This window comes from Mytilus galloprovincialis, chromosome 13 (genome assembly GCF_965363235.1).
Source record: "Mytilus galloprovincialis chromosome 13, xbMytGall1.hap1.1, whole genome shotgun sequence".
NCBI lineage: Eukaryota > Metazoa > Mollusca > Bivalvia > Mytilida > Mytilidae > Mytilus > Mytilus galloprovincialis.
In genome coordinates, this window is record NC_134850.1 from 26,648,782 (window position 1) to 26,771,810 (window position 123,029).

The following is a 123,029-nucleotide window of genomic DNA, read 5'->3' on the forward strand; positions in this document are numbered from 1 at the left end:
CGCTTTGAATAACACCATTCAAAATAGATATGAGAAAATGTGATATGAGTGCCAATAATACACCTCTCGATTCAACTCACAATTTGCAAAAGTTAACCAGCATAATTATGGCAAAGTCTATAGTTCGGTTCGGTTCGGTGTGTATTCCTTTTGGGTGTAATGCCTGTTCAGATTCTTTCCCTAAAAAGTTCTTGTTATTGCAGTTTAACTTCGATTTTATGTAACAACAAGTACAAAATAGTATTTTTACGGGGATTCTTAAAATCTATTCTTGAAAAACTTACCTTGTTCACATGATTTTCCACTATAATATGGCAAACATTTGCATGTGCATGTTTTAACATCAAGAACACCAAAATTTTCACATATGGTATTTCCACAATCTGTAAATAAATGAAATAAGGACATTTCACCTATTTATTTCTGTAGTAAATGATTATTCAGATACAGACAATAAAGATCAGACCCGACAACGGCAATCTATGAAAAATAATACAGAATTGTTAATGGAAGTGAATGTATAAAACGAGGTCATGATCAAGATGTGTAGAATACAGTGGGATTTTCTCAATCCTCGCTGTGGTGAAGACCTATTGGAAGCCATGATCTGTTTTTGCACTTTGGTCGGGTTATCGTATCTTTGGCACATTTCCTGTTTCCCCTTCTCAAATTTATTGTAAAAGTAGGAACTAACAAAATAACATTGATAAAACATTATATGTCGAACTAACATGGTATTTTTTAGTTGATGTTCAATCCCTTTACACAGCGGGGCAACTCGGGAAAGGTCAGCTGTTTCAGGATAATCTTATTTAACATACAAATTTATTAAAAAATTGAACTCAACACGTTATAATTGTATGCGTCCGAAGCGCTTTTCGGGCTTTTCCTTCATCCAGAACGCTCAAAGCCGAATATTTGGAAGCCACGGTGGTAAAAAGTTGCAAATTGTTTACTAAAAGCCCCAAAAAATAGCAAAATCAATCGAGGGTCAACTTGGTCAAAATTCTGTTCTTTGCCTGAAGGAGATGAAACTTTAGTTTCTAATACTTATGAGCAAACTAAGTTTTTTTTATAAATTCGTAGACCAGTCCAGAGAATATCAGTAGAATTAAAATACCCATATTGTCTAATTTTACAATTTCGTAGTTTTTTTTTATTTACCCTTTGAATGTTTTTTATTGAATTATTTTTGCATTTTTCATAACAACTTTTAACAAATGGGTACATGAAATGATTCCACAATGTTCAATAATCTACGAGCATTGAAAGACGAATAGTTGATGGACATATAATAGAGAAAACTTCGGGGTTCCTGTTTCTTAGCTATAACACGAAAATCTTCAACGAAAACATATATATCTTACCACAAAGTCCATTGTCACAGTGATCAGGGCATTCCCCACACTTAGCACCAGCCGTATAAGGTCTTTGGATATCTTCCTGGTATTGACTAAACGGGAACATATAACATTTGTTTTACTTTTCTGAATATGAGGTGTTTAACAAATTTTCTGTATGGTGATTTAATGTGTTTGCTTTATTGTTTAGTTTTCTCTTTCAATCAGTTTTAAATTGTAGGAGTAGCAGTTATAGTGTAAGAAGGCATTATTTTTGTTTCACCACCAAATGTGTGAAATCGGTACTTTCTGTTACAAAGGCCAACAATTTGCCTCAGTATCAAACATTTTGAGTTATTGCGCATCATTTAATTTAATTATATTTGATCGTCTTCTTATTCAGTATCAGTCTTTCTCTATGTGGTATCTGACTGTCAATTCCACTTTAAATCAAGTCTGCTTATGGTGTTGAGTCTCAATACTTAATTTCCCCGGCGCGATATAGCCTTTTTTTTGCTGATGCGATGTTAACAAATCATCAATTCATCAATCTTTTTTCAGAATGAAGGGAATGAGAATGAAAAAAAAATGTTTTTTCAAATGAGAGATTTCCCTCGGCATTTGTTGCGTTAATTGACATCACAAAAATGATAAAAACAAATTGGTACAACTACAGGACCTACATGGACGAAAAATACCAGAGGGAGAGTCAAACTCATAAATCGAAAAAAAAATGACAACGCCATGGCTAAAAATGAAAAAAGACAAACAAACAAACAATAGTACACACGACACAACATAGAAAACTAAAGAATAAGCAACACGAACCCCACCAAAAACAAGGAGTGATTTCAGTATTAAATATTAAATATTCAGTTTGTTACATATATACCAATAATATATCTAGTGACAGCGTATGACTATCAGCTGATACCTGGAAGGTTGTACCGAGAACCAGGATATATACCAAACAGCCCTTTCCTTAAACAACTTACCCATAAGCATAATTGCACACCATTGATGTTTTATCTGCACGTCCTACACACTCAGCATACCCACATCCCACTTTTGTAATGTGCCAACTGGCCAACTAAATAAAAATCAAAGTGCTGGTAAACACTCATCTGTAAATATTGTTTCAATTTAACAGTGGGAAGTAAAATTAATCATTGCATTGGTTGTAGTTGATTTATGATCAATGCACTATATTGTGTGTATCAAAAAAGGTAGTGATAGGCCTTAGAACAAGTCAGTCCCATAAGGTTATGATTGCATTTCATGCAATCTTTACCTAAAACGGTTAAATAAATGAGAATTTTGAGACAAATAATATATAATATTTAGAGAGGTGTACATAATAAAATGCCTTTAAGAATTAGCCAAAATCACAAAATTTAGGTACTCAACATAGACATTTTACTCAAGAATAAATATGCCGCTATTGAATAAGATCACACACATCAGGCACCAGAAAACTTGTATAGCCTCTACATGTCATCTTTTTTCGAATAACTTCTCCTACGTTTGACACGCTTATAATTTGTTACACGACCAATTTTGTTAAAAAAATATTTTAATATCATAACTTTTTAATTGTAAAACGTATACAAACCTGTGTAAAATGTCCAATGTCAGTCCACCGAAGAGTCTTTGTTCCAAAGCCATATGCAAAGTTAACTTTTTCGTCATAAAATTGTTTCACACATTCTTCCCATGATTTACTTCCAATGCACATGTTCTGTCCGACATATATACCAGGCATAGCTGGAAAGGATGATAATATTGTGTTTGGTTAGATAACTAGTTATACCAGGCATTATGGCTAAAAAGAAAGAAGAGAATATTGAATTCTATAGATATAAGAAGATGTGGTATGAGTGACAATGAGACAACTCTCCGTCCAAGTTAGAATATGTAAAAAGTAAATCATTATATTTCAAAGTAGGGCATTAAATACGGAGCCTGGATCACACCGAACAGCCAGCTATGAAGAGTCATAAAATGATAAGTGTAAAACAATTTAAACAGGAATATATACCAACGGTCTAATCTACATAAAAACACAGAAACGAAAAACACTAATGAACCGCAGCAACAAACGACAACCACTGAACTTCAGGTTCCTCGCTAGCACAGGTGCAACAAATGCAGCCGGTTTAAACGTTTAGATGGTGCCAAATATTCACCCTTATCTGAAACATTAGTGTAACATCACAACATAGAAAGACGCACTATAAATATCAATTGGAATGGCTTAACTCAATCAAAAGACGTAGTAACACAAATAAACATACATCGAACGAATAAGTTTGATATTTTTTATGTTATGTTACAGCAGAGTAGTTTCAGGTTATCTGTTGACATTCAATGATATATTGGTGTGAATAAATTAGGATTATTTTTTCCATTTGAAACGTCCCGTTTTTAAAATCAAACCACATGGACTAGAAGCTTGAATTGAGTAACCAATTAAAAAATCCTAGAGGGAATTAAGCGCTTTCGTATGAATATCTCGTTCTTTTGCGCGTGTCTTTTTAAAATTGACACAACCTGCAATCATTTAAGAATTCAATGAGAGAACTATCAACATTAAATATAATACCTTATCAAAATTGGGAAGGCAAATCCGTACTGTTCTAATGATATAACCTTTATTTTGATTCTTTGGTATTCGATAACAGAAACAAAATAAAAAACGATGCAATACTAATATTTAATTTATACTATTGTAGCTTCAACTGTTATCTGCTCTTTGGTCGGGTTGGTGTCTCTTTGACACATTCCCCATTTTCATTCTCAATTTTATGCAGAAAAAGAAACGTTAAACTGGTTTTTAAACCAGATTTATCTATCATTTTTACTCATTTGTAAACATATCGGAAATGACGTAACGTCGATCGACTATGTCGAAAATGATCAATATTATTTATTTGTCATATTACGGGCATACTTACATGATGGTCGTCTAATAACAAGCTCGTCATGTGCAAACTGGCACTGTTCAGCATGATGTTGTGCAGTATTTGCTAGTTCATCGTCCCAGTACTGTAAAAACATTCATTGAAATAGTGCACGTAGGATGTTTATTACATAAATAATCAAATACAATTTTTGAAATACCGCAATGAGCAGTTTTCTGTTCTGACGGAACCTGAAGTAAGATGTAAAAATTAAAACAACGTGAATTTATAAAACGCTGTTGTCATAAACGTTGTATTCGTATTATCAATACATAGTGTAATACGTGAAGCTGATATTCGTGCAATATCAGTAAAGGTAAAAGTGGTGATAAACTACAGTTACTTATATGTTTATTCATGAACATAAAAACAACAACCAATCTAAAACCGAACGACAAAATTTGAAACAGATTAATTACAATGCGGCAATTCTTCTATAGTTGCTATCTAGTTATTGTTTCTTTCGTAACTTTTCAAATCCGGAATTTGATCATATGGAAATAATCAAACGCAAATAGAAGCTGTTCAGAGCTTTAGAGATCAGCAAGAATTTAACTATCACGCTATAAATTGCTCCTTATACAAAATGAGTTCGGAATGATTTTAACAGAATCAATTGAAGAACTGTTCTTCCAAATTCCTCAAGCTTAAAACAAATCTAACGATATATTTTTGACTTTGTACGTGACCATTCGTAATTACATACTGAGTAATTCTTCTGACAAGCATTTTTTTTAATTTCACAACGCTTATAAGCGATTCAAGATAGATATGATTTGTTCACATTAGGTATAACAATTCTGGACCCTCCATCAAATAAATATATAATCCAATTTGGTGACATAGGTCAAATCGTTTTTCTTCGGATTCAAAATATCGTAGTTAAAAAATCGTGTATACATAGTTTAATTTAGTCCAATAAAAAGTATCTCTTTTTTTTTCTTAAATTTATTTATTACATACCACTTTCAACATATTGGTAGCATTGTGTCCAATCATACGCCTGTATTTGTTGTGAATGTCAACGATTGGTTGTTTCTCAGCTTGTGAGATACCTGCATTGGCTACTTGGTATTGCTAAACAGTAAGAACAATTGATACTATGTGTCAAACTATTAATAGAACGAGAAGAAACACATTTGAAAAACCCTCCAATTCAACAGAATGTGTATTTTGTTCCAACCTCAAAAGCGAATTAAATTTGAAAATCAAAATTCAACAAATATTTCGGAACTTTTATTTTTCAAAATGTATTCTAGTCATTTGATTACGAGTTAAGTTAGAAAAATGTCACAAATAAAATTCGAATTATTGTATGAATAGGTATGTTTTTAAGTTAACAATTAAAATATCAAAAACGTACTTAATTTTTAAATTTCTTAGATGTTCACCCATTTTATGCATTTCAACAATTTTCTTATTTAGTCTCTTTTGTATTTTCGTGTAATTCGTCTGTCATATCTGAAGATCACATCTGTTTTGATTGGTCGTCGTTATATATTTTGAGATGTTAAAATCCATGCACGATTTATGTACATGTATGCTTGCCGATTTGCAATTTTTGAAATTTTGGGTCCTCAATGCGGTCCAACTTTGTACTTGTTTGGCTTTATAACTATTTTCATCGGATCGTCACTGCTGTGTCTTATGTAGACGAACCGCGCGTCTGGCGTATTAAATTATAAGACTGGTAACTTTGATAACTATTAAGATATTATACATCCTTATTACAACTACTCTACAATGTTGTCAAAAAAATTTGGTTAGTTTGCAACAGCGACATACTATAATACTTCTGTGGAATCCTTAAAATCCTATAGGAATATAGAGAATCCTGATCGTGGTTTTGTGTCGATTTTATAAATTTGATGCAAATTGTTTTGTGTTGCAAATGTAACATATATATCATGAATATTCAATAAAACCGAATATTCTTAGTATGCTTGTATGATACTAAAAGTTTGAATTAATTTTTTTTTTAAATTACATTAGATTAGATATGTGGCAATATTATTACCTGTACACCTTGAGCATGTCCACCTGAAAATGAAAATATTAAAAGTTAACGTATTTAAAAAAAAATATTTCATGAAATTACTTTTTACAGTATAATGTATTTCAATTATTTCTGTTTTGTGGAATAAACTAAATGGATAAATAAAGAGTAATACCCTTGATGAAGTAATTAATAAAAAAAAAAACGAGTCAATTTTAAAGATTGTTGATTTTCCTGTCAAATGCTTATGGTGATGACCAAACCCTTGTCATCAATTATTTTCTGAGACACGTAGTCGTTATTCTGAATTCAAAACGTCAATCTTCACTTTGAAAACAAAATGGAAGAGAAAAACACAGATTCAGATACCTGCTTTTGTTGCAACTGGTAATTCCGTAACCCAGTCCTTGTGTAGTAAAGGATCACTGACACTGGCGGACGAAACAAGGGAGATAACTGCGAAGGCAACAGCAATCTTGAACATCATAGTCGATCTTCTGCTGAGAATAAATATAATAAATCCTAGTGATCTCTCTATATATAATATCAGTATGGCACAGCCCAAAAGACATGTTTACATTGGTTGCATAGTGGGTGTACGCAAACATCGTACCATTTTAAGTAAACTTTATCAAGCTTTATTTATTTTTTCTATAGAATTGATACAATAAATTGATTTTGTGTTTGTTTGAAGGTTGCCATTGACCGTCAAAGTCATTTCTTTATCACTATTTAACTTTGCTTTTTTCGTTTTGTTAATCTTTTGGTAATTTTTAATTTTTCAATGTCATCTTATCTGAAAGTTTAACTTAATTCTAAATTGTATGCCAATATGTGCCCTACTCCTGTCATTCGGTTACATTTATCAAACTTTCAGTGGTTTTAAAAAGTCTTTTCACCTGCAATTTGTGTTTTATTAAAACTAAATATTAGAATTAATGCATGTGTCATACTGATTTGTTTTATTTATTTGTATGTTAAAAGTAAAATGTGAAGAGATATTTTCGTCTTGTCTATTCATAAATGTGTACATACATATACAGTATAATCCAAACTAAACTAATATTAAACAATATGCTAAAATATGATGGATCACCAGCTAAGGTTGATATTTCTTCAAAGAAAGATGGTGTCCTCTTTTGTAGCGAAGGACACTACTTTGTGAAAACGTAATAAGAAAGAACAAACATATATGTTTACCCTTTTCCAAAGTCCATAATTCGTTTGTGTATTCTATACGGGTACAAACATCTTTTGTTATCGATATTTGTCTTTTTGTCATTTAAAAATAAATTTGCCGTGGCATTGTCAGCTTGTTTTCGACTTATATTCTTCTCCTCTTTTATTTACTCTACAGTTATATATTTTGCGATTAAATTATTTCCTTTCCTCAGTCTGATTAAAACACAGCTCCTATGTCCATGATTTGTTAACAATGATCGAAAACAGGATCTGGATTTCAATCATAGTGTACTTTCCCATTTTCATTGAAATAGTTTAATATAACGGGTAAATATACCATGGTAACATTATAGCATGCGCTTCATGCATGTACTTTTGTGATTTAACCCCGCTGCATTTGCTCCTGTCTCAAGTCAGGAGCCTCTTGTTAGTTCTTTTATTTTTCGTTTTATTTATTTGAGCCTTTTATATGTTTGGAGTTGACTATAATATAGGAAGATGTGTCCATTTTCACTAGCTAGTACATGTTTTTATTTAGGGGCCAGCTGAGGCCAGCTTCCGGTACAGGATTTTCTAGCTATATTGGTGGACTTCGGTTGTTTTCTGACCTTGGTCGGACTGTGTCACTCTGGCATACACATTCCACATTTCCATTCTTAATTTTATTTATTTATCTTCATTGAGTGACATAGATGGTGGAAAACATCCATGGGAAAAAGACCTTTTTACTTGCATGCTTATCGTTAAATATTAGGTGAAATCCATCGATGTCGACGATTACAATGTTATTATTGAGAACACTCTTAATTTGTTTTAATTAAATTTTAATTTCGTTTTATTTATTTTTGTTTTCTTATGTCAATAGCGTTGATTTTTCTGTCGACTCTACAATTGTAGTTCATAAAAATTAAACAAAAGAGTTTAACAAACAATATAAAAGAGAAAAAAAAACGTTAAAAGAAATTGAACTGTACAAAATTACTTAGGTAACAATTTGACGCATTTTAATGCCGACTTTTTATTAATGTGAATACATTTTTCGCACATTGAATAATTTATTAGGTTTTCCCTCTTTATCCATCTTTGTAAAACTGAAATATGTTTTATGAAATATTGCAATGGATCGACAAATAGAAGGGATGTATGGGTTATAATTTTCATGAAACGAAATTCATAAACGCACCTTATTGATGGTATTGCCTCAAAAGGACAATGAGGTCATCAAACGAGGAAAAAACTCAATCCTGATCTAAAGTTCTCTACGACTCTTAGCATCGCCTTGTTAGCAAGCGAGAATACACAAATTATGTACAGTATAATACGTAATTTACTATCTAAAGGATGACCCCTCCAAGTTCGATAAAAAGATGCCACGCATCGAAACAATTGAAATACACGATGCAACTGAAACGACCGAATTTACTGAAGGGGCTAAAATTTGAACATATCTAATAAAACGATCAAATGTGATTTATGAAACATAACAAAATTTGGTACTATCTATAATCTATATATTTATGCTCCAATTTATGACGTTTAAAATAAAGTTTCAATTTTAACACTATTTTTTTAATGCAAAAAAAATCTGTAATAATGTATCTTTCGGACCTACCTTTTAGTCCCTGATACAGTGGTCTGATTATTTCGACAAAAACAAGATGTTTATAAAGGTCAAACTCAATCTTATCATAACTTTAAATGGGAAAACTTTGAAGTTGCAATTCATAAACATTTTACGTATCAACCAAATGTCGAACAGAAATTAATGCATTCATTTAAATGAATTGGGGACTTATATTTAAATGGAAACTAGATGCTCATAAATTAAGTTTCTTTGTGCTCAGTTCAAATTCATTTTGTACAAATATAGAACTCTCTTTTACAATCTGTCCTTAATTCAAGGCGTTAACAAAAATAAAGGAAATATTGACCTGCAACTTGTCCCCGATATTGGCGAGTATAATGTTTTGACAACGGAGAGATTAAAAAGGAAACTCATAATTTTGAATTGTTCGAACTATTACCAAAGTCGGAAAATAAATTCTAACTAGAACCACAGCACATGATGTTCGTCACAATGTAGATGGCTTATTGACGGAAACAAACATTTTATTCATTAAAAACGAAAAATAATCATTACACATTTTGAAACTCGTAAGACTGGCGGAACTGAGAAATTCAGTATGGCTTTTTGTAAAAATTGATAAATCTTTGCTAAGAAAGAACTAAAACAGTAGCATTTAACAAATAGGCAAAACATGTTTCAAATATTCAGTATATACTGTGTGTAACGTGACAGTGCTGTTTATGTTGCTACAAATATAAAATGGAACAGCAGCTGCAAGGATAACTGGGAAATAGAAATGTGGTCACTTTGGATTTCTCCCGAAAGGCAGTAAAACGCCTTGCCAAAAGCGAAGTGATACGTCAATTTGGCTGTGCGGGATTTATAAGTACGCTGCCACGTTCGGTCAGAATTGGGACATTAAAACCGATGCCTCGTGAAGGGAGAATCAAATGCTCTCTGCACACTAAAAGCCCTTGTAATAACTCTATGTAGGAACTGTAGAGTGTCTGTTGCACTGCAAAATGTCTGTCCCTATTCAATATACCCTCAATTCCAGGGGACAGTCAAAATTTCTCCTACCTTTATTCCGATTTATTACAGGACATACCTACTGTACTTATTTTTAATTTGATCTCGTCCTTAACATACATGAAATATTTGCCACTGGATGTTTAGCAAGCATCAAACAGTTTTATAAAATAGCGTTTAGCTAGGAATTTCAGAAAAATCCTAATTGAAAATATCAAGAAACCAAAAATAATCTGGCATAGGTCGTTTACAGGATAGAAATCTTAATCCATCATTTGGTTTCATCTATATTGCAACATATTCAAAGAAACTAAAAGAGTTGATAAATTTTATTTACTCTATATACAATAACAGATCCTTACAATCATTTTTACACTCAATTTACAAATGTATATGAATACTATTAACAACCTATGTTACTGTTTTTATTTTGTCTTTAATGTAAACATTCTATCTGAATTAAACTATTATCTAATTGATAAAAGAAGATCCATCTACTAAATAGTGCGCAATTCTAAACGGTAGTCTAAACTATAACGATCTTTTACAGCAAAATGCATTGAGTGTGTATGTAAAGGTAATATAAAATTGAGAAAGGAAATGGTGAATATGTCAAAGCGACAACCACCCGACCATAGAGCAAACAACAGCCGAAGGCAACCAATGGGTCTTCAATGTAGCGAGAATTCCCGCACCCGTAGGTGTTCTTCAGCTGGCCCCTAAAATATGCATAATAGTACAGTGATAATGGACGTCATACTAAACTCCGAATTATACACAAGAAACTAAAAATTAAAATCATACAAGACTAACAAAGGCCAGAGGCTCCTGACTTGGGACAGGCGCAAAATTGCGGCGGGGTTAAACATGTTTATGAGATCTCAACCCTCCCCCTATACCTCTAGCCAATGTAGAAAAGTAAAAGAATAACAATACGCACATTAAAATTCAGTTCAAGAGAAGTCCGAGTCTGATGTCAAAAGATGTAACAAAAGAAAATAAATAAAATGACAATAATACATAAATAACAACAGACTACTAGCAGTTAACTGACATGCCAGCTCCAGACCTCAATTAAACTGATTGAAAGATTATGTCTTCATCATATGAATATCAGGTACAATCCCTCCCGTTAGGGGTTTAGTATCATACTATCATAAAATATATGAGAAGAACATAACCCGTGTCATGCCAACAACTGTTTTTTTTAGAAATAAATGTGTTTAGTTCCGATGCAAAGACCCTATCAGTGAATCAATGTTAAAGCCAAAATATGCAATCTTTAATGACCTGACAACAGTATCGTAACTATATCCCCTTTTAATAAGTCTATTTAAAGGTTTTGTTAGTTTCTGAGGAGAATACTGACATTTTTGTGCTTTATAAAGAATATTTCCATAAAATTTTGGATGTGAAATACCTGAACGTATAAGATGTCTGCATGTTGAGTTATATTTACGAATTATTTCCTTATACCGGTGATAAAATTTAGTAAATGTTTTGACCAGTTTGTGATATCGAAAACCCTGGTGTAATAATTTTTCAGTAATACATAAATTTCTCTCGCTAAAATCTAATACATTGTTACATACACGAGCGAATCGTACAAGTTGAGATATATAAACACCATAAGATGGTGACAAGGGAACGTCACCATCTAAAAATGGATAATTAACAATAGGAAATGAAAAATCATCTCTTTTATCATAAATTTTTGTATTAAGCTTCCCGTTTATGATATAGATATCAAGATCGAGGAAAGGGCAGTGGTCATTGTTATCATTAGCTTTATTTAAAGTAAGTTCTACAGGATAAATTTCTTTAGTATACATACTGAAGTCGTCATTATTTAGAGCCAATGTAATATGTTTGGTTAGCTTGGTTGCTAGCTGAACCGTGAAGTCATTATAAAGTAAGTTATACAAAAAAAATGTACTACACTCCTTTAAAAGTAGACTAGTCAAACAAATAACAAATATATCTGTCTGTAAGTCTAGACTACTTCGAAAGGAGGGTAGTATACCTAACCTAATAATTAGTTCACTGTTCAACTAGCAAGCATGCTAACCAAACATATTACCTTTACCTACACACTCAGGACATTTTGCTGTAAATAAACGACTTTGATTGCCACAGGCTGCCGATTGTGCTTCTAAAACATTTTTCGCCCATCTATATAATGAGGATATTTATGAAATCAAAGTAAGAAACCTAACGACTACAAAATGTTTCCTTTTGGTATGTGACTTGTTTTAATTTTCTGTTCCAATCAATTACTATGATTACGGAAAAAACTTTAAGGCACTTTTTTCTTCAGGTGAAAAATACCATGATGTTATATCGGAATAAAAATTGCTTGATAATGTTGTAAATAAATAGCTTAAATAAATCTAATTGTATAAATAAACCATTTTTTTAAGACGTTTCGTCCATTTGCCTTCTTCAGTTCTTTATTTTTCCTCACAACTACATGGCTGACATATAATATACCATGATATTATATCGGAATAAAAATTGCTTGATAATGTTGTTTATATTTTTTAATTTTTTTTCAAGGATTGCAAAAGGAAATAACAATGTAATGTCAGCCATGTAGTTGTGACGGAAAATAAAGAACTGACGAAGGCCAATGGCCGAAACGTCTCAAAAAATTGGTTTATTGATACAATTATATTGAGTATGTTCCCTATTGGAATTTTGAAAACAAGGATTAAATAAAGCTGACAAAATATTAAAACTGATAGTTACTTAATTTAAACGACTGTATATCTAAATTTGTAACACGGCAAATATGGACTTCACCATCCACGCTCTATTGAAATGAATATACCAATTTGCCTCGTGTCCATATAGAGAAATTTTGGGTACAATTTAGAAATTCGAACATGGCAGAAGTCTACGTATAGTTAACAATATTCGACTTTGAACACTTGATTACTTCTTTGAAATAGCATACTTCCATCATAAATACTCTTGGGATTGTGGATATTCTTCGTAGAGACCATTGCACTGAAAGGCACTAACCATGCATAGAAACCCTTAAACTAATAGACACTATTCATAGAGAGAGAGAGAGACAAAATCCTCATTTTCTATCGACAGAGACATTTTACATCCCAATACTATCAAGTTCTTTAGTCATCTGACACACCGCACATGGTTCACAACAACACGTGGTCCAAAAATCACTCACAAGAGAACCCTGCAAGCATAGAATAAACATTGTTATGGAAAGCTCTGTATCTTTAAAAATGCTAGGGAAAAAAGAGGGGGAAATTCAAGTTTTATTTCAATAATCATTGTCAAAGTTAAAAAAGAATAAATATTTATTAACAATTTAGAAAACAAAACAACAATTTGTCAAAGGCATTTTTAAAAATATGTTTTGGAAAAGCCAATTTCCTTTGTAAATGTGTCATTGACAGGGTCAATTATGATACATTTAAATGGTTTTGTCAAATTTCAGTAAAGATTGAGAGCATTTTTGTAAATGGTCGTAGTGTGGATTATATACCCGGGAATTGAAGCGTTTTGTCCGTTTTAACTGTTCGTTATATCTATTGTGCTCTGTCATTCATATACGTTTTATGAATTAAATCCATAACTTTTTCTTAAAATGTCCGGCACCAAGTCAGGAAAATGGCATTTTGTTTTATCTTATAGACCGTTTCTGTGTGTTACATTGTCGTTTGTTTTTGTTGCACGTCCGTGTTTTAGTTGTTTCGTTGTTTTCCTCTTATGGTTCATGTGTTTCCCTCTGTTTTTTCAGTTTTTTGGGAGGCCGGGTTGTTTTTGCTCAGTTTTTAATTTGTTTTCTAAAGTGTGTTTTGTTCCGTTTTTCGTTTTGTGCCATTTTTTGTTTTTTGTCACGGCATTGTCAGAACTTTTTTTTAGACTTGTGACTATTTATCTGGTATTTTTCACCCCTCTTTTATTGTTCCTTTGGCAATGGATTATCTCTATCCTAGAAATTGTGATGCTTAGTTTAACAACAGTATTTAGTTCCATTACCTTTATTCCAAATAAAGTTCTAACTTTGATCCTCAAAGCAAATGCTGCACATGGAATTAAAGCCATAAATGGCGTCTCTCCTAATCTCGTTGCAATCATGTATTTAAAATAAGGCCAGCAACAGAAATAACAACAACCTAAAACGGAAAATAGAAAATTCCCTTCAAAGAAATAATTTATGTTTATAGCCTAACCTCAATTGGCTGCATGCAAATTTATGAAATTAAACAACAACATATTGACGCAACTAACCAAAATATAATAATGATAAACGTGTATTGAACTAATCAACAAATGGAATGTCCAGGTTTTTTTCGTAACGTCATTCTCTTGTGTTTTAGATGCGAAACAACCAAGACGCGGGCTTTGATGTGATTGGCTAACAACGTCCTCAGCAATAGAATTTCAACAAATCTTATTTTCACTTTGGGGTACATTTCGAACAATGAAACAAAAAGCAAGTCCGTTAGATTCTGAAACGGAGAATTGTAAACGTTAATATATTTTTAGACTATTTTCAATATAAAAGAGGTTTTGCTAAAATATAATGCATCGGAACAAATCTATAAGGTATTTTGATATCATTAACTTTTCATGATTGAAAATCATGCACTTTTAAGGTAAACAATGGTAAAAGGCAACTCAATTTAAAGACATTTTTTATTATAAAGTAGCGCCTATGTATATAATAGAATAGAGAATGAAAACGGGGAATATGTCAAGGAGTCATCCGGAGTAGAAAATAGCCCAATACCATCAACGGGTCTTCAGCGCAGCAAAAAAATCCAGCATCTGGATTCGGGTTTCAGCTGACCCCGAAACAATAAGGTGTAGTTGATCAACGAAATGAACGCTACACTAAACTCTTAAACATACAAAATAAACCGAAATTACAAAAAAAAATCCACAAGACCTACAAAGGACAATAGAGATTCCTAACCCGAGACAGGAGCAAAATGCGGCATTGTTACATAATTTTTTTATATCTCAACCTTCCCGTTTTACCTCTGGACAGCAATTCATTGTTGAATTTATAAACAAACACACAACAAAAAGGAAAATGACTTGTTTGGAAATTTTTGGAAGAATTTGCCTAGATCTGTTCGTTAGCTGATTATGAACTTACATAAAATTTCCTGTTTTTAATTAAGAAATAACTTGTGTACGTATAGAAGGGTGATTATATAATATTTTGTTTTGAATCTGAAAGTGAAACTTTACAAAGAAAGATTTTGTATGTATCGATATCCATATATGTATATCATGTGAGAATTATACTAGTGTTGCTTTCATGTGTCCGGTATGGTTTGTTTTCGTACGGCGAAATGAAGGCATATGAAATAATCAAACGATTTGACTTTCAGCCAATAAAAAACCATCGTGTGTATGAATTAAAACCCAACTATAGTTTGCTAAATTCAAACTTACCGCTTCTGTTTTCATCTTTACCGCATGCACATATTCCAGACGACCAATTTCTTTCACAATGAGCGTCATCAAACGGTCCATTGAACGCTGATTTATTTCGGGCTTCACTCTCCCTTCTAGAGATTGTTTTTGGTTGTGTTGACACTACTAAAGATGTGTCTTCATTTGCAAAAGAACCTCCAGTCATTCTAACTTTCTCGTCTGAATCTACAAATTACAGATAAAAGGAAAGATTTTTGTTAATCATAATAAAAATGCATTATTGAAATTTACCGACCGTGCAAGGGCTGTATAGCCAGTCAAGGTCGTTAAAAACTTCCATTTGTTTGATTGAAATTTAACGACCACACTTGTAAGTCGTTAAATACTGTAACAAACATGACAAAGTTTGGTATATTGCAGCTCACATTCGAGTCCGTTAAAAGGAATTCATAAAACGTCACAAGCAATGAGAATCAATAAAAGGCATGTAACACACGAGTTAAAAGGAAAAAAGAAACAAGAGGCTCTCAAGAGTCTGTGCCGCTCACCTGTATCTTCAACAATTGCCACTTATTGGTAGAAATTAAAATTAAAGAGGTATACTATAACAATATAAAGAGTTGATTGACAATTTAAGTCATGTTGATGTTTTTTGTAAATTTTATCCTCTTGATCTAATAACTTATTTTTTTTTTCAATTCTTTTAATCTATTATGGGATAAGATAACCGCAAAAAAATGGTAAAAGTTATAATAAAAGGGCAATAACTGCAATAAGAAATCGAATGCCGATTTTTGTCATGATGGTTTATTTGAAGATCTTGTCTTGCTGATCAATTTTGCTACACAAACACAAAAACACGGCATTTTCATATTGTAATTTTTGTTTGAATATGCTGTTTATTACCAATTTGATAACATGGATATTAATGAACTAATTACTTATTACATACTGATTAAAATTGCTACTGTACTATGCACCGACTTCATCAAACAAGCAGCCTCTGGCCTTTGTTAGTCTTGTATGATTTTTAATTTTAGTTTCTTGTGTATAATTCAGAGTTAAGTATGACGTCCATTATCACTGTACTAGTATACATATTTTTAGGGCCAGCTGAAGGACACCTACGGGTGCGGGAATTCTCGCTACATTGAAGACCCATTGGTGGCCTTCGGCTGTTGTCTGCTCTATGGTCGGGTTGTTGTCGCTTTGACACATTCCCCATTTCCTTTCTCAACTGTATGCTAAGCGCAAAATGTAATATAACATTGCTCAAATAAAGCAAATACTATAATATTAATCTTTTCAGAGCTTCGAAACTTTTTCTAGAAATAAAATATGTGACTTCAGTGTGTTTGCCGCTACAATCGTCTTCAAATCCATTAAAGAGCATAGATTTTGGAAGGATTCATATATTCAACGTGGTCTTTGTTTCTAGATGATGGGATATTAAGTTTTGGCAAGACTTTTGGAAGATTAAATTTAAAAAATATCTTTAAAATTGAATAAATATCAAAACGGCTTGCCATACTTTCTTATACTACGTCAGAAACATTGACTTGTTCTTACTGAGGTCACTTATTACTTGCATGTATGCGTAATACATTTATTATGCAATGCGTGGTAGGGATGAACCGCTGGATTTTGTATCTTTTTTTAATCTTCAGAAAACATGAAAAGGTTGAGAAATTTAGATAAAATACGTAATAAGATTTCTAATTATATCATTCGTTATTATCTGAAATTCAGTATTATCTATAAAAGATACAATCAAAACCACAGTCAGAAATGCATCAGAAAATTTGACAAATTTATGTTTGCTTTCAATGAAATAGCAGAATATGGCTAGTGGTGTTTTTAATAATAACAAGTATTGGGTATGATTTTTAAAATATTTGAAATATATGAAAAGTATTGAGTACTGGATTTATCACCTGATCACTTGGTCTCATATCGATCGACGTCCACCCTCCCTTTTAAGCTCTAATGCCAGTGGCAAATAGTTCATGCGCATTCGGAAAGCTTTATAAATACGTTTAATTATGTTATATTCGAAATAATAATCTTTTAATTTGTATATCAAACATGTGAATATTTAAAATTCTTGACTATTCTACGTACGTAGCCTAATACTGGTAATTATTTGGTTACCCAGTCCATCATGTGTTTATTGGAGCTGATAATTAATTACCCATACAATTTTGAGCGAATACTACAGAAATGTTGATGAGTTTTAAAGCTATGAAACACGTGTGTTTCGGCTTTACGACCATTCTATATATTCTGTAGTACAAGGTTGTTGATTTCAATAAAACAGTCGTTACTCATCAGGCTGGTATGTGTAAACAGAAGCATCACTTTTCATGATTATCAGAGGATTGTGTATTAGCTGTTTCAATTTCGTTTATCAAAATGTCAAGTCTATATAAACTTCCAGCTTTATGGATATGAGGCGTTAATGTATGTTCATTATATGTAATACCAATAAATGAGGATAATATGACCATTTGATAATATTCGCTCTAAAAACTTGTAAACTAAGACAGATTAAACAAGTTTTTTTTTTATATCTGCACTCGCTGACCTACAGTAAAAGGGAAAAGGGAAAATGAAACTGAGATTGAAAGAGAGTTTACTGATATTGTTTTGCATACAATTGAATATTAATGTGTGTTTATAGAAAAGTATTCACAAATAACTATAGTCTTTTAGTTCATATGTTACTAGCTGTATCATAGCCCACTTCTTTCTGTAAACAAATGAAAATGAAAGGCCATTTGGATTTGTTCAGACATTTGAAAGACTATAGCTGTAGTGTCACCGAAAAAACTGATAAAACATTTTCCTCGTTGTGCATGACTCGTCTCCTCGTACTATCAGAATTAATATTATAGATTTTTACAATGTCCCACGGTCAATTTATGGTCATTATAAATGAATATATAAATAATTTTTGTTTTATCATCAGCAAAACAAAAACTTACAAAAATAATAATTTTAGAATATGAAATATATATCAATATAACTTAGTTTTGGTGGATTAAATTAACTTCAAAGTGGATTAAGGCAATCTATCAATAACTTACAGAAACTGAACAATAACTATGACATTAAAATCAGTTTATTCAATGAGAATATGATATGAATCAATATCAACCTTATTACGAGGTCCCAGTGGGAATATTTACATTCAGGTTATTATTTATTGATCGTTATATTATTGTTGTCTAAAGCGATTATGAATGTTGACAAAACAGTGGCGGATCCAGAACTTTTACTAAAAAGGGGGGGGCGCTGACTGACCTAGGGGGGGGGGGCCGCTCCAGTCGTGCTTCAATGATTCCCTATGATATAATCAACCAAATTTTTCCCACGAAAAGGGGGGCCCGGGCCCCCAGGCCCCCCCTGGATCCGCCAATGCAAAATCCAGGTTAATTGATATTTTCCCAAAAATAATTCCTACGCTCTTACTTGTTCGCTCTGTTGAAAAAATATTTTGTAAAATGTACATTACAAAAACTACTATTAAAAATCGAGTAAAAATCACACCATTGTAAGTTTCATAGATCGACATTTATTGTATTTTAAGGCCACTTTGTTACGCACCATGAAAGCAGGATGAGAAGCAACAGTGTGCACAGCATTACTGTCTACATGCATCATGCATGTGTATATAATCTTCCGGTATTTGATATAGATAAATCGACATATATTCGCAAAGTTATCTCATAATCTCTTAACAAAAATGACACATATACATCAAAAAAGGATTTACAAGTGAAACAAAAATAGCTTACCGTTCGTATCCATGGTAAATTCTCAAAAATTTCATGAATGCGCGTGTATCGACATTGATGATTTAAGACAGGGGATGTTCGGCAGCTGATATCCCGATGTGCGTGTGCACTTATGACAAACAATCATCAAGATAATATTACAACGATTTTCAACCTCATCAGTCACTAGTTGTTGGTTAAAATGTAAAGCATGGTGTTGAAACGGCTAATCGAAAATTTTCTTTCATTCGGGCTGATATCATGGATCAGGCAGAGTATATTTATTGGCGTTGAATGGTATGATCGAAATATGGTTTTCATTCGGGGGGATCATGCAACGTCGGCTTCAAATAAAAAAAAAGATTTGTAAATGAATTGAATCATAATATAAAAGTAAAACTGTTTTAAATCGGGTTGAGTATATATATATATGCACTATTTTCTAAAGAGAAAAAAATATGTTTTGAAAGCTTTGAATCGTGTAATCGAAAAGATACTTTCATTCGGGTTGATTTTACAGTATCTTTCGAAAATCATGTGTTTTTGTCGTTAATACTAGGAATTGAATTCTGAGACGGTTTTTTTCGGGTTCATCGTGTAGCATATATAAAAAAATCCGTGTACCATTTTTTAATCTGTAAAGCTTTAAAACAGTACAAATGTTCATGGTAAAAAGAGAAACATAAGTCAGTATTCATTATAGCAATGTTCCCGTTAAATAAAAGAAAGCATGAGTAACGGTTAGGGGCAATCAAAAAATCATATTTCAAATAAGAACAGACAACACAAGGAGGATTGCAACAAGAACGTCAAAAAGTATGAACTTGAATTCATTTTCATTTGATTAATTCACTAAAACAAATACTGTTATGTATATTGATTATATAATCCCTGGCATCCTGTATAACATAGTTATTTTCAATTTCAAATTAAAGCTCTCATAATTCTGTGAGAAAAATATATGAATTTTGAGGTACTTCCTACCTGAGACTACTATAACACATTTATAGTAGTCTCAGTTCCTACTCAGTGGCGGATCCAGAGGGGGGGTCCGGGGGTTGGAACCCCCCTTTTTTTGGCCGATCAATGCATTTGAATGGGGACATATAGTTGGAACCCCCCCTTTTATCCTGGGTTTGGACACCCCCCCCTTTTTAAAATGGCTGGATCCGCCCCTGCTACTATCAATGCAATCGAAATCACCGATGGAAAGATTGTAAAACATTGAGTAGTGAAAGACAATATTTGCTTTTCCTGTTGATAAAATGACCGTTTAATGTTTCATGGTAAATGTTGTGGATAGTATACTGACAAATAATCTAAAATAGTTTGTGTCTGAAATGATGATATCACAGGGTAACTTAATTTGCATAGAAATTTGGTTCATTTGTTTTACATTCGCAGTAAGGTGTGTTTGACCTTTTGATTTTAAGGTTTTTCCGTTTTACATTTTCCTTTGAGTTCGATATTTTTATTTTTTTTAATTTATTTTCAATTGCATTTAATATTTTGAGAAATTAATGTTCAGTTTATGAATATTGAAACAGAAGAAACTATCAAACAAAGATGTTCAAAGTTCTATTTAAAAGAAAATTGTTTTGAAACTCATTCTCCGGAAAGTATTATCCTTTCCCTTGCGTTGTTGACTAATCCGTTAGTTTTTAGCTACGTCACACAGCAACAACAAAGCTTCAAAATGGCGCCGACAGGTGCCCGAAACTAATTAACGTTGTATAAACAATAGCTTTGATTGAGTGAATAACGCGGAGACGATAATTAGACAAAACTAAGATAAACATGCCAAAGAAAAAGGGAAAATCCAAGAAAGGGAAGGGTAAAAAGGGGAAGTCCAAGAAAGAGACAAAAACTAGCGAAGGACCAAGAGATCCAATGACTCCAGCTCATATCCCACCGCCCCCGCTTCCAAGAGAAAAGGTATGAAAATCGTTCTAATGAAAAACAAACTTAAATGATTGTGATGTCTGCTTTTGATGTGCATAACCCTGTGTAGGTTGGGAGTGTGAATTGAAGAACTAATAGAAGTTACACTTGCATGACATCTGTTTAATTAATATTTTAATTAACTGGATACTTGAAAAATGACTTGTATAATGATGGAGAATTATTATCTATCAATCATAATGTGTAGTCTTGGTCTGTTTGCCCTGATGCACATTTGCTCTAGTACCCGTTCACCATGGTTATTTTAGCTCTGAGTTTTATTATGTTTTTTTTGTCCTATATTAGTGAAATACTAGTCAAGAAGATCTAGTATGATTGCCAATGAGACAACTTTCCACAATAGACCAAATGACGCAGAAATTAATAACTATAGGTCACTGTACAGCCTGCATCTATGAACCAAGGCATTACCACATTATTAATGCTGCATTTTCATATTATTCTTCTTCTTTGATTTGCAGGAAAGTGTACAGGAATAGAAGATCTTTTAACTATACAGCTGAAAATAAAGTCATCTGTTTGTATTTATCTTCATCTTGTTCAAAAAATGTTGTTCATAAAAACATTTTTTTAATTTTTAATCCACTTAAAAGGCAATTAATTCAACAATCAGTGTGATCAAAGAAATCATAATTAATATACTTATCAGCATTCTACACTTTAACCAACAGTTATGAATAGCATTTTTTTTTAAAATAAAAATGAACTTTACAATGAAGTAAATTAATGGAAAAAAAAACCTCGTTATTTCAATGTTTTATTATGAATTTTGAGAAATATAAATTTCCTGTAATATTTACCATATATATATTAATACATGTATCTTAAGTTAATAAAACCTTAAAATACAATTCCATAAATTTTTAATACAATGTATTGTGGTTTATAAAAAGGTAGGACGTACACACTTAGGGCGAAGAGACTTTTGGCGATCGAACACAGGGTAAACAGACTCAGGGCTTACATGTTATTAGAGTGAATGGATCTGATATCCTTATTGTAAAAACTGTCCTGTAGGAAAAGTATGGTCTTCTTTAAGATAAAGACCATTGATTTGAAGATTGGAACCTTCTTTAATGGCAATTGTTATTTACCAGCATTTAAACATATAAGTTACAACCCTTGTCATATCAATCATAAATATGAGTATTAGTTCTAAAAAAATATTTTCATAATACTTATCATGCTTATTATTATCATCGATAACAATTTTTAGTATTTTGTGCTTTTAAATCTGATATACATGTCGTGTTATATTCCATTAATTATGTTTTGCCACCAAATAAAGTTGTATTAAAACCCAATACTGAAATACAATATAGAAACATAAAAAAATATACCCCTATTGTGATTGCCAAGTAGAGGAGATCAGAAACATGTGACTAATCTATAAAATACTGATTTTTACTTGTATGGTTTAACATGTTTCAGAATATAAATGTAAACAACAAACAATATTTTTTTTATTTTTCAGCTCATAAATTTATTGAAACAACATCCTGTGAATGAAAAAGAAATTCATGGTTACAAAGTAACAGATAGAATCCTGAAGAATTTAACATCTTCTGAAATAAGAGACCTGATTGTTGTTTTTGAATTGTTTGATGCCAATTCTGATGGGTAAGCCTATTTCATAAGGAGATACACCACTTTAATCAAACTCAATGTGGATATTTTTGTTTGCTAATTAAAACAGAGTAATACTGATATCTGATTAGAAAATAGTTTTAAGAAGGTAGACTAACACTTGTATACATAACGTGCATGTGTATTAAGTTTAAACTGTGTATAAATGAAAAATAACAATAATAAAGTAGTATAATTTAACATGAAATTCAAATATATGCGATTCGGAAACAAGTATGGAAAAACTTTAAAATCCTAGTTCCAAATACATGTAAAGTATTGGTATAAACTTTCTTTCATTATCATGTTTTATTTTCTGAATGAATTTCTAAGAACAATTTGAACTTATAAATTTCAGAAATATTACGATTAATAAAATGTCTCCCCCTTTGTAACATTTAAAGTTCAGATTCTCAGGTACATGTATGATTAAACAATACTTGATTTACTCATCATTTTCAGATATATCAATGCAAAAGAGTTACGACGTGCAATGAGAGCTCTTGGCTTTAAATGTTCAAGAGAGGATGCCAAAGATATGATTTCAGATGTCAGTGTCAAAGGAAAAAGGTAAAATCTCTATAAATGCCCTATTGGCCTTTTATGCATCCTTCTATTTTTTGTAACCCCTCTTGTATGTGTAAATGTCTAAATCAAAGACAATTATAAGTTTCAAGGAATTGATTTTTGATTTTTTTTTGTGTTTTAACGCCAACTTTAAGCACCACTTTTGGGCTATTTTGTGGTGGTCAGTTTTTATTGGTGGAGGAAGCTGTAGTGTCAGGAGAAAACCATGACCTTCGATTGGAAAACTGACAATCCCAGTCAATTAAGATTGGAGTCAAGTGCATATGCATGAGCGGGATTCGAACTCACAACCTCAGTGTTGACTGGCTATTGATTACAGTAGTAACTACTTAGACCACTTGGCCACCAAGGCCCCTGAGTTTGAGGTTATAAATAAAATGCACAAGTAACATGGAAATTGATGCTTGCATATTGAATAGAACAATTACACTCTAATATGTATTATATTTCCTTGCATGTATTCTCATTTTAATATCTTCACAATGATTTGTGAGGAAACTGCAAAAACTGTTAAAGATTTGCCATTTCATCTGAAATGCAAAAAAAAAGTGTAATGTTGAAACTGAAGTCTATAAATATGATAATAACAATTAAAGTGGTGCAAAATTTCTAGAAATGAAAATGTACATTGTTTGATAAAATTGAAGATAATTCTGTTCTTCTATGCCAGGGATAATTTTTTTTCAATATGTACATTTAAGAATAAATTTCAGTTTTTTATATATTTAATTTATATTATATTTGTAGCCAGATCAGCTTTGTAGAGTTTTTAGAAGTCATAATTGACAGACAAGATGATGCAAGAGACATCTATGATGAAATACTCCAGGGATTCAAAATGTTTGATCAAGGTAGATAATTATGTTCTGTGAGGATCAGTGTTTGTTTAGAGTTAGAGATATTTGCTCTCTGATCTATATGGTATTTTTTTTTCTAATAATACATTGTACAATTATATTCTTGTTGTGTTGAAGACCCATTGGCTGTAATCTGCTCTTTAGTCAGGGGTTATTGTCTCCTTGCCACATTCCACATTTCCCATTTACATTCGCAATTTTAATAACTAGATATATATAAGGTTGTCATTATAGTACAACAGTTCATAATATCTTTTGGAAAAATAATTGTCATAAAAGTTTCTCTGAATTGGTTACCAGTAAGTGCACAAGAGCATTACTTTAGGGGTAAATTCAGTAAAAAATCTCCCGTTGACTTTAATGGTAATCTATGTGTGGAAATAAATTTATATAACTGATTTACCTTTCGAAATTAAAAACTTTCATATATCATTCTTGAAAGTACAAATGTAGCCCCATCTTTTGCAACAATAAAAACATAGGGTCATGCGGCATTTTTGGGCATTCACATGGCCTTGTTTACAAACAATGTAGATTCGCACTGAATTCCTATACTGACCCCCATTACTTTTCAACCCTGTAGGAAATAAAATTAGTACATACAGCATTTATTTTTTTATTTTTTTTCAACTCTAGTTTTGATCCATCTACCAAAAAATATTTATTACAAACATTATCTACCAATCAGAAGAGCACATGACTTCAGTTTTAGACAGAAAGCTCTCCCCAAATGGGCGGTCCATGATGACGTATATTTATTTACTGAATTTACCCCTATAAGGGACTTTTTTACTTCTTTTCCCACTTTTTTTGTAATAAACATGTGATGTATCCAATTTTCAAGTTCCAGTTTCAATACAACCTTCATAAATGCTAAATTTGTAAAGATAGAGCAAAATTTATACTACAGCCCATACTGCAGCCAATGTATATTTGGTATATAAAATTGCGCATTGACTGTTTTTAAAAGAATGGTTTAAAATACTATGTTTAATAAGTATGAATTGTTTTCTGCATTTGCTTTGACCAGTATTGCAAGTACATCTAGAAACTAAAGTCTTGGTGTACTCTTAGTTAAATTTTTTCTTATATGGAAGTTTTTGATTAAATACCATTAAAAGACCACAAAAAGACTTTTTAAAGGCTTTTTTAAGCAGTTTCATACCAAATAAAACAACAATTATGTTTCATTATACTAAATTTGTGTTTTAATTACTTGTAAAGTTCACAAAATGTCATTGACAATCACTCTGCAGAAATTCCTGTTACCTTAACATCAGGATGGGTTCTTCACAAAAACTAGACAGCCAGAACTGAAGTAGAAAAAAGTGCCAAATATGAAAAAATAAGATTATGTATGACCAAATTTTGCATTTGGAAGATTAAAGTAACAATTTAGAATATTTAAAAGCAATTATTTAACATAAAAATCCAATTACAAACATTTTAACACTAGTTTCATAGTTGAAGGACATGTAATCATGAAAAGTTGTCTAGTATATTTTTTAAATAAAGAAACGCAATGCGTTATGTAAAAATAAATGAATACCTTCATGCGGTCAGATTATTGGAGTGTCAAAATACTAGTAAAGTGCCTATTTACCACTTTTTCTACAACTTAACATGGGGAACACAGCTAAAAAAAAAAACACTATGTCAAAGGGAGGTAATCCATTTTTTTCATATGATTTTATACATTATGAGGAGAAATATGTGCAAAATGTGATGTAAATGGGGAGAATATTTATGCCTTTCATTTTTATCATAACTCTCAAGTGTAATTTCTATTGTTTCTTTCAATCTGGACACAAAAACTGATTTTTACCATATACTCCATGCTTCTCTCACAGTACACTCAGTGCATCTTGGATAACGGCAGTTAAAGATAGAAATTTGTGTAAAAAACAACTTCAAATGGTTTCAAAATCCTTCCATTACATAAATATTTACAGGAAATGAGTTTTGTGATTATTGTGTGGCCTTGGACAAGTACAGTGAAAGAGTGCATATTTTCCTATAGGGGTAAATTCAGTAAAACATCTCCCGTTGACTTTAATGCTAATCTATGTGTGGAAATAAATTTATAACTGATTTACTTTTAGAAATTAAAAACTTTCATATATCATTCATGAAAGTACAAATGTAGCCCTATATTTTGCAACAATAAAAACATAGGGTCATGCAGCATTTTTGAGCATTCACATGGCCTTGTTTACAAACAATGTAGATTCACACTGAATTCCTATACTGACCCCAGCATTTATTTTTTTATTTTTTTTCAACTCTAGTTTTGATCCATCTACCAAAAAATATTTATTACAAACATTATCTACCAATTAGAAGAGCACATGACTTCAGTTTTAGACAGAAAGCTCTCCCCCAAATGGGCGGTCCCTGATGACATATATTTATTTACTGAATTTACCCCTTTAAACACTTCCAGTTAGTTCAGACAAAAGATGTCCAAAGAGCATAAATTTTGACACAACTAAAACTGACAAGAAATAAAAATTTAAACAAATTTATCTGGCAAACCTGTCTCAACTTAAGTTTAAAAAACTAAAAAAACAAAGTTGAATAAAATTGAGAATGGAAATGGGGAATGTGCCAAAGAGACAACAACCCGACCATAGAAAAAAACAACAGCAGAAGGTCACCAACAGGTCTTCAATGTAGCAAGAAATTCCCGCATCCGGAGGCGTCCTTCAACTGGCCCCTAAACAAATATATACTAGTTCAGTGATAATGAATGCCATACTAATTTCCAAATTGTACACAAGAAAGTTGAAGAAACTAAAATTAAAATAATACAAGACTAACAAAGGCCAGAGGCTCCTGACTTGGGACAGGTGCAAAAATGCAGCGGGGTTTACCGTTAACATGTTTGTGAGATCTCAACCCTCCCCCTATACCTCTAGCCATTGTAGAAAAGTAAACGCATAACAATACGCACATTAAAATTCAGTTCAAGAGAAGTCCGAGTCTGATGTCAGAAGATGTAACCAAAGAAAATAAACAAAATGACAATAATACATAAATAACAACAGACTACTAGCAGTTAACTGACATGCCAGCTCCAGACTTCAATTAAACTGACTGAAAGATTATGATTTCATCATATGAACATCAGGCACAATCCTTCCTGTTAGGGGTTTAGTATCATACCATCATGACATATATGAGAAGAACATAACCCGTGTCATGCCAACAAAGTTGGTTTATATTACAACATTTAACACAAAAAGATAGCTTGTGTTTGTCATGTAACTTATTAAAAATATTTTTTTTTTACCAAAACACACATATATCTGTTAAAAAAAATTATGATCTCACATGCATATGACATGTTATGAAATCATGTAAATATTGTAGGATTGTCAAATTTTATCATAATATATGGATTTAATCGTTCTTGATTTAATAACATATTTCTATTTTAGACAATTCTGGATCTATTACATTAGACAATTTAAAACAAATATGCACAGAAGCTGGTATGAAGTTTGCACAGAGAGACTTAGAGGAAATGATAGAAGAAGCTGACATTAATGGCGATGGGAAAGTCGACCAATCAGAATTTATACGAATTATGTTACAGACTAATTTGTTTTAAATATGTTGACCAACTTGACCAATCTGTGTTTATGCTATTGGTATTACAGCTGGTAGCAAGTCTTTGTTTTGATGAAAAGGGGCAAGGAAAATTTACTAATTTTGTTCAAATTGTACCTCAAACTAATTTTGACAGAAAAATGGACTGATTATTGTATGGTTTATAATATGGAAAATAAGTAAATAGTCAAAAATTTAAGAATAATGTGATGGAAAAAAATTCAAACTATTTTTCTCATGGATGAGAAAATTTGTTAATTTATTTAAATTAATCTATTTTTGAGTTGATGTTTTTTTTTTTATCTGCAATATTTATAGCATTAATCTTTAATGTTTGAGCTTGCATCTTTATTTTAATTCTTTTTTACATTATTCATTTCTTTGAATTTTCTTTCAATAGTTCCCATTTTTTTCTGCTTTTGTATTTATTCAAATAGAATTGTGATGGAAGCAATCTTTAAACTTGCCACAAGTTAAGTATTGTGTCTGTATGCATTTATTAATAAAAGTATTGATGTTACCAATACTTAACCTCCATTTGTTTATCTGAAATTCATTCTTCTTATATGTTTTTTTTTTTTACATTACTATATTATGTGTAAATTTGTGTATCTGTGTATTTGTTTATGAAAGAGAATATAAATGTTTGAAAACTAACATATTTTTATGCTGTTGAATTTATACTGATCTGTGATGAATTATTTTTGAATAAATATTTTTTCTTATGGCATTTTTAATTTGATTATCTGTGTAAGCACTAAATGGAAAGAAAAACTGGGTTATTGGTGTACCTGTAACAAGTTACAGGTTGTTTTCCGTTTCTTAGACTTGTTAAAGCTTTTGATCTGGTCATTTTATGAAGGACTTTCAACTGATTTTTATAGTTTGTTCTTATGTTGTACTGTTATACCACTGTCCCAGGTTAGGGGAGTTTTGGGATCCCGCTAACATGTTTAACCCTGCCACATTATTTATGAATGTGCCTGTCCCAAGTCAGGAGCCTGTAATTCAGTGGTTGTCGTTTGTTTATGTGTTACATATTTGTTTTTCGTTCATTTTTTTTTTTACATAAATAGGGCCGTTAGTTTTCTCGTTTGAATTGTTTTACCATGTCTTATCGGGGCCTTTTATAGCTGACTGTGTGGTATGGGCTTTGCTCATTGTTGAAGGCCGTATGGTGACCTATAGTTTTTAATGTCTGTGTCATTTTGGTCTTTTGTGGATAGTTGCCTCATTGGCAATCATACCACATCTTCTTTTTTATAATTTCAGTTTTGAATTTCTCTTGGAATTTGGTACTTTTGTTATTTTACTTTTTTTCTAACTTTGAAATCATGAGTTGGTTCCTACTAACAAAGATTTCTTGTTTCTGTGTTCTTTACATATGGATTTGTCATTGTACCATAATCCTTCTCCATGGTCTTGTGGTAACCTCAAGTATTGGAGGTCGTGAGATTGTACCCTGTTTCCTAGATGGGTCAATCCAAAGACTATAAAATTAGTATTTACTGTTAGCCACTAATCAAAAGGATTAGGAGCAAATACTGGTCCACCAATAGTCAAGAAAATGTGTCCTGTTAGGGTGAATTATTTTGCTGCAGAATGTTAACTTGTGAACTAGCAGATTAAAATTCTGGCTCATATTGTTTCTTGTTCCAAGCTAGGTAAACATTCACATCACATTGACAGTTATTTTGTTCTAAATAAGCATTTGCAATGAAAGTATTGCCATTTTAAATATCACCACTTGCATAGGGGGATCCAGGGGGCCCTGACCCTCCCTTTCTTGGGAAAAATTATGTTGATTATATAGTAAATCACTGAAGCAGGGTGAAGGTTGGCACATATCCAAATCATATTTAAACCTGCTGCATTGTTGTGCACCCTAAGTCAGAAGACTTGTTCAGTGATTGTCCTTTGAATGTGGGGTTCACTGGTGTTTCTTTTTATATTGATTATGCCCTAAGTCAGAAGACTTGTTCAGTGATTGTCCTTTGAATGTGGGGTTCATTGGTGTTTCTTTTTATATTGATTATGTCCTAAGTCAGAAGACTTGTTCAGTGATTGTCCTTTGAATGTGGGGTTCATTGGTGTTTCTTTTTATATTGATTATGTCCTAAGTCAGAAGACTTGTTCAGTGATTGTCCTTTGAATGTGGGGTTCATTGGTGTTTCTTTTTATATTGATTATGTCCTAAGTCAGAAGACTTGTTCAGTGATTGTCCTTTGAATGTGGGGTTCATTGGTGTTTCTTTTTATATTGATTATGTCCTAAGCTAGAAGACTTGTTTAGTGATTGTCCTTTGAATGTGGGGTTCATTGGTGTTTCTTTTTATATTGATTATGTCCTAAGTCAGAAGACTTGTTCAGTGATTGTCCTTTGAATGTGGGGTTCATTGGTGTTTCTTTTTATATTGATTATGTCATTTTCCTGTTACAATTGTTTGACACTAGTCATTTTTGGACCCTTTATAGTTTGCTGTTTTATGTTCAAGGCTCTGTGTTGAAGGCCATGTAATTTTAACTTTTTATACAAAATAACTTGCATGGAGAGTTGTTTCATTGTATCTTATAGCACATCTTCTTATTTATATAAACAACAGTTGGTAACCTCCTACATGCACAATAAGACTCCATAAAACACAATTAATAAAATATTTTTTTAATATAATTTCAACAAGCAAATATGAGTTAACACAGAACATAAACTGGGCATATAAATCCCTTTTGATATGTGAATACATTCCTATTGCATTATATTATATAACATTATCACATATGTACAAATGAAAGAATCGTGGCTAAATTAAGAGTACAAAATCATGATTATCAAACTCAATACTCGACCATCTTAGAAATCCCATGATTTTGTAAGTTTCCTTGTAAATGATATAACAACCTTCACCTTCTGGTTCCCTGTTCAAATCAAGTAAATAATTGATCTGGTTCTCTGACCTTTTCATGGTACATAACACTCAAGACTCACATCAAGTTCTCTTTTATCTGAGTATTTTCTTTAACTGTAAAGTGCCACAAATCCTAATAAACCCTTTTCCAAAAACTATTGATGTCACATTTTTGATTTTTTTTTCTAAATTTTATTTTTCATTTGATTTTTGAAATAAATCAAATCCATACCATTAACACGTTAACTAAAAATAAGTAATGATGGAATGCATTTTTTTTTATATTTTTATGGTACACATTCATACTTTTTTTTACCATTTTTTTAGTTAGATATAAGTTATATTAAAATCCAAACGTTTTTTTTTTTCTTCTGAAAGACACAATTGGGTATGCAAAATAAAACTTAATTATTTTTCGATGATTTTCTGAAACAAAAGGATTTCACATTACATAAATTGTAAATAAGCACTTGATGTACATATATATGTATATATATCAAATTAAAAATAAAAACATGCATATTTTAGGGGCCAGCTGAAGGACACCTACGGGTGCGGGAATTCTCGCTACATTGAAGACCCATTGGTTGCCTTCGGCTGTTGTTTATGGTCGGGTGGTTGTCGCTTTGACATATTCACCATTTCCTTTCTCAATTTTATAGGTGTCATAGTAAAGGACGTAGAAGTTCTACATATATATAATCACAGATTTCCTAGATAAAAAGGGGAGTTTGCTTCTCAGTTTCAAAGTAATTAACTTTTCAAAAGACTAGTTTATATTGATAGACATTAATAAAGGAACCCAAACAGCAAAAAAAATATAAAGGTCACCGTGCTTGTTTTCTAGATATTAGCCATTGAAATTTTGGCGGGAAAATATTCTCTCTTGACTTTTCATAGCTTTATCATTGACAAATTGAAGTTCTCCAAAACTGTCAAAAAGTAATTATAATTTTATAAGACTTTTACAGATAACTTATCATTATACGTGTAAAAGATTTACAAAAAAAAATGGGAGTCAACGGACAAATTTTTTCAAGGCATTCAAATGGATAAAACCAGAGGATTCCGAAAATCTGACAAAAAATCAAAAACATGACAAGCCAGCTTCCTTAAGGCTTTTCCAAAATTGTTTGAGTTTGTTGTTTAGTGATTGGAGCTATTTAAATTAGTAAATTGTGAGCGAGTGCATTTTCTAAAAATTTTGTAAGAATTCTTAGTAAAATGAAAATTTAGTATCATATATAGGTAGTTATGGACTAAAACATGACTGCCATGTCCAAAATGTGGTGAATTCTTGAGTATGGAATAGCCTTTAACAAGAACAAATATAACATATATATAAAATGTCATGTAAATAGTATATTCAGAAACAGTATAACAGAACAGGCATCATTAACATATAATTAACATATCTACAATTATATATATACACTTTCAATTGAATACTGTAATGATTTTAACCCTGTAATGATGATCCTTGGCATGTTATTTTTGAAATGTTAAAAAACATAAATTTGAAAAAATAATATTCCAAATTTTTTAAACAAATTTTTCTTAAATTTAACAAGAGTTTTTATTGGAACCACAATTTGTGTGAAGCGTGACCATTTACAACTTTTTTCATTATTAGAGCTAATTTCCTAATGAATGTAGAGCATGACTTTGGTTAGGTTGCATGGTTTGTTTGTATATTGTACAATTGTAATTGGGATAACGTCCAATCAAATTTAAATATAATATATACAGGATTTAACAAAGCCTATATATTTTTTGGAATGTTAATCTTAATAACAAATCTTGAGCAAACATTCATACAAACAATGCAAGCAAGCCAACCAAAGTTTTACTTCACTTGCTTTAGGAAATTAGCTCTAATCAGCAGAGAATAGGGAATAGGAAAATCAACAGCAAATGTTCTCCTAGTCAATATTGTCATAGTTACCAATATTTACAGTATAATAACAATATGAACACCAAGCAAGGAATGAGACATATTTCAACAAAAACAAAACATTTTATTATTTACACAATATTAGTTACTGGCTCTTATATAGATAATACTTGGTATATAACAAATTGCATATAATTTTACTGTAACAACTTTAATACAACGAGACCCTGGTTTCAATAGTTTAATCTACATAGTAGAATTATGTGTTTGTCTAATACTCAATTCTCATTTTCTCTTTCAGCTAAATATATCTTTTTAGAGACTTACTTATTTTATTATAATTTTTGTAATTCAACACAGTTGATGCATAATTTTAAAACAAATCAAAACAATATGCAATGTTGTATGTCCTTCAAAAGTGAATAAACTAGAATAAAAACTAAAAATCTTATTGTCACTGGAAAAGAAGATTAGTTCAAATGAAAAAGACAGATCTTTCAATGACAAAAAAAAAAAAGATAATTCAACATATATGGTATATAATCTCTTCATTAAAGTCAATAGGAGTAACATTAACTTGCAACTTGTCCTTGCCCTAAGTGCCATAAAGCACAGCAAGGAAGTTAGTAATATTTACAAGTGATGATATATATAAAAAAAACATCAAATATCAGATAAATCCTGTTTGGTTACTTGGTTATAGGTACTACTATTACATATATAAGTCTAAAATTGTCATTTTTACAATGATTATAGGATTTTTCTTAGTAATTTATAACATATTTGTATTATCTATAGCTGAAACATACATTTTTAAATTTTTGATGCTAAATTCCTTTTGAGACAATTTTGCTTTCAAAACTTTTTACCATACTCAATTTTTTATAAAACCTTAAATTGAGACTTTGTTTTATTCAATTGAGACTTGAAATATATCTAATACATCTAGCCTTGGGCCTTCCCATCATCATGGCAAAAGCTAGTGTTTGGACTTTGTCCAAACCTTTCAAAAAAGGGATTGCAAATAGCAATAAATTTAACTTTGCCATGAATGATTTAATGGGGATCAGAGGAGCAGAGAGTATTTAAAGCTTTCTTTTTTCTAAAATAAAATACATCCCTTAAATATACATAAACAAATATCAAATAAAAATGATATTTTCATCATTTAAAGCCGTCAGTATCAGGTCTCTACATTACAACCCTGAATGAGACATATCAATACAATAAAGAAAAACTGTAGCACAATTTTCCTGATTCATATATAATTTTTCTCTATAATTGAGCATATTATTCAATTTATATTAAAGACAAGTCTTTTACATATAAATCTACTATTTACATCATCATTCAAGTTGAAAAAGTGAGTATTCCCACAACCTTTTTCTTCAATTCTCTTGCTTGAGAAATTGAAGAGTAATTCAGCCCTACTTAGATTTTCATCATAGCAATATCTTTAGTGATGACTGTGTGAACGTCTTCGTCATCACTGAACTGTGTTTTCATTCCACCAACTTTCATCCTATGTCTCTCCTCTGCTCTTTTCTTCTTCTCCATCTTCTTTGCTTCCTTTCTTTCTTTTGCTGTGACCCTAGCGTCCTGAAATAGGAATGCAGTGTAAAATAATACTGTGGATTCATTATTTCTAGTGGGATCCCACATTTGTTGATTTCAAGAGTACAAATTAACAATGAAATTACATGTTCAAAGAAGCTAAATATTTCTATGTGCTGGTATTCAGGCAAAATCTGGCAAAAAGCACAATATTAAGAACCCATTAAAAAAGATTTTTTCCTTAATCCAGGATAATTGGTATCCACAATAGTGAAAAATAATAAACTATGTCCACCTTTTTTTTTTTTATTATTATGATAGTGAAATGCAAATGTTGAAATTAAAATAGTAATTCTTTAACATGTGAGTTATGCAAAATATTCAAAGTCAATGAACCATGACTGAAGGTTTAGGGCCAAACAATCTCCACAGCAATGAGATGTGCCAATGCTAAAACTAGCTACTGCATACCAAATATTATTGACCTACCACAGTGGTTTTGCATTAACTGACCTAATCACAGGTAATACATTGGTAACCCTGATGCTGCTGGAAACAAATGTATTGGTTTTTGTAAAGCCTTCAACTTTAGTCGAAAAAGCAGTTCATAGTGATCCTACATTCTGTTTGCTCTGTTTGCGTCATTTTTGTTGAGTCTGCGATTTACAGCAAAAGTAGGCGAGACACTGGGTTCTGCGGAACCCTTACACATTAATTACTTTGACAAGGCAAAACAAAAACTACCTTGTTTTAAATAAATGTCTCATATTACTATTGATATAAAAATGTGTACCTTTTTAGGTCTAGCTCCTCCATTACTGCCAATAGAATCATAGCCAGAGCTGCCACCATAACTGTTGTCCCTCACATGGCTAGATACAGGAGAATTATTACCAGTACACACTCCACTATCTGTTGATGTTCGTTGTGATACCTCGGAAGAAGTTTCTGTATTAAAACCTGAAATTGAATAATATTTTTTTTTTAATTTAATTTTTTTCATTTTCAACAATTAAAACATATACATGAATTACATACAATATGATACATGTAAGATATTGAATAATATTCATAGTTAAAATATTCAAAGAGTTGAATATTTTTACATAAATGTGAGATTGATTGATTGGTTGGTGTATAATGGGGGAGAGTAGGAGGGGTCCTGATGCCGAACTTAAATGTTAGAAATCCTAAGGTCCCGATATTAAATAAATTAAAATCCCGACATCCCGAAATTTGAAAAAAGAATTCCCGGATCCCGAAATCCTGAGCTTAAAAACATCCGATCCCGGAGTCCCGATAAAGGTCCTAACCCCCCTCTATAATGCCACATTCAGCAATATTATCTATTTCTTGGCAGTCAGTTTTTATTGATGGAGGAAGCCGGAGTGCCTTGAGAGAACCATCAACCTTGACCGGAATTTTTTTTTTGAAGAATTACTTAATAACATTGAGATACAGTCAAACCTTGTTGTGTGGAAGTTGATGTGACCTAACCAAACTATTCCACTCATATGAAGTCGAATGTGCCGTCATCAATTTGGAATGCATGAAAAATGGTATAAGATTTGCGTAAACTACATAGTTTGAACATTGTGCCTTTTAGCGATATCAAACCTTATGATTGTGTATTCAATCTCCCCATTTTGGTCCTTCATAATAATTAAACACACAGGTACAAATCATGCATAAATAATAAATCTATTTTCTAAACAATACGAAATAAAACAAGGTCTGAATGGTCTTAAAGGCCAGGTGAGCTAAAACTGAAATTTTAAAATCTCAGTTTTGCAAAAAATAGTTTACTACAACATATTAACTAAAATTTGTCTTGAGTTGTTTTTTTTATATGCAAACGTTATTCTGAATTTAACCTACATCATTGTTCTTCTGTATAAAACTAAACAAAAGGGAAACTTGATTGATTGATTTTGAGTGGTGAACAGGGCACCACTTCAGCACTCAAGTTATTTCTAGCAGTTTTTATTAGATAATAAGCTAGAGTGCCCACAGAATATCATCAACTTTTGTGATGGAAAACTGAAAGATTTGAGTCAAAGGCACCTACAGTTCAAAATTCACAACCTATGTGTTAAAAGGCTAGTGATACAGTAACTTAACTACTTGCACCACTCGCCCATCAAGCCCCCTTGCAATTTGATGACTTAGAGTTAATAAACTTACTTTCATCTGTAAGAGTCATGATCTGTAATATATGGGCAATAGCACTATCAACATCATTATCACATTCATACAGTGACTCGTGTATCATTGTCAAGTCCTGAAATGTAAAGAGTTATCTCCCATTATATACACAAAATTAACTGGCATGTTATCACAATGGCCATATTCTATATTGTATAAAATTTTGAAGAAAAAAGAATGACAATTATTAACCCATTTATAATGTTCTCCTTAGACTTTTATATATTGTGATGTAATAGCATCATGATAACCTGATCCAATTAGAAAAAAAAATTCTCTGAGAAATTTCTGTTAAATTTGGTTTACCCAATTAAACAAATACCAGAGACAATCATTATTCAAATATCTACAAAATTCTTCTAAATTACTTACATATAAATAAAGAGTTATCCAAAATCATATTATTATCATGACAAGTATCAACATCATCTTGTATGTGTATGGGTCAAATAATTCAAATGTAAGGAGTTATCTCCCATCTTTGACTATGACTGTAAAAAGTTATCTCCCTTTATATACAAACAAATGTAAAAACATGTAACTTTTTTAAAAACATTTAATCCTAAAATCATGGAGATCTGTTTTTTGTTTTTTTTTTAATTGAGATACCTGTATGTATCATTCAATTTCTATCTAATTATATTATGGATTCCATTGTTTTTGTACGGATTTATGAGTTCTTAGTTTTTTTAAATGTCTGGATGTAGAAAATTTTGGTTTCAATACTTACATCACATCCAGTGGCAGCCATTATTTCTTGTTCAATTATCTCCACATCTCTGACAGCTTTAACAACCCTGCCACAATGTGGGATGTCCCCATTCATTACACCATTTGCCTGAGGCTTGTTCCCTGCAGCTGATTGGCTGTCACTCCCAATCTATCAAAACAATTAAAAGTTTAAATTTAATTGAAATAATAATATATATTTTTAAGAAGATGTGGTATGAGTGCCAATGAGACAACTCTCCATCCCAGTCACAATTAGCCCTTTCAACGCTCTACACCGCATATGCCGCGATGACATACGCCGTCTGCCACTGCTATTTGCTGCATATGCCGCGATGGCAAAGGATAAAAAAGATACAGCAGTCTGAAAAGGAATAAACTGTTCTAATGAATGAACACAAAAAAATGCAGCAGCACCAGCCATTTTTCTATTTATTTGTGTAGTGTGAAAGGCTAAGCATGTTTTGTATTGCTAGGCATACCAAACTTGTGTAATGCCGAGTATCATAAAACTAGAATTAAGTGTACTACAGATATGCACACCCTTTAATTATTCATCACTGTTAAGCAACTGACCAAATATAAAGGAGAAGGTTCACGAAGGGTTAAAATTGGCCCTGATTTTTTTATGTTTTTTAAATTGGGGCAAAAAATTACAAATGTCACATAGAAATACTTGTGATAATACTACTAAGACAAAAATATTTTTTTCTGGCACTTTCCTTTACTATTTATGGAGCAATGACCCCTTAAAGAGCATAATTTGTATTGAAAGGTCAATTTTGGTAATTTTTTGTACATAATCATGATAATTTTAATTGTTTTTGGCATAATTAACCTTGGCTTCCATCTACGATCCAAAAAGTTTTTATATTGATGAAATCTATATCAAAATTGGAATCTTTTGGTTACAACACATTCTGGATCGTAGGTGGCGGCCAAGGTGTTTCAAAAGCTTTTAGGTCCGAAAAATGCACAAAATCATCTTATTTTGACAAAATGTCCAAAATGGGCTTACTTTGGCGAATATCTTGTAGTCTTATGAAAAGAAATGATATATTTAGCATTTATACTTTTGAAATAGACCCATTTACGAACCAAATTGAGACTATTTTGGTGTTTTATGATAAAGTTGATATTTTAGGCCATTTTGTGCCATTAGTGAACCTTGTCCTTTATTCTGGTAGGTAATTTCTTAGAAAAGTGACAACAAATTTGTTTCAACAAATGGATTGTAATATAGCCTCCTAAACTAGGGGTATATACTATGCAATTTCGATGTGTTAAATACCAGCATTAGGAATCAAACTATATTAAGTCCAAAGGTTGAAAGGCTAATTAATGAAAATAGAAAGCTTTTTGTTAGTTGTTTTTATCTTTTTATTTTGCTTTTTTTATGTCCTTCATGTTTGTTTCTCTTTGATCAGGTAAATAATACGTACCTTTACCCTGATATTAGCCGGAGATTCTGTATTATCTCCATGTTTGCGTACACTGGAATAATGATCCCCATTGTGGTAGGAGATATGTATCTGTTTTATTGTTTGACTTTGTGTCTTTGGTCCCTGAATCTGTTAAAAAATATAAAAAAAATATATCATTAACAGCTATCCACAACAATGTTTATACTGAATTTAAAATGGCAGAATTAAATTTACTCAAAACTTTTTTTATTACACTCTTAAAATGCTTAATTCATTTTCTTTCTTCAGTGTTTTTACATTGTTTCTTATCATCATAAAATAAAGCTAAATTGCTCAAAGTTGAGTAAAATGGATAACACTGTCCTTGCGTAAAAAAACAAAATTGTTTTAAGCTGCAAGCAGAAATAAGACTTATGACTAAATAGTTGTATATGCTCTCTTTTGACGAACGGAGAAGGTATGATATTATCACTTTTTAGGACATTAAAATCGAAGTCAAATCATATTATAAATCTATTAGGCATGTTAGGTGTTCATAGGTCATTAAAAATAAGTCTAACAGACTTCATTCATACAGGAAGTACTGTAAACCAACTTATTTATGCGGATACTTTATTTTGCATTTCACCAATTCTAGTCCATTTCGCGCCTTTAAAATTCACGATTTTCTTATTTACTTGATGTAGATTAATAACGATTTACTTATTCGCGACGATTTATATTCGCGATATTTTTCTCCTCGCAAAAGTGGCAAAATTAAATCGCTCGCAAAAATAAGTTGGTTTACAGTATTCAAATATTGAAATTTCTCCACTATCAAGCTTATATACAACACATCGTTTTGATGTTTTTACACTTACCAATAAAAACGGTGAGTTAAGCTGGTGTATAACAACATTAATTTGATACAATCTTGCAAATGCCACGATGGCATCGTTCCCAGCATAGGTTCCTATGGCACTTAGGTTCTTTACTGGAAAGAAAATATATAAGAAATGTTTTACAAATTTGGTTCAAGTGAATAAAAAAAGATACAAAAGGAATACGAATGTTCATAACACACAAGTCAGAATTATAAAAACTCCTTTGCAAAAAACAAAAGACAAACTTGTACTCAAAGCACTACATTGAAAACTAAGGATTGACCAACATGAACCCCACAAAACATGGGGTGATGTCAGATAAATTATTTAACATGATGTGCGTTTTGTATGAGAAATTTTCTGTAAATGGTACAGTGATAACCATTTTGTCCTTAAAGAAGAAATAATGTTATAGTAATCTGTATAGTTTGAGATATTTCCACTTGACAAACAGTGTACATTCATTTAAAATTAAGGAGAAGATTGCCAATGACGAAATGTGAAAACTATCCATGAGGACCAATCATTTGGAAAGTACTTTTAACAAGAATGTGTCCCTAGTACATGGATGACCCATCCGCACTACCACTTTCTTAGTTCAGTGGACAATATATATGGAGTAAAATCTCTAATTTGGCAAAAATAAGAAAGTTCATATCATACGGAACATGTGTACTAAGTTTCAAGTTGATTGGACTTCAACTGCATCAAAAACTACCTCGACCAAAAACTTTAACCTGGAGCGGGACAGACAGACGGACGAACAGACAGATGAACAGACGAACGGACGAACAGACCATAAAACATAATGCCCATAAATGGAGCATAACATTGTAATATCTTATATATCTTCTTAAGGCAATTCCATTTCAAATATAACCTATGATAGCATCATCAGAAACTAGAGATAAATTTTATCTGGACAAACTAATAAAAAGACATTTTGTGAACTAGATACATTACCAGGTTAACAAATATCTTGCATGTGCCTTTAATGTTGCCATTTTAATTGACTATGTAATTTATAAAAAAAAAACATTTAATTTTCTTTAACAACCATTAACCACATCTTTTCTGTGATTACAAATATGCCACTCCTTTTAATGACGCAATAAATTTGAGTGTAAAATTTATATTTATTGAAAAATAAAATTAATGGGGTATAAAAGTGCATATTAAGTTTAAATCATTTATTAATGGAAACCTACAGTACATGGATCTTACATATACTTCAATTTTTTTTTAAATTTGCTAAAGCACTACTCAACTGTTAGGCCTAGAGTCAAAACAATTTTATCGCATTTTGATTACATCTAAATTGACTTTTAAAAGTTTTAAAAGTTTCAGTAGCAAAATTTTTACATTTTTAAAACAAGAAATAAGAAAACATGCAATTAATTTGTTCCAAATATCAGACCTAAAATTTAAAGCCTTTGGGAAAATATCACCTTTAGGAATTTCAACCCAATATAATTATCTGAACCAACAATGACCCCAATTTCTATTATTGTAGGCTATTTAAAATAAATATACTTTAATAGGTGTAAACAGGTCATCACCACAATGCTTGACACCTAGAGAAAGTTGAACTTAATATTACTGATATATTAAGTAAATTAAATGTCCTATCCCACAATCTTTTTAACTACCACTACCAGAATAAAGGGTGTTGTTACACAATATTGTAAAATAGTTATCTTGCATTTTTAATCTAGCAAACATATGTTTTAAAGATATAATAATCACTGAAAGTTCCTTTACTTTTTATGTGTCTGTCATACATGTCATAAGACTACGTATATGATATTCAATTATTAAATGACAGATACAACGATCTTCTTAACTATCAGAATATCGGGTGTTGTTATGTAATATTGTAAAATAGTTATCTTGTGTTTTTAATCTAAAAAAAATATGTTTTTAAGATATAATAATCAACATGCTGAAATTCCTTTACTTTTTTGTCGCATGTCTTTAGCCTTCATATTACTGATTTAATTAGTAAATTAAAAGTCCGATCCATTGATATTTTTTTAACTACCAGAATATAGGGTGTTGTTATACAATATTGTAAAATTGTTATCGTGTTTTTAATCTAGCAAAAATATGTTTTTAAGATATAATAATCACTGAAATTCTTTACTTTTTTTTGGTTGCATGTCATAAGCCTTCATATGATATTTAATAAATTAAATGTCCTATCCCACGCTCATCTCAAGTGTCAGAAAATAGGATCTTGTTATGCAATATTGTAAAATTGTTATTTTGTACTTTTAATCTCACAACAATGTGTTTTGAAGAAAGATACTCAAGTTAAAATCTGATCATAGAATGTTCTTATGTATCAAACTATAACCTCCACCATCACATATCAAGTTAATTATCTTGTTGATATATGCCGTCAATTTTAAAAACAATATTGTTATATAATATATTGTAAAAAATAAAATTTGACACTTTTAATCGACCATAAATATTTTTTAAATATGTGTGAAGGTCTTAATATCATTAAATTTTTCTCAGTATTAAACTAATGTTTTAAATATATTTATAACTGCAGTAACATGAAATATCATCTTAAATGAAATACATTTTTGTATTCAAATTGAAAAAAGTTCATGTCTTTGCTGTTGCTATTAGGTCTTTCCTTTCATCAAAACAAGTAAATTGGAAAACACAATTTTGTATGACCGAAATTATCATTTTGGCAGACATAATAATTTTATCATTGCTTTACCTTAATTTATTATTCATCACAAAAGTTTCTTATTTACATATTAATATACATGGTATAGAGTACCAGTAGGTATTAGGTTATTTTCGTGTCATGATTTGTTAGCAATTGGAGACTATAAGAGGATATTCAACTTTTGTCAGGTTCATTATTCACCTATCACCACCTTGAAGATAAATGCATTTTAATTGACAGCCAAATGTTGAGATAGGGTTAATTTCGCAATAAATGTCTACCATAAATATATAGAAATTAGACAAGCACAAAATTTCCCAAAACACTATAAGTTTATATTCCATTGAGTCTTAAGGTCAGTATGGGAATGATACAATGGACCATCTGCACATAATAGCTTAATTGATTGTAAGTGTTTAAAGAGGTAGATCTAGGTTAAGGGAAATAACTCTTAAAATCATCAGTATGTTTGTGTCAGCCATTTTCATAAATATGTTCTAAGCTTCTAGGATACATAGATTATTTCCAATCTGTTTCAGGTAAATGCTTAAAATTCATTGAAGAAACTTGACTTTTACAATTGCATAACTGATTTAAAGAGTTATCTCCCTGAACCAAGGTCTATACCCTTAAAAGTAGTTTTAATTTGAGGAAGCTAAGACGATTAATTACAGAAAGTGAGAAACCAATAACTTTCAGCAAGACAACTTAAAAATCTTACCATTTAAGACCAGGGGTTCATATTTACTTTAATTAATAAAAAGTCCAAGACCCTTTGACATTTTAAGTGAAAGGCCCTCCATGAGAAATCAATTGTTGTGTATGAAGCATCAGAGTAAAGAATGGTAGCTTGTTGACTTTTGTTATTTAAAAATGAAAAGTCCTCTTCTAGAAAAGACAAGTACTGGACCTTTGACCCACCATTATTTGATATCATGGAGACTTGACACACCATTATTTGAAATCATGGAGACTTGATCCACCATTATTTGAAATCATGGAGACTGGAGTTAAAAACACCTTGCAGATTTGCTAGGTTCAAACTTGCAACTTCAGTTATAATGTGGCTACTGGCTAGTGATCACTTTGGATGAATAACTAGGACCACTTTGCCACCAAGGACTAAAACCTTATAAAACCCCAGCAATAACTCATTGAGGGTTAAAAAAAGATTCACGATTTAAACATGTTAAAGGCAAAGTTTCTGTCCCTTTCCAAAACATATTTCATAATGTCCTTTCTATAATATTGGAATACAGGCAATTTTTGAATAGGCAAATTTAGTTGGCGATGAAATTTAATCACCCATACTAAGATATGGAGTAGAGTTCTGTAGAAAAATTAAAATAAACTTTGCATTAAGCATTTTGCCAATATCAGTGTTTTATTCCAAAATCATGCTTTTAAAAAAAACTGTTGCATGGACGAAAAAAAATGCAGTCATCTAGAAATATCAGCAATATCTTGAGTTCAGGTTTGAAAGGGCAATTTCACTAATGGGACTTCAATACAGATAAGGTTATAGTAATTCAAAACCTAATTTTGATAAAATTAGCTAAAGGCATTGAAACATAACCCTATAACAATGTTTTGTGAATCAATTATACTTTTAACATACTTATGAATAGAATAATGTGAGACTGGATTATTTATGCTGCTTTATTTTATCATGTTTAAATCTTGCTTTGGCTATAAATACAAGACCTCTTATACTTCCATTTAAATAGTAAAATTATATATTTAAAAAGTGTTTAATGGTTATTCATTTTTTTCTCTTAATTGTTAAAAGCTGTTGTTTTCCTGTAAGCTGAGGGACTCCAAAAAAGTATTCAACTTTATTTTAAGAAGTACAACTGATTTGTTTTTTTTTATGAAGAACAAATTATTTGAGAGGTCTTGAAGTTGTAGTACTTTTTTGATGTATAAATAATGTCATAATTATTTAAGAAAAATGTGAACCTGCCTTACAACTAAAATACCAAATTAGAACATACATTTCTACTTTTAATCTTTTTTTCTTTTAAACAGAAATACTTTGAATTCATTTTTTTTCATGGGTACCAGTTTTCGTGGATAAAGGAAAACTTGTATGTCCGTGGATACTTGATTTCGTGGTTTTGCCAAGGTCTGCATAAAAGCAAATATAGAATTTGTTATTCGTTGAACATTTAGTTTCGTGGTTAATCTGTACCCACGAAAATTGGTATCCAACGAATAATAATGAATCCACAGTATTTGATTACATTTTAATTAATAGCAACTGCTTTTCTAATCAGCAGGTATATGTATATCAAAGCAAGATAAAGTTGAATGCTTTAGTATTGAAAATTCCAATTCAAATATAAGTGTTAAAAGATAAAGAAGCTTTAATCGTATGCCATTAAGACCATTTAAATCTGTGCAATCCATTTCAAGTTTAATCTTAATCTTTAATTCAATGTTATTGACATAGTGTTAACTCAAAACTAAGAAGTAAACAAAATGAAATATTTCCTTATGGAAGTACACCACTATAATTCATGGTCCCATTGCTTTATATGTTAAATTCCACTGTTTCAAGAGGGCAAAGCACACCTCTTTTATTTACAGTTAAAATAAAGTGGCAATCATTGCATTTCAAAGCAACACTTTATTGTGTCTTGTACTGAAAAAAATCAGCATACCTTTAAAGGCATATAAGAAAGAACTGGTTCCCAGAACTTCAGATTTACCATAATAGATATTTAGATCTGACAAACAGACAAAATGTATCCTCTTTTTAAAATTTGGTGCAGTTTTTTTAATATTCAAAATTTAAAGTCCAAAAGTGTTCTACAATGATCACCAGTCCTTAATTCAGCTTTCATTTGATACCAAAAATACCTAAATATTTTACATATTTTGAAAGTTACACTTAGGCGTAGGTGTTGTGTTAAATATGTACTACTTTCTGGTATGTGCTTTCTGGCCAGGCCTGAATTAGTGGTGTTACACCTAAAATTTAAAAAAATCGAATAGAAGCTCACGTCAATAGATATATTCAATCCAACAAAGTTTCATACAAACTGGATTAAGCATTTTTGAGTTATTGTATGACATGTGGACGATGGACGGACAACAGTATACCATAATACATCCACTAAATGGGCATATAAAAATCAGTTGAAAAAGGCTGAACTCATCAGAATGACAGTATTGCATATCAACTTTCCATTCTAGGATTTATTTTTTTAAGGAAACTCCAGAGTATGAGAGGCACAGTTTTAGCTGCAATGGGAATGAAGGAAGGTCCTTTGGGAAATAACATGGTCTTTATTTACAGAAATGTAATCTAGATACATACTATATTTTTCAAATGGTGTGTCATCTTCTACGAATGGTTCAAACTCTTCTCTGTGTTCAGACATGTAGTTACAAATCTCAAAGCGGTACTTGTAGTGGTTACGGCAGTGGCCTTCTAACTGGTCACCAAGTGCTCTAAACAAACAATTTCTGAAATAAAATAATCAATTTTAAATTAAGATGAAGATGATTTTTCTTAGTAACTTTATTTTCAATGTATAACTCTTCTGTCTTTATTTAGATTTCTACAGCCATACCAGTTGTAAAATTCGACTTATTATTAAAAATAATTTTTATTTAAAATGTATTTTTTTGCATGTTTTTTGTTATTTTTTAGGGGGGGGGGGGTGTTGTAAGTTGAATAAGCAGATGGAGAAGTGTCCCATTTTCCAAGTTTCCATTTAATTTTTGGATATGCAATTTTCTTGCCTACATAAGTATAAGTGCAGCGTAAATGCTTTCCTTCAAAATGAGTCCGACTTTGTGACGTCTATTCGAAATAAAACACCTACGATATACTAAATTATACATAACAGTCTGACATAGTTAAAGGTTCTTATAAATTAAATTTTAAACACGATTACATCAATGGAATTTAGTAAATTTAAAAAGTAGATTATTCATTTGTAAATCATGTATATACTGGGTATGGAGTTTTGCATGATGAACAGCAAATTCATGAATTTGAAATAAGTTTCTTTAATAGCTGAATAACAACCATTATAGATTAATGTAAATTCAGAAATTATTGCAAGATTTTTATTAATGCAAATATAGTGATTGTTTGAGTATTGCGATATTTAAAATATTGCGATAGTATTCTGTATATGTGCAGATGTTCCTAAAATGGCAAAAAATATAATCTCACATTTTTGTTCATTCTCCAAAAATCGTAATGAGAAATGCGATAATTTAAAAAATTTACAACTGTTCTTAGCTATCATTGAGATGATTGCGATGGACTGAAGGAGGGATGAATAATGATAGGTGACCCAATAAAACTGAAACCAAAATAACAACACTTCTAAATATCAATATCCCATATCTATCTATAGCTAAAGTTACTCAGGTCCCAATAGAACTTTTTTACATAAGTTAGCACTTAATTTTATATCAGCATCATAGCCAACATGACCAACTAAGAATCTGATTTATAATTTATTTTTATTCTAAATATGAAATTTCTTGCTAACTTAAATAAATGTACATGCTTTGCTTTCATGTGCCCGATTCGTGACGTCTAAGTCGTCTTTTAGAAATTAAACACCCACTATATGCTTAATAACAGTCTGACATACTTAAAGCTTCTTATGAATTAAATATAAACACGGCTTACATCAACGGAATGTAGTGAATTTAAAAAAGTAAATTATTCATTGTATGAACTGGGTATCGAGCTATGCTTCGATGAACTTACATCAAAGCAGATTCATGAATTTTAATTAAACTCTTCAAAACATAATCAAAACCAAACAAGTACAAAAACACTCAAGTAGGTAAAATGGAATAAAGTTTTTCATTTAAGGTTAATCCTGTCAGTTTCAAGGTTTGTTTACTTGCAAAACTTGTGAAATGTTGAAAGACCTCATACAAATTTTGAAATGGAAACATAATGTACGCCTCCACAGTAATAGAGTGTTAACTCCCAATGACAAATAGTTTCTTCCATCAGCAAAACACATTTTGAAATCTTCTAACTACATATAGTCCCAACACAAGAAATTTTATTCTACTTTTGGGCATAGTTTGTAGAAATAGCAAAATAAAAGGTATTTATTTATGAATTCTTATCACAATTCTAATGAACAATCCCCTTTCAATATCATCTAACTGTTAAAATTAGGAAAGATCTGACCATCAGTTCAAAGTTCTAGATCTTTTATAAAATTAACAAACATTTTAATACATGTAAAAAGAAAATGTTTGTTGAAGAAAACCCAATCCAGACTTCTAGAATTTTTTTTTAGCCAGGTTATGTACAATATAATTTAAACATGTATATCTAATTAAAGGTCATAATATAGTGTGTTTTAAAATTGAACTGTGTAAGCTAAGCACAAAGCACAAGTAGGACAGGTGAACAAACACACCACAGAGTACTGTGGCCTTTAAAAAGTCTTAATGGCTTGCTAAACCTTGACCAGATATCATGTCAAGCTGTCCTTATGAATTGAATAATTATAACAATGCTGGTTTCTATACATGCTATCTAGGTGGTCTTTGATAGGACAATAAAAAAGACAAAATCAGTCACAGTATGATTTTAACTAAACTCACTTAAGTCCAAAGGGTTCATATGAAAGAAATCACTAACTATCATGAAGGATTTACTTGCACATACACTTGCATTATGGGTACACAGAGGCTGAGTGGGAAAAATTTGGTTGATAATTATGGGCTTCACTGCATCATGACTGGAGTTGGCCCCCTCTTAGGCCAAGTGAGTCAGTGGGCCCTATCTTATTAAAGTTTCTGGATCAGCACTTGTTCATGCCAAAGAAAATCTTAATTAAAGACATTGTGAAGTAAAGCGAACTTTTTGTAATCTTTTTGTGTTTTATCTGGCATAATACTTTTTTTTAGACTGTTGTATCATTATCAATCAAATATCATGTTCTTTATGACTTGGCATAGGCGGATCCAGTTCGTGGAAAAAATGTGTTTGATTATATAGGGAATCATTGAAGCATGACTAGAGCGGGCCCCTCCCCTTAGGTCAGTCAGTGGGCCCCCTCTTAGGAAAAGTTCTGGATCCGCCACTGCTTGTGAAATTTTTAATACTCTGAAACACCTGTTACAACAGTGAGTGTCTGCTACACTGAGTTTAAAGCTATTGTTTAAGTAAAGATATCACTTCACCAAAATGCTGTAATATTTAAGGAATGACTGTAATGTTTTTTCTGTCTATGAAGAAATAACATAAAAAATGTGGTGCACACTGAATAATGCGCGTAGCGGGTTATTTAACAGTGTGCACCACATTTTTTATGTTATTTCGAATAGACAGAAAAAATATTACAGACATTTCTTATAATTTAATTCTAAATTCCATTTTAAACCGTAGAAAACCATGAAAAAACGTTGATGACGTCACGATCACATGACTAAATTATGTCTATGGGCTAATAACAAAATAACGTCAGCCAATCAGAAGACGCGTTACATCCAAAATTAAAATATATAATAATGTGATTACATTAATGATAGGTATTGTCTATAATATATGTAATATATACAGCCTCCTTGGTGTAACCTTAAGAGTATGGTGGGTTTCAAATTCCAATCAGATGTAAGACATCACTAAATGTTACAAACCTGTTTAATTTAACCAGTACATCTATATTAGTTTCTGATGATTTTTTTTTTCAGTCAACGAACATAAATGAACCCCAGACAGTAATTTGATATTTGTCAATTAGAATTATCTACTGTGGCGTTAATCTTTCTTTCTTTCATAAAATTGTGAATTTCTACAGATGTAGTCAGCCATTTACAATTTCTTTATCAAAAGAAAATAAGGTGTTCAACTTCACAAGATTCTTCATTTATTTGAATATAAATAAGTTTGAACTCGACACCATGTGGTTTCATTTATTCACACATTGAATTGAAATCAAGAGCTGCATGGTCAATATGTTTTATAGAGACTATTTCTTGTGAATTATTGTGATTTATAATGTAGAAACTTTCAATGCAACTTTTTGCAGTGTGTACATATTCAAAATCTAGAGATGTTTAAAAAAGCGTGTTGGTCTTCCAATAAAGACATGTGTCGTCTGCTGTGTACAGTCAATATTAACAGAAATAGCAAAACGATATAGGAAGATGTGGTATGAATGTCAATGAGACAATGATCCATTCAAGTCACAACTTATAAAAGTAAACCATTATAGGTCAAGGTACAGTCTTCAACACAGAGCCTAGGATCACATCGAACAGCAAGCTATAAAGGACCCCCCAAAAATACTAGTGTAAAACCCTTCAATGGGGGAAAATAAACGTCTATTTTTTTTCACTTAAGGGATCACCAAAAATCACTCAGTTTGATTGATTTGTGATTGCTTAATTTACACCACATCAGAACAAAAAGGCTCTAATAGGGTGAGTGAAGAAGAAATAACTCAGATCATAAATTATGTAAATTAAAATAGCACATACTAAACGTTCATGCAGATTTTTATGTGGTATACATACAAAAATTTGTACCAGTTTGGATAAAATTCTGTCTAACTGTTTATAAATATAAGAAGTTAACAAAACATACATGATCTATAATTGTGCTGAACCCATAAAAACTCTAGTAAATCTATACAACAACAATATTGACTTTCACTATCAATGACTATTAAACATTGTTTAAATTCTTAAAATATAAAAAAAAGAAGATGTGATGGATCTAGAATGACAATGTGACAACTCTCACGGCACTAGAGATCAAATGAAATAGAAGTTAACAACTTTAGGTCACTGTACGGCAGTCAACAATGAGCAAAACCTATAATGCATAGTTGGATGTGCAGTACCTTTTTCCTACATGAAAAAGATAAAATTTAAACTGAATTGGACAATTGTCATGATTGTCTTACCTATTTATAATTCACAGGTAAAATTTGTTACATTCATATGTTAATTTCAACAATTTTGTTTCCCTGTACAATCATTTCTAAGAAAAAGATTTAAGAAGAATATGCTTGCATTCCAAATGAATAGCGCTTTGTCTGACCTCATTATATTTTACATTAATTCATATTTATAAAAAAAAATTGCTGTCAACATGGCCAATGAAGCAAGCTAGAGAAATAAAGCCATCAACAATGATCAATAACAATTTGTAAAGCTTTTGAAAATAATCATGATAATTGTGTCTACAAAGTACCAAAGTTTTGACTATTGATTAAAATTTTATGGTGACTTGTGATAAACAAATCCTAATGAAATCCTTTATTCTTAAATTGGAAAAAGAAAATGAAATAAATTAGGTCAAGGACATGTGTATGTGTGTAGACAATATTATGAGGTACAGTACATGTATGTAGTCATAAAAAGTAAATATGAAGAGAACAAGTTGAGCTTAAACATCTTAGAACAATGGAGAAACTAAGCATGCTAGTAAAAATATACATTTTTTAATGATATTAAAAAATAGTTTCATTTATTTACAAAAACTATTTACCCATCGCCAGGAATATCTCTAAGCTGAAGACCTAATTTTCCTAGCTGGGTTGAAAAACTTGGAAAATTTTCATCATCTGCCAAATACGAGTCAATCTGTTTCTCTCGCTTATGTTGTTGTCTGATTTGTCTTTCTTCTTTCTTTCTACTGACAACATCTTGTCGACCAGCCTGGACGTATCGAGGGTTCTGGTTTCTGGCAGCTATCACACGAATCCTCCTAGCAGACATTGTATGTTTCTGAAAAATACATTATGACAATACAGATACTCAATTTGAACATGTTAAATGTTGCATTTAAACAATATATATATCTTTAGAACAGGGTTCTCGTTTAGGATTTTTGAAGGCGAGTCCAGGGACTTGTCATTTTTGGCCATAGTGAGTCCAACAGCAAGGAGAAGATATTATATATATAATATATTATTAATAATATACATATATAATGCAATATTTAGTCTCCATGGCCTAACAGAGCAATGAAATGACATTAAATTCAGATTACTTTTAAACATTTGCTATAAAATGATATTTGTATTTAAAGATGTACTTTGGTGAGGTTTTGGAATTTGTGTCAAATGTTCGGACTCCTTGGTGTTTTTCCATACAACACAATGAAAAATATTTTGCTCCATAACACCCATTTATTTTTTCATATAAGATTAAATACCTCATGAAAGGTTATTTACCAAAATTTTAGAAAATTCTTAATTTTCTTTCTTTTGTTATGAGACCCAATAATACCAATGCAAATATAAGGTAAAAGTCCAAGCCAGTCTTTTCTCGCCATATTTTAAATCTCAAATATCTCGAAAAGGAGGTCCATGACCTACAATGTATCAATGTTTTTAGCTTATTTTTATCCTTAAATGATGCTCTACCAGCTTATAGTATAAATTTTAACTTTTTAATTTATTAATTTTCACCTAACCTCACCTAAGTACATCCTTAACTGTGTTTATAGTTTATACAAAATATTTCTATCGTGATGCATCTGTGGACTCACTAGTTTTGAAAATGATAAGTCCAGACAGATTTTGATAAGTCCAGGACTCATGGACTCGCTTTAGTGAGAACCCTGTTTAGAATACTGTCATAAAGAGAAAAGAAGTGCAGCTTTTAATTTAATCATTGCTTTTTGAAATAAAAAGATATAGTATGAATACCAATGAGACGACTCATCTCCACCAAAGACCAAATGACAGAGAAGGTTAGCAACTATAGAAGGGTGGTAATGGCTTTATCTTCATGACGAATAACGGTAAAAATTCTTACCAAATGATGTTAACGGTAGTTTTTGGTGCATGACGATAAAATATGAACTTTCTTTTAGATGATAACAAAAATCAAATGAGATTGACGAATCTGGTTAATTTTTTTCCAAAACTATAACGGTACCAATAATTAATTGAGATCTCTGACGAATCACGAAAAGGATATTTTGACAAATCACAGTAAAATTTTAATCAATTTGATGCTAACAGTAACCCAAAATGTCCGTTTGACACCTGACGGTAAAGGGCATTACTGACCTTCTGTAGGTCATTGTATGTACATGTGTGGGCTTCAACAATAAGCCAAACTACTCTTTTACATATGTAGTAAAAATAAATGCCAAAAGAGCAAAAATTACATGTTTTCCTTTTTTTTTTAAAATTACACAAATTGTGTTGTAATGGTTTAACATAGGCAATACAATTAAATCATAAGCTTATTGCATTGAACCACTGCCAGACTTGTGTAACTGACCAGACGTGTTATCAAATTTTAAAATATTATATGCCTGGCAGTTAATTTTGAATAGTGGAAATGTTTCTGTACTTCATTATGCAATTCAAACCATGTTTTAATTGATACAAATGTACATGTAAAATAACACTTAGTAAGTTATTGATTTGATTAGTAGATTAACCCTTTCGTTTCTTTGAAGTAAAATACATTCAGCTAATAGTTACAAATGCTTGAAATCTATATATACAATGTAAACCCAGGTAAGACATGTTAGAGGTAGGCCAACATTTATGTGTTTCTTAATTAACACATTGTGTTATAGACTTAATAGTTAACTTTAATCATAATTGGTTATTTATAATAATTATAATTATACATGAAAAAGGGAAAAATGTGCTATTTATTTACTCTATGTCTGATTTACATTTATTGAAATTGAGCTATTGACTGACTAATGCATGCATGAATTGTTTACATTATCAGATTATAAACAATGATAAACAAACTAAAACATGTCAAAATATCCTAAGGTGTTGTTCTTACATGTACATGTACCATGTACTAAATTAATTATAGACAATTATTATATACAAAGTATCTTAATTTACCACAAGGCATACTATTAAGAAATGCATTTTCTCTCAATGTATAACAGATTAAAAGATCTTCCTACAATTAACATTTTACCTACCATCATGACCATTTTTTTTTCAAATACATTTTTCGTAGTTTAAATACATACAAAATGCAGTTATGATAAAAAATTTGTGAAAAAATGTCATATGAAATTTAAAGTAAGGACTGTATGATTTAAATATGTTATTATTTTAAAAGCAATCTTTTATTCTGAAATTATTAATTTTATTTATATTCTAAAAGTACATGAAGTAAAAGAAACCAACACAAACCAAGATATAAAGAATGTGCAGATAATGAACTAAAAGCCAATGGAAACATTAACAAAATGTTTTACATTGATAAACATACATCTACAAGAAGAATGCAACTAACTAAAAAAGTGGTAACACGAGCAGTCAAACTATTCAATTTTTAATTCTTCTTCTTAATGAAACGTTTGAAGACAACACCACAAATCATTAGTAAAAGCCTTAACATGTTAGATAGTGCTGTTTGCCAGCATCATCATCTCATACTGTACATGTTGACATATATTAATTGTATCAGTAGAACCTAGCGCTGTATCAAACCTGGTAGTGGTACACAACCAGACAACTGACCTGTGGTACTAATAATCCTAAACTCCCAAGAAAACAATCCATGATTATAGAATAACAACAGTGAATAAAGAAATATTTAAAGAAATAACAAGCTAAACAGTGATTTACTGATAATATGTATATTTCTGAATATGGTCATTTGAAAATATAAATATTACTCACAGTAAGTGACAGGTATAGTAATCCTGATTCACCGACCGGCTTCTTTAAATCATAGATTAAAATAAGCGATGGACTGTTAATAACTTACTGTATGGTGAAAGTTAAATCAGGTGTGACTCAAAAATCACCTGTTGACAAGTCAGGCTGTCAACACAGCTGTACTGAATGTTTGGCATGCAGAATAAAAATATTTTTCCAATAAATCGCTCAAATGTATGTTTCTCAATTTGCAATTTTCTTCAAATAAGTTTTCATATGAAACTTTAAAAAATACCTATTTCACAAAGCATAGCAACCTGTCAAACCACCTTGAGAGGAAATTGCGTCACGGTTGCTTCTCGAGACTTTACCTATACGGCAAGAAAAGACTCGAGAGGCTCGAACAACAGGAAACGTTGAGGATGTCAACATGAAAGTTGATAAAAATGTCAAAACATCAGATGACAGATAGTAATCAGGTTAGTTATGACACATAATCTTGCGCGTACGACTTCCAAACTTTCTCATTTGAAAGTGTTTGTTTGTTCTGCTTCTAAATTTACAAATGACAAGATGTGTCTTTACTTTTTAAACATATGGAGATGATTTAGCCATAGGTTATTTTGCTTTTGCGACGTTTGGATTAGACAACAAACAATTTAGGCCGCGGGTCGTTTCGGCCACAGTCGATTGGTCCCAACTTTTTCGTGTTGTTAACCAGCTCCCTAAATTTTAAGCCTTTTAAATTGTAATGTCATAAATGTTATAATTTTGTTTCTAGAAAAAAGTAAATTACTAAATACTGTAACTGGACATGCTGGAGATCATGATTGTACTTGCAAAATCACATGTCTCCAACAGGACTCGAACCAGGAACCTCTGTGTTTATAAGGCAGTGCTTTAATGGACTGAGCTAAAGGCTGACGAATTATCTACCACATTTTCTTAGGGAAGCAATCCGGTCACAATACAAAAAGTCATTTTGTCATTAAGTTGCTCTGAAACTAGAGGACACATGACTTTTTTATGGCTACATGATTATAATTAAATTATATTCACGACACAGGTACAATATTGTTCATTGCACATTCTCACAATTAATTTGAATCAGCCGTATTTTGGATTCCTTTCATACTTCAAGATTGAAACTTCAACAGATTACTCAAGCAGCTTATATCATTAAAAGTGGAAGTGGTGGCGTGTGGGTACTGACTGTCTAAGAGGTGGCCAGCTTCAGTCCTGCTTCAGTGATTCCCTATATAATCAACCAATTTTTTTCTGCTAAAAAGGGGGCCCCTCTGGACCCCTGCCACCCTAAATCCATCTCTGAGTGTAAATATAAAGTTATCAGTCTGAAACTGGTGTTTCACAATTATCAAAATTAAAACATCTAATACTTCAGAAATTTATAATAGAAAAAAAAAATAAAAAATAAACATGATTGACAAGTAAGGCCACATTTAAAAGAATGTCTTTTCCCCCTCCCCCGGGTCTACCCTTTGAAAAAAGACTAGGAAGGCAGGTTAATTTTTTTTTAACTGGATGTCATAGCCTGGTCACATGAATGGTTTGACTTGTCCAGTCAAGACCACTTATCAGTTATTTTTGCTCAATTTGAGTGTTTTTATTTAGATTATCAATCCTTTTGCTTTCAAGCACTTTTCAAAACTGGAAACAAATTATTTCAGGAAAAAAATTAATTTCTATTTTTTTGTGGATTGGAATATAGTTTTTTGGCCAGGGGGCTGATTTTGGACCAGGGTGGGAGGGGGGGGGGATGGAAACATCCATGTTTTTAATTTTGGCCTAATCAGAGAAATCATAATAATTATAATGATGAAAACAACAATTGCCTTCTTCATTTGATATACATGTATCATTTTTTGTCGGATAGTCATACTGTTGAAAACAAGTATACAAATGTAACTAGACCATATACAGTTGTAATACATGATAATACATGACATTCATTAATGTTTATTATTTCATATCTGTAAGAATAAGCTTATCTTATTGGATAAAAAGAGACCACATGACATTCTTTATTCTTCAGTAATAAGTTCAATCTGTCATTAACAGAACGAAACGGACCGGAAAACCGGTCGTTAACAGACTTTTACATGATAATGACCGGTGGGCTGTGGTTTGTCTGTTTGAGTGACGTTCTTTAATAAAACGCAACGCGATTCAGACGTGTTTGCAGTTTACAGTTAGGAAAATAGAAGACACGTCTGCTAGTGCAGACAACTCTAATGACTGTTTTGCTACTGATGCAATTATATTAAACTTTATTTTGTATTTCAAATATTGAAGTGACTTATATCATGTATATAGATATCTAAAACTATGACCGGTCTTCACTCTTTCCTGACGAAATTGTACATTATATCTCAAGGTTACTTTTAACAATTTGAATTTATGAATTCTTTTTACAACATAGTTTCTCAATTAAATAAACATAATAGTTATGAAAAACTGGTCATTATCGTGATATATGGACAGCCCATAGGACAGTGGTATTGACTGCGACAGGGATAATGACCTCGCCTTTGGCTCAGTCAATATCGTTGTCTCAGTCAATACCATAACAACACCACGATAATGACCAGTTTTTCAATAACTATTATGTAATCAATGGCTCAGACAAATGTCAGCAAATGGTCAGAGTACACCTGTATGATTGAAATATATTTTTCTCTTTTCTGTTTCTAAAATTAATTATACTTTTATCCCTTCAAAACAATATACTTTACAACATGTACAAAGTATGGCCGAAAGTCTGTCACTGGCAGTGGGGCCAAAACTTCTTGCATCTGGCTATTTTCCAGAATTTTTTCCCCTCAAAATAGCCTTCATGTATGTATACATGTAAATGAAAGATACTGGAATTTTCAGACCCATGAAACCTTCTGAATTTGCAGATTTTTTTCAGTTTCAAAAACATTAATAACTATCATGACTATTCAAAAAGAGATAAACTTTTTAAAGTGGATTGCTCTAAATTTTTTCATTCCCAAACACCTGAGTCTGAGCAACACTTGATACGGCCCATTCAGTATATAACGCAGTTTAACTCTCATTTAATTTTGTTGTCAGATATGTATTGTCCATGCCATTCAATACAGATCACACAAGGGGAAGACAATTTTTCAAAAATCTTTCCTGACTTTGTTTATTTTGGCACCTTCTGCCATGTCTGCAGCTGTAATGAAACAAATAGGCGGTGAAATTGCGTTAAGTTTGAAACATAAAATGCATTTGAATTTCATATGTATCTTTGCATTGAAAATTTTCCAAATGCACCCACTTGTCTGCGCTAAAGAGAAAATTAAGCCAAAGAGTCCACACAAACCTTAAAATTTCAGGAATTTGATCAAAGTCTGAATTATTTCTTCTTAGAAAATTGGACATTGTATATCGACAGATCATGCAGATGTGGTGTAGACTTTTTCTGGAATAGCCCATTTAACCAAAAGTGTGCCGTCAGTCTTCTTTGCACTATCTCTCGCGAGCTCAATACATGTATTAAACATTTTAAAGTGCATGCAACAACGTCAGATACATGTAAGACAGTGTTCAAAATGTTGTAGTAACAAAAATTACATGTACATGTATATGAGTAATCTCTCATACTACAGTCTGTCGTGCAATCAAATACTGTAATCAAATATGTCTAGAGTTACGTGTATCTCCCATATTACAGTTTATTGTACAATGTACTTTCAAATACTGTAATCAAATGTGTCTAGAGTTATCTCCCATATTACAGTTTATTGTACAATGTACTATCGAATACTGTAAGCAAATGTGACTAGAGTTATCTCCCATATTACACATGTAAAACCTATGTGTCAAAATGAAAATGAATCCTATTTTTTCCCTGTTCCATTCTATCATTTTCTCCATTCTAACTTTTTATCATGACCATTATATTGTTTCCATATTTTACAAGTATGTATACACATTTATATTTTTATTTAACAGGAAGTTGTCTGCCTTCCCAGCAAACTGACAGATGTGGGGACATTTTCGTATTCTTGCCTTTGTGGAGTCTCACTTCTTCAGCTGTTCAATGATGACTGGAACAGGTAGAAATAAAGATATTAGACAGGATAGAGAAAAAATTTCAAAAATGACAGAGTAGAGAAAATTAGCAACAACATAAAAAGTAGAAATGGCAAAAATGAAAGAATAAAGAAATTGGCAACAAAAAAAGAATAAATGGCAAAAATGAAAGAATAGAGAAATTGGCAACAAAAAAGAATAAATGGCAAAAAAATAAAGAAAAGAGAAGATTGGCACACAAATAAAACAACAAAAAATTGGCAAATTAAGAGAATACCAAAATAAAGAACTCTTTCCAATCATGTACAAAAATGCTTGTTCTCAAAGACCATATATTATAATTTTAATTTCTACTGCATAAAAATACCTGTTTTCAAAGACAATATATTGTAATTTTACTTTTTTATTAACAAATCTCCCTTTTACTAGTGTCAAAAAATACATGTATGATGAAGTTGCCATTTTCTTTTCAGAGAATTCAAGAAGGCTGCCATAGAATCTATCTTGGCTCATTTACGGTTACCATCTCAAGTAAGTGTATGCAATGATTATAGCTATTTAGAACTTGTGAAAAGAGGTATCATCCTGTTCAAATAATTTACCAAATGAAAGTAAGGTGAAGAAGTTGGATTGCAAAACTTTCTATCAAAAACCAGAGTATAAAAATGTCAATAAATAAAAGTTGTCCTAAGGTTTTCAACAATGAGCAAATTAATATTAAAGCTATAAAATTTGTTAAAATTTTAAGGGAGACAAAAGAGGGACGAAAGATACCAAAGGGACAGTCAAACTCACAAATCTAAAACAAACTGACAACGCCATGGCTAAAAATGAAAAAGACAAACAGAAAAACAATAGTACACATGACACAACATAGAAAACTAAAGAAATAAACAACACGAACCCCACCAAAAACTAGGGGTGATCTCAGGTGCTCCGGAAGGGTAAGCAGATCCTGCTCCACATGCGGCACCCGTCGTGTTGCTTATGTGATTACAAATCCGGTAAATAGTCTAATTCGGTAGGTCAAATTCATGAAAGGGAAGGGGATTGTAGTTACGACGTGAGAAACATATCCGATATCATTTGTGAAATGGTTATTCCATAACGGTCAACCAACTCGTGATGGCGTCCGTAAAATTTACGAAGGGATGATTTCAACTTCACCATTTGGAACTCTTGATTTAATAGCTTCCTTGTGAGCAGTAAACCTCTATCAAGAAAATCATGATAGGACAACTGACATTTAATCATGAATACAAGAAGGATATTTAAACTGATCTAAAATTTGCATTCAAGACAGCAGAAAAAGGTTAAAAAAAATCTGGTCTTCAGTGTGAGACAAGAGCAAGTTTTAATTTGGTTCAAGTCTTGACAAACTAGGAAGATTTGAACAAAAATTACAAAAAGTCTAAATACAACCAAAAAGAATAAATATTCTTACATGAGGATTTTTTTTTATAGAAAATACCTAGTTCAGTCATTCATTACACATGGGACTATACTTATTCAAAGCCTTTGTATTTGATACCTCCAAGAATCACTGCCTGGTTACCATGGTTACTGAAAAATTATTTGTTTTACCTGCTTCACATGGTCAGTTGTTGTTATTGATATTTTTTAACAGGCATGTGAATCAGTTAAAGCCATCACAGAGGGAGAAGGAGTTGATGATCCTAAACCATATGCAGATATTCTTCTGACTGAGTCCTGTTTAAATGGCAGTGGTGTACCTGTTGTTACTGACCTGGTTACCTTCTCCTTACTCACTGGTATGTACCAGTTCAATAAGGTGTCTATTCAATATCTTATCTTGATTTCTGCCAGGCCTTTATAGTATTAATTTAATAATGGTATTCTTGAGAAGACTTACTTAATAATATAAAAAAGAAGATGTGGTATGACTGCCAATGAGACAACTATCCACAAAAGACCAAAATGACACAGACATTATCAACTATAGGTCACCATACGGCCTTCAACAATGAGCAAAGCCCATACCGCATTGTCAGCTATAAAAGGCCCCGATAAGACAATGTAAAACAATTCAAACAAGAAAACTAACGGCCTTATTTATGTAAAAAAAAAATTGAAGTTCTTTTTAGTGGTGTCTCTTTTAACAAATACAATACTGTGGATTCATTATTATTCATGCCATGGGATTTAAATTTTTGGTGAGTAAAGGTGAACCACACATTCAAATGTTCAAAGAAATTCAAATGTTCTATATGAGGGTTTGGATGGGGTTAAATGATTAAAGAATAATGCCCTTAAAAAATGAAGATTAGAGAATAATGGGAAAAAAAATAAAGATTAGAGAAAAAAGGGGTGAAAATTAAATGCAGCCCCCATCATCCAGACCCTCCTATATGCTTGTATGCAGACTTAGATATCCACGAAAATACAATGTTTACTAAATCCACGAAAATTATTGCCCAGGAAAAAAAGGAATCCATAGTATGTTTAAATTAAAACTGTATATTTGTTCCTTGGTATTTTAATGATAAAATGGAAAGAAAACAAAAAATCCTGATACAATATAAAAATGAGCTGATCATGATTAACAATGAAAAACTGTCTACCAGAGCTAATCAGACTAAATGACGAAGAATGTGTGCAGCTATAGGTCACTGTACAGCATTTCAACAATGAGCAAAACCCATTCAGCATAGCCAGCTATAAAAGACCGTGAAAATATCGAGGTTAAACAATTCAAACATGAAAAACATCCTAGTTTATGTAAAAAACAAAACAAATAAAGATTAAAATATGTTTGACGTATGAAGTATATTAAAGTTAAGTAAGGGACTGAACAACTATAAGGCATTCAGCGATGAGCAAAACTATACAGCATAGTCAGCTAAACCAGAGACCACATGACTTGGAACTTAACAACTATAGGTCATAGTATGGCCTTCTACAATAAGCAAATCCTATGCTGCATATTTAGCATATATATATATATATGATAAATGTTTTAATTATAATTTTTATTTGCATGTTAGGGCGATATGATTCAAGAATGAGGACATTGATAAAACATGTAGCCTGGCATTTGAGAGTAAGCTGGGATCATATAGAAGAAATAGAAACTGTATTGGCAGAAACATTAGAAGCAAAGCAATATGAAATATCTGAGTATGTATTCAAATTAAATTGACTCATTACTTATTGGCATATGCAGTATTCAGTTGGAGACTTAGTTTTACACTACTGCAGAAATATTGCCTGTGTTTTGCAATATAAGAATACTGGATGACGATTGAGACCAAATAGAATTACATAAAATATTGATTTGCTGTTTCAAAATCCAAAGAATTATGGGTAATTTCATTGCTCATGCATCCAAATTGAAAATACTGTTACTTCAGTTGTTAGATATTTATTGTATCTAGGATGTTCTTAGATAATTTCAACATTATAGTACACTAGTGGAGGCAATTAAAAATGTAACCCAAAATGCACTAGATTCTGAAATGGTACATTAAACAAACTCATAGATAGAATTTGACACTCCTTTTTTCCCTGAAGTGTCAGACGTTGATGAAAAACTTTTCTTGATATTGACTTGAAAAATATTCTATAATAGATGATAGGAGAGCAGTTTGTTTATTTGGCATACCACAATATAAGGCAACAGCTAATTATTGTGTAATAATATATAAAAAGTATTTCTACTCAAGATTGCATATAATACCTGCATATTTTTTGTTTACTTTGTGTCAAAGGAAACGCAAGAGGTAAGATTAATGTTGTAAACAAATTGAAATAAAAATGGTATTTTTTTTTTATCATTTTAGTAGTTAAGGACTAGAATTAGTTTCAATATTTAAATAAATATTAGTTGAATATCAATTGTTAAGTGTGAATTTCTAAATGAAATCATTTTGAGGTCAAAAAATTAAATAAATTTCAAAAAAACTATAAATATTTGATGATAAACTACTATAGAAATGCTATTCAGTTTGTTATCTTTAGTTAGAAATTCGTTATTGGTATAAGATCATTTAACTGTTATTATGGGTTTGAAAAAAAGTAGTAGAGCATCACTTTAACTTTGTGTAACGCTTCCATAGTTATAAGAAGTTACATTTTGAAACTACAATTTGTAATGTACTTCAGAAACAGTAAAAAGCATGCACATGTCCTGAAAAGAAGGACAATGTTGTGTTTAACCCTTTCCTTCATGGATTGTTTTTTTCAACACACTTGTTTCGCATAGGATTTTTTTCAGTAAAAAAAAATCAGCATGTTTAAAGTGATAATGCATTGTAAAAACCAAATATTTCATCAATGAATTGAAGTCAGATATTCTCATGAATATCTTTTTTATATTGGATACAATTTTTTAAAAGTTTGATGCAGACATTTTGTAGTTTAAGCCTTTTAACTGAGGTACTACACAGGCGTCAAAAGGCGTCATTATGGAGTAAAGAAATGTAAAGGGGGTGGCGTCATTATGAAGGAAAGGATATGATTCTTTATATCATAGTGTAAAATTATTTATTTTCATCATATGAATTCTGGTGGATAGATGTCTTATTGGCAATTATACCACATTTCCTGATTTTCATATGATTTTATATTTTTATATAGATATTTATTCTTTACTTGATGGTTGCATATAATATTTTTTAATGCACAGTATATAAACTTTTCTTCATGTTTGTATTTTTATATCTGTTGTACCTGTATTAATTTATTTACAAAAAAGAACTGTAGTTAATAAAGGAGTTTGTCTTTCATATTTTTTTGTAACTTCTCCTTGAATGTTTTCAACTCAGGTCTTTGTTTTTTTTTCTAGGCCATAGATAAATTTTGTTTGAAAAATTGCACTTTATGTTGCTTCTTTGTACAATTCAAACAGTTCTTTTCAAATTTAATTTTGTTGAGATGTTGTTTTTAATGACAAAATGGAGGTTCAATTTTGTTTTTGACAATAATTGAAATTTGACTATCAGGAGTTATTGTCATTGATTGATTAAGGTATTTTGAGTAGACCCAAACAAAAGCACATTTAAGTTCACAAACTCTTCAAATATAGACATTTACAGTTTTAATATTGGGGTTAACAAAACAGTGTTTCAAGTGCATTAATATTTGTACTCAATATTAACATAAAGTCTGTACTTTAAATTTAAATTATGTGAATTTGTCATTTTACACATTGAGAAACTAAATATTTGCTTAACTGAAACTTGTAAAACTTATTTATAGTCTTCACCAGTTCATTGTCACATTATACTTGAATTGTTTTTTTTTTTGTTTTTTTTTAGGGCAGTAAGAGTTATCCTTCGATCCATATATACAATGTAGGCAACTGACTCTCCTCATAAAAAAAAAATAAAAATACATTTGTATCTGTATTTTTACTGTAATTTATTTTTCATTTACATGTTGTACTGTTAAAACAATCATCTTTAATATCAGAACGAGAGTTGTATGTGTGAGTGTATGCGAGTGGGAGAGAAAAGGCTTTTTATTTTTACTTTATGTGATTACATGCTTGTTATGAGCCCTATGATTAGGAAATAAAATATCTCTATCTATTCTTTTTCTTCTCTGTACTCAAATGATATGACAGTGGTGGAGAAAATATATTGTAAGATCTAGTAGTAAGATATTGAATAGTTCTCAAAAGAATTTCTCTTTATCCCTTTTCAGGATGTATAATCAAAAGAATTTAAAGAAAACCCAAATTCAGTATAAAAGTCTGTTCAGAGGATTCCAAACGGGCTTTAGAATTGAAGTGAAAATTCATAATTTAGTGGATTACTTTTTACAAAAGTTATTTAACATTTCCAAATTTTCAGAGAGGAAGAAACTGAGAAGAAAAAGAAATCCAGAAACTCAAAAATAAAAAGATATGCTTTGATTGGCATAGCAACTGTGAGCGGTGGTGCTTTAATAGGTAAGAATTTAAAGCAGTATACATTTTTTTGTTGAAGGGTTATAAGTTCAAATCATAGTTACAAAGTACTTACCCCTCCTTTGAATATACATCTATCCCTAATTAAGAAATTGTATTGAAGATTTTGATGTCATCATATATTTTGAGGAGGGAAATAATGACTTAGATGGGATGCATTGTTCATTTTTCATTTGAATGAAGATTAATTTTATCTAAAGCTTTATCTACTTAATACTTACGGTAGGTTTAATGTCACAAATATCCAGTAATCCAGTTTAGCTACATAGTTGTAAATAAACTCAATTTAGGACAGTAAAAAAGAGACAGAAGGTATACGTACCACAGGGAAATAAGAAATCATAAGTCATAGAAAAAATGACATTTTTTTTGAAAAAAACACCCAAAATAACAACAGCACAAACTGTCTACAAAACACCACAAAACCACTTAAAACTTGAGATGAAGCCCATGACTTTTCCAACTCCCTCAGTTAAAGTTGACCTTAGATTGATAAGGCCATGTTTTAGGCAGATTTTGGTCATATATATATATATATGGCTGCTTACATATTCAAGAACTAACACATCTTTACATAATTTGGCTTACAAATTTTGTGGTTTAAGCTTTGCTGATGTCAGTGATGTGAGAAAAGGGCTTTAGATGCACCAAATGTATGAAATGTTTATATAACTGTAATAATATCAATAACATTATTCAAAATATACAAGATTTGAAATAGTTTTATAGCATGTGATTTTATCTACAGGTTTAACAGGAGGACTAGCCGCTCCTCTTGTAGCAGCAGGGGCATCTGCCATTATTGGAGGGGCCGGAGCAGCAGCTTTGGGTACAACTGCAGGTGTGGCCATCATAGGATCCTTGTTTGGTGTAGCAGGGGCTGGTCTTGCAGGTATGAAATAGGCGTTTATATGATTGGCTTATCCAGCATCACAAGATGACCTTTCCTTGGATTTAAGGTTGTAGACCTTGATTCAGGGAGATTACCCTGTAAATCAGTTATGTGTTTGTAAAAGTAAAGTTTCATCAACGTATTTTAAGCATTTACCTGAAACAGATTAAAATAATCTATGTAACCTAGAAGCTTAGAATATATTTATGAAAATGGTTGACACAAACATACTAATGATTTAAAGAGTTATTTCCCTTAACCTAGGTCTACCTCCTTAAGTTAGGTCATTGATGAATTCAGAGGTTATGGCGATGTACATTTCTTCTATGGCAGCGTACATGTATGGCAGGTATGGTAAGCCAGGAAACCAGAATTGTTTTAGCAAAATGACTTTTAGCAATCCACAACAAATATTGCATCCATTGGTTAAGGGGAGGCAATAAAAATGTATAAATGTTGAGTGGGTATGAATTCAATTAAGGTTTGGTTAGAATTGTAAAGCATTGCAGTAAAATGTCTTAAGTGTGTAGGTCAAGGTAATATCTTTGGTTAGTTTGCTTGCTAGCTGAACTGTGAAATCATTATCAGGTTAACTATACTACCCTCATTTCGGTGTAGTCTAGTCTTGTTATCTGTTGGACTAGATTACTCTTAAAGGAGGTTAGTTTACCTAACTTAATAATGACCCCATGGTTCAGCTAGTAAACAAGCTAACCAAATATATAACTTTTACACACACACGCAATGCATTTTGCAGTTACAATCATAGTTATGTTACTCTTGGATATTAAATCTAAAATAGCCAATATTAAAAGGAAGCTGAGCGTCATTGAATACATCACTGTGTGAATATTTTGTAAAATTAGTTACAGTTATGAGTTATTGAAAATATTGCAACTCTTGCATTTAAATGAATTGATAATAATTTACTTGCTTTGTTCATGTGAGAACTTGGATTTTACTCTTTAAATGACTGCTTTAGTATAACCATGCTGGTTTATTTGTGTTGAATCTTGAAATTGTCAACAATTCCTCACATATTTCTTTCAACTTTTTCTACTTTTTTGTACAACAGTAAAAATCATAACATATACAAATAAGATGTGGTATGATTATGTCAATGTTTTTCAATATTTTTTTTTTTTACCAAAAAATTTAAAATCATAACATAAATAGAATTAAGAAGATTCTGATTCATTGCCAATGTGACAAGTGGGTCTCATTGGGGTCTAAGCGTGACGAGGGATTGCCGATTTTTTGTAAGCGTGATACATGAAGTCAAATTATTGTGTCATGAAAACGGGAAATGAGGTCTTGCGGAACCTGGGAAATGACCAAAAAATACGGGAATCTGACAAAACAGTAAGCGGGATCCAGGATCGGAACCCCCTAATGAGACCCCCTGACAACCCTCCACCAGAGTTAAAATGACATATAAGGTTAGCAAATATAGTTCATATTATGTATTTTATACCAAGCAAATCTTTTGACAAAATCTTACATCTTGTTTCTTAACTTACTTATATAAGTTTATTACATGATATTTAACAGGTCATAAAATGCGTAAAAGATTTGGTGCTATAGAAGAGTTTAGTTTTGAGCCAATGATATCTGGTGGAGCCTTACAGAGGGCTTCTATGGCTAAACAGTTACATGTTACTATAGCTGTCACTGGCTGGCTGTCTCACACAATGAAAGGTAAGAGGACAAATATTTTATAAATATATTTTATTTTTATCCAGCTACTGTCAACCAAATGCAACATAGTGGATTTATTAAAGCTAATTTTCTAATGCATGTAAAGCAAGAATTTGTTTAGCTTGCTTGCTTACTTTGTATATTGTAAAATTGTTTATGGTATAACTTCAATCAAATTTAAATATAATATATACAGGTTTACAGCCTATATATATTTTTTGATGATGTCAATCTTGATTGCAAAGCTTGAGTTAACGTTTATACAAACAAATCAAGCAAGCCAACCAAAGTTTTACTATACAAGCATTAGGAAATTAGCTGTAATATTAGTTTGGTACCAATTTTCATGGGATTTCATTGGAACAGGGGAAACAAGAATTTAATTTTTCAACTAATTACAAATTTTCTAATTAAATATATGCAGACTTTACTAAAACCACAAAATTAAATATCCACAAAAATGCAAGTTTTACTCAATCCACGAAAAAATAAACGAATCCATAGCATTGTACACATAGGAATACAGATAAATTTTTGCTCTATATCACTTGTGCAGATAAAGTCTCTTATGAGCCTTGTACTGTGTGATTGGTTATTATAAAAAAGAAGATGTGGTATGATTGCCAATGAGACAACTCTCCACAAGAGACCAAAATGACACAGAAATTAACAACTATAGGTCACCGGCCTTCAACAATGTGCAAAGCAGATACCTCTTTGCACATACCGCATAGTCAGCTATAAAAGGCCTGATAATGTTTAGATTACTGTTTGTGTCCCAGTTAATTTTGAGGTTCTCTTGAGGTCTGCATTTAAGCTTTGTGCATACCCAGTGGTTGTAAAAGTAAAACATGTAATAACTATAAGAACTATTTTTAATTCAGTACCAATAATTATTGATATCCCATAGTAAGTCTGATTTAGTCTGAGATATTTGGTATGCAGTTGTATTAGCATTTTCACTTCTGACATCCATGGAGATTTTTTAGCCATGTACCTTCAGTCATGGTTCATTGACTTTGAATATTTGCAAAACTTACATATTAAAATGTTGCTATTTTAATTGCCACATTTGTACTATCGAAATTACAAAAAAGTGAGACTTATCCCTGTGGTAACAGTTTATATTTTTATTTTAGATGTCAAGATTCCCTGGAAGAATTTGGCAGAATCAAATGAACAGTATTGTTTACGTTATGAATCTAAACATCTCTGTATCCTTGGTGATGCCTTTGAACTGTTTTTAAGTGGAGCTGTTTCCATGGCAACTCAAGAAGCTTTGAAATATACACTTCTCTCAGGTAAATAAAATTGTATGAGGTCCAATGAACTTACTTAATTTAACAGAGGAATGTTTATTCTGTAAACAAGGTGTGAGTCGTGTATTTTGCATGACTTTTGTCAGCTTTTATCTTTTTCAGTCTTTTTATTACAACACAACCTTGATCAATAATCAACAAATGAGGTGTTTTAAAGTATCAAAATTGTTCACAGCATTTTAATGATGTCGCTCTTTTGGAAAAAAATATTATGGTGCATGTAACATAAAGATTGATTTTTTCTTTTTTTAGGGATAATAAGTGCAATAGCCTGGCCAGCGACTCTGATATCTGCAGCTAATATTATTGACAACCCATGGAGTGTTTGTTTACAGAGATCTGTCACTGTGGGAAAAGAATTGGCAGAAACCTTGTTAGCAAGAGAACAGGTACAGTTTTAAAACATGAATTTGCTGTACAATAATATATTCTTTAAATATTTACTGTATATAATATAAGTATAGGTACTGCAAATTAACTATATTTTGAGAGCAGTTTTTTTTTTCGTGAAAAATAATGCGAATATAAATTGTCGCGTTAATGTAAAACTTGGATCTTTTTTAGTCTTATTATGTCAGGTAAAGTTGGAAATCAACATATTAAATTGCAGCAACTTTGGCTAGAAAGAGCTTAATGTGAATTAAAGTATTGGTGAAAGTAAGTTAATTTACAGTATTCTACTTTAGAAATGTTGTATAAAATGTATAAACTTACTTTTTGATCAAAAATGATAAAAATTGAGGAGCATCTTTCAATGGTAGGATAAATTAACCACTATTGATGTAAAGGTATAATAAGCTATTCCTACAGTGATTTAATGTAGTAAAAACTTACTTTTTGTACATTATAATCAACAAATAAAATGAATGTAGTGAATATACAAGGATGATTGAAAAAAATAGTTTGCTGATAGATATAAGAAGATGTGGTATGAGTGCCAATGAGACCACTCTCCATCCAAGTCACAATTTGTAAAAGAAAAACCATTTTTATAGGTCAAAGTATGGTCTTTTCTTTTTTTTAATCAACATTTGCATGTTGCTTCATTTTATTTCATTAAGCTTTTTCTTGGTCAAAATTCTATTATAACCTCATATTTTCTGGCTATTTTTTGAGAATCCTTGTGTGTCATCATGAAAAATGGCAACTATGCCTGGTAACATCACATAAAAAGAATACATCTTTTGTATTTCAAATTTTAAAAGTTAAACTGTCTTATATATTTATATATCAGTGGTGAAATATCGTATTAGACTAGAATCCCTATTTCTATATTTCAATAACTATCTATAGAATTTATAATTCACCTAAAAAATAAGGAAACATAACTTTTATACATGAAGCACACATTATTAATCAAATAATTTAACTCTTATTAATAAAGGTATTGCATTGTATTATTTCCAGGGAAACAGGCCAGTAACTTTGATAGGATACAGTCTAGGTGCTAGAGTTATATTTCACTGTTTGGAAGAGATGGCAAAGAGGAAATGTAAGTAATTTTGATAATATAAATTATAAAAAGATGTGGTATGATTGCCAATGAGAACTCTCTTCAAGAGACTGAATGACTCAGAAATTAACAATAGGTGACAATAGGTGACTGTATGGCCTTCAACACTTCTATTCATTTGATCCTGCACATGAGAACTCTGAATACCTGTGAACACACCTGGTCTATGAGGAGACTCCCTCTTTTTACTTTAAAATATTTAATAAATCTTCAATATTGAACCTGTCACCTTTGAAGAAGATCAAATATTCGCCTTGGCAATAAATCACGTTTTTTTATCCCTTTGATCATTTGAGATGGTTTGAGATATTTTCTTTAGTAGAATTTCATTGCATTGCAAAATCAATGCTTTGTTGTATCAGTAAACATCTTAACTTCTGTGCTATGTATACTTGATCGATGAGTTGTGATTCGTATTAATACAACCTGACTAGCTAGTGATGGATTTTGTGTACTGCATACAAACATGACAAATTGAAGAAAAGTTTTTTTTTCAAATAATTTTGTTTATAATGATATATAAATAAGAAGATGTGGTATGAAATCCAATGAGACAAATCTCCATAAGAGACCACATGTAAAGACATTATCAACTATAGAAATGATTTTTTTTTGTTTGAAGGATTTTTAGTTATATTAGTTATATTATTGAGCAATAATATAGAGTTATTGCATGAATATTGGGGAATATTGTCCCGAGAAGAATTTTATATTGCACGAGCTTGCGAGTGCAATATATGTTCTACGAGGGACAATATTCTCCAATATTCATGCAATAACCCTTTTATTGTATAGCAATATAATATTTGAAAGTAAACATTGGTTTAAACTAAGATTTTGTCGTTGATGACGTCATGAATTTTGAAAATTTATTGCACTTGTGCAATATTGGAATTTATTGCACGCTAACTTTTGGTTACTTTCTGTGGGAAATATTATATTGCCAGGCAATAATAAGTAATATTAAAACAACAGAACATGTTGATCTTTGGGATATTAGATAAATCTAAAGTAAAAACCATTGATGCATCTGTACTTTTGACCTATAGGGTTAGCAAGACACTCACATCAACTGTTTTGTGCTTAAAAAACAACTCATATCTCATACTGATCTAAGGCGACCAACCTTGCAAGGGCTGTATAGTAAGTCAAGGTTATTAAAATCTTTCATCATCATACTGATTTGATGAGAAGGTAATTATCAAATGAACAGATAAGCTTTATGTCCCTTTATCTTTCTTTACAGAAATTATCATATTTTGAGCTCTCCATTTTTTCATTTATGATTCTTTTATTCATATTTAAAGGCTGTGAAGGCATTATTGAAGATGTCATCCTTCTGGGAGCCCCAGTTACTGGTGATGCAAAAAGTTGGAAAAACTTGGGCAAGGTAGTGGCAGGAAAAATCATCAACGGATATTCAAAGTAATTATTTTTGGAATATATTAAGCAAACTAGGATGAATCAGAAAATACAGTATTTGATTAGGCAAACGTATATCCTTAAAGTAAAACGCAGGGACAAAAATGAATTCTTACATTATTTGCTTCAATTAAAAACTTATTAAGATGGAAAGTCTTATCAAAGCATGCTTGGCCTATTATTCTGATTTCTCATTATGATTTTAACCCATTCCATCCACTACAAAACAGTTAAATGCATCAAGCAAACAGGATTTTTGCTGAAACTGATAAAATACCATCAGAATTTAACATGTTTAATGGAACTGAAAAATATCTCAACTAATTAACAATACATGTATGTGAATTTTTGACATAAAATAGTTTGATTTATTGAGATATGATCCTGACATCACTTTTATTCATGATTTAAAATTAATTTATATATTAAATGTATTTATTTTTATACTGCATGGTTGATAGGTAATACAGTTCCTCTGTAGAGCTTCATCAGTACAACTGAGTGTTGCTGGGTTAGAGCCAATCAAATGTATTTATTGATATATTACAGGGCTGATTGGTTGTTGAAGTTCCTCTACCGAACTTCATCAGTACAATTTAGTGTTGCTGGGCTACAGCCAATCAAATGGGATGACAGAAGAATGCACAACATAGATCTCTCAGCAATAGTAAGTGTCCTAATGAAATTTACTATACAATTTTTGTTATCTATTGGTTGAGTTAGATGTTTTCATTTGTTAGTGTTTTAAGTTAAAAATTTAAAAATCTTGAAAATTGCTTTAGTTTAAACATATTTATTTATAGTGGATTGGGAAACAAGTTTTGCAACTTATATTAATCCCTTTCCACTTTGCGGGTGCGAGTGCTGCCTTGTAGCGGCAATAGCCTACTCTTTTTCGAAATCTACAAGGGTGTCTTTAACGGGCAATGAAATTGACATGAAATTGACAATGTCGTCATAGGTAAAATAGTAATAAACAGATTATCATTGGTAATCTCAACCAGATTGCTTTTCTCACTTTCGTCGTAACGGCTCAAGCAAGAAAATCAATCTTCTTGAAATGATCAACAATAATTCATAGTTATCAGGAACACAGGAATTTGTCAGGAGTATTGAATATGCACTTAGATAAATACACATGAAAAAAAGAACATATACAGTTTATGATGAAATTATTATATTTATCTATCAACAGATTTTAAAAAAAAATTGTGAAAGAAATATCAAAACACTATTTTAAGTAATATGTTAAAAAAACAAGATTTTATATTATGAATTAAAAATTTCTAAAATTCAAACTTTTATAATGTGTATATGCAAACAAATAATTTCATTGTTTTAACAGGTCACTGGTCATGGTGAATACCTGAAACAGTTGGACACGGTCATGAAAGTTGTTGGGGTCAGAATGAAGCAGGATATAGTAGTTAGACCTTTGACCTCTCACACCATGATGGCTGGAAGCAAGGACAACCTTGAGAGTTTAACCAGTAGTGAAGAAGAGGAAGAAGAAAGTGGAAAATCATCCGAAAAAAGCAAAAAGAAGAAGTCTCATAAGGACAAAACGCAACCAGAGAATTCGACATCATCTGATGCAACCAGTTCCCTCCAATCAGATGTTAATACTCATGATGAGCAGGTTCAAACCGGAATACACCAGTTACAGCTAGATTTGCCTTTAGACCCAGAAAAATTTGTAATGTACACTGTTAATCAAAGTCCAGTCACAGATTCTAACTTCAATAATAACGAAAAGTTAGAAACAAATAGTGCTAATGATTCTCCTGTTTCAAAGCAGGGAATGGATCCATCATCAGATAAAAATAATGAATGTTTAGAATCAGAACCCACGTTGAAAATTCAAACCTTAGAACCAGTTAATACATTTACTAGTCCAGTCAAGCCAGAACCAGGAAATACAGGCCCAATACAGCAAGAACTAGTAAATACTAGTCAAAACCAGCAAGAACTAGTAAATACTAGTCAAAACCAGGCAACTGAACTATCTTGTACAGATGATTCTGATGAGATAAAAGTTCTTCCATTAGATTTAGATAAGAATTCAAGTTCAGGAAATGACATAATTCAAGAGATTGATGTAAATCACATTGAAAACAACAACCTTTAAAACAAAGATATAAAAATCTTAGAAATCCTTGGAAGTGTTTCTGATTAATCATAATATTTATATCATGTGAAGAAGAAAAAGACTGATCTTTACCAAACTTATGCATTAGTTATGTATTTATAAACTTTAATTGTTATTTTTAAGTTGCTACTGTTAGGCAGAATTCTTAGTAATATGAAAAAAATAAAAACTTTGTATTATTTGAAATTATGCATTCAGGTACATTATATATTAGGTCTTAATGATGAAAAGAAAAATATTTTTTCATTAGGTTACATATTTTTTCAAGTTGTGAATTATATTGTTTTTAAATCTTGTGCTATATAAAACTGAAATTATAATATTGAACCTAACTTAATTAAATTTAAGGTCAACTGATCAAATCTTGCATTACCTGAATAATATAAAAGTATTTAACAATTTTTAAAAAGCTCTTGATAAAACTTGAAATGAATTAAACATTTGCAAGAAATTTGGTGAACACATTTTTGCTTTATGCTGCTATTCATTTCAGTTTATAGTCTGCTTTGATTTAACATGTGTATAAGCATGCATCACATGTGTTAAATCTGTTATATATTAGTGTGTCTACTTGCTCATGTTGCTATCGAGCAAACAAAATATCACCTATATTCAGCTAAGTGCATTTTCAAATTTGACAGAAAATAAAAAAAGATACTTAGATTTGTTTAAAACAAAAACTCTGTTTCTATTATAAATCTGTTTTTCACTTTGTAAAGTAATTATTCCAGTTTGAAAATTATTTTCATTTATCAAATGTTTTGAACATGGTTTGGGAAAAATTTTGTTTTTTTATTTAAAAATGTCTTTCAAAATTTGGCCAACAAAATTCCATAAATTACCTTGACCCTGCATATTTTTTGAAAGGATATATCATTTCAAGGCACACATTTTTGTAACAAACCAAGGTTTAGGGGATTTTTCATCACATGAACTCATATTCAACTTTACCAAATCTCCGGAGGCTTAAGTTTAATATTGAGATTTAGAAAATCATAGAAGGATTTTGGTCATCTTCACATTTTCCATTGTAATGAAGGTTTACACTTCAATTTGGTCACCTTAGTCTTCATTTTAATATATGTTTTTGGTAAATTACAATGTCCATATTGTTCACTTTTTTCCCGTTAACAACTCTATAGCTACCAAGTGGGTCTCATTGGGGTCTAAGCGTGACGCGGGATTGCCGATTTTTTGTAAGCGTGACACGTGAAAGTCAAATTATTGTGTTGGGAAAACGGGAAATGAGGTCTAGCGGGACCCTGGAAATGACAAAAAAATGAGAATTGCTTACGTACATAGTGTAAGCGGGATACGGGAATCTGACAAAACAGTAAGCAGGATCCTGGATGAGAACCCCCAAATGAGACCCCCTACCAATAAAACAACCGACACAAAAGGCACAAAGTGATGTTAAACACCAATCAATAAGTCTCCAGGAAACAGACATTTTCTTTTTAGTTGGCACACTTGGTTACATATTTCCACTAGGTAACTGTGTTATGCACATAAAACTTTCCCATATAACTGATCCTGTTTTCACACAAATTGAGAGTTTTAAAAAATGTTTCACTGTATTTTTATAAGTAATTTATTTAAGAGATTGACTTTTTTTGATAAAATATTTTGGTGAAAAATAATCGGTAAAATGTAGTAAAAGTAGAAGTAATTAATGTATTCTAGCTGCCTCTTACACTCCTTCCAACCTAAAACCTTATCCTGAACAATAAACATTTGCTATTCTGAAAATTAAATGTTTGAATATTCAAATTATTTATTGGTAGTGATTTAATTATCTGAAGTCACCAATTAAAATGTAGAATTAGCAGTACTATGTATTATTATACCTCAGTATGTATTTTCTATATAAAAAGTAATGAAATAATTGTACTATTTCATTCTACAGAACCATTTGCCAGTCAATAGTTTCAAAGACTATTCCCCCGGTTAATAGTTTCATGATCATCTTTCCCGTACTTTTTCATGCTTATTTTTCTTTGGATGATAATGATGTCATACTCTGCTTGGTTACGAATGCTTTGCAACGTCAAACTCACTCTAATATTGTAAACAGTGGAATCTGTTTGTGTTGATTGTAATTTCACTTACTAGAAGCAATTATAAAAGAGAAAGAAAATCTTCCCGGGAATTTTTTAAAAGATCTAAAATATAGTACCTTATTCATAATATGGGTTTGCTCTCCGTATATTAAAAGTGAATTTGCGTTTGGTGTACTTTAGCTAAAATTTATTATAAGCATGGAAAGTTTAAGACAAGTATTTCTAGTCTTGATTGAAATTAATGAAATATTTATAAATACAAAATGAATTATAAAAAAAGTATAGTTCATCATGCGCATGTAAAGTTATGTGACATTTTTCTTTTCTTTCAGATGATATATATACACTTTTAGAAAATTAGTTATTTGATATATAAAAACACTTAATGGCTGTGTTGTTCAGTATAATAAAACACCTAATGACTGGTGTGCGGGTAAAAGCAAGTTTGTTGTCCCTTCACATACCAACTATTGCTCTAGCTCGGCTTTGCCTCGAGCAATAGTTGGTACCTCAGGGACAACAAACTTGCTATTACCCTCACACCCAGTCAATAGGTGTATAGTATTACTTTACTCTGAACATCCATTAAATATTTTTCTAGCATTCATTCTATGGGCATTTTCTTATATCAAACATTATGTATTTACACTGTTAAACTATCTGTGATAAAATGCTTTAAATGCCTTCTACAGAAAAATAACATTTGTTGGTGTTTGAATTGTGTCAATGTCTGGATTAAGATGAATGTTGCTGATAAAAGTTGAAAGCAGATTTATTTCAACTCAATCATAAGAAATTACATCTTAAATATATACAGAGAAAGAAGAGATATACACATGTGCATTATAGAGGCGAGAAATGCCCTTTATTGTCAGGCTTCATATCGTAATTTTTGGCTACCGTAAGCATCAAAATGGTTAAAAATTTACCGTGATTCATCAGAGTATCCTTATCATGATTCGTCAGAGGTCTCAAATAATTATGGTTACCATCATTTTTTGACAAAAATTAACGTGATTCTTCAAAATCTGTAGATTTTTTTATCGTCTAAAAGAAGTGTACAATTTATTGCATGCACCAAAAATGACTGTTTACGTCATTTTGCAAGAATTTTAACCATTATTCGTCTTGAAGGAACTCCCATTACGACACTCATTAGAGTGTATCAACCACAATCACTAGAATTCACTGTAAAAAGTCACCACCTAAAATTGGTATGACTAAAAATAAATCTGATATACGTGTGAGAGCTAGATCACTATTTTGCCTTTTGTACATATTAATACAGTCAAAATACATATATTTTTAAATCAACCGACTTATTTTTGCAGATACAACTTAAGTGTTTATACCCTTTTGAGCAGTTTTTAGACAATTCTAACATGATTTTTAATTTTGTTGATGTTTTTAAATCAGAGAAAATTCAAGTTTCAAGTTTCAAACAGTCTTATTTGTGTGACACTTTCACACTTTGTGTGTCATGTGATTATGGACTTTCCAAATTGATTTTCCTCTAAGTTCAGTATTTTTGTGATTTTACTTTTTTCAAGACAATATATTTTTGCTTTATTTTTCTATTTGTCAAAATAAGTTGGTTTAAAGTATATTCTTGAGAAGATTTGTTTGTTACGGAACAGTGCCTATTAAGAATTGTTTTGTCACCATCAACTATCATTTGAAAAGAACCATATTGTTTTTTGTCTATATGTCTACATAGCATGCTTTTTGATGTTTTAAGATGTATTTGTACTAGTCTTTTAATTTTGTGTAAACATTACTTTTTTTTTTTGAGAATTTTGACAGAATTAAAATAAATATCATGAAATATTCCCAATGTACCAATTTTTGTAAATTTTGTTGAAAAAGGTGAACCAGAACTTTAAATGTGTCATAAAGTACAAATTAAATAAACGCTTGTAATGTTAACAAAACTTTGAATTTTTTCAAAAAACTAAGGATTTTCTTATCCCAGGCATAGATTACCTTAGCCGTATTTGGCACAACTTTTTTGAATTTTAGATCCTAAATGCTCTTCAACTTTTAACTAGTTTGGCTTTATAAATATTTTGATATGAGCGTCACTCAATGAGTCTTATGTAGACGAAACGCGCGTCTGGCGTACTAAATTATAATCCTGGTACCTTTGATAACTATTGTATGGATAATTTGGCAAAACCATTAATTTAACCACAAATATACAATATTGCTTCCCTCCACTAAAATTTTTACCCACAAAAATAAAAGATTCAACAAAAGTGCATCAAGATCGCTTCTGTATTTTATTATTTGTATTGTCCCAACGAACTAAAACATTTCACGGGTTATTAGGCTACATTATATACCATAGATTTTTTGTGTTATATAGGAAGAATAAAGGAAGCATCAGTGCTATTTTTCTAACATATTTTGTTGGGGACTCTAAATTTTAGGATATTTGATAATGTCCAGTTAAGAATAAATATTATTAATACACCCTTGCTATACTCATGATATATTGTTGCTAAAGTATTTATACATGTTTTTAAGGGGAATATAAAAGAATGCCAGCTCCACTGGCAGGCATCTTCAATTGTTTTTGAATTTTTAACTGTTTAAATGTTAATTTTTTTATTTGGTAGTGGTTTGAAAGTTCTTTGGATGAAAATAATTAATATTTACTGTGAAGTATCAATTATTTTTCATTTGAAAAAGTTTTAGTAAATGGAAAGAGATATGGAATTTGTTTTGATTTTAGTTAGATGCTGAATGAAAAATAATGTCTACTTCGATTGATCCAATGATGTTAAAAATGCTACAGTGAAACCTGTCTAAAGAGACTGTATCATTAACCTAGATAACAAAATGTATGTTTGCATGTAGGTGCACATATAAAAATGCTACAGTGAAACCTCTCTAAAGAGACTGTCTCATTAACCTAGATAACAAAATGTATGTTTGCATGTAGGTGCACATATTTATCCTGCAATCAGCCAACTATTGTTCAAATAACATGTACACAAATAAATGTATGTTTTGTTTGTACTTGTACAAGTAAAATCATTTGTTACCCTGTTACATGTTGAGCAACCGGTAATGTGGATAATTCTTTTTGCTTAACAGCTCATTTTGAGGTCCTTTTCGCTGTCCTCGTTTAAACTATGTCCATTTTCATATATAATAAAGATATATTACAAAAACTAAACTGATGATCTATTGACAGTTTTTGCTGTTGATTATAAATTCCTTGAAGTTTGAAGCATAATTCAAATATTTAAGATATGATCCTAAATAAAAATACTTATTTGTTAGATGAAATAATATAGATAATATAAAAATAAGGAAAGTTTTGTTCATTTTCATTTTTTTTAAATACAAATGACAATTTAACAGACTTTATCATACCTTCTCGTTTCACATTTGTGAGAATGACATCGATTTAATAATCTTCATGCTTAAAGGTTGAGGCAAGTTTCTCTGTGTCATTTTTGTACAATTAGCTTTGTTAGCTATGATTAGAAATGATAGATAAATTAGTTTAGTTTTTTTAGTGTAATATAATTACCTTTATTTTTTTTATATTAACTGCTATTTCTTTGGAATAAACCTATTGAAATCTACTTGGTTGTTTTATTTTGTTCTTGTTTTTAATAGAATTTGATATAATGCATAGGAGACAGTATTGGGGATTATCTGAGAAGTTTTCAGTTTTGCTGCATTTTTATATAAAAAGAATGTAGCCGAATAATTATGATGCATCAAAGCTATATCATTTTGCTTTACATGATTAACATGATACCTAAAAGACAATAAAAACCATAAGCTGAAGGACATGATGGCTTCTGAAATGATGGCTAAAAAAGATACTGTTGACTATCTATTCAGTGATGGTATCATGTTATGAACTATTGGTTGTTTTCCCTTTTTGGAAAGTTTGCTATAGCTACTTCCCTTAGGCGTCGGCCTCAACTTCCGGTGAGACAGACTATCGCAATGTTCTGCTCCAAGATAATGTAGAACTAGTGTTCGAATTCTGATTCATGGATATTTTGAGTTGCTACTCTTTTTATCTCTTTCCTGTGATATGTTTTGTCTTTCTCTGACTGAAGATTAATATTTTTAAAGTTAAAGAATTACCCTTATAGTTATCAAAGGTACTAGGATTGTAATTTATTATGTCTGACACTTGTTAAGTCTACATAACACTCATCAGTGACGCACAGATCAAAATAGTTATTAGGCCAAACAAGTATTGAGGACCCAAAATTCCAAAAAGTTGTGCAAATACGGTTACGGTAATACATGCCTGGATAAGGAAATCCTTAGTATTTGGAAAAATGCATACTTTTGTAAACAGAGAATTAAAAAAGGACCATTTTAATAATTGATATTCATGTCAATTAACTTTGCATAGATACCATAAGATTAAGCAACAGGAAAGCCATCAAAATGCAAGTGAAACAAGCATCTGCTCTAAAATTAGCTAACTGATGATGATCATCTGACACCATGGATATGTGACAGATATGGCGATGAACATTTTCTTCACCTTGATTAAGTGACCTTGCCGTTGCCGAGTGGTTCAAGGAGTTGAACTACTGTATCTTCAACCGTTTTAAGTCCGAACTTAGTAAGTGGCACGCACGCATTATTTCAATCTTAATCATGTTAATTGACTTGGATTGTCAGTCGTCCAATTGAAGGTCGTGGTTCTTGTTGAGGATCCAAGCTTCCTCCGCCAATGAAAACTGACTACATGAACTATCAGAATAGTACTGAAAGTGGCGTTAAGTATAAACCAATCAATCTTAAATAGAGATTCTCATAAAATTCAGTCAGTAGACTCTTTTCTGATTACATTTGGAGATCATATTAATTTGTTAATTTCGAATCCTTTGGATAGAGTTTTTCTGATTAACAGTTGGACTTTAGATACGTATTATATACCAATCAGATCATCTGGCGGTTCGTCCAACAAATATTGTCCAGTACTGCTGAACATAAATATTCATTTAAACAGTTGTAAATAGGCAGTTCCCCGAAAAACACCGACTGCCAGCAGTTGGCAATGAGTTTAGTTGTCTTTATGCTGTCTTACTTTGAAATTTGAATGACAACTGTCATACAAGTGGGAGGTTTAACTTACTATGACGTCATGTTTAATCCACAATTTCAACGGAAAATACATGTACCAAGTCGGGAATATCTGTCGTTCCGGTTGATTGATTTTTTTGTCAGGTTTTATGGACTTCCCCTACAATATAATTTAATTTTGGATGTAACGCGTCTTCCGATTGGCTGACGTTATTTTGTTATAAGCCCATAGACATAATTTAGTCATGTGACCGTAAAGTCATCAACGATTTTTCATGGTTTTCTACGGTTTAAAATGGAATTTAGAATTAAATTGTAAGAAATAATATTTTTTCTGTCTATTCGAAATAACATAAAAAATATTACAGTCATTCCTTAAATACCTTTTAGCTCGGTATTAAATAATAAGGTTTTCATGGAATTCTCAAGATTCACTTGACATTTTATTAATTATGAGTCATTAAAAATTATCATGTAATTTACATTTATTTTTGATTTGTTGAAATTGGGTCTAATTGTCCAAAATGTTAACATACGATCAATGCTAAATATAATTTGATTCTATAAAACTCAATTTTAATCGCTTGTCAGTTTTTACGCACCGACTAAGGTTCAATAGTAGATATAACATGATCGTATATGTATTTGGATGTTTTATTTTCATTTTCATGTGACAAATGGTAGAAATGGAAAAAACCATAACAAAACCGTCAAAGGCCAAAATAGTAAACCGATGTTCAAATCTCATAAAAGTTTTTAATTGAACTAATGTAATTCGCCGTTTCAGAATCTAATGCATCCTGGGTAATATTTTCAAAAGCGTACACCAAAGCGTTTTGATTGGTTTAAAACGTCATAAACAATCGAAATTCAACCAATGACGTAACGTTATTTTCACTTTGGGGTACGAACAATGAAATTACCCATGATGCTTTAGATTCTGAAACGGCCAATTACAAATAATCTTTTCCATGTTGAACATCTGTGTTAGCATGTTAGCAAGTCATTTATCTTTTTAATGTATATAATGACCAATTCATCACTACAGATATTTTCTCTTTACAACGAATGCGTTATCACATTTTGTAAACACCACTTGATGTAAAGTTCGTAAACCAAAATTTATTTCAAGACATATGTAGTTAATTAACAAAAATACCGAACTCGGTGGAAACTTCAAATCGGAAAGTCCCTTAACCAGTTATCAAATGGCAATTTCAAAAGTTCAAACCCATCAAACGAACGGATAACATCTGTCATTTTTCTGACTTGATTTAGGCATTTCCTTATGTAGAAAATGGTGGGTTAAACCTAGTTTTATAGCTAATTAAAAGAGGGAAAAAGATACCAGAGGGACAGTCAAACTCATTGATCGAAAATAAACTGACAACACTAGACAAACAGATAAATAATAGAACACAAGACAAAATATAGAAAACGAAAGACTAAACAACACGAACCCCATCAAAAACTGGGGGTGATCTCAGGTGCTCCAAAAGGGTAAGCAGATCCTGCTCCACATGTGGCACCCGTCGTGCGTGTTGCTCATGTTATTACAAACCTGGGAATTAGTCTAATTCGGTAAGTCACATTCGTGAAAATGGGAGGGAATTGTAGTTGCGAGATAAGGAACATATCCGATATCATTCGTGAAACGTTATTTCATAACGGTCAACTATTTCGTGATTGCGTCCGTAAAATTTACGAAGGAATGATTTCAACTTCACCATTTGGAACTCTTGGTTTAATAGCTTCCTGTGAGCAGAAACCCTCTATCAAGGAAATCATGATAGAAATACTTAACCTCTCAAATTGCACGACTGTCGGATAAAATTCCATTATATTGACAATAATGTGGGAAAAAAAACCAATCAGACATAATAGATAAAAATGTACAAAAAATAGGAACAATAGTCACATTGTGTTATATACCTTATCCCTATCAACATATATATACCGATATATCTCTGTGAGTTTGATCATGAGGGACATCTTCGATTAGACGAAAATTGTTATAAAAAAATAAGTTTCCAAAACATCAAATGAAGTCTGTCATTTAAAAAAAGTCTTATATTGACCTATGTTGAAATAAATCAGTTCGGACAACAAAATAGGTCTAATTGGCCTTTGTAAACATTTCTGTTGAAAACCCTAAGGAACTTTGTAATTTAGGTAAGTGCTTACTCTATTCATTAACGTGCAGGAATGATATTTAAGACATGTATAATATATGTAGTCTGAAACTCACAAGGTGTAGAATATGTGACTGATATTTCTGACGTGTTTTATATATGTACTGTATTTGTTAACGCTATACAACTTGTAAATTGTATAATAATGCATATTATACTGATGAACTGTATTGTGCAATGTAATAAAGAATTGAAGTACTTTTAAACTGTGTTCATTGCACTATTTTATTGAAAAATGTGTTTCAATTTATTTTTTAAATTTATCAAATCAATTTGGATCCTATTATAGAAATTATCGGTCGTCGTTTCTTTCCAAGCGTAAGTGAATGGTGCAGTTGTTCCGACTTCAGCCTCTGTTGTGACTTTTGCATTTGTTTCAACTTTAGCCTCTGTTGTGACTTGTGCATTTGTTCCGACTTCAGCCTCTGTTGTGACTTGTGCATTTGTTCCGACTTCAGCATGTGTCGTATCTTTTTCTTCAATCGCTCTGCAAAAAAAAATGAAATCAATTATTTATTTGATTTAATAATTAGTTTTAATTAATGGTATGGGTAAAGAAAATGTTGACAAAAAGGACACAAAAGAATACAAAAGCTTATTTTAAGGATGAATATCTAAGACTTCAGTAATTTATGTTTAAAGCAATACAAATGTATGTCAAATCAGAATTTGTTTATGGTATGTATAACCTGTTCAAAATTTATCTAGATTTGTGGTTTTGTTCGCAATATGTGAACATTTAGAATAATATCGCAACACCGTTTGCCTGCATATTATCTTTCCTCCTATTTCAGACAATGGTAGAGCCGTAACTGCGATATTTTAGTTTTCAGATGATACAATTATCGATCAAGACACTAAATGTTATACGTAAATGCGTAATATATATATTTTAGTCAATCTAACATGTGCAGCATCTGTTTGTTATTATCTGGAACCACAATTTAATCATAATCTAATATATCCGTCATAGCCTTACATACAATACTATAATGATCAACGACTTAATAATCATCTGTTGACTACGCAGTTCTGACGAGTTGTTGAAATTCGGTATGTATGCCTAAGTAACAAACAAAATCTGAGACAATCGGCTGAACTCCAAGTGATTAGAAATAGGAAGCTGACAATTGGAAAGTTGAAGTCATATTTTTTTGTCATAGATTCTTGTTTTGAGTCGTTATAAAGAAATATCAATATATGTTCTAGCTCTAACTGATTTGTTAGGTCTTACGTACTTTTCACAGATATATCGGTTGTTATGGTAACAATCGACGTCATTCCATTTTCCCCAATATCTCATTTCCATGCAGTCCTCATTATATTTATTATTAGGTTCTCCCGGCCACCAATTCTCAAAGGTTAAAGCTTGATTGTCACTCCAGACGAAATACCCTTCCCGTTTGGTATCCGATCCTCCAATATATCGCCAATGACCATAAACTATGGAAAAAAAGACACACTATTATACGAAATGGTAGAATAATTTCACAAACAGAACCATTCATTTAAATGGTAGCATTTATAAAAGTCTTTATAAGATTTGGTTAAATTATTAAGAATTGTAAAGGGCTCTGACTTTTGCATCCTTGTACAGTTGCTGTCGTCGTAAATTCATTCACCACTAAACGTGTTATTTATCCTTTTAAAGATTTTTAATAGTATACCGTATTGGTAACTTTTGAATTTTGAACCATTTTAAGAAACAAATTTGGGTTAAAACTGTTAAAACTGGTTTGTATGGCTAGTCAAACATCCCGCTTATATGGCAATGTAAACAATACCACTAAAATGAAAACACTTCGTGACAGGAATACAGTGAAACACTCAGCACAGAGAAATATATAAATGCATAATATAATAATTTTTCACATAATGTAATAAATGATGAATAACAACGGACACGTCCTATGAATTAATTACAGCACAAGGACACACAAAAGACGAAAACAAAACTGCGCGTCATATGAATTGACGTCACAAAAAAAAACAATTATATGGTCATTTCTATAAATAAACTGTTTGCAAAAGTATGAATTATTCGAAATAATAAGAATTTTCTTATCACAAGCATAGATTTCCTTAGCCGTATTTGGCACATTTTTTATGGAATTTTGGGTCCGTAAGGCTCTTCAACTCTGTACTTGTTTGGCTTTATAATTTTTTTTATCTGAGCGTCACTGATTAGTCTTATATAGACGATACGCGCGTCTGGCGTATTGAAGTATAATCATAATACCTTTGATAACTATTTCATAAAAAAAATGTTTATATTTTTGTGACTTTTGAAAAAAATGTATTCTATAGACTTTTTCCTTAGATTTGTTTGATTACATTTATTTTTAATTATTTCCTGATAAGCCACTTACATACTTCGTGCATCTTGTCATGCACATAGACATTTTCACCTTCATCGTTGGGTTCAACAAGATACGCACCAGCTCTTTTACACATTTTCTATAATAGAAAAAAACAGCATGAGTATGGCGTGTGATACGTTGCAATATTCACAAAAAAACAAAATAAATGTTCATAAAATTTAATAATTGTTCGTAAAAACGAAAATTTGTTCATTGATATAAAATATGAATTTGATAAATCAAAATATGTGTTCATAAAATAAATCATATATATGCATAAAACATAAATATATGTTTATAAATGAGATTTTTTTTTTTCATTAAAAAAATGAGATATGTCCATAAATACAAATAATTATTCATAAACAAAGTGTTTATAACAGTTAGATATTGATTCATTAAATTAGAATATTCATTCATAAAATCAAAATTTTCATTCATAAAATCAAAATTTTCATTTACAAAATCAAAATATTTATTCATAAAATCAAAATAATCATTCATAAATTCAAAATATTGAATAATAAAATCAAAATATTGAATCATAAAATCAAAATATTGATTCAAATAACCCTTTTAACATCTAAATCCTCGCATTGCAATATATGTATTGGTTTTTGTGAAATTTGATTTTTTATATTTACACGACGCAGCATTTCTTTCAAAGTTCACTGGCGCATTTTATCAATTTTTTGTTTGCAAAATAAAGGCAACAGTAGTATACTGCTGTTCGATATTAATAAATCGATTGAGAAAAAACAAATCCTGGCCACAAACTAAAATTGAGGGAAACACATCAAATAATAAAAGAGGAGAACACGACACAACAGAAACACTAAAATGCAACACACACAGAAACGAACTATATTATAACAATGGCCAAACAGTTTAATCAAATACTTATTCTATTTACCTGAGCTTCGGCATATGTTGCCTTTTTGCCAACAGTTCTGTAGTAATGATCTTCATATCTGAATAACTTGGTATTTGATAACCATGTTCCAAAAAAACTGCTGCCTATATATTCATCACTGTAATGACAATAATAACTTTGACAACTTCTGCTACAAATGCTACTTTTACTTTTGATATATAATAATAGACAAAAAGTAGCGATATACAAGATTGAGTTGAATTTATCAAAATAAATATTAAATAGAAACACATGGCTTTTTTTATCCCATGAAAAACGTTTTATTTACAGAGCGAGTGGATAATAAAGCGCAACGCTGACAATGTCGGTAAGGAGTCAACTCGTTTTGCTGAAAATGAAGACAAAACAATGGAAAGGAATTTCAAGATGAGAAATTAGTATTAAAAAACTACAAAGGAATTTAATGGGTTATTTAGACTTTGTACATGCTCAATTTTTACGTTTCCATAAGGTTTATTTTAATCTTGTGATAAAATAATAAATTTTTCAAATAAAAGCTAATAAATTTTTCAAAATCGCGTCTTGGCTTTGTATCAATCGTTTTAACGAGAAAACGCCACTCTGTTAAACTTAAACAAATGAGGCTATTGCTCGCCTTAGTACATATTATCCAATCTAATTAGAAATGGAATAAAAAATTAAATGCCTTGGTTATTCTGGTTTTTTTGTTTTTCGGAATATTTTGTATACTATTGTTAGATCAAATATCATGCGACCATTTGAAATCTTAAAGACGATTGACTAAACAAAAATCACGTGCATACCAAAAGGGGGCCAGTCATTTGTTATTGACTGGGTGAATGTTTCCCTTTTTATATCAATCACCCATTATACCATTTCAAAGTTTTTGGCAAATGTCGCGAATTGTAGAATTGTGATAGAAATTGTAAATGTCATGAGGACATGATTAGAGAGTAAAAGACCGATATAAATTCCGTGTGTAACACGCGTGTCTCTGTTGTAAACCGGTTCAACTACTATTTGTGACAAAGATTTTGGAATGCCTGAATTCTAAATAATAATAACAACAACAACAACAACAAAAACAAAAACACACATACACATTTCAGAGGATATAAATATCTATAAACACAATACTAAACACCGTTCAAGTTCAATCCTGCATAAAAAATAATACAATTCTTTTCTTTACAATTATTATTTAGTGACTAAACATTTATAGATAAATGCATGTATAAACAATGTCGGACATTGACAATTGAGCAAAGGTTAACTTAATATGTATATCCATGAATTCGTTTATTAAGTTGTGAATGAAAATAGTTTTGATTTAGGAAAACATGTTGTCGTGGATATCATATTACACAATTTTGTAAAAGTCCGGGGGTAGATCATTTGTTGAACATTTAGGTTCGAGGTTTACCTACATCCACAAAAAACGTTTGATTCAAAATCTTGCAATACTTTATGTTTGTGGGTATCAATTTTTGTGGATTGCTGAAACTTGCATATTTGTGGACATTTGATTTGATGGTTATGCAAATCTCTGTATAAAAAGCCTGTTTAAAACTTGTTATTCCTTAAACATTTGAATTCGTTGTTCATCTGTACCAACGAAACCACGAAAATTGGTATCTAACAAATAATAATGAATCCGAAATATTTTACCTCTCACAAATGAAATATTGTTTTTCGTCACATGAGTATGAATCCCAGTAGCCAAGATAGCCCATTCTTGTGCATTTTTGCCCATCTGATTTGTCGTTTCCAATTTCTAGCCAGTTACTATATTCCAGTGCATCACTATTGCTTGCAGTAACATATCCACCAGCTTCTTCTTCATGAACAATACCCATAAAGTACCAAGTACCTGGTTTAAAAATTACCGAATTAAATTAAATGAGGTTTACACGATTTGATACAGACCTGTTTATTATTGTGTACACTTGAGAGGAAAGCCAGAGATGAAATTCTGAATGCACTCTACATAGACCCTTAACTATTATTGGAAATTTGTGATAGTACATTCAAATATAAAACAGGTGTTATTACTTACAACAAATTAAAAAACGAACATCAAAGGGAATATCATTTATCCGGTCAGATAACTGATTATACACTGAGGGAATTACTATCAACTAAAAGCGGTATCAAACAAGTGAAAAAAAAATAAAATAAAATTACAAGTTATGAATAGTTTGCTTCCGAAGCTCTTTTTCTGTATTTGAATTATTTGAAACACCAAGTTTTTTTTCTACACGAGGCATGGTTTTGAAAATTCACGTCACACAAAAAAAAATCGCTTTGTTAAAAATTTGTGCACATAGACTAGTATCAAACAAATTAAAACATCTAGTTAAGAATTTGTTCAAGCTACAAACAAAAAAGCCTTATCATTGTTCATGCTCAAGAGATTTTCATTAATAGATGTCCATCGTATTGTAAAAATGATTTTGTAAACAATATTTATAAATTATCGTTGATCATTTCAACGAGATTGTTTTTTTCGGTACGGCGAAAGTGAGAAAAGAAATCGAGTTGCGATGACTAATGATAATCTGTTTATCGATGTGTTTAAATTTTAACCTATGACGACATTGTCAATTTCATGTCAATTTCATTAGCAACGCTATGTGCCCCCTTAGTTTCTAGCGATAATATATCATATCACTCGAATCTGATGAGAAACAAAATTATTAGTCAGCAAGATCAAAGGAAATTTTCGTAAAATAGCGATAAAGCTATATCATATATCAATCAGCTGCAAATGTTGAAAAAGATGTCAAATGTCAATAGAAATAGTTTTATCTGTAATTTGAAACAGAGTAGCGAATATCCTTCATACACTTCTAAATGTCAATTATAATTACCTGCACCAAACGTCATTCGAGCGATGAAATCATTCTCGTCATGGTCCTCTATTTCCGTCAGATATCCACCACGGCTCTCACATAAACGCTGCAATAATTATTATTTTATTTTTTTATTTGTATTTCTCTGTCCTGAATGTTCTTGCATATGTTTTTTGCACTTTAGTGTTTCTGTTGTTTCGTTGTTTTCCTCTTAAAGTTGATGTTTTCCCCTTGGTTTTGAAGATAAGTATCCAAAAACCTAACAATAAAATTCGACTGCTATACTTAATCAATAAAACCATTTAGTTATTGTTCCATTTCGAAAAATACCATTTGGATAACTTCAAACCTATCTTAATTTCAGTCCTATTGATAATATGAATTAAATATAATTTAATTCCTTATTGAGGTCCACAATATGACATTTTTTAAAAGTTAATTGAATTTTGCCTGTATTTGTAGATTGGTTAAACTGTAGAAATTGAAGATATCAGTTTTTAAAATTGTAACACGGTGATGACTGCTCTACCAATATTTTGACTATTTTATTTATTATGTCTGTTTAATTCCCGCATCGTTGATATATAACGGAATTTGATGAGACTGTCGTACAAAGTGAGAGGTTTAGCGCTATAAAACCATGTTCAATCCACCATTTTCTACATTTGAAAATGCCTGTACCAAGTCAGGTGTATTGTTGTCCATTCGGTTTTTTTTATGTGTTTTGTTATTTGATTTTGCCATTTGATTAGGGACTTTGCGATTTGATTTTCCTCTGAGTTCAGTAATTTTGTGATTTTACTTTTTTTATACAATTATTTCTTTGCAGAATCAAAATCATTCTCCGTATTTGGTAAAACCGAAACCAAAATTTGTCTTTACTAAATGTCAACAATGAATATACCTCTATAATAGTATAAGGTTATTTAATGGTTTGATTTGCAAGACCATGAATATTATCTAAAGTACATTGATTATAAAAAAAATTGTGTTATGCCATATGCTTTTTCCTATATAGAAGTAGTTGTCAATAATATATCAGAACAAAGACTATTTTGTCCCACTATCAAAGTGGAGCTTTCAAAATATCATATCGTGAAGCCTTTTTTATTGTGGTTGTTGTATTTTATATCATTTTGTTTTTTGTCGTCTGTATCATCGTTATCATGCTATCATACTACAGGGGCGAATCCAGCCATTCTAAAAAAAAGGGGGGGTAACCCAGGATAAAGGTGGGGTTCTATTCATATGTCCCCATTCAAATGCATTGATTGTCCCAAAAAGGGGGTTCCAACCCCCGGACCCACTTTCCGCGTGATCCGCCACTGTGCTGTTTATTTTTAAATTTATTGATAAAACGTAGTTTGAATATACATGCAAAGTTATCTATCATGCTGCTAATTAAGCATGCATAATCTATTTAACGTTACCTCTGCAGCTTTCCAGCTATATGCCTTGGATGTTGACGGCCAGTAACAGTGATCTTTATACTGAGACCATTGATCGGGACAGTCATCACAGTATACTGAACAAGTAAATAAATGCTTTGTTATTGACATTTTTTTGCTACTGTTCGTTTAACACATTTGATTTCTATCAAGTATTAACAGCATATTCCAATGAATAAAACATAGTTTTTATTTAATTAATGTTTTTGTCAAAAAAGACAATAGTGAAAGAGTTAACCGCAATATTTATCTAAATGCAATATCTTTTTTTTAAATGTAGGTGTGAAGTTTCGCTAGTGGAAATAAAGTAGAAAAAAGAGGCCGATTTTGGTAAAGTTCGTATTGCATAGCCATAAGCTTGTGTGATTTTTTGTCATTGTTGTTTAGCCATTCGTCGTTTTTTAAATTTTATTTTAGGCAATGTTGATGTCTGTTTTATTTGACTAATTATTTTCCAATCGTCCTGTTAATGTCTGTTTTCTGTCAATTTTTTCCCCTTTAAGATTAAAAACAATAAATAAAGTGGACGTGGTAAAGTCAATTTGTAAATGTTGATTTAATTAATTCATTGCTTACAATTTTTTTCTGAAAGGCAAGGAATCCTTTAATTTGTCCATTTTTGCACATCTTCGTTAAGACCAAAACGATTGACATCGGTTTATGTATATGGACATCTTCTATTCGCAAATTTAGCTGATCATGTTTCAATACCTAGCCTAAATTTGTATCGAAAAAGTTATTCTTGGAGTACCACCTTCTGTGGATTTCGTTGGTAAAGGTGAACCACGTGATTAAATGTTTAACGAATGACAAATTTGTTAAGACTTATATGCATACTTTAGCAAAACCATGAAATTAAATATCCATGAATACGCAAGTTTTCCTTTCTCACTGAAAATTGGCACCCACGAATATAAATTAATACATAGTATGTGGTAAAAGAAGCCGATGACCCTTTCGGACTACCAGCGTTCATCCCTGTTTTTTATTAGGTTTTGGTTTTTTCATCAATCTTTAGTTATTCATATAAAAGAGTGGCGAAATATGCAGGAATTTCTCTAGATTTTCTGTTTACTTCTACAGTAATACTGACAATTCCACGCAAATTATGTACAACAAAAACATGCTTGTTATGCGTATTTTATATATCATTAAAAATAGTAGCTTACCATAAACGACTAACACAGAGAGCAATAACCCACCAAACATCTTCGGTATGAATTCAGTCCTAGTGTCTGATTTTTATAAAACTGGAAATTTTATATAGACTCGATTATTCATCATTACGGGGTGTCAAACTTTTTTGCAATCATAAATTTCTCTGAAATAGTACTTGACACGCTAAAATTGGCTCTAATTGTCTTATATTACTTTTAATGTATGTTACCGTTGTCTACACAGATGTTATATAAAAGGTCAATATTAACAACTTCTCAAATTACACTCATTAACAAAGATTAGATACCTAAATGTCAAATGATACGGTTTTAAAATTTTCTTTAACATTGTGGATTTTTAACTATCGTTAATTCATGTCAAAACTAAAACCATTTATTTGTTTTAAATATATATTTTGTGGAAAATAGTTTGTCTCACGTGCTGTGTTAAGAGAGAAATTACTACCCCGTTCCAATAAATTGCTTTTTGTGTGTGTTACATTTTAATGTTGTGTCGTTGTTCTCCTCTTATATCTAATTCGTTTCCCTCATTTTTGGTTTGTTACCCCGATTTTGTTTTTTGTCCATAGATTTACGAGTTTTGAACAGCGGTATACTACTGTTGCCTTTATTTGATATTTAACAGTTAACAGTGTCAGGGAACATATGACGTCTTTCATGTACTGTAAATTCGTTCCAGTACTGAACGTAAAGATTATTTTGTTACTTTGGCGGGTGCCACATGTGAAAAGAATCAGTTTACACTTCCGGATCAGCTGATATCAACCGAGTATTTTATTTGGTTGCTGTTGCTCTGTCCAGTTTTCTATGTTGTGTTTTGTGTACTGTTGGTCTTTTTCGTTTTTAGCCATGGTGTTGTCAGTTCATTTTCAAATCAATATGAGCTTGAATGTCCCTTCGTTATGTTTCGCTTCTCTTTTATTGATTTATGTATATAGAGAATATCATATGGCTTTTTCAATATCGCATCCGTATCAACCCGAGACACCAATATAATCCCAAGAGCTCTGCTCGAGGGATTATATTGGTTGAGGGTTGATATGGTGTGTGATATTGAAAAAGCCATATCATATACACTTTATTATATACATATACCTCAAGTAGATGTTTTTTATGTAACATGACGGCATACAGATTATAGGTTTGACATTACGTCATACAGATTAGGGATTTGAAAGCCTTTGCAACAGTGACTGCAATCGATGACGTGACGTCATACAGATTAAAGGTGTGATAAAGCATTTGCAACCTTGCTGATATCGATATCATCACGGGTGGCTGATACAGCACGCTTGCCAATGATTGTATTACACATACAATTTATCTGTATTTACTACTAAGTATATAATAAAGATAAATAACGAATAACGACAAGACAATACACACTGACTATAAAAAGGTGATATTTTAAAAATTATGCGAGAACCAATTACAATCATATCTCATTGATAACTATTATTGTTTGAAATTCTTGTGATGAACCTCTGACTGAATTTTGTTAGTACTAAAATTTGTGATTTCCGCGTAGTTGATATCTGACTATTTTTTTTTTATAATAACATGATTACATTTAAATATAAATCATTGTAGGCAGTTTTTCGAAATTACCATCGATCAATTTTGAAAATTTACCAACCCTCAATTTATGACATTTATGTAATTGTACATTTATGTAGGCCGTTTTCAAATTTCCCCATCCATTTATTATGAAATTATACCACCCTAATTTTATCATTGATATGCTATTATATATTTTGAAATAATCCTTTAACATCTATTGTCGGTTTATGTAAATTTTAACCAATACTTGAAGTTGTTTTCGGCATTTTTAAGGCACAGACGAAACTATTATTAAAGCTAGAAAGAGTAAAAGGTGATTTCTTTATTTTAAATATTATTATTCATAGTTTCTGCACATTTTCATTTGGGGTATTTAAGGACTGTTTAATTTATTATGTTGTCCCTTGAAGTGGGTTTAGTTGTCAATTTTATTAAGTGGTATTTTCATTCTTGGTAATATTCAAGTCAAATCAATTTATTATAATTGTGATAACATTCACCTTTTCAAAAGACCAAATAAACTTTTAAATTCAGTATTTGCGCCCGACGCATGTTTCGTCTACAAAAGATTAATCAGTGACGCTCGAATAGAAAAAAAGTTAAAAAGGTCTAATAAAGTACGTATTTGGAGAGCTTTGTGGGCCAAAATTTAATAAAAGTTTTGCCAAATACATATAAGGTTATCTATTCTTGAACTAAAAGCCTAACTATTTAAAATTTCAAGGTTTTGTAACCAGTTATTTAGTATTATGACTATATCAATGATAATTCATGTCAACACAGATGTGCAGACAACTAGGCTGGTGATACCTTCTTGGATGATTTTCCACCTTATGTTTATTGAGTAAAATAGAAGTTGAGAGAAGACATACTGAGTTTCGATATTTAAGTCAAATGAAAGGTGGTTAAGTTCGTGACGTTCATCTATTTTGTAAATATTTTTACTCTAAAACCTTGACTTTTAACATCCTTATCGTCCATATTTCAAACAAATTTAGTCCTTGGATAAATAGGACATGGGAGCTACACATTTATTCTTCATTTCAGAGATATTAAAAAAAATATATTGTTTGTCGATGTCTACAATCTATATTTCATTTACGCAGTCGCCGTTGCATGACGTCTGCGCATCGTCGTCGCCCGTCAACATAATACACTCTCATTTAATTTAGAAAATTTGATCTTAGTAAAAAATGGTTTGCCAATTAATTTTACACAAATGTTATAAGAATTATATTTAGTAAGACGCCTTCGTTTGACGAAAAAAATATGACTGGTTCTAATCCTGGATTCCGTTTGGCCTATTTAGAAAACTTTTCTCTACTAAATAAAATTGATGTATTATTTGGAAAGGGATAGATGATTTTGAACCCACTAAAAAAATATTCATGTGATAGGGCAGTATCGGTGACATATGTTTCCAACTTTTTCACTTATTTTGATTGGTAGGCAATGAATACATATTTAAAATACAAACTCTATTGAAAGTCACATTTTACCTTACACTCTATTGAAAGTCTCATTTTACCTTACACTCTATTGAAAGTCACATTTTTCACGATTTCAAATGAGAGTAGTCTTATTGGCACTCATACCACATCTTATATCTATCTACATTCAAATAATTTTAACGATGATCATTGCACAATTTTATTTATTATAGGTTCACATCTATATATTTATTAAAGAAATAACGATTAGTACAGAGAATATCGAACAAAATAATTACTTGAATTATAACTAATAATAGAAATAATCTTCGGTCGTCGACTCCGGTGAATTCGATGGTGTTGGGACACGTGCGTTTGCCTCTGTTGTCGGGACTTTATCACCAATTGCTCTGCAAAAATTTAAAAGAATGACTTTGTTTAATTTGTTTAAAATGTTAACAAAAATGACATAAAAATTTACCAAAGCTTATTCGATAAATGAATAACTAAGTCTTCAATTATTTATCTTTGAAATGATATTTATAATGTATGCCAAATTTTTTTGATAACATGCAACACGTTCAAGATTTGTGGTTTTGTTTGTGATGTGTGGACATCAATCATCATGCCAAAATTGTAACATGCATTTAAATTGACAGAACAAAACCATTTTGCCTGCATATTATCGTACCACCTATTTCGAAAAATGGGAAGAGTGCGTATCCGTTATTATTTTCGCTATCTGTTATTCTTTTTTACAACAGTGTATGGATCGCAACGGTAAATTCAAGTGTTCATACCAAAAATATTGTATATAAAGTCAAAAAACCACTGAGAAATTATGTCTTGTCTTTATTTACTCCGTAAGTACAACAACAATGTACTAGTTAGGGTGTACTTAGGTGATATTAAATAAATCAAGATTTCAAAATTGATACTATATTCCGAAAAAGCATTAGTTAAGGATCAAAGTAAGCTAAATAAATATATATAGGTCATGGTGATCCTTTTCTAGATTTTTGATTTCTAAAATATGGTTGGAAAAGGCTGACTTGGACTTTTACCTTATATTTGCATTGGTATTATTTGGGTCTCATATATAAAGAAAGAAAATCAAGGATCTGCTTAAATTTCGTTAGAAGATCTTTTATGAGTTATTAAATCTTATATGAACAGATAAATAGGTGTTATTGACCAAAATAATTACCTTGTATCGTATAGAAAAATACCAAGGGGTCCAAAGATCTGACACAAATTCCAAAACCTCACCTAAGTACATCCTTAATAAGGCAATAGTAGATTTTAAAATCTCCTAAATCGATTCGGAATTGATACATCAACTCATCGTATCAGTCTTTCTTTCTCATTACTCTGTTAGAGCAGTATTTGTGCAACACGTACACACACACATACACACTAATTAATTTAAATCTGTAAAGTGAGAACATGTAAAGGCGTAACGTATCTGCTCCGATGAGTAAACACGAAACGATGGAGTAGAGGTTTTTAATTAGTGCTTGAAATAGGAAGTTGACAATTGGAAAGTTGAAGTCATCATTTTTCGTCATAGATTCTTGTTTTGAATCTTAATAAAGCACATATCAGTATATGTTAACTCTAACTGATTTGTTAAGTCATACGTACTTTTCACAGATATATCGGTTGTTACTGTAACAATCAACGTCATTCCATTTTCCCCAATATCTCATTTCCATGCAGTCCTCATTATATTTATTATTAGGTTCTCCCGGCCACCAATTCTCAAAGGTTAAAGCTTGATTGTCACTCCAGACGAAATATCCTTCCCGTTTGGTATCCGATCCTCCAATATATCGCCAATGACCATAAACTAAGGGGAAAAAACTTTTGTCATTTAACAATATAAACGCCAACTTTTTAAAACATTCAATATTATAGAACAATATAGCATGATTAATCTTATATGAATAGTTATCAAAGGTACCAGGATTATAATTAAGTACGCTAGGCACGCGTTTCGTCTACATAAGACTCATCAGTGACGCTCATATCAAAATATTTATAAAGCCAAACAAGTACAAAGTTGAAGAGCATTGAGGATCCTAAATTCCAAAAAGTTGTGCCTAATATGGCTAATGTAATCAATGCCTGGGATAAGAAAATCCTTAGTTTTTCGAAATATAAAAATTTGAAACATGAAAAATTAAGAAAATAAATAGTTTCTGCACTACGATTAGGATTTCATTTTACGGAACTAAAGCGGGTAAAAATACTGTGCTCTGGGTCCTTTTGAAATGATAGAACAATTTCACAAACCGAACCATTTATTTGAATGGTAGCATTAATAATAGTCTTCATAAGATTTGGTTATATTGTTAAGAATTCTAAAGTGCTCTGCGTTCTGCATACTTGAACAGTTGCTGTCATCGTAAATTCATTCACCACTACACCTGTTATTTATCCTTTCAATGATTTTTAATAGTATACCGTATACGTAACTTTTGAATTTTTCGAGAACCTAAGGATTATTTTCTTATGAATAGGTCACCTCAGTGGTCTTCAACTTCGAACTTAATTTGGCCTTGAATAAGAGCAAAAATAGTATACCACTTTTCAATAGTCATATTTCAATTAAGCAAAACAAATCCGGGCAACAAACTAAAACCGAGGGTAACACATCAACTACAGAGAAAAACAACAGAACAACAGAAACACCGATATACAACATCTGCGTTTTATTTTACGAGATATTGTAAACACAGTCAAAGGGAGAGGTCAGTGCACACGTGACATAATTAAGTGTTTTGTTAAGTCACGCTATCTGAATCATTTCTTGTTTGTACACCTGTATTTTGGGTAAATCTGTTGTAGGATGTTCATGTGGTCTGATGTTCTGCTTTCAATGTATATTCTTGGACTTTTTTTGCTATCATTTCAAAATACTTTCCACTAATAAACAACGAAAATTAAAATTATACTACTGAACAACCTGTCATTTTTGTTACGAGCGTACCCGACGAACGTGATTCAAGAAATAGTGTTTCATAAATAAAAAAGTTTACACTCTGTGAATTGAATTATGATACTTGAAAAAAAATATTCTATATAGATATAAAAAGATGTTGTATGAGTGGAAAATAGATCATCCAATTAATAAAAGTAAACCATTATAAATCATTATAGGTCAAACTACGATATTCAACACGGAGCCTTGGTTCACATCAAACAGCAAGTTATAAAGTGTCCCAAAATCACTAGTGTAGAACCATTCAAACAGGAAAACCAGCGGTCTAATCTATATAAAAAAGAAGATGTGGTATGATTGCCAATGAGACCGAAATGACACAGAAATTAACAACTATAGGTCACCATACGGCCTTTAACTAACAATGAGCAAAGCCCATCGATATTTTGTAATTGCGACCGTTGATTACATTTTCGATTAAAATATTTCCTGATTAGTCACTTACATGCTTCGTGCATCTTGTCATGCACATAGACATTTTCACCTTCGTTGTTGGGTTCAACGAGATACGCACCAGCTTTCTTACACATTTTCTATAATAAAAAAAAACAGCATGAGTAATATTGTTCATTGCTCAAAAGAAACCATATTAATTATTTCATAGTTGACTGTTTGAAGACAGTTAACCTGTTAGTATACTGTGCTAAAATTCTTTTGTTGTTAATAAAGAGCAATGAATGTATGTGTAATACTTATCAGCATATCATTTTAGAGGAATAGTCTTCAGCAATAATATATATGTTTATAAATTAAAGAAGAACAAAAAATTTGCTCCCGCATATTTACAGATCTAACATTGTTTGATTATCCGATGGATGAAATCTGTCGTAGTGTCACTTGTTCAGACGTACATATGATATGATTATTTTTGTGACTTCATCCTACATTAGTTTATAAGATCCTTTAAGACAGATAATTGAGCTGATCTGTAAAAATTCCATCGTCATGCCTTATATATTATGTACTGTTTGTCGATGCCATAAGGCATAGCAAAGACTAAGTAAGTAAGTATGTAAGTAACTGTGTTTCGATGATAGATTGAAAACTGACGAGGAGAAGTAACATCTGGCCACGAAAGCTTTATTATTGTAGATTCTAAGTAGGCGAGTGGTCTAGAGCGTAAGAGCGTAAAAGAGAGCGTCGGATACAGTGCACGGCGATTTGGTGCCACGATATCTCAGTAGCATAAGTTCGAATTCCGGCCAGGGCAGAACAAAACATTTGCTTCCACACATTTACTAATCTAACATTGTTTGGCAAATTATATTATACAATTTCATCCTTGTTATAACAGCAGTGTCGACAAGTCCATTGCTAAATCCTTGATAAATCCTCGCTTACAGATTGCCAAATACATGATAGCGCTATAGTAACATGCTTTTAACGAATTTATTTATTTGATGCAATATATAGTTTTTGTGAAATTTAAATTTATATATTTCAATGACACAGTATGATTTTTATATTTCACCTGTTGCATTTTTATCAATTTTATTATTGTAAACAGTTGAATCAAATACTTATGTCCTTTACCTGAGCTTCGGCATATGTTGCCTTTTTGCCAACAGTTCTGTAGTAATGATCTTCATATCTGAATGAATTGGTATTTGACAACCATGTTCCAAAAGAACTGCTGCCTATATAATCATCACTGCAATGATAATAATAACGTTGACAACTTCAGCTACAAATGATACTATTACTTATGAAACATAATAATCAACAAAAAGAAGCGATATACAAGATTTAATTTGAATTGATCAACAAAAATATTAGATAGAAACACCTGGTTTATTTTTTATCCAATGAACAACGTTTCATTTACAGATCGAGTAGATATTCAAGCGTAACGCTAACAATGTTGAGAAGGGGTCCACTCGTTTTGCTGGAGATCAGGACAAAACATTGGCAATGAATTTCAAGATGAGAAATTAGTTTTGAAAAACTAAAAAGGAATTTAAGTGATTAATCAGACTTTATTTATCTGTCAATTTTTACGTTTCCATACGTTGTTATTTTTTTTTACATTTTGTGATAAAATTATTGATTTTTGAAATAAAAGTTAATAATTTAAAAACGTTCGACGAGAAAACGCCACCATGTGAAACTTTAACAAATTAGGCAATTGCTCACCTAAGTACATAGTATCCAATCTAATTAGAAATGGAAATTCGAATGCATCGGTTAGTTTTGTTTGTTGTTCTAAAGATTGTGTTTAGTGTTGCCAGTTCAAATGTCATGCAACCATTTAAAATCTTAGAGACGTGTGACTAAACCAAATCGCTTGAATACCGAAAGGGTGTCAATCATTTAGAATTGACTGGGTAAATGTCATCCTTTTTATATCAATCACCCATTATGCCATTCCAATTATATAGCAAATGTCGCGAATTGTTGAATTGTAATAGAAATTATAAATGTCCACAGGGCATTATTAGAGAATAATAGAGCGATATAAATTCCGCGAGTAAAACGCGTGATTTTGGTGTAAATCGTCTCAGCTACTATTTGTGAAAAAGATTTTGGAAGGCCTGAATGATGAATAATAATAATAACAACAACAAAAATTAACAAAAAACACACTTACACATTTTAGGTGTAATACCATCTATGATTTTCCCCTATTAGTCTTTGTTAAATTTGCATTTTCAAACAATTGTGCAGAATTTATCTTTGTTTCAAATAAAGAAATACTTAGCATGAGTAAAGTTTTATCCTGTCCAGTACTATAGAAAAAATTTCACATAACATTTCATTGCATGTAAGACAATAATCATCACTGGAAGTTAACCAATCAAATTTCCCCCATTATTCAACCTGTGTATAAGATTTACCAACTATGTAAGCTAAAGTTTCCAAAATATTCTATAGAAACCCCGGATAAAAAAATAATGGTGCTCAGAAATACCCAAGACATATGTTTTACTGCAATAAAATATAGGATTAATTACCTACAACTGTCAAATTCATGGGGATATTTTTTTTTCGACCTATTTTCGTATACAACCGGATGTGACGTACCATGATTTGGTGGTATTACACCTTTAGAGGATAAAAGTATCAAGGGCCTAAACACATTAGTAAAAACTGTCCAAGTTCAATCCTCCATGAAAAATACAATTATTCTTGAGGGACTAAACATTTACAGATCAATATATAAAAATATCAGGACATTGTCAACAGAGTAAAGTTCACTTATGTTGTGATACTGTGAATTCTCTTTTCATGTCGTGAATGAACAATTGTTTTCAATTAGGAACAACATGTTGGCGTGTGTATTATATAACTCAGTTTTGTTAGCCCGGAGGCAGAATATTTGTTGAACATTAAGGTTCGAGGTTTACTAAAGGAGGGACGACAAATACCTGAGGGACAGTCAAACTCATAAATCGTAAATAAACTGACAACGCCATGGCTAAAAATGAAAAGGACAAACAGACAAACAATAGTACACATGACACTACATAGAAAACTAAAGAATAAACAACACGTACACCACCAAAAACTAGGGGTGATCTCAGGTTCTCCGGAAGGGTAAGCAGATCCTGCTCCACATGTGGCACCCGTCGTAAATCCGGTAAATTGTCTAATTCGGTAGGTCACATTCATGAAAGGGAAGGGGATTGTAGTTACGACGTAAGGAACATATTCGATATCATTTGGGAAACGGTTATTCCATAACGGTCAACCAACTCGTGATGGCGTCCGTAAAATTTACGAAGAGATGATTTCAACTTCACCAATCAGGAACTCTTGATTTAATAGCTTCCTTGTGAGCAACAACCCTAATTTACTAATTAGGCCGTTAGTTTTTCTCCTTTGTCATTTCGGGGCTTTTCATAGCTAACTTTGCGGTATGGACCTTGTTCATCGATGAAGGCCGTACGGTAATCTATAGTTGTTAATTTCTGTGTCATTTGGTCTCTTTTGGAGAGTTGTTTTATTGGCGATCATACCACATCTTCTTTTTTATATTTATATTGTCCACAAAATACATGTACGTTTGATTCAAAACCTTGCAATAGTTTACCTCTCACAAATGAAATACTGTTTTTCGTCACATGAGTATGAATCCCAGTAGCCAAGATAACCCATTCTTGTGCATCTTGACCCACCTGATTCGTCGTTTTCAATTTCTAGCCAATTACTATATTCCAGTTCATCACTATTGCTTGCAGTAACATATCCACCAGATTGTTCTTCATTAACAATACCCATAAAGAACCATGTGCCTGGTTTAAAATGTACAAAATCAGCATTGTTTCAAATATTGTAGTTGCAATGATCAGTCAAAAGTGACAATATTTTGTTTTAACCTTTTGCGAGTTAATATTACGAATGAACAATCAGTTTTATTCCTAGAATAAATTTGGCATGTTAATATTGATCGATATCTACATTTATCTTACCTCACATACATTTCTAGGAATATGATTGGGTAAAAGCGTTCTCGTGGAAACTGTGTATATTTAATATTAGGTTAGTTAGGAGGCGGGGCTTATTTCATACACGGTCAGTAGCGGAGTTGCGTCCCTTTATATTCCATATAAGGTAATAAGGAGGCGGGGCTTATTTCATACACGGTTAGTAGTGGTGTTATACGTTCCTTTAGGAAAACAAAACAGTACTGAGAAAAAATCTTAAAGGTTTCAACAGACGAAGAAAGTGATGATAAAGTGAAATAAATTCATAAAACACATTTAAATCTAACAAGTTGTCATTGTTGACATCTGTTTTTGTTGGATCAAAGGAAGTAGTTTCTTAATCATGTTAATGCTAACTGTATTGAAAACTTGCTCATTTTGATAGGTCACTAGTCTAAATTTTACACGTTAAGATAGTCGGTAAAATAAATTTGTTACATAGTGTGCTCTCATCCCATATGGAATTTACTGACCTCATATATACCGTATTAGATCACTAGCACACTATGTAACCAATAGTATTGTCATTTCTTATAATTGAAATTTAAAAAAAAACAAGGGAAATTCATAGACTTATGACGAGTGTAAAATCACACCACTGTGATTTGTAATTATTAAGCACTTCAAAGTTGAATTCATGATTTTACTTAGTTGGATTAGTTTCTAAAGGCAATGCCGTTTATTGAAACTTGAGTGCGTACCCATATTATTCCAAATAAAATAGTCTTAGAAAGTTATAGTGATGCAAATAACATGCATTAACTACCAATTAATGTACTGTAGAAACACATTTTAAAAATATAAAACAACACGTTTAATAATTTATTGCGTCCGAAGCGCTTTTCTGGATTTACCTTCATCAGGAACGCTCGAAGCCAAACATTTGAAATACGAAGATGTATAAGTACCGAAAATCGTTGAAGAGCTATATGTTAAAAATACCTAAAATAAATAGCCAAATTCATCTAAAGCCAACTTTGCCTGAGGGAGATGAAACCTTAGTTTCATAATAATTTCAAAATTTATAAACGGACAATTTTAGTAAAGTTTGTTTAATCATGTCAGTACCGAAGCACTGACTACTGAGCTGATGATACCCTCGGGGACTGATAGTCCACCAGCAGAGGTATATGTATTGTAATAATAAAACAAAATCATCATTCTAACCTTTTTTGTTATTCCTTGTTCTTTGATTATAATATTGATGATTGGTTGTTGTCTGTTTTAGATTCGATATAAAGTTATTAATATCAAACAGAGAATTATGCAAAATTAAAAGACGATGAAGGTTGGGAATCACCATGACAACAAATATATGATAAATAACGAAAACAATCACCCATATAACACTAAAAAGAATGTTTAGCACACGAGCTCATAAGAGTCCAGCGTGAATTCGGGGGCCAAACAAGGTATGTAGTTTTTATTCACACAGTGGTACCATTTTGTTTTATTCCTGACAAGTAAACATTCGGTATACGTATTAGTAAAATAATGTAATTCATAAATGAAGAGATAATACTGCGGTTAATATAAAAGAAAAATACATGTCAACTATAATCACCTGCCCCAAACGTCAGTCGAGCAATAAAATCGTTCTCGTCATGGTCCTCTATTTCTGTCAGATATCCACCTCGGCTCTCACATGCACGCTGCAATAATTATTAACAATAGAAATAAAAAATCTGCAGATAAGTATTGTAAAATTCGACTGCTATACTTACAGTCGATTGCATTGATTGTATATGTATAGGTACTATCTTTGGTAAGCTAGCTTGCTAGCTAAACCGTGAAGTCATTATTAGGTAACGTAAACTACCCTCCTTTTGGACTATTCCGACAGATAACCAATCTGTCTGTAGGATAAGACTACTCTATAAGGACTGTAGTATACCTTACCTAGTGATGACTTCACGGTTCAGCTAGCAAGCAAGTTAACCAAACATTTTAATTTTACCCACACACTAAATGCAATCGGCTGTAATCAATAAAAACTATTAAGAGTTAGTTATTGTTCCATTACGAAATATACCTAAAACCTATCCAACTTTAGCCCTAGTGATAATATGAATTAAATATAATTTAATTCCCCATTGAAGTCCCCCTCATGATATTTTTTAAAAGTTAATTGGATTTTGCCTGTTTTGTAGTTTGGTTTAACTATAGCAATTTAGTATCTCATTTTATACAATTCTTTCCTTTCAGAATCAATATCATTCTTCGTAATTAGTCAAACCAAAAACAATTTTTTCTTTACTAGTTGTCAACAATGAATATTTCGATCATAGTATAAGGTTATTTAATGGTTTGAGTTGCAAGAACAGGAATATTATCCAAAGTATATTGATAATAAAACATCGAATTGTGTAATGCCATATGATAATTCCTTTATATAAGTCGTTGTTTGTCCATATTATATCAGAACAAAGACCTCTTTGTTTCCTTATCAAAGTGGAGCTTTTACAATATCATATCGTGATGCCATTTTTTATGGTTGTTGTAGTTGTATTTTTATATCATCTTGCTTTTTGTCGTCTGTGTCATCGTTATCATGCTATCATGCTGCAGAGGCGGATCCAGCCATTTAAAAAAAGGGGGGGGGGGTAACCCAGGATAATGATGGGGTTCTTATCATATGTCCCTATTCAAATGCATTGATCGTCCAAAAAAAAGAATGGTTCGAACCCCCGGACCCCCTTCCCGCTGGATCCGCCACTGTGCTGTTTATTCTTACATTTACTAATAAAACTTAGGTTGAATATACATGTAAAGTTATCTATCATGCTGCTTATGTAGCATGCATCATCTATTTGACGTTACCTCTGCAGCTTTCCAGCCATATGCACTGGATGATGACGGCCAGTAACAGTGATCTTTGAACTGAGACCATTTATCGGGACATTCATCACAGCATACTGAACATGTTAAATATAAACGCTTTGTTAGTGACCTTTTTTTGTTACTGTTTGTTTAACACATTTGATTTCTATAAAGTATAAACAACATATTTCAATGAATAAAACATAATTTTTATAAAATTAATGTTTTCGTCGAAAAAGACAATAGTCAAAGAGTTTACTGCAATATAAAGTAAAATGCATAACTTTTCTTTTAAATGTAAGTGTGAAGTTTCGCTAGTGGAAATAATGTAGAACAAAAGAAGCCGATTTTGGTAAGGTTCGTATTGCATAGCCATAAGTTTGCTTGTGTGATTTTTTGTCATTGTTGTTTAGCCATTTTATTTTAGACAATGCTGATGTCTGTTTTATTGGACTTATTTCCAAGATATCTGCTCTATCTCAATTTGTTTCCCCATTGAAGATAAACAAAAATAAAGGAGAAGTAGTAAAGTCAATTGGTGAATGTTGATTTAATTAATTCATTGCTTACACTGAAAGACAAAGAATTCTTAAGTTTGTCCTTTTTTGCAAATAACAAAATATTGCACATCTTCATTAAGACCAAAAAGATTGAAATCGTTTTATTAATATGTATAAAGATGAAGAGCATTGAGGACCCGAAATTCCAAAACTTTGGGCGCATTACTTTATTATACACGAATAGAACAACGATTGTCATATGTGGAAAAAGGAGACGATGACCCTTTCGGGATACAAGCGTTCAGCTCTGGTTTTTGATTGGGTTTGTTTTTTATCAATCTTAAGTTATTCATATAATGTAATGTTATAGTCTGTGTTTAATCGGTCCTTTTATATGACAAATATTACAGGTACTTGTATCTTCTCTTTGCAAGAGTTGTTGAACGTTTTTAAAATTTTGAGGCCTGAATACAAACATGTTTAAGAGATTCAAACTTTTTGCAATACTAAAGTGTAATATGCCACAGAAATTTCTTATCAAAATTTACGTTAATTTCTTCTGTAAATTGTAATACTGATTCAATCCCACACACATTGTATACAACAAAACATATGTGTAATGGGTATTCTATATATCATTCAAATAGTAGCTTACCATAAACGACTAACACAGAAAGCAAAAAGCCACCAAACATCTTCGGTATAAATTCAGTCCTAGTGTCTGATTTTATAAAACTAGTAATTTTATATAGACTCGATGGTCGTTAATTTTTTTTTGCAATCATAAATTTATCTGAAATTATACTTGCCACGTAAAAATTGACTGTAATTGTCTTATAATTCTTTTAATATCTGTTACCTTGGACCTTTCTGCATAGATGATACATAAAAGGTCGATTTTAACAGCTTATGAAATTATACTCATTAACAAAGATTAGATACCTAAATGTCAAATGAAACGGTTTTAAAATATCCTTTAACAGTGTGGATTTTTAACTATCGTTAATTCATGTCAAAACTTAAACCATATATTTCTTTGAAATAGATATTTGTGGAAAACAGTTAGTTAGTCTAACGTGCTGTTTTGAAAAGGAAAAATGTTACCCGTTCCTGATATATTGATATTTAAAAGTTATAGTTAACACATAACGTCCTTCATGTACCTTAAGTAGGATTTGTTTGCGGGTGTAAAATTTCGCTAGTTAGACGAAAAAGTGAAAACGAAAAGTTTTTGTGTCTCAAATTTTTGCGGATTCATAATTCACAAATACATATTTGGCGGTTACTAAAATGGTTGCAGTTGAAAGGTTGTAAGATCTACATGAAGAGGAAAAACCCAGTGAACAATATGTTTGATGTCGAACTCCGAAACAGCGGTAACGTCTTTCTTCACTACGCTATGATAGTTAAGTGAAGCTACGTCATCACTGTTTCGAAGATTTGTTTACTCTTATAGTTCTGTTTAAACACAAGAAATTAAAGAAACAGTTATTTTGATAGTAAAATGAAAACGGCAAATACATTAAAAAAAAACAGTATAAGAGGTAAAACACATGATTTTAATTGTCAAATATTTACAAAAGCGTCTCAAATTTACATGTCTCTTGATATTTTTGCTAGCAAAAGTCGTCTCAAATTTACATGTCTCGTGTTTTTTTTTTAGAGAAAGTCATTTACATGTTTCGTGACATTTTTGCTAGCGAAAGTTTGTCTTCCATATAATCAAATTTCCAGTGCGTATCTTTTATTGTCATTCAACCAAACACTTGTCTTTTGTTAACGTTCTTTGAGTTTGTTTTACATTATTATGATCTGATACAGATAATCAACATAATACAGGTAATTTAGATATTTTCACAGATATTCATATTTCTTGTAAATTCTACGAAATTTGAATTTAGTGTACTAATTGGCTTGCAAAATTATCAAAAGTTAATAACAACGCTATTATAATTTCACACTAATGGATAAAGTTATACATAAGTATGTATGATGCCCTTTGGCATTTATGTTGTTAAAACTCACATATAACAATTTTAATCTATCTTCGGTCGTCTCCCAGCTGTCTATATCACTCTGCTCACCTCTTAATATTATTCCATATGACGGCTTTGTGACGTCAAATCCGTTAACTCGGCCTTAATAACTTTTATCCGGACATATCAACGACGTCATAATATTTAAACCGACTATGATAAGTTTGACACGAACTTATCAAGTCAATTTCCGATTGCTTGTGATACTTAGAAAAATTAAAAACGTCAAAAATTAACGTTTTACGGTCTGCAACGCATGGACGTTACGATTATTTCGACGTTTTGTTGGATTTTTCACAAAGAACACACCTTAGAATGATATTTACCGTAAACACGAAGTTGGGGACCTTTTTGTATATAAGTGACACTTAACATCCACGCATTCCATCATTCATCCAAATCCCGAATACAAAAAAAAATCTTATTCGGAAATTCCCATTATTATACATAGTATTCAATTGTAATTATATAACAATGTAATGATAAAGAAGATGCTAGTATTACTAGACTTGAAATTTCTTACATCAATTGGATGATGTAAGCAATTACTATACCTCTGCTGTTGGACTATCAGTCCCCGCGGGTATAATCAGCTTAGTAGTTCGTACATCGGTACTGACATGAATTATAACAAACTTTACTAAAATTATCCGTTTGTAAATTTTGATAAGACGTGGCACGGTACTTGTCTATCCCAAATTCATGTATTTGGTTTTCATGTTATATTTGTTATTCTCGTGGTGTTTTGTCTGATGCTTGGTCCGTTTCTGTGTGTGTTACGTTTCGGTGTTATGTCGTTGTTCTCCTCTTATATTTAATGCGTTTCCCTCGGTTTTAGTTTATTACCCCGATTTTGTTTTTTGTCCATGGATTTATGAGTTTTGAACAGCGGTATACTACTGTTGCCTTTATTTGAAATTATGTACTAAGGTTTCAACTCCCTCGTGCAAAGTTGAACTTAGATGGATTTGGCTTTTTTTGTCATATAGCTCTTATACTGTTTAGGTACTAATGCATCCACGGCTTTCAAATATATGCTTTGAGCGTACCTGATAAAGACAAATAAAAAAAGAAAGCTTCGGACGCATGAAACTATTAAACTATTTGACTGTCCCTCTGATATCTTCCGTCCCTCTTTTAAACGTGTTGTCTTCATTTTTTTTACTAGTCTAGTAAAACTGTATGAGACAATACCTCTGGCCTTTGTTGGTCTTGTGTGGTTTTTAATTTTAGTTACTTGTGTATGGTTTGAAGTTTGGTGTGGTGTTCGTTGTCGCTGGGCTGGTGTATATATTTGTTTGGGCGCCAGCTGAGGGACGCCTTCAGGTGCGGGGGTTTCTCGCTGCATTGAAGACCTATTGGTGATTTTCTGCTGATGTCTTTTCTATGGTTGGTTTGTTGCCTCTTTGACACATTCCCCATTTCCATTCTCAATTTTACACTAACTAATGGAAGGTGATATTAAAAATAAAATGTGAGAACTAATAGCAATCATTCATTGCTACACATTCTTGTGATGAACCTCTGCCTGAATCATGTCAATACCAAACGCTGTGATTTACTGGTAGTTGATGTCTTAACTCTTTTATTAAAATAACGACATACATCATTGTCATAAAAAATAATTGATAAATTAGTGTAAAAAGTAAAATCCCATAAATACTGAACTCGGAGAATTCAAAACAGAAATTCCCTAATCAAATGGCAAAATCACAGGATAAAACACATCAAACAAATGGACAACAAGTGTCATATTCCTGACTTGGTACAAGAATTTTCAAATATAAAAAAGGGTGGATTGAACCTCGCTTTATAGCGCAAAACCTCTCACTTTGATGACAGTCTCATCAAATTCCGTTATATTTACAATGATGTGTGAACTAAACAGACATAATAAATAAAATAGTCAAAATATGGATACAGCAGTCATCATCGTGTAACAATTTTAAAAGCAACAATTAAACAGAACACAAAAACATCTATCTACAAACACATTCATTGATTCGCGTGTCTAAAATTATACTTCCCTCAATTCATTATAATGATGTAACTCTAAATAAGTGTAGGCCGTTTTAGAATTTCCAATCGATCAATAAAAAAATTATACCACCCTCAATTTATAATAATGATGTTATTGTATATTATTGTAGGCGGTTTTTCGAAATTCCTATTGAACAATTATGAAAGTATACCTCCCTCAATTTATAATAACGATGTTATTGTATATTATTGCAGGCGGCTTTCGGATTTGCCATCGAACAATTATGAAAGTATAACACCCTCAATTTACCCTCATTATGTTTATGTATATTTCAAAAAATTCATAAAAACATCTTTTGTACTTGTAAAAGTTGTTCTCGGTATAAATACATTTACAAAGGTATTTCAAAATAGTATTATTCATAGTTTCTTCACATGTTCTTTAATTTTTGTGAATTGAAGCACCCTTTATTATCCCTCAATGTGGGTTTGATTTGACTAATTTATTAAGTGGTATTTTCATTCTTGGTAATATTCAATAACTAAGTCAAATCAGTTTATTACAATTGTGATAAAGTTTCCTTTTCAAAAAGGTTTTGTTAACTCATAATAGAAACCAGGATTGAAATTTAGTATTACCGCCAGACGCGAGTTTCGTCCATAAAAGATTTATCAGTTATGCTCGAATAAAACAAAAGTTAGAAAGGCAAATATAAGAAGTTTTTATAAGCTTTGGGGTCCACTATGTTGCGCTCCTATAAGTCTCTCATACTTTAGATTTTGCCATTTGATTAGGGACTTTCCTGAATTTTCCTCGTAATTCAGTATTTTTGTAAATTTACTTCATATTGTGTCGGCCACTGCCTCACCTAGCTTTCTCGGCGCCCGTTCTTGTCTACACCTTCTTTTTCTTCTGCCACGTTAACTTCAAGCTCCGTCACAGCTACTAACTTGTATATCTAAGCTCTAACCACCTTGCCCACTAATCCAACTGCTTTATTTCCGTGTAGATGTTTTAAATTGGTGATTTACGTATACCTTCTGTGAACTACTGAATCTAACCAAATACAAGGAAAATGTGTCCATGGGACACAGATTATGGCCCAGCTTGCATATAAAGTCATTAAAAAATCATTACCAAAGAACGGCAAATGTGACGCCATCCAAATTCGCACTTGATCTGTGTTTTGTGGTTATAAGCAATGTATATACGTTTCATAAAATTTGGTGGAGGCAAAATATTATTAGAGAACGGAAACTCCTTGTTCGGACGTACGTTTGTACTCACGGACAGTCAAGGTAACACTTAATGCCCCTCCGCTCGAGCGGGTCATATAAACAAATTCGTTATTATACTGAAATTGTACATTCCCGATCAATTCTCGACTATCCCTACAACCACTATACGATATGGTCGATCTGGTCTGGACGAGATCATGCTGTCATCGAGTATAGTTGATTTGGTCTAGCTAGCCGAGTAAAGATCGTGTAGAGATCGTGAATTAGTCTAAATTATCGAATATGTATTCAATTAGTGGTTAGGTTAGAGTCTTGGTAAAGTCGTTAAGGAGTCAGGAATGGTCGAGTTAAGGTCGTGTACAGTCGAATAGCAGTCGGGTAGAAGTCGTTAACAGGCCCAATAAAAGAATTGGGTTATACTTGGTCGTGGTAATTTGGACAATCATCGAGTTTATCTGATCGGCAGTGTGCACATAGCTTTAATTTGTAGGATCCTTTACGATAGATAATTCTACGTACTTATCATATACTTATTTTTGTGACTGCATCTTATATTGACTTGTAGGGTCCTTTACAATAGATAATTCAGCTGATCGGTAACAATTCCATCTTGATGCCTTGTATATCATGTACTGTGTTATGTCGCTCGATTAAAACTGACGAAGAAAGGTAACACCCGGCCACCGAAAGCTTTATTTTTGAAGCCTAGGTAGTCGAGTGGTCTAGCGCGTCAGGCATAGTGCAAGGCGATTTGGTGCCACGATATCTCAGTAGCACGAGGTCGAATCCAGGCGATGATTTGATGAATACTAGAAACATCAGTATGCTGAATCATTTTGGCAAATTTATCACTATCAATACAATGATTTGAGAGTATGAAGTATAATGTTGGACGAGCCGTAGTGTAGTGGTTAGCATGGTTAGTGCAATGGACTACTAACACAGAGATTCCTGGTTCGATCCCCTCTCCGGGATGAAAATTTCAGAGACTTAATTTTTGGCTCTCCCTTGACACCATTTGCGAGTATGGTCTTGAGGAAACGATGATAGTCCGTCGGAAGGGAACGATAAATGGTTGACCCGTGTAAGAGAGAGCCACATCTCTTGCACGTAAACGACACCCTTGTAGATTTCGAAAAAGAGCAGGCTAATGCCGCTACAAGGCAGCACTCGCACCCGCAAAGTAGAAAAGGATTAATATAAGTTGCAAAACTAGATTTGTTCCCAATCCACTATAAATAAATATAATTAAACTTATGTTAGACGAAATCTACAGCGGTTCGAGCATCATATCTTTTTTTAAATACCAAACCAAGCCGCGTCATGACAGAATATAATGTGGACCAATAAATGAACAAATATTTATCTCATCTGCTTACAAAAAGTTGATTATGATACAAGAGGAACGAAAGATACCAAAGGGACAGTCAAACTCATAAATCTAAAACAAACTGACAACGCCATGGCTAAAAATAAAAAAGACAAACAGAAAAACAATAGTACACATGACACAACATAGAAAACCAAAGAACAAACAACACGAACCCCACCAAAAACTAGGGGTGATCTCAGGTGCTCCGGAAGAGTAAGCAGATCCTGCTCCAAATAATGACTATCTGATGATAAATTTAAATCAATGAACTCTTTATTTTCATTACAAGGTTCATTTTGGTCCATTTATAAGATTTTCCCCTTTAAGTCTTTTTAAAAAAATGTGCAGAATTTATCTGTGTTTCAAATAAAGAATTACTTGGCATGGGTAAAGTTTTTATCCTGTCAAGTACTATACAAAACAGGTAACATAACATGCATTGCATAAAACAAAATAATAAGTAATTGGAATTCAATCAATCAAATTTTCGCACCTTGTTTTCCCCTGTGTACAAGCTTTAGTGACTACGTTACCTAAAGTTTCTAAAGTATTTTTTATAGAAACACCAAATAGAAAAATAATAGTGCTTTGAAATACCTAAAAATATGTTCATGACTGAATTATTTTCCTGCAGTGAAACGTAGTCAGGGATCTCCATGGCCTGTTTAACAATGGCGCCCCGCCATCGTTCAAATGTCTTGTGTCATCGTCAAATCACCTGCACCATCGTTAAATTGTCTTCCGCCATCGTTCAAATTTTTTATCTTTTTAATAGCCTGACGCCATTTTTTTTTAGCAATTATAATCCAATGCATGTGATTGCATAACCCTCAGGCTTTTTTTATATTATAATCCAATACAGTTCTAACGCCTGAGTGATATCCGGATTAAGATCGCTAATCACTTGTACCTGCGCTTGTACAGGTAGATCAACAAACCAGACAGGAGAATACTATCTGAAGATAGACGATTCATTTGTCGAATTATTCAACTAAGTTTCCGTAAATGCTTATGATAATTTAGGTTAAATAAATAAATAAATAAATAATCCAGTTACAATACAGTTTAACAAGTCGAACACGTGCTTTTATTTTGACTTACGCATTCAGCATCCACCTTTTTTAAGAAGTATGAAATTAGACGTAAAACAGTAATTATTATTTCGTCACAAATAACTCGAGTACTGCTGTATTGTAACGATAATATAGAATTGATTTAAAAGTTAAAAAGTAAAAACTTAATATTTCCTGTAAAAAATATCGTATCGTAATTCCGAATTCATTTCGTAGTTTACAATCAAATTGATCCATCCGCATTTTCGGTTTCTATTCAGACTCGAAAGATGCATGTTGCATAGCATTAATTTGCTAGATAAAGTCATTAAAAACCTTTTCATTTGTCAACGTTTGATTTACAAATCTCTTTAAACTTTTACATAACCCGTACGGATCGGTTTGTTGTTGCTACAAATCAGCCATACCGGTAATGGGGTCATGACTATTGAATTTCACAGTGTCCGTGAAAAATAATCTCCACATAATTTTTAACCCCTATGACAATTACCAAAAATAGCAAGAAAACTACATTGGGACCTTCATGGCAGCTTTTGTTCTTTCTCGACTAAAAGGGGGGGGGGACCATGAAGGCTTGGTCTTTGAATGGTTAAGAACGGCAATTATTGAAAAAATTTATACTTCTACTTATAATGATCTATAATGAAAATTCAAATAAGTATAATTGCTTATTTAAGCAATGAATTAGCATGTTCACGAATCCTTATGTGGAGGATGAAATAGTTTCGATCGCGCTACACTGTACGGCGTAGACACGGTTTGTGATAGTGAAAGTTCCTCCATCGTTCAATTTACATCCATGGTGATCCCTGGTAGTATTCATTTGTTTACGCATCATTGTTAATATAATGGAAATTTGATGCGACTGTCATACAAGTACGAGGTTAAGCACTTTAAATAAAGGCAACAGTAGTATACCGCTGTTCAAACTCATAAAAACAAAATCGGGGTAACAAACTAAAACTGAGGGAAACGCATAAATATAAGAGGAGAACAACGACACAACACTACAATGTAACTAATACACACAGAAACGGACCAAGCATCAGACAAAATCCCACGAGAATAACAAATATAACATCAAAACCAAATACATGAATTTGGGATAGACAAGTACCGTGACACGTCTTATCGCAATATCAATTTACACTCAAAAATAAGAGAAAACAAACGACGCAACGTTAAATTGTAACACACACAGAAACGAACTATAATATAACAATGGCCATATTCCTGACTTGGTACAGGACATTTTTAAAGGAAAAAATGGTGGGTTGAACCTGGTTTTGTGGCATGCCAAACCTTGCACTTTAATGGCAATGTTAAACATAACATAGAAATGACAACATAATATTACAGGACTACAATACAAATAAATATGAAAACGTATTAGACAAAGAAACACATGATTAATGAATAACAAAAAGCATCAGGTTAAAAATTTAATACGCCAAAAACGCGCCTCGTCCACACAAGACTCACCAGTGACGCCCAGATATAAAAGATCGAAAGTCAAAAAAAGTACAAAGTTGTACAGCACTGAAGATCAAAAGTTGAAAAAGGTTGTGTCAAATACGGCTTAGTATTTATGCTTAGGATAAGAACATCCTTATTATTTAGAACAATTAATGCTATTGCAAACAGTAAATTTTATCAAATGAATATAACAGATATACATAATGAAACTGAAGTATTAACTCATTACATAAAACAAACACGAATACATAATGAATGACCAACACATAATAGACACACCCGACTCAGTCCAGGCCTCAACGCAGTAAATTATGAAAATGACGTCACATACGATGGTGAAAAGGCATTAAAAATTACGTCACATACGATGGTGAAAACTAGGTTCAATCCACCATTTTCTACATTTTAAAGTCAGAAATATGATAGTTGTTGTCAATTCGTTTGATGTGTTTAATCATTTGATTTTGCCATTTGATTCGGGACTTTCCACTTTGAATTTTCCTCAAAGTTCAGTATTTTTGTGATTTTACTTTTTTCAATGGGAATATAAATGTTGTTTGATGTGTTTGAGTTTTTGATATCGTCTTTGATTACAGACTTTCCGTTTTGAATTTTCATCATGGCTCGGCATTTTAGTTATTTTACCTTTATCCTATAACTGTCAAATTCAAGAAAAATTCAGGAGAATTTCTATCATTTTTCGTATGCAACTGAAATGTCTATCATTTCAAAATTTTGTGTACCAGTGTTTATTTAATGACCCTTTTGAATATATGCGTTCAACCCTGATTTTTGGTTGGGTTATTTTTTTAACAATCTTTAGTTTTTCATGTAATATGATGTAATTTTCTTCCTTTTCATCGGTACTTTTATATGACTAATATTTATGCTTTACTGTCTTTGTATAAGTTCTTATCGTTTTGGAAATGTTTAGGCCTGAATACAAACATGTTTAAATTAACAATTGAAAACTTTTTGAGACAGTAAAGTTTATTTAAGTACGCAAAACATATATATCTTCGTATATTCTGTTTGTGTCTTCTATACGACGGGTGCCACATGTGGAGCAGGATCTGCTTACCCTCCCGGAGCAACTGAGATCACTCAAGATTTTGGTTGGGTTTGTGTTGCTTAGTCTTTTGTTTTCTATGTCGTGTCATGTATATACTATTGTTTGTCTGTTTGTCTTTTTTTATTTTTTAGCCATGGCATTGTCAGTTTATTTTTCGATTTTTGATTTTGACTGTCCCTCTGGTTTCTTTCGCCCCTCTCTTGTTAAAATTCTAAATTAAGCCATGTCATGACAGAATATAATGTGGACCAATGAATGAACAAATATTTATCTAATCTGCTTACAAATAGTTGAATATGATACAAATAATGACTATTTGATGATAAATTTAAATAATTGACATCTTTATTGTCATTACAAGGTTCCTTTTGGTCGATTCATACCTCTCATTTCCTTAATTTCAATTATATTACTAAAAAAAATATTTTGGGGTAACTTTTACTCATATATGAAAGACATGTGAGAATAAATGTGTAATTGAAGTATTCAAGTTGAATTAACTATCCATATAAAAGTTTACTAGCTACATGGATGTTTTATTTACGTAAAGCTCTAATTTAAGCCGCATTTTAGATTGGAACATCAAAAGCTTCCTTTACGTTTCGTCCCTCTTCTGTATCAATTGGAATCAATCCCACATACATTATTTAAGGAATCGTGTCATGTTTTGGAATTGTTGTTAGATGTTTGGAAGCCTCCGGTTTTTTCTATTTGAATATGCCTTAAAACATTGGCCCATTGACCCCCATTTCTCTTTTTATAAATCTTTCACATGCATAATTATAAGCCATCTTTGAAAGTCTTATAAAATCTTAATTATTTTTTGATAGTTTTTGAGAACTTTAACTTGTCAACGATAAAGCTACGAAAAATCAAGAGAGAATATTTTCCAGCCAAAATTGCAATGGCTTATATTTCGAAAACAAGCACATTAAACTATATTTTATTTATGTTCTTTTTGTTCCTTTACTTATACCCCTATAATATACTGACCGGCTTTAGAAACGCAACACTAGATTATTCTTTTCAATTTTAATTTTTAATTATGCATTTTTTTGTAAACAAACTTATGAATAGAAAGTTCTGTCATTACTTAAATGTTTGAAAAAAAAATGCAGTTCGAAAGTTGAATTGATTACGTCATTTTCGATGTTCAAATATTGTGGTATACACTGAAACCCTGGTTTTCCCCTTACCAATGAACGTGTCCTCGTCAAAAGCAATGACTGCCTGTAACAAACGCCAAAATGGTTGTCAGAAAGGTCAACCATTTCTGTTCGGCACGTTTTGGTTTCTGTTTTGCACCTTCTGATTTTGTCGTTGTTCCACCCATTACAATGTGTTTTGTCAATTATGCGGTTTAAACTTTAAGGCTCTAAATGTTTTTCTGCAGTCGATTCTTTGCCAGTTCGGTTAATGGGAAACATTTATGGCATAAATCTGTGAAAAATTTCATTCATCAATTTGGTTAGCAGTTGACGTTGCGGCCGTAGATCTGTCTCACAAATGATGTTGTCTAATCAATTTCTATTGACGTTGCATTGTCACTACATGTTGATCTAGTCTTTGATGGTCTTCAACAAATCCAGTCTACCAGCACCATTGTCGGAAGGACAGTAAGACGAGTTTCTGACGTCAATATTTTGTGTTGCAGCACGTTCACGTTTTCCTGTTTGCAGAATTCTAGTTGAGTTGATTCAGCTTTTCATTCCTGAGTTTTGGCAATATGGAGATGCAACATTTTTTAAATGATTAAAGTGTGTCCAAGGATTGAACGAACTGTTTCACAAAGAAAAAAAACCGGAAAAAATCTTTTATTGGCTCGAAATTTCTCTTTCTGAAATTTCGTGCGATCTAAAAAATCTTGTATGTTCAATAACCACAGGTAAGTCAGATGTTTATTTTTCGAAAGGGAAAGACATATGATGAGCATGAATAGTAGTTGTATGAGGATCAAACATTATATGATGAAAAAAATCTACAAAATGAGTGTTGCGTTTTTAAAGCCAGTCAGTATATATAAACTATTGTTTTGAAAAGCTAATTATTTTGAAATTGAGAAGCGAACTTTCTTCAAACAAAAACAAGCTTGTCATCTTAAAAGTACTTGTTATTATAATAGAAACTTACCATAAACGAACACAACACAGAGCAAGAATCTACTAAACATTTTTGTTATGAATTTAGTAGTAGTGTTCAATTTTTATTTACTTGAGTTTTTATAGAGACTCGATTTATTCATTACAGGTTGTTTAAAAGTTCTGTCAAGCATTCAAGCAATTATCTGAAATAATGTGGACCACATAAAAAATGCCTCTTATTATCTTATATTACTGTTAATAAATGTTAATTCGGATCTGTCTGCATTGGTGATATATTTTTAAAAGTTCAATTTTAACAGCTTCTCAAATTATAGTCATCAACATAGATTAGAGACATAAATGTTAAAGGTAACAGTTTTAAAATACTATTTAACATTTAGTTTTTAAATGTCGTTAATTCATATCAATGGTTAAACCATACTAGATATGCTTGAAATGGATATTCTTCGGAAAATAGATATTCTCGCGTGCTTTTTTGAGAGGAATGTTACCCGTTCCCGAGATATTGCTTTAATATCTAACCGTTGTTATAAGGTACCGTGAACATTTAACGTCTCTCTTTCGGCGGTTTTCATTTTGGCCCAAAACTATTTTGGCGGTTACTAAAATAGTTCAAGTTAAACAGGATAACATATAATTACTGAAGTTCTGTATAAATACAAGAAATTAAATTTAATCATATGTTATGTTAATAGTAAAACGAAAACGACGAATCATGAAAAAATAGTAAAAGAGCGTCTCAAATTTAAATGCTTCGAGACATTTCTACTAGCACGAGCCCTCTTCAATTTACACGTATCGTGACATTTTTTCTAGCGAGCGTCGTCTAAATTTACATGTATCATGACATTTTTGCTAGTGAAAGTTTGTCTTCGATAGAATCAAATTGCGAGTGGGTATCTTTATTGTCATTCAATCAATGAAATGTATTACTGTTATCGATAATCAATAAAATACGGGTTATATGTACTTTGATATTTTCACAGATATTCACACTTCTTGTTAACTCTACGGTTGTTGGTTACAAAATTGAAATTTAATGTACTAAATGGCTGATCAAGTTATCAAGAGCGTCTTAAAACTGTTATGTAAAATTTAAAAAAAAAAGAAACACACGAAGATAACCCGTAATATGGTGTACTTCTTAAGAAGTAAATTCACAAAAATCCTGAGCTTAGAGGAAAATCAATTCGGAAAGTTCATAATCACATGGCAAAATCAAATTACAAAACGCTTCAAAAACGAATGGACAAGAACTGTCATATTCCTTACTTGGTACAGGCATTTTCAAATGTAGAAAATGGTGGATTAAACCTGGTTTTATAGCGCTAACCCTCTCATTTAAGTTTATTTCTTTCGTTTAGTTTGATATTCAGAAGAGTTCAAATAAAGCCAACTTGAATATATAAAAAAAAAAAAAAATATCACAACAATACTTAACTCCGATGAAATTCAAAACGGAAAGACCCTCATCAAATGGCTACATTTAAAGCTCATCCACACCAAAAGATAAAAGTTTTTCGGACAACATTTTTTTGTAACCTTAATGAAAATTATTACAAATAGGGTACTTACAACTTACAACTCCCGTTTGCGCCGTGTGTCGCATAGGGTGCGAACATGGTGCAGCTAAAATTATTTCTTATTTGAATATGAACAACAACATGTATGAGGTAAACCTCTTTGCGTCATCGCATCACACCACTGTCATACAAAATTTAAGTACCAAATTATCGATATAACCATAGAAAGTCATATCCAACCGGGTTCAATCAAGTATACGGAAAGTGAAGGGTGTAACTTATTCAAGGGGCGATTTAGCTTACCCGGAATTAAACAAAACACACCTCATAGTGATAACTTTCCTTAAAGATGCGTATTGAAATTAGATTCTGCAAATCCGGTAATGATCATTCATTTCAGTACTGAATGTAACTTTTACTCGGGGGGGGGGGGGGGGGTTGCATATGTGAAACAGAATCTGCTTAACCGTCATGATCACCCGAGAGCACCGTCAGTTTTTGTTTGGGTTCGAGTTCTCAGCCTAGTTTTTTATGTTGTGTTTTGTGTACTTTTGTTTGTCTTTTCCTTTTAAGCAATGTTGTTATCATGTTCATTTTCAACTTCTGAGTTTGAATGTCCCTTGGTATCCATTACTTGTCTTTTATTGATATCTAGATTATTAACGAATAACGAAAAGACAATACACACTGATAGTTTTGACCAAGATTAAAATAATTTGTATGTAAATTTTATATAAATGATTTTCTTTCAAACATATTCTAGCAAGTTAATAGCGAAATGAATTAAATTTCATGATTGTCAATTAGAGTTGGCAAGGTGGTTGTATAACATTTCTCCAAGATCTGTGATATACATGTAGTTCACATATTGTACCTGGAACCTACGAAAAACTAACGATATTTATTATTGTGCAAACGTGTAACGATATGAAAGGGAAGAGACAAAATTTAAATTCTTCAAACTTCTAAAAATTTGCGAAGCAATTTCAGTATTTTTAGCTTTTATTAAGAAAATCAAAATGGATAGTCTCTAATTAGATGGAAAAATTGAAAGCTACAACACATCAAACGAACGTTAATCATTTGAATATATTGATTGTCTGGTTTGAAATCAACATTATCAGATTAAATGGTACTCTTGACCACTCAATCTTAAGGTAAAACCACTCTGGTTTCTGAGGGGAAAATAAAAATAAAAGAATAACTGTTTATGACGAAATCTTAGAACTATGTTGAGGACAATTGGACACAACCATTCCAGCCATTTAAAGAGTTATTGTTCCTTACGCCAAGATGATTTGAAGACCATTCTATTGAAATTGATGTCGTTATAACGAAACGACCATTTAACTGCAAATGGGGTAATGGTTCTTTTCCTAAAAAAATATTCTGATTTCCAATGTGTTGAACAAATATTTGTCGTAAAGCAGATGAACAGTTATTCTGAATCCAGATTTTCCCAATATTTTATTATGTTTAAATTATAAAAATCATAATTTGACTGAAAGCGTCGATAATTTCTGACTCAGACAAAAAAAAATAAACCCCTTTGAAGTAAAATGATTGCTCCCTAAGATATGTAGAAGGTTTGGACACAGCAAAGAACCTTCATACGTTATTGATGATAAAAAAAAAAACAAGCGATGAAAACAACAAGGGTTCGATCTGTAATCATAAAATGATAAATTGATTGGTAATTGGTGTATGCGTTTTCAGTACAAAAAGGTTATATCGTGGAGATATCATAAAAAGAATTCTATATACATTGGAAGATCACCTGATCAATATACACGTGGCAGATCTCCTGAGCAATACAATCGCGGTAGATCGTCGGATAGAAATACACCCAAGCTTAATGCCTATCGATCAGCAACACCCCACTAAGCTAGAGATCGTATAAATGTAGTCCTTTAACAACGGTAAGCATCTTCACGGACTAACTCATGAAATACCGGTTATTTCAGACAACGGTCACCTTCACCAGGATACGGGGCAAATAAAAGTGCAACCTTAACAATGGAGTCTTTAAACAGCAAAGGGTCAGGTCAGTAGGCAAACGAACGATTCCAAACTTTATTGGCCATGAAACATCACCTCATCACAAAATCGAACAGAGGGTCACAAGACGAACCATTTGAAAGAGCTTGGCAGTACGACGTATTATACATGACCAGAATGTGAGCATGATTGTGGACACTGCTGCAATGATAAATGAGAAATTATTTCCGCAGAAAATGTAGATTTGGAGACCGTAACGCTACGTGGTTTGGGTTAACAGCTTGTTATTGGATAGATTATAAAGAACGACTCTCGACATTAATTGGGTAAACATACAATGAGATGTGTGCAAAGAGCTTTTCACAGACGATGTTATACTTAGGCTAGATATTTTGGACACATTGAGCGCAGTGATAAACCGGAGTACTCCCACACTTACCATCAACAATAAAGGGTTAAATGCGGCATTTGTTATCAGTGGAAACGAGATTTCAGCTCAGCAAGTTTGCATAAAACGAACCATCACAGTTCCGCAAAACTCAGAAATGACTGTTACCATTCAAACTAATAAAAGTGCTGACCAGGAGTTCATTTTAGGACCATGATTTCTGAATAGTTGCAAATAGGTTTTGCACGTAGTTGGAAAAGGAAATAGTTGCCCCTTAACCATTTTAAATGATGGTTATCGTCTAATCCGCCTGCAGAAAGGTACACCTATTGATTACATAGAATAATTTGACGATGTAGTGGGTATGGCAGATGAAAACGCGATAAGTAATGTAAGACGTGGCATTGAAGAGACACGAGACAAGGTGCCTCAAAGTTCAAATGAGTTACCTACTATTCCACCACATTTAACCGACTTATATTAAAGGTCAATCGACTCGTTTCAACCTATTTTATTCCAATAATTAAAACTGAAAGCGTTTAAAGAACAATTACAATAAGATGTAACATATTGATCAACATTTTGAATTTCACTATTTGTTTTTGTATATATATGCAGCCATATTTGCAAATGTTTGTGTTATAGAAATAACCAAATTATTTATTTTTATATTTTAAAATTAATTGATAACATATTCAACAACATAAAGTCCATTTTTAAGAATAATTACTTTATTTTCCGAAATTATTCAGAATACCTTTAGGACAATTTTGATATTTATACCGTTTTTCCGGCATCTTGAAAATGGCAGCCATATTGGATTTTTCAGAGTGAAATCAAAGGGTATATAACCAAGAACTACTATGCAAAGTTTCATGCTTTCCTCATCAAGTGAGCAATTCTGCTCTATATCTGCACCAATCGGCCGGACTAGTAAAACGATAAATAAAATGCAATCGACATTTCAGAAAAATGACCTCTTTCGGAATGTCCATTTTAACAGCTTTATTTGTTAATTATCTTCAAGTTCTGTAAATATCCAGTCTCGTTTATGAAACCAAGACCTTCATCTAGCCGAAAATAAAACAACTGGCTTCCTGTTTTTTGATTGAAGACATTGGTTGAACTCACACACTAGTCTAGCAAAATATTAATCTAGTAAAATATAGTCCGTAAAATATTTAAATATGATATGAAAAATATCAGTACGGGATCGTGTTAGGTCCACCCTAATTTTTTTTTAAATATTTTTAAATTGTCGTCTTCAATTTTTGAATTATCGACTTGACCCTTGGAATTATCGACTTGAACCTTGGAATTTCTAATTTTAATATTGGAATCATCAATTTTAATTTTGGAATTATTAACATTTTAATGATCAGAAACAACATAAACACTGAAGTGAACAAGAAACAAACGGCAATGCAACACACACAGAAACGAACTATAAGATAACAACTGCCATTTTCCTGTATTTGGTACAGGACATGTTCAAAAGATGATGGGTTGAACCTGGTTTTGTGGCTAACCAAACCTTGCACCTTTATGGCAATGTTTAATATAACACAAAAATGGACACAATATTCCATGTCGTACAGGTCTGATTTTGGTTTGAATTTAAATATTTGACACATAATAGGTTTCTGACACAGAATAACTGTAGTCAAAGAACTCGAATTGGTTATTTGATTGAATGGATATTCATTGTTTCTGCCTTTGTGCATTACACTATGCTGTTGCGAATTGACCCCATCCCCCAAACATTTTTTTAACCCCCCCCCTTTTTTTCGGACAAAAAATGAAAGAAATTTTCTTTTTAATTTCAGAATCTTGAGAACAATTTGCCCCTCCAAACACACCCACCCCCACCCCCACCCCAATTTTGATTACCTCACCTCCCCGTTCTTTCCGTCAATACATGGTCATAATATCAATTCAAATTTCCAATGTAGTTTGCAACAATAATATATCATTTAAATACATAAAATCATAGCTCAAATTACCGTCATCAGCATTTTTATAAACGTAATATTTAAAAATAAATTGACAGCTAATCATCACAAGATAATACAACATTTTTTATTCATAATTTAAAAGCAGTGTTCATGTGTTAGAGAGGTAATTGTGAATGTTGTGTCTGAATTACCTCCCTTACACTGCTTTTAAATTATGTTTTGTACTTATGTATTTGTCCATTCAAAAAGACAC

The 123,029-nt window shown here is 31.6% G+C and overlaps 7 protein-coding genes across 13 annotated transcripts in view; 2 read left to right on the forward strand and 5 right to left on the reverse strand.

Moving 5' to 3' along the window:
• The window catches only part of LOC143055998 (cysteine-rich venom protein TEL1-like), an 8,138-nt gene extending 1,334 nt beyond the window's left edge, over positions 1–6,804 (reverse strand). The window contains exons 1-8 of the mRNA XM_076229067.1: positions 6,666–6,804; positions 6,318–6,340; positions 5,264–5,377; positions 4,295–4,385; positions 2,953–3,104; positions 2,336–2,430; positions 1,368–1,453; positions 285–383 (exon numbers count right to left, since the gene is read on the reverse strand). Of these exons, the coding sequence (XP_076085182.1) occupies positions 285–383; positions 1,368–1,453; positions 2,336–2,430; positions 2,953–3,104; positions 4,295–4,385; positions 5,264–5,377; positions 6,318–6,340; positions 6,666–6,783 (778 nt within the window). The 5' untranslated portion in view covers positions 6,784–6,804. The remainder of the gene's footprint in view (positions 1–284; positions 384–1,367; positions 1,454–2,335; positions 2,431–2,952; positions 3,105–4,294; positions 4,386–5,263; positions 5,378–6,317; positions 6,341–6,665) is intronic.
• Positions 6,805–12,610: 5,806 nt separating this feature from the next.
• On the reverse strand, positions 12,611–19,438 carry LOC143057803 (placenta-specific gene 8 protein-like). Its single transcript, XM_076231217.1, has 4 exons — positions 19,293–19,438; positions 15,514–15,720; positions 14,086–14,222; positions 12,611–13,276 (listed from the first exon to the last, which is right to left on the reverse strand). Exons 1-4 carry the CDS (start codon positions 19,303–19,305, stop codon positions 13,184–13,186), a joined length of 450 nt encoding a protein of 149 aa, XP_076087332.1. The 5' UTR covers positions 19,306–19,438; the 3' UTR covers positions 12,611–13,183.
• A 1,495-nt stretch (positions 19,439–20,933) lies between these two features.
• On the forward strand, positions 20,934–28,498 carry LOC143057804 (uncharacterized). The gene is made up of 5 exons (XM_076231219.1): positions 20,934–21,206; positions 22,708–22,853; positions 23,322–23,429; positions 24,195–24,298; positions 27,745–28,498. The coding sequence occupies exons 1-5, from the start codon at positions 21,069–21,071 to the stop codon at positions 27,915–27,917; spliced, it is 669 nt and encodes a 222-aa protein (XP_076087334.1). The 5' UTR covers positions 20,934–21,068; the 3' UTR covers positions 27,918–28,498.
• Positions 28,499–33,849: 5,351 nt separating this feature from the next.
• Positions 33,850–54,156, reverse strand: LOC143057806 (OTU domain-containing protein 3-like). Of its 4 annotated transcripts, none has more exons than XM_076231228.1 (9): positions 54,078–54,156; positions 50,674–50,912; positions 45,502–45,650; positions 39,488–39,600; positions 38,646–38,774; positions 37,205–37,354; positions 36,454–36,550; positions 35,063–35,229; positions 33,850–34,314 (listed from the first exon to the last, which is right to left on the reverse strand). In XM_076231228.1, exons 2-9 carry the CDS (start codon positions 50,901–50,903, stop codon positions 34,147–34,149), a joined length of 1,203 nt encoding a protein of 400 aa, XP_076087343.1. In that variant the 5' UTR covers positions 50,904–50,912; positions 54,078–54,156; the 3' UTR covers positions 33,850–34,146. The 4 variants fall into 4 exon arrangements, with proteins under 4 accessions (XP_076087343.1, XP_076087340.1, XP_076087341.1 ...); XM_076231225.1 differs by having other exon boundaries at positions 53,892–54,113; XM_076231226.1 differs by lacking the exon at positions 54,078–54,156 and adding an exon at positions 53,804–53,942.
• A 4-nt stretch (positions 54,157–54,160) lies between these two features.
• Positions 54,161–72,943, forward strand: LOC143057805 (transmembrane and coiled-coil domain-containing protein 4-like). Of its 4 annotated transcripts, none has more exons than XM_076231220.1 (15): positions 54,161–54,261; positions 57,764–57,870; positions 58,321–58,378; positions 59,475–59,619; positions 60,853–60,985; positions 61,576–61,587; positions 63,661–63,758; positions 64,525–64,668; positions 66,220–66,366; positions 67,506–67,667; positions 67,938–68,074; positions 69,093–69,177; positions 70,506–70,623; positions 71,170–71,287; positions 71,966–72,943. In XM_076231220.1, exons 1-15 carry the CDS (start codon positions 54,229–54,231, stop codon positions 72,746–72,748), a joined length of 2,280 nt encoding a protein of 759 aa, XP_076087335.1. In that variant the 5' UTR covers positions 54,161–54,228; the 3' UTR covers positions 72,749–72,943. The 4 variants fall into 4 exon arrangements, with proteins under 4 accessions (XP_076087335.1, XP_076087337.1, XP_076087336.1 ...); XM_076231221.1 differs by having other exon boundaries at positions 54,176–54,261; positions 57,767–57,870; XM_076231222.1 differs by lacking the exon at positions 61,576–61,587 and having other exon boundaries at positions 54,162–54,261.
• A 9,347-nt stretch (positions 72,944–82,290) lies between these two features.
• On the reverse strand, positions 82,291–90,965 carry LOC143057807 (macrophage mannose receptor 1-like). Its single transcript, XM_076231229.1, has 8 exons — positions 90,816–90,965; positions 89,629–89,723; positions 88,217–88,304; positions 87,015–87,216; positions 85,365–85,482; positions 84,461–84,548; positions 83,330–83,534; positions 82,291–82,578 (listed from the first exon to the last, which is right to left on the reverse strand). Exons 1-8 carry the CDS (start codon positions 90,853–90,855, stop codon positions 82,317–82,319), a joined length of 1,098 nt encoding a protein of 365 aa, XP_076087344.1. The 5' UTR covers positions 90,856–90,965; the 3' UTR covers positions 82,291–82,316.
• Positions 90,966–94,020: 3,055 nt separating this feature from the next.
• On the reverse strand, positions 94,021–105,320 carry LOC143057808 (C-type mannose receptor 2-like). The gene is made up of 8 exons (XM_076231230.1): positions 105,218–105,320; positions 104,063–104,157; positions 102,807–102,894; positions 100,849–101,050; positions 98,352–98,469; positions 97,264–97,351; positions 95,459–95,663; positions 94,021–94,224 (listed from the first exon to the last, which is right to left on the reverse strand). Exons 1-8 carry the CDS (start codon positions 105,255–105,257, stop codon positions 94,125–94,127), a joined length of 936 nt encoding a protein of 311 aa, XP_076087345.1. The 5' UTR covers positions 105,258–105,320; the 3' UTR covers positions 94,021–94,124.
• Between the last annotated feature and the right edge of the window lie 17,709 nt (positions 105,321–123,029).

Bases quoted from the DNA above. Each gene is read 5' to 3' on its own strand.
- LOC143057803 (XM_076231217.1), bottom strand. The intron at 14,223-15,513 runs GTAAGTTTGAAT...TTTCCGTTTTAG, and splicing joins TAAAGATGAAAACAGAAGCG to GTTGTTGTTATTTCTGTTGC. The intron at 13,277-14,085 runs GTAATGGAACTA...CTATGCTTGCAG, and splicing joins GAACTTTATTTGGAATAAAG to GGTTCTCTTGTGAGTGATTT.
- LOC143057805 (XM_076231220.1), top strand. From the start codon at position 54,229: ATGTCAAAACATCAGATGACAGATAGTAATCAG. The intron at 54,262-57,763 runs GTTAGTTATGAC...ATTTTTATTTAA, and splicing joins AGATGACAGATAGTAATCAG to CAGGAAGTTGTCTGCCTTCC. The intron at 64,669-66,219 runs GTATGAAATAGG...GATATTTAACAG, and splicing joins AGCAGGGGCTGGTCTTGCAG to GTCATAAAATGCGTAAAAGA.
- LOC143057806 (XM_076231224.1), bottom strand. From the start codon at position 53,683: ATGGATTGTTTTCTTGGGAGTTTAGGATTATTAGTACCACAG. The intron at 37,355-38,645 runs GTACGTATTATT...TTGTTTTGATAG, and splicing joins CGGCTAATATCAGGGTAAAG to ATTGGGAGTGACAGCCAATC. The intron at 36,551-37,204 runs GTAAGTATTGAA...TTTACATTTCAG, and splicing joins TGGCTGCCACTGGATGTGAT to GACTTGACAATGATACACGA.
- LOC143057804 (XM_076231219.1), top strand. From the start codon at position 21,069: ATGCCAAAGAAAAAGGGAAAATCCAAGAAAGGGAAGGGTAAAAAGGGG. The intron at 22,854-23,321 runs GTAAGCCTATTT...CATCATTTTCAG, and splicing joins TTTGATGCCAATTCTGATGG to ATATATCAATGCAAAAGAGT. The intron at 24,299-27,744 runs GTAGATAATTAT...TTTCTATTTTAG, and splicing joins ATTCAAAATGTTTGATCAAG to ACAATTCTGGATCTATTACA.
- LOC143057808 (XM_076231230.1), bottom strand. From the start codon at position 105,257: ATGTTTGGTGGCTTTTTGCTTTCTGTGTTAGTCGTTTATG. The intron at 104,158-105,217 runs GTAAGCTACTAT...TAACATGTTCAG, and splicing joins TTCTGTGTTAGTCGTTTATG to TATGCTGTGATGAATGTCCC. The intron at 95,664-97,263 runs GTAAGTGACTAA...TTTTCCCCTTAG, and splicing joins TGACAAGATGCACGAAGCAT to TTTATGGTCATTGGCGATAT.
- LOC143057807 (XM_076231229.1), bottom strand. From the start codon at position 90,855: ATGTTTGGTGGGTTATTGCTCTCTGTGTTAGTCGTTTATG. The intron at 88,305-89,628 runs GTAACGTTAAAT...TAATTATTGCAG, and splicing joins ATAGCTGGAAAGCTGCAGAG to CGTTTATGTGAGAGCCGTGG. The intron at 84,549-85,364 runs GTAAATAGAATA...TTTCTATTATAG, and splicing joins CAACATATGCCGAAGCTCAG to AAAATGTGTAAAAGAGCTGG.